At 44.4% G+C, this 144179-nt stretch overlaps 3 protein-coding genes across 4 annotated transcripts; 1 reads left to right on the top strand and 2 right to left on the bottom strand.

The window, feature by feature from the left end:
* Nucleotides 1-31830: 31830 nt before the first annotated feature.
* Nucleotides 31831-115020, bottom strand: mthfs (5,10-methenyltetrahydrofolate synthetase (5-formyltetrahydrofolate cyclo-ligase)). Of its 2 annotated transcripts, none has more exons than XM_080214121.1 (3): nucleotides 114906-115020; nucleotides 108552-108813; nucleotides 31831-32365 (listed from the first exon to the last, which is right to left on the bottom strand). In XM_080214121.1, the coding sequence occupies exons 2-3, from the start codon at nucleotides 108757-108759 to the stop codon at nucleotides 32142-32144; spliced, it is 432 nt and encodes a 143-aa protein (XP_080070247.1). In that variant the 5' UTR covers nucleotides 108760-108813; nucleotides 114906-115020; the 3' UTR covers nucleotides 31831-32141. The 2 variants fall into 2 exon arrangements, with proteins under 2 accessions (XP_080070247.1, XP_080070246.1); XM_080214120.1 differs by lacking the exon at nucleotides 114906-115020 and adding an exon at nucleotides 111182-111377.
* On the top strand, nucleotides 69412-78473 carry LOC145359503 (complement C1q tumor necrosis factor-related protein 3-like). Its single transcript, XM_080214123.1, has 4 exons — nucleotides 69412-69488; nucleotides 69578-69655; nucleotides 74654-74747; nucleotides 76146-78473. The coding sequence occupies exons 1-4, from the start codon at nucleotides 69471-69473 to the stop codon at nucleotides 76544-76546; spliced, it is 591 nt and encodes a 196-aa protein (XP_080070249.1). The 5' UTR covers nucleotides 69412-69470; the 3' UTR covers nucleotides 76547-78473.
* On the bottom strand, nucleotides 114963-120648 carry LOC145359504 (bcl-2-related protein A1-like). Its single transcript, XM_080214124.1, has 2 exons — nucleotides 119006-120648; nucleotides 114963-115109 (listed from the first exon to the last, which is right to left on the bottom strand). The coding sequence occupies exons 1-2, from the start codon at nucleotides 119429-119431 to the stop codon at nucleotides 114963-114965; spliced, it is 573 nt and encodes a 190-aa protein (XP_080070250.1). The 5' UTR covers nucleotides 119432-120648.
* Between the last annotated feature and the right edge of the window lie 23531 nt (nucleotides 120649-144179).

Genomic DNA, 144179 nt, shown 5'->3' with positions numbered 1-144179 from the left:
TGGCTCAATTTTTCATCCCAGAAGCATCTGAATGAACTGAATGGAATTCATCCTTGATTTGTGAATGTCCAGTTGGAAGAACAACCACTCTGGACCACAGTATATGTCCATCCCAAACACTTAACTCATCCCTATGCTGCCCATTAAATAAATATAATATGCATGGTAGGTTGTTGCATAAAGTTAAGCCTTCAGGAGAACAGTAACCACGACACCACACAACCCTGCCACAGCAAGACATGCTAAATACCACAATCACACGTGAGAACATCACCCACATGGTACTACTCATGTGACTCGGCCAACGTTGTCTACTTGATACGCTGCAGGAAAGGATGTCTCGAGGCATGGTACATCAGTGAGACCATGCAGATACTACGACAACAGATGAACAGACACTGCGTGACAATCACCAGACAGGAGTGTTCCCTTCTTGTTGGGGAACACTTCAGCAGTCACGGGCATTCAGGCTCCAATCTTTGGGTAAGGCGGCCTTCACGGCACACGACAACGCAGAATCGCCGAGCAGAACCTGATAGCCAAGTTCAGCGCACATGAGGACGCCCTCAACCAGGATCTTGGGTTCGTGTTCCACTCAGTGTAACCCCCACCATTTGGTTTGGGTTTGCAAAATCCTACTAACTGCCCTGCCTGAGACAATTCACACCTCTTTAACCCATGATTACCCCTTTCTCCTCTCTCACTGTCTGTACCTGTAAAGACTTGATTACCTGTTAAAACTCACATTCCAACCATTATCTTGCAATTGAGTCTCTGCCTATACATACCACGTTTGTGAACCCAACTCACTCCTGATGAAGAGCAGTGCTTCCAAAGCTCGTGATACCAAATAAACCTGTTAAGCTTTATCCACTGTATGTTAACCTGATGTTATGGGACTTCTTACAGTGACCACCGCAGTCCAACACCAGCACCGTCATGTCATTAAACAAGAAAGCACCACCCCCACACACTAGGGCAAGCTATCGCACGGCAGAATAAATTCCCTGTCTGGATCAAAACGGACGAGCAGATTAGCCGATTGCAGCATCTTTGAAAGTCTTCTTCTCCTCATTATATTCCTCATTTCCATTTTTGCATCACCCTGTACTTTCTATCCACCTCTATACGCTCTTCTTGTGACTTTCACAAGTTTTCTTCTCCTGCTGAGCAATGCTGCTGCCTCTGGCCGAGCCTTCTTCATCAGGTGTGAAGGTCTCTCCTTGTCATCACGTCGCAGCAATATGATCCATCGATCACTGACAGCAGGCAGACATCAGAGAAGTTGTGGGGGGCGTGGGGGGTGGAGGGTTTATTTGTCTTCAGCCATAGCACAGCACGTTGGCACAGTGGTTAGCACTGCTGCCTCACAGCTCCAGGGACTTGAGCTCGTTTCCTGGCTTGAGTCACTGTCTGTGTGGAGTTTGCACAATCTTTTTGATTTGATTTGATTTATTAATGTCACATGCATTAACATGCAGTGAAAAGTATTGTTTCTTGCACGCTATACAGACAAAGCATACCATTCATAGAGAAGGAAACAAGAAGGTGCAGAATGTAGTGTAACAGCCACAGCTAGGGTGTAGAGAAAGATCAACTTACTGCAAGGTAAGTCCATTCAAAAGTCTGACAGCAGCACGGAAGAAGCTCTTGAGCCAGTTGTTACGTGAGCTCAGACTTTTGTATCTTTTTTCCAAAGGAAGAAAGTGGAAGAGAGAATGTCCGGGATGCGGAGGGTCGTTAATTATGCTGGCTGCTTTGCCAAGGCAGCGGGAAATGTAGACTGTAAGGCTGGTTTGCATGATGGATTGGGCTACATTCATAACCTTTTGGAGTTCCTTGTGGTCTTGGGCAGAGCAGGAGCCCAGACCAAGCTGTGATACAACCAGAAAGAATGCTTCCTATGGTGCATCTGTAAGAGTTGGTGAGAGTTGTAGCTGACATGCCAAATTTCCCTAGTCTTCAGAGAAAGTAGAGACGTTGGTGGGGCTTTCTTAACTATAGTGTCAGCCTGGGGGGACCAGGACAGGTTGTTGGTGATCTGGACACCTAAAAACTTGAAGCTCTCGATCTCTCCTACTTCGCCCCTATTGATATAGACAGGGGCATGTTCTCCACTCTGCTCCCTGAAGTCGAGGATAATCTCCTTGTTTTGTTGACATTGAGGGAGAGATTATTCTCACCGCACCAGTTCACCAGATTCTCTATCGCATTCCTGTACTCTGTCTTGTCAATGGTTTGAGATCTGACCCCCTATGGTGGTGTCGTCAGCAAACTTGAAAATCAAATTGGAGGGGAATTTGCCCACACAGTCATAGGTCTATAAGGAGTATAGTAAGGGGCTGAGAACACAGCCTTGTGGGGTATCGATGTTGAGGATGATTGTGGAGGAGATGTCGTTGCCTATCCTTACTGATTGTGGTCTGTGAGTTAGGAAGTTCAGGAAGTTCTCCCCATGCCTGCGTGGGTTTCCTCCGGGTGCTCCGGTTTCCTGCCACTCTCCAAAGATGTGCAGGTTAGGTGCACTGGCCATGTTACATTGCCCCTGAATGTCCCAGGATACATGGAATAGAGGGATTAGTGGGGTAAATATGTGGGGTTATGGGGATAAGGCTGAGTTGGGATTGTTGTCAGTGCAGACTCGATGGGCTGAATGGCCTCCTCCTGCACTGTAGGGTTTCTATGTCCAGACTGCTAGCTCCTGAGAGCAGAGCTATCCTCTGCACACACCTCCATCTCACTTTCAGTCTTCTTTCTGAATTCTCAGTTTAAAGTTGCAGCCAGTTTCTCCCACAATCTTTCCTCAGATATATGCCTTTGTCCATCTCTCCTCAAACCTCCCACCTGCTACTGGTCGGATTCAGGCATTCACCATCTTCCCCTGGCAGTGCTGGCCCTCTCCCTGTGTGAGTTTCGTGCTGGGCAGTCAGAGCATGACCGCTCTCGGATGTTGATTGTGGACAGGAGCAGATTTCATATCCCCATCCAGTCCTTCCAATCACACTCGCTAAAAACCCAGGCCAGTAGATGGACACTGTGTGTGATACAGTGGGTGGATACAGTGGATGATGTAGTGGGTGGATACAGTGGGTGGATACAGTGGATGATGTAGTGGGTGGATACAGTGGATGATACAGTGGATGATGTAGTGGGCGGATACAGTGGATGATGCAGAGGGTGGATACAGTGACATATACAGAGAATGATCAGAACTCTTTGGCCGTTCATGCCCGACCGAGACACTCAGCCAAATTTCCATTCAATGCAGCAGAATCAGAGAATCCCAGCCACGGGCAAGGTTGGAGAATCTGGCCCAATATTTAAAATGGGTGGATACAGGGTATGATACAGTGATTGGATACTGTGAATGATAGTGTATGATACAGTGGGTGGATACAGTGGGTGAATACTGAATATGATACAGTGGATGATACACTGTATGATAAAGTGTATGATACAGTGGATGGATACAGTGGGTGGATACAGTGGATGATACAGTGGATGAATACAGTGGATGAATACAGTGGGTTGATACAGTGGATGATACAGTGGATGATACAGTGGATGAATACAGTGGGTGGATACAGTGGATGAATACAGTGGGTGGATACAGTGGGTTGATACAGTGGATGAATACAGTGGATGAATACAGTGGGTGGATACAGTGGATGATACAGTGGATGATACAGTGGATGAATACAGTGGGTGGATACAGTGGATGAATACAGTGGGTGGATACAGTGGGTTGATACAGTGGATGAATACAGTGGATGAATACAGTGGGTGGATACAGTGGATGATACAGTGGGTGGATACAGTGGCTGGATACAGTGGCTGAGAGAAGGGCTACAGTTGATGCACACAATGCATAGAGCTTCCCTCTGCCTGATACAGTGGATGATACAGTGGATGAATACAGTGGGTGGATACAGTGGATGAATACAGTGGGTGGATACAGTGGGTTGATACAGTGGATGAATACAGTGGATGAATACAGTGGGTGGATACAGTGGATGATACAGTGGGTGGATACAGTGGCTGGATACAGTGGCTGAGAGAAGGGCTACAGTTGATGCACACAATGCATAGAGCTCCCCTCTGCCTGATAGTGGATGAGTCGAAAGATATTGGATAAGCCATTAACATCTTTGTTCTCAGCTGCTGTCAGAGGGATTTCAGTAATCCGACTGTTGAGATGTGCAATTCTGCTGGAAGAGATTAATTGTTGACTGACGGACACAATTATTTTGTCGGTGTCTGCAAAATGTTACTGAGGTCATCATCAGTGACACCAGCTGCAAATATAATTGGATTGAGAGTCGCTCCCCATCGATTTCTGCTCCAGCGGTTTCCTATTAACTCAAAATCTTCAAAAAGAGTTTGGGTGGACTCAATCAATAATACAAATTGATCTCTGTAATCCCTGGGTAAAGCTTCATTTTCCACAGTGCGACACTAAATGTACCACAAATGGCTATCTCTCATTGCGAGGCTGATGAAGCAGTGTTCCAATGGGAGGCTGTGTCATCCGCTATCGATTCACTCACAGCGGGTTACTTGATAAAACTCACATCGCAAAATGCCTCACTCTGCCCTAACTCATCCCAACTGTACACACGTCCCAAGTAAAACCATCCACTATTCTCAATGTCCTGTGTACCAGAGAATGATGCAGCATAGGACGAGGCCATTTGACCCATCGTGACTGTGCTAGCTCTTTGCTACCCCAAAACAGCTCAAGAGCATGAGTTTGGAAAACAATCAGCTAACAGATTAGCAAATGTTATATTTTCCAGCATTGAATAGACAAAGAATTTACTCAACAGATAACTGATTACTACTTTATACCAAGAATATAGGGATATACTTATTTAGAGAACAGGATATAAACTTTTCCAATCGGCTGCTGCGTTTCTCATAGCAGGGACTAGACCCGGGAAGGATTTCACTGGCTGTCACTCATTCTGGCATGTCATGCGGTTGTGAGAGGGACCAGCCTGAGATGTGTAGGTTAGAGGGATTAGTGGGTATAATATGTAGGGATATGGGGGTAGGGCCTGGGTGGGATTGTGTTTGGTGCAGACTCGATGGGCCGAATGGCCTCTTTCTGCACTGTAGGGTTCTATGATATGAAAATACCAGTGATTTCTTTAAAAAAGCACTGTGAATAGAGAAGGCGCTCCAGAGGGAATGAGTTGTATAGAGAAAAGGTTATATCAGAAATGGGTTTTATGGAGAATAAGAATGGAAAATGGTTTTTCTAAATAATGAGTTATATTGAAAATCGATGATTTGGAGAATGGATTTATAAGGAAATTATTTATGGTGATGGGGCTGACTGCCTCAGAGGCACCTTTCTCTGTAAGAAACAAGGCTGACACTGGGACAGAGGTGGACATTGGATGCTAATTTTTTGTCCTTTCCAAAATATGCTTCAATTCCTTGTCCACTTTAAACTTCACTCCTTCCATCGCTGACGCACAGAGGCAACGTTGTCTGTTACTCAGCTTTTAATTTTAACACATTCCAAGCATTCCAGTTCAATGAGACAAATCTGAACAGTATTTGACTCTAATTCATTCAACAAATTTTTTATTTAAAACTTCAGGTTCCAACTCAAACTTCAACAGTTGCAACTCATTAACAGGGGTCATAGAGGTTTACAACATGGAAACAGGCCCTTTGGCCCAACTTGTCCATGCCACCTAGTTTTTAACCACTAAGCTAATCCCAACTGCCCACATTTGGCCCATATCCCTCTATGCCTATCTTACCCATGTAACTATTAAATGTTTTTTAAAAGACAAAATCGTACCCACCTCTACTACTGCAGCTCGTTCCAGGCACTCACCACCCTCTGTGTGAAAAAATTGCCCCTCTGAACCCTTTTGTATCTCTCCCCTCTCACCTTAAACCTATGCCCTAGTTTTAGACTCCCCAGTTTTGGGAAAAAATAGACTGTGTACCTTTTCTATGCCCCTCATTATTTAATAGACCTCAATAAGATCACCCCTAAGCTTCCTACACTTGAGGGAAAAAACTCCCAGTATATCCAGCCTCTCCATATCACTCAAACCATCAAGTCCCGGTAGCATCCTAGTAAATTTTTTTCTGCACTCTTTCTAGTTTAATAATATCCTTCCCATAATAGGGTGACCAGAACTGTACACAGTATTCCAAGTGTGGCCTTACCAATGTCTTGTACAACTTCAACAAGACGTCCCAACTCCTGTATTCAATGTTGTGACCAATGAAACCAAGCATGCCAAATGCCTTCTTCACCACTCTGTCCACCTGTGACTCCACTTTCAAGGAGCTATGAACCTGTACTCCTAAATCTCTTTGTTCTATAACTCTCCCCAACACCTGACCATTAACTGAATAAGTCCTGCCCTGGTTCAATCTACCAAAATGCATCACCTCATGTTTATCTACATTAAACTCCATCTGCCATTTCTCAGCCCACTGGCCCAAATAATCAAGATCCTGTTGCAATCTGAGATAACTTTCTTCATTGTCCACCATCTTTCTTGGTCTTATCTGCAAACTTACTAAATCATGCCTCCTAAATTTTCATCCAAATCATTAATATGAATAATAAATTACAGTGAACCCAGCACCGATCCTTGAGGCATATCGCTGGTCACAGGCCTCTAATTCGAGAAACAACCCTGTACAATCACCCTCTATCTTCTGTCATCAAACATAGAACATAGAGCATAGAACTCTACAGCACAAACAGGCTCTTCGACCCACAAGTTGCGCTGATCATATCCTTACCTACCAGGCCTATCTATAACCCTCAATCCCATTAAATCCCATGTATTCATTCAGAAGTCTCTTCAAAGATCAAGTCAATTTTGTATCCATTTGGCTTCCTCACCCTAGATCCCATGAGATTTAACCTTATGCAACAGCTTATCATATGAACTTTAACTCTTAATTGAACATTAATTTTAACTGAACATTAACTTCAATTATTAAACTGAAAATAGACACCACCAGTTCTAGGGGAAAAAAAATGGCCAAATCCTTTCTGATGTTGAATCTATCTTCATAGTTTTCTCTGAGGAAAATTCCTTCAGGCCATGCTCCTTATGATGGTTAATCTCTGGAGTTGTTATTGGAAAAGAAAGGACTGCAATCTCTTTTATCTACAAATCCTTCACTTGTTTCCAAAAACTCTTTGCCATGCAGCCAATTGTAGAACCAGAAACTGATCACATGGCTCGAACAACCAGTGAAATTACTTGTGAACGATGCTATTATGCTTACTTCACATGACATGTTCCACACATAATGGCAATAAAATTCAAGGCAATTATGTCTGCTTGAAAGTGAAGAACTTGCCTTATTTAGTCAACACAGGAAGCTTCAGACCACAATTTCCAGACCAGAGTAACCATGGCTTGCATCTGGTTTTAATTATAAGTTGAACAAAAATCTCAGCATGCTTAACTCTCAGCCAGAATAGCCATGTTAAAGTCACTATTGCCAATATTGATGTTAAATCATTGATGTAATTGTCCTTTCTCTATCTTCATGTATGTTATATACAAAATGCACTGCAGCAACTCACCTAACCACCCATGCACTGCCACACCAGTAACCTCGATCATCCAGAAGGACGAGAGCAATAAGCAAATGGGAGCAAAACCAGCTGGAAGTTCCCCTCCAAGTTGAAGCATTTGGATTTGGAAATATATAACCGTTATTTCATTGTTACTGGACTTGCCTGACTCAGAAGAGAGAATAAGTAGATTTTTTTAAAATAAGATGGTTTCTGTATTGGGTCCTGCCAACCTATGTGACACCACATTTGGATGTTATTTTCTAGACTCAACTCTTTTAAAGATTCCCAATCCAGTCTTCCATTTTTTGCCTTCAATAAATTTGAGCTCATCCAAAATTCTGCTGCTCACATCCCAACACTCAGCCAGTCCGATTCCCGTTGATTCATGGCTCAACCTACCTTGGGATAAGACCTTACCGGCCATTCACACCCCACTGAGGATGGAGAATTTGATGCTCAGGAAAATCTCACCATTTTAAAACAGCTACATTTTAAAATCCTCATCCTCATGTTGAAATCCCTGCATGTCTTTACCCCTTTCACTCTGAATCGCAGTATCAACACTGTACGGTCTCTGAATATAAAAGTAGGGAGGTCTTGCTGCAGCTGTATAGGGTACTGGTGAGGCCGCAGCTGGAGTACTGTGTGCAGTTTTGGTCGCCGCACTTACGCAAGGATATTTTGGCCTTGGAGGGAGTGCAGAGGATGTTTACTAGGCTGATACCGGAGTTGAGGGGGTTGAACTATGAGGAGAGGCTGAATAAACTAGGCTTGTACTCTTTGGAGTTTAGAAGAATGAGGGGAGATCTCATTGAGACATATAAGATGATGAATGGGATGGATAGGATAGAAGTGGAGAGGCTCTTCCCACTCAGAAAGGACAGTAGGACTAGGGGGCACAGGCTCAAGATAAAGGGGGGGCGGTTTAGAACAGAGTTGAGGAGGAACTTCTTCACTCAAAGGGTGGTGAATCTCTGGAATTCTCTGCCCGTTGAAGTGGTGGAGGCTGCCTCGCTAAATATATTTATGACGCGGGTTGATAGGTTTTTGATAGGCAAGGGGATTAAGGGTTATGGGGAGAGGGCGGGAATGTGGAACTGAGACACGACAGATCAGCCATGATCTTATTGAATGGCGGGGCAGGGTCGAGGGGCTAGATGGCCTACTCCTGCTCCTATTTCTTATGTTCTTATGTTCTTATGAACTCAGTAACATGAGTGCTGTTTGTGCTCCTAACCCAACAGAGTGAGTGCTGTCTGTTTTATTGTACATTGTCTGAACCCTGTTGCTTAACGGTCAATTGTATTTTCTAAACCAAATTGTTGTGTGTGTCTTGACCTCCAAGGGGATCATCTGAGATCTGGTCTAGTCACTTGAGTTGCAGGTAGATGCTGTTGAGGTATTGCTAGAGGAAGAAAGACCAAAGTCCATGAAGTTCACCTCCTGTTATTCTGGTAGTCTCAATTGTTATTCCAATAATAAATATTCTGGCCTACAATAATGAAGGTGCTGAGAAATTGTAGCCATGATTGTATTGAATGGTGGGGCAGACTTGATGAACTGCTTAGTCTTCTCCTGCTCCAATTGTTCACGTTCTTATATACGATATTCTTACTCAAGTGTAAACCCGTGAGTTCCCAGTCTGTGCAGGGGTTTGCAGTTAAACCTGGACTCTGAGTAACTGATAACAGAGGGACGGAGATAACGTTCCCACTCAGTGCAGTGAACAAAACCAGAGGCAACCGATATAAGATAGTCACCAAGAAATCAAAGGAATTCAGAAGAAACTTATTTAACCATGGTGTTCAAAATGTCAACACATTACCACAGGAAATGGTTGTGGCAACAAATATAACACGCGGAAAGTGAAGTTAGACATGTACGTGAAGGAGAAGGAAAAGAGGATTAAGATGAGGAAAATAGGACGCTAGAATGAAGCACAATAACAGCATGGATTGGTTAGGCTGAATGGCCTGTAGTATTGCATACAATTCACAGTGTGGTCTCCCAGTAAAGTGCTTTCTAAATGCCACATACAATCAGTGTTATCGAAATATTTTGTTTTATTTTCCAATTTCCATTCATTTCCATTTTTAGTTTGCATTCACAGATGACACTAAGACGAGTGGCAGAGCAAGTGTACAGAGGATGTGGAAAGTCTAAAAAGGGATATAGATAGTCTAAGTGAGTGGGTGAGGGACTGGCAGATGGGGTACAATGTTGGTAAATGTGGGGTCATCCATTTTGGTAAGAATAACAGCAAAATGGACTATTATTTGAATGGTGAAAAATTGCAGCATGCTGCTGTGCAGAGGGACCTGGGTGTCCTTGTGCAAGAATCTCAAGGAGTTGGTTTGCAGGTGTAGCAAATAATTCAGAAAGCAAATGGAATTTTGTCCTTCATTGCTAGAGGGATGGAGTTTAAAAACAGCGAGATTATGTTGCAGCTGTATAAGGTGCTGGTGAGGCCACACCTGGAGTACTGTGTACAGTTTTGGTCTCCTTACTTGAGAAAGGATATACTGGCACTGGAGGGGGTGCAGAGGAGATTCACTAGGGTGATTCTGGAGTTGAGAGGGTTGGCTTATGAGGAGAGAGTGAATAGACTGGGCTATACTCATTGGAAGTCAGAAGAATGAGGGGAGATCTTATAGAAACATAAAAGATTATGAAGGGAACCGATAAGGTTGAAGCAGGGAAGTTGTTTCCACTGGTGGGTGAAACTAGAACTAGGGGCATAGCCTCGAAATAAGGAGAAGCAGATTCAGGACTGAGTTGAGGAGGAACTTCTTCACACAAAGGGTTATGAATCTATGGAATTCCCTGCCCAGTGAAGCAGTTGAGGCTGCCTCATTGAATGTTTTTAAGGCAAGGATAGATACATTTTTGAACATAAAAGAATGAAGGGTTATGGTGGGCGGGTAAGTGGAGCTGAGTCCACAAAAAGATCAGCCGTGATCTTATTGAACGGCGGAGCAGGCTCGAGGCCTACTCCTACTCTTAGCTCTTATGATCTTAGCATTTGGAAAGAGAGACTGATATATCCATTGCACCCTAACAATAGCACATGCTCAGCAAGATACTGTTATCAAACAATCTGGGCCTTTTGCTGTGCCTGTACCACCTGCGGACTTGGCACCATGGACAGGCTAATCAATCCTTGCTACCAGAGGGTGACGCAAGGGAACCAGGCTGCCACTGAACCCACCAGAGACAAAGTGCCAGCCCCCTTTCAAAGACTGAAGGTCATTAATATAATACATTCCACACTCCTGTAATGAAAGAGAGATGGAGGGATCAAACTAGCTTGCCTAGGATGTCCCAAAACACTTCAAAGGGTGGAGCGGGTCCAGTTGGCAACAGCAGACCACTCAGTTTACAATTAACATGCTGCATCAGCAATCAAACTACTTTGCATGTAAAATACTGGTTCAGTGACAATATCAAAATGCCCAATAAAATTATATTCGAAACCTTTGCTTTAATAGGATGAGAGATCGAGCAATCTGCAGTGGTGATTTCACACACAGAGACACTGGAAGAGCAATAATGCCACTGAGCTGATAACAAGGAGCCGAGGTGAAGCCACAGGAACATGGGTTCCACGTGGAATTTAAATGTAATTATAAATCTGGAATGAAAATCCGGCCTCAATAATGGTGACTATGAAGCTATTAACGAGAACCCCATCAGGGACATTACTGCTCTTTAGGGAAGGAAATCTGCCATCCTTACCTGGTCTAGACTGCACGGCACTGAACTTGACTCCTAATCACCCTCTGAAATGGGTGATAAGCCCCCCAGTTCTCCCAAACCACTACGAGGAAGTCAACAAGGAATAAAAATGGATAAACCAACTCTGACACCAGAAATGAAAATGGTAAACTCATTCTATCAACCCTACAAAGTCTTCCTCACCACATCTGTGGGCTTGTGCCAAATTTGGGAGAGTTGTCCCATAGACTAGTAAAGCTTTACAGATGATATCCAAGATATGATCACAACCATTGCTGGATATACTGCAGAGGTGGCACACGCTGTCATATAGTCAGAAGGGTGCGGTCCTGGGAGTTGTTAACATTGAGTCTGGACATCATGAAGTGCCATGGCATCAGGTTTCATATATGCAAGAAAACCTCCTGCTGATTAACACTTACCCCTCCTCCCAGTAATCAATCAGTACTCTTCCATGGTCGAACAACACTTGGGAGAAGCACTGAAGGTGGCAAAGGCACAGAATGTGCTCTGGGTTGTGGATTTCAATGTCCATCACCAAATGTGGCTCGGTGGCACCATCACTGAAAAAGCTCACCAAATTCAGGAGAACGGGATCGCTGGACAGGGTCGGCAATGGGCAGTAAGAGAACCAACAAGAGGGAAATATAATTGGCCAATCTACCTGTCAGAGGCGCATCTGTTCATGACAGTATCAGTATGAATGACCACCGCACAGTCCTTATAGAGACAAAGTCCTGTCTTCACATTGAAAATACACTACATCATGTGTGTGGCGCTACTGCTGTGTTAAATGGAAGACTTCAAACAGATCTAGCAACTTAAGACTGGGATCCATGAGGCACTGTGGACCATCAGCACCTCATGGTCCAGCATATCCCCCTCTCCACCAATACAGAGTGGTGGTAGAGGCGAACTCGCTGGGGTCTTTTAAGAGACTTCTGGACGAGTATATGGAATTTAATGGGATTGGGAGTTATAGATAGTTCTATGGCCTGGTAGGTATGGATATGATCGGCGCAACTTGTGGGCCGAAGGGCCTGTTTGTGCTGTAGTGTTCTATATTCTATGTTCTAATATCACCAACCCTAGTTCAATGGAGAGTGCAGGGGGACATGCTAGGAGCAGCACCAGGCATACTTGTAAATTTGCAGATGATACAAAAATCTGGGGATTAACGGATAGTGAGGAGGATTGTCTGAGGATACAGCAGGATATAAATCGGCTGGAGACCAGGGCCAAAAGACGGCAGATGGAATTTAACCCAGACAAATGTGAGGTGCACTCTCCATTGAACCAGGGTTGGTGGCATTAGAACATAGAACATAGAACATTACAGCACAAACAGGCCTTTCAGTGAGGTGATGAAGGTCTATTGCAGAAGGGAAGTATACAGTAAATGGTAGATCTCTTAGAAATATTAGCATTCAGAAGGATCTAGACGTGCAGATCCACAATTCCCTGAAGATGGTAACTCAGGCGCGCAAGGTGGTCAAGGCAGATGGCATCCTGACCTTTGTCAGTCAGGGCGTTGAGAATAGGAATTGGAAAATCATGTTGCAGCTGTATAAGACATTGGTTAGGCCACATTTGGAGTATTGTGTACAATTCTGATCGTCACACGACCAGAAGGATGCTATGCATTGGAAATGGTGCAGAAGAGATTTACCAGGATGTTGCCAGGTTTGGAGGATATGGACGGTGAAAAAGGTTGATTAAACCCTGAATTGTTTTCATTGGAGCATTGGAGGGTGGGGGTGGGGGGGGAACCAGATAGGGGTTTACAAGATTATGACATTCTATCCAAAGGATAGAATGGAGAGTCAGAGTCTTTTTTCCCAGGGTCGAAGGGTCAATTATTCAGAGGTGTAGGTTGACTGTGTGAGGGGAAAAGTTTAAAAGAGATGTAAGGGGCAAGTTTTTCACATGACTTCGCATTTGTCCAGATTAAACTCCATCTGCCATCTCTCCGTCCATGATGATCTACATCCTGCTGTATCCTCTGATGGTCCTCATCGCTATCTGCAAGTCCACCAACCTTTGTGTTGTCAGCAAACTTACTAATCAATCCAGTTACATTTTACTACAAATCATTTATATATATTACAAACCTCCTGACTCCCCAAATAGCCCACCATCCATCTACAAGGCGTAAGTCAGGATTGTGATGGAATAGCCTCTATTTGCCTGGTGAGTATGTCTCTAACTACACTCAAGAAGCTCGACAGTACAAAGCTTGATTGACACTCCATCCACCAACTTGAACATCCATCCCCTCCATCACCAATGGCAGCAGAATGCATCATCTGCAAGATGCACTTCAGCGACACACCAAGTATCCTTCATCAGCACCTTCCAAAACCACCTAGAAGTTCAAGGGCAGTGGATGTGAACACCACCGCCTGCAAGTTCCCCAGTAAGTCACGCACCATCCTAACTTGGAATGAGGCCGTTCTGCATCATTGGAACAATCTGCCTTTTCCAAAATATGTCAGTTGTCAGTCTGGGGAAAAAAAATCTACATGTTGAGGTTACTCAATCTGTCATTTCAGTCGTGCTTCCCCATTCCACGGTGGGTATTTTAAAAATGTGAAAATGAATGAACTAAACAGAGATTCAAGAAGGCAGCTCACTACCACCTTCTAAAGGGTAACTAGGGATGGGCAATAAATGCTGGGCAGCCAACAACTCCCATGTCTAAAGAATGAATTAAAAAAATTATTGGAGAACAATTGTTCCACTTCAAACGCAGACATGAGATGGTGTTTTGTGGCTGTAACTTTGCCTGAACTCTCAGATAGCAACACGCACAGCTGTCAGAATGGCCTATAGGTAGCATTCACACCCCTCAGTCAGAAAGTTACAGGTTCAAGATTCGCCCCAGGGCACAAAACCCTGAAACTCCGAAACAATATTTAGAAAGAAGCACAGTGCTGGAGGTGACACCTCTTGGAAGAGACTGAAAGCAAGAGCTCATCGTTGGAAGAGATTCCATGATAATATTGGAAGAAGAGTAAGGGAGTTCTCCCCCAAATCCTGGTCAATATATATTCCTCAACAAACAGCTAAAGTAGATGATCAGATTATTACCACACTGCTGTTGGTGACAACTCGATGAACACAAATTCATTGTTGGATTTCCTATATTGTAGCAGTGACTTCAGAGCTGATGCTTAGCAGCAACTCAGCAAAGATCATTGAACCCTTCAAACCCGTAACCTCGACCACCAACAAACACAAGGTCAGCCGGGAACACCGCCTGGGGGTTCCCCTCCAAGCCACACACCATGCTGGTTTGGAAATATATCGCTGTTCCTTGATTGTTGCTGGGTCAAAATCTTAGAACTTCCTCCCACCAGGCACTGTGAGGGTACGTGGACATCATGGGGCCAGGTAGCTCCTGGCCAGAAGCACTTGTCATGCCCACTTCCAGGCCGTACAAATGGGCAACAAGTTCAGGTCATGGTCTATAGCAGTTCAAGAGTACAACTCACCACCAGCTCTGATGGGCAATTAGGCAGAGGTAATAAATACTGACCGTGCCATATCCACATCTATGAGAAATTGAGATAAACATTTTAAAAATTCTTTCATAGGATGTGGATGCTACTAGATATGTCTCTATGTTTCCTGTTTTTGCCACCAAAGTGGATAACCTCACATTTATCCACATTATATTCCATGTGCCAAGTATTTGCCCCACTCAGCCAGCCTGTGCAAGTCATCCTGCAGTCTCTTAGCATCCTCCTCACAGCACACACTGCCACCCAGCTTAGTGTTGTCTGCAAATTTGGAGATATTGCATTCAATTCCTTCGTATATTGTGTGTGTGTGGGGGGCACACCAGTCTACCAAGCTGCGTTAAAGACTCGTACTAAACTGTAGGTGGTGACTAAAGAACATGCTTCTATTTAATGCACCCAATTTCTTTGTATATAATTCAGAATCATTATTGTATATTGTGAATAGCTGGGGTCCCAGCACTGAACCCTGTGGTACCCCACTAGTCACTGCCTGAAAAGGACCCGTTTATTCCCACTCTCTGCTTCCTGTCTGCCAACCAGTTTTCCATCCATGTCAATACATTATCTCCAGTACCATGAGCTCTTTAAGGTTGTCAAGAAGGCGTACGGTGTCTTGGCGTTTATTGGTAGGGGGATTGAATTTAGGAGTCGCAGCGTCATGTTGCAACTGTACACAACTCTGGTGCGGCCGCACTTGGAGTATTGTGTGCAGTTCTGGTCCCCGCATTACAAGAAGGATGTGGAGGCTTTGGAGAGGGTGCAGAGGAGGTTTACCAGGATGTTGCCTGGTATGGTGGGGAGGTCTTATGAGGAGAGACTGAGGGATTTGGGGTTGTTTTCGTTGGAAAGAAGGCGGCTAAGAGGGGATCTTATAGAAACATATAAGATGATTAGAGGTTTAGATAGGGTGGATGGTGATAGCCTGTTTCCTCGGATGGAGAAATCTAGCACGAGGGGGCATGGCTTTAAATTAAGGGGGGGTAGTTATAGGACGGATGTCAGGGGCAGGTTCTTTACCCAGAGGGTGGTGAGGGACTGGAATGCCCTGCCTGCTGCAGTTGTAAATGCGCCTAGTTTGGGGGCGTTTAAGATATTGGTGGATAGGTTTATGGACGAAAAGGGATTGGTTTAGATTAGTGGGTCAATGTTTTTTTTTTAAAAATAAGACTGGTCGGCGCAACATTGTGGGCCGAAGGGCCTGTTCCGCGCTGTAATGTTCTATGTTCTATGTTCTATGTTCTAAGTTTGCTCACTAATCTCTTGTGTGGGACCTTGTCAAAAGCCTTTTGGGAGTCCAGATATACAACATCCACGGGTTTACCCTTATCCACTCTACTGGTTACATCCTCAAAAAATTCCAGAAGATTTGTCAAGCACAATTTCTCATAATGATTCCACGCTGATTTGGACTGATCCTGTCACAGCTTTCCAAATGCTCAGTTATTACATCCTTAATAATTGACTCCAGCATTTTCCCCACCACCGATGTCAGGCGAACCGGTCTATGATTCCCTATTTTCTCTCTCCCTTTTTTAAAAGGCATGGTTATATCAGCTACCCTCCAATCCATTGGTACTCTTCCAGAGTCTGATGCAGCCACTATTTCTGGGCACTTCTTTAAGTATCCTGGGATGTAGAGCATCAGGCCCTGGGGACTTACTGGGTTTTAATCACAGCAATTTCCCCAATTTCCTGACTAATAAGGATTTCCTTCAGTTCCTCCTTCATGCTAAACGCTCTGTCCCCTAGTATTTCTGGAAGGTTATTTATGCCCTCCTTAGTGAAGACATAGACAAAGTATTTGTTGCCCATTATGAATTCACCTGATTCTAACTGTAAGGGACCTACATTTGTCTTCACCAGCCTTGTTCTTTTCACATATCTATTGAAGCTTTTGCAGTCAGTTTTTTATGTTTTCTGAAAGCCTATTCTTGTTTTCTATTTTCCCATTCTGAATTTAACCCTTTGTCCTCCACTGCTGGATTTCAAGTTTCTCCCCGTCCTCTGGTCTGCTGCTTTTTTGGGCTGATTTATATGCCTCCTCTTTGGCTTTAACATTGTCCTTAATTTCCTTTGTTAGACATGGATGAGCCACTTTCCCCGTCTTACTCTTATTCCAGACAGAGATGTACAGTTGTTGAAGTTCATCCATATGTCCTTGAAGTGTCTACCATTGCCTATCCACTATCAACTCCTGAAGTATTCTTTGCCAGCTTATCCCAGCCAAAACACATCTCACACCATCAATGTTAGCTTTTCTCAAATTCAGGACCATAGTCTCAGACTTAACTGTGTCAATCTCCATCTTAATGAAGAATTCTACCATATTATGGCCACTCTTCCAAAGGATCTCAAACTTAAAGCTCAAGGTTGCTAATGAATTCTCTCTCATTACACAATACCCAGTCTAGGATGGTCTGTTCTCTAGTTGGTTCCTCAACATATTGGTCAAGAAAACCATCTCTATACATTCCAAGAAATCCTCCTCCATCGCATTGCTAATAACTTGGTGAGCCCGAACAATATGCAGGTTGAAGTCACCCATAATAACTGCTGATTCCTTACTGCATACTCTCTAATTTCCTGCTTGATGTCATCCCCAACCTCACTACTCTTTGGTGATCTGTACAGAACTCCCACTAGTGTTTTTGTCCTTTAGTGTTCCTCAGCTCGACCCATACAGATTCCACATTGTCCAGGCTGATGCTCTTCCTTACTATTGCATTAATCTCTTTCCTGACACCCCCCCCAACCTCCCTTCCCCATTTCCTTTCCGTCTATCTTTCCTGAATATTGAATATCCCTGGATGTTGAGTTCCCATCCCCAGTCACCCCCAGAGCCAGGTCTCCGTGATCCCAATGACATCATACCTGTTAATGACTGTCTGTGCGGGGGTTCAGGAGTTGCAAGATGAATTCGGAGATATTCGGCTGCGAGTTCACACTCCATTCTGTAGATTTGAGCACCTACATCGATTCCGTGCAGTGTTGAGAGTACTGAAATGTCGGAGGTGCTATCTATCGGATGAAACATTAAACAAAGGCTGATCTGTCATTAGTTGAAAAGATTCCCTGGCATTACTGGAAGTAGAAAACCCTTCATAACTAAACGTAGATGATCTCATCATTTACCTCATTGCTGTTTGTGGGATCTTGCTGTCTGGATCTATCCTGCTGCATTTTCCTGCACTGCAACATTCGTAGAGAAGTCAATAGCCAGAGGTAAGAGACAGAAGGCTAAGAGGAAAGCTGAGGAGAAACATTTTCTGAGACTACTGCCTGAAAGGGGTGGGTGAGTCAGAAACTCTTGTAACATTTACAATGTATTTGGATATTCTCTGGCTTTGCCGTAACCCCCAGGGCTGCAGGCCAAGTGATGGAAAATGGGATTAATGTAGTCAGATCTTTACTGACCAGCGTGGACACGGTGGACTGAATGGCCTCTTTCATATCATAGAATCATAGAACCCAGAAAGAGCACCAGAAAACTGCAGAAAGAGGCCCTTCAGCCCATCGAGTCTGCACCGACCACAATCGCACCCAGGCCCTACCCCCATATCCCTACATATTATACCCACTAATCCCTCTAACCTACACATTCCTGGACACCAAGGGGCATTCCTTTAGCACAGCCAATCAACCTAACCCACATATCTTTGGACTGTGGGAGGAAACTGGAGTACCCGGAGGAAACCCACGCAGACACGAGGAGAATGTGCAAACTCCACACAGACAGTGACCCGAGCCGGGAATTGAACCCAGGACCCTGGAACTGTGAACCATAGAGCCATAGAAAATTACAGCACAGAAACAGGCCCCTCGGCCCCTTCTTGTCTGCACCAAACCATTTTTTGCCTAGTCCCACTGACCTGCACTTGAATCATATCCCTCCACACCCCTCTCATCCATGAACCTGTCCAAGTTTTTCTTAAATGTTAAAAGTGACCCCGCATTTGTCTGGCAGCTCATTCCACACTCCCACCACTCTCTGTGTGAAGAAGCACTCCCTAATATTCCCTTTAAACTTTTCTCTTTTCACCCTTAACCCATGCCCTCTGGTTTTTTTCTCCCCTAGCCTCAGTGGAAAAAGCCTGATTGCATTCATTCTATCCATACCCATCAAAATCTTATACACCTCTATCAAATCTCCCCTCATTCTCCAGGGAATAAAGTCCTAACCATTAATTAATTAATTAATTAATTAATCCCATGAATTAATAAACTGGGCGGCACAGTAGCACAGTGGGTTGGCACTGCTGCTTCACAGCTCCAGGGTCCTGGGTTCGATTCCTGGCTCGGGTCACTGTCTGTGTGGAGTTTGCACATTCTCCTCGTGTCTGTGTGGGTTTCCTCCGGGTGCTCCGGTTTCCTCCCACAGTCCAAAGATGTGCGGGTTAGGTCGATTGGCCATGCTAAGAAATTGCCCCTTAGTGTCCAGGGATGTGTAGGTTAGAGGGATTAGTGGGTATAATATGTAGGGATATGGGGATAGGGCCTGGGTGGGATTGTGTTTGGTGCAGACTCGATGGGCCGAAGGGCCTCTTTCTGCACTGTAGTGTGCTATGATTCTATGATTCTAACCTATTCAACCTCTATCTGTAACTCAGCTTCTCAAGTCCCAGCAACATCCTTGTGAACCTTCTCTGCACTCTTTCAACCTTATTTACATCCTTCCTGTAACGAGGTGACCAAAACTGTACACAATACTCTAAATTCAGCCTCACCAATGCCTTATATAACCTTACTATAACATTCCAACTTTTATACTCGATACTCTGATTTATAAAGGCCAATGTACCAAAAGCACTCTTTATGACCCTATCCACCTATTCCCCACTTTTAGGGAATTATGTACCTGTATTCCAAGATCCCTCTGTTCAACTGCACTCTTCAGGGTCCTACCATTTACCCTGTACGTTCTACTTTGGTTTGTCCTTCCAAAGTGCAATACCTCACACTTGTCTGCGTTAAATTCCATTTGCCAGTTTTCAGCCCATTTTTCTAGTTGGTCCAAATCCCTCTGCAAGCTTTGAAAACCTTCCTCACTGTCCACTACACCTCCAATCTTTCTATCATCAGCAAATTTACTGATCCAATTTACCACATTATCATCCAGATCATTGGTATAGATGACAAACAACAATGGACCCAGCACTGATCCCTGTGGCACACCACTCATCACCGGCCTCCACTCAGAGAAGCAATCCTCCACAACCACTCTCTGGCTTCTTCCACTGAAAAGTCTGACAACACCAGGTTTTAGTCCAAATGATTTATTTGATAGTAAACTCACTAGCTTTCGAGGGGATTCCCTCTTCTTCAGGTGAATGGAGAATTCTGGCCTCAGACAGAGCATATAAAGCACAGACAGTTTAGAGATTACTGGTTAGAATGCGAATCTTTTTAATCAGTATTCTAATCAGTAATCTCTAAACTGTCTGTGCTTTATATGCTCTGTCTGAGGCCAGAACTCTCCATTCACCTGAAGAAGAGGGAATCCCCTCGAAAGCTAGTGAGTTTACTATCAAATAAATCGGTTGGACTAAAACCTGGTGTTGTCAGACTTTTTACTGTGTTTACCCCAGTCCAACGCCGGCATATCCACATCATTCTTCCATTGAGCCAGTGTCTATTCCAATTTACTACCTCCCCATGAACACCTAGCAACTGAACCTTCCCAACTAACCTCCCACGAGGGACCTTATCAAAGGCCTTGCTGAAATCCAGGTAGACAACATCCACCGCCTTCCCTTTGTCCACTTTCCTGGTAACCTCCTCAAAAAACTCCAACTGATAGGTCATGTTTGACCAATCATGCACAAAGCCATGTTGACTCTAATAAGTCCCAGTCTATCCAAATATTTGTAGATCCTATCCCTTATCACACCTTCCAATAACTTGCCAACTACCGACGTCAAACTTACTGGCCTCTAATTTCCCGGATTTCTTTTGGAACCTTTTTTAAACAATGGAACAACATGAGCTGCCCTCCAATCATCCGGCACCTCCCCCGTGAATACTGACATTTTAAATATGTCTGCCAGGGCCCCTGCAAGTTCAACACTAGCCTCCCTCAAGGCCCATAGGAATACTCTGTCCGGTACTGGGGATTTATCCACTCTGATTTGCCTCAGGACAGCCACCACCTCCTCCCCTGTGATCTGTAAAGGTTCCATGACCTCCCTGCCTGTTTACCCTATTTCTGTAGACTCCACGTCCGTTTCTTCAGTAAATATAGATGCAAAAAATCATTTAGTATCTCCTCCATCTCTTTTGGTTCCATACACAGTCTACCACTCTGGTCTTCAAGAGGACCAATTTTATCCCTCACTATCCTTTTGCTCCTTACATACCTATAGAAGCTCTTTGGATTTTCCTTCACTCTGTCTACCAAAGCAACCTCATGCTTTCTTTTAGCCCTCCTGATTTCCCTCTTAAATAGCTTCTTGCACTTTTTATTCTCCTCGAGCGTCTGATCTGTTCCTTGCTGCCTGTACTTTTCATACAACTCTCTCTTCCTCTTAATCAGTGTTACAATCTCCCTCGAGAACCAAGGTTCCTTATTCCTATTTACTTTGCCCTTAATCCTGACAGGAACATACAAACTCTGCACTCTCAAAATTTCTCCTTTGAAGTCCTACTTTCCATTTCCATCCTTACCAGAGAACAGCCTGTGCCAATCCACACTTCCCAGATCCCTTCTCATTTCATCAAATTTGGCCTTTTTCCGGTTCAGAACTTCAACCCGAGGACCAGATCTATCCTTATCCATGATCAGGTTGAAACTAATGGCATTATGATCACTGGATCCAAAGTGTTTCCTTCACACTCACATCCATCCCCTGCCCTAACTCACTTCCCAATAGGAGATCCAGTAACACATCCTCTCTAGTTGGCACCTCTATATACTGATGTAAAAAATTCTCCTGAACACATTTCACAAACTCTGCCCCGTCTAAACCTTTAACGTATGCGAGTCCCAATCTACATGTGGAAAATTAAAATCCCCTACTATCACAACTTTGTGTTTTTGTGAAGCAGCAGTGCTAACTGCTGTGTCATCCTTCTTCTGTGCTGCAAACATCCCTGAATCTATTTCAAAAGTATTTCATTGGCTTTGAGATCGCCTGAGGTTGCGGAATGCACTATAGAAAAAAACCCCTTCTAAAATAATGGCAGCACACTGTGCAGGTATCCTGTGTATCGTGGGGCTGGCAGCAAATTTATTTCAATACTAGCTGAGTGGAAGATTCTATTGTAATTCCCTTTTGTAAGTGATGTGCCATCTATTCATCCAGTTAAACCTCCATTCCAGCTTGAACCTGCACACCAATGAATCTAAAGTAATGTTCAATTGCATTTCTCTTATCATCAATCTGAAGGGTTGAGTGTTTGTGAGTCATCCCACATTTAGTCCCACACTGGTACAACATTTCATACCCTCTTCCTCTGGCAGATCCATTTAAACTGCAGTTTAAAAGGCATTTGTTATGAATTTCAGAGCTTTAAGGTAGACAGACTAAAAATGTGAAAACACAAAACTCAGGGCAGGTTCACAAGCCATTTAAAAAAGGCCAATGTCAGGTAAAACCTTTCACTTTCCCCTCCTCTTCCATGCATTTTTCACCACAGCTTTGGCAATCTCTACTTGACGTTGTTGGTGTTAAGTCCTGGCTATTTTAACTCCTAAGCATCATTAACATTTTAAGTTTAAAAGTTTATTTATTAGTGTCACAAGTAGGCTTACATTAACACCGCAATGAAGTTACTGTGCAAATCCTCTAGCCGCCACACTCCAGTGCCTGCTCAGGCACACTGAGGGAGAATTTAACATGACCAATGCACCTAACCCCAAAATGTCTTTCAGACTGTGGGAGGAAACCGGAGCACCTGGAGGAAACTCACACGGACACAGAGTGTCTGTCTGTGCGGAGCCAGCACGCTGTCCCTGTGTCTGCGTGGGTTTCGTCTGGATGCTCCAGTTTGCCCCCACAGTCCAAAAGACATGCTGGTTAAGTTCATTGGTCATGCTAAATTCTCCCTCAGTGTACCCAAACAGGCGCCGGAGTGTGGCGACTCGGGGATTTTCACAGTAACTTCGTCGTGGTGTTAATGTAAGCCTACTTGTGATATTAACAAATAAACTTTAAAACTTAAACTGAATAGCGGGGCACATTTGAAGGGTGGAATGGCTTATTCCTGCTCCTTTTTTTAATATTTCTACAATATGGGCCTGCTACATTAATGGGGCTGATCACAGATCGAGTGATATCTTCACCCTTTTCTCACTAGAGAGCTGCTGATGGGTGAGAAGTTTTGGGTGCCACAACTCAGTTTTGCTGTTATTGTTCATGTTGAGATGAGATGGTGATCTGAGATACGTTATTTTTAGTATTGTTTAGCATGTCACACTATCTGTAGCCCCCACAATTTGCCTAGACTTGCAAAATCTCACTAAACTGTCCTATCTAGAGACAATACACATCTCTTTAACCTGTGCTTAAAGCTCTCTCCACACACATTGTCTGTACCTTCAAGGCCTGATTAACTGTAAATACTCGCATTCCAATCATTATTCATGTAAATTGAGTTTGTGTTTTTACATGCCCTGTTTGTGATCAGAACTCCCATTCACCTAACTAAGGAGCAGCGCTCTGAAAGCTAGTGGCATTTGCTACCAAATAAACCTGTTGGACTTTCACCTGGTGTTGTGAGACTTCTTACTGTTATTTATCAAGTTCAGGATCCCAGATACCCTTTCACACATTTTGGCAAACTGTCCTGCCACATGTCCATTCATTCCATCAGCCTGTCTTTGTCCTTTTGTCCAAGTCACTGCTAATTTTGCCCCTGTATTATTATTTCTAAATACTTACTACCGAAGTTTAATAGATTGGCGTGTAGTTGCTGGGTTTATTTCTGAACTTACTGTATTCTGGCATAGATCTGATCTCACCCCACTGAAAATGACTCTCTTTCAACTGAGTAATTTCACTCTAGGTTACTCCTTGTCCTTTACCTAATCCTTATATTAGATCACTTTTCCCTATGCATGCCTTTATTGATAACTGTCCCTTGACCCATCTTATTCCCTAGAGTTAGATCCAACACTGCCTCCTTATTCTTTGCACTGAAACATACTGATGTAGAAAATTCTGCTGAACATAATTGGAAGCTTTTCCTCCACTGCCCTTTATAGTATTACTGTTAGAATAATTAAAATCTATATTAGGATTGTTAAAGCCCATTATTACTACCTGATAATTTAATTCTGTAATTTCCCTGTGGATTTAATCCTCAATCTTTCGCTTTAGCTGGTGGTCTATACAATACATCCATCCTGTAGCCCAATGGTAAATCCATTGTCCAAATGGACGCTGTCCTTGACCCCTCCATGATATTCTCTTTGGAATGGAATATTCTCTGGAATATTATTCTTAATCAAAGTTGCTACTCTCCATGGAAACAAGCCTTTCAGCCCAACTTGTCCGTGCCACTCTTTCTTTTTTAAAACCCCTAAGCTAATCCCAATTGCTCTCATTTGGCCCATATCTCTCTATACCCATCATACCCATGTAACTATCTAAATGCTTTTTAAAGGACAAAATTGTACCCGTCTCTACTATTACCTCCGGCAGCTTGTTCCAAACACTCACTACCCTCCGTGTGAAAAAAATTGCCCCTCTGGACACTTTTGTATCTCTCCCCTCTCACCTTAAACCTGTGCCCTCTAGTTTTAGACTCCCCTACCTTTGGGAAAAGATATTGACTATCTAGCTGATCTGAGCCACTCATTATTTTATAGACCTCTATAAGATCACCCCTCAGCCTCCTACGCTCCAGAGAGAAAAGCCCCAGTCTATCCAGCGTCTCCTTATAACTCAATCCATCAAGTCCTGGTAGCATCCTAGTAAATCTTTACTGCATTCTTTCTAGTTTAATAATATCCTCTCTATAATAGAGTGATCAGAACTGCACACAATATTCCAAGTGTGGCCTTACCAATGTCTTGTACAACTTCAACAAGACATCCCAACCCTTGTACTCAGTGTTCTGACCAATGAAACCAAGCATGCCAAATGCCTTCTTCACCACTCCGTCCACCTGTGACTCCACTTTCAAGGAGCTATGAACATGTACCCCTAGATCTCTTTGTTCTATAACTCTCCCCAATGCCCTACCATTAACTGAGTAAGTCCTGCCCTGGTTCAATCGGCCAAAATAAGTCACCTCGCATTTGTCTAAATTAAACTCCATCTGCCCTTTGTCAGCCCACTGGCCCAATTGATCAAGATCCTGTTGCAATTGGAGATAACTTTCTTCACTGTTCACTATGCCACCAATCTTAGTGTCATCTGCAAACTTACTAACCATGCTTCCTATATTCTCATCCAAATCATTAATATAAATGACAAATAACAGTGGACCCAGCACTGATCCCTGAGACACACCACTGGTCACAAGCCTCCAGTTTGAAAAACAGCCCTGCAATTTTGCATCCGTTTAGATACCTCACCCTCGATCCCGTGAGATTTAACATTATGTAACAACCTACCATGCGGTACCTTGTCAAAGGCCTTGCTAAAGTCCATGTAGACAACATCAACTGCACTGCCCTCATCTACCTTCTCAGTTATCCCTTCAAAAAACTCAATCAAATTTGTGAGACATGATTTTCCACTCACAAAGCCATGCTGACTGTCCCTAATCTGTCCTTGCATCTTTAAATGCCTGTAGATCCTGTCTCTCAAACTACGTTCCAACAATTTACCCACCACAGATGTGAGGCTCACTGGCCTGTAGTTCCCAGGCTTTTCCCTGCAGCCCTTTTTAAACAAAGGCACAACATTTACCACTTTCCAATTTTCAGGCACCTCACCCGTGACTATCGATGATTCAAATATCTCGGCTAGGGGACCCGCAATTTCCTCCCTAGCCTCCCAAAATGTCCTGGGATACACTTCATCAGGTCCCGGGGATTTATCTACCTTGATGCACTTTAAGACTTCCAGCATCTCCTTCTCTGTAATATGTACACTCCTCAAGACATCACTATTTATTTCCCCAAGTTCCCTAACATCCATGCTTTTCTCAACAGTAAATGAGAAATATTCATTTCAGCTCTCACCCATCTCTTGTCTTCTTGAATCGCTGCAGTCCACGTGCTGTGGGTTAACCCACAATGCTGTTAGGGAGGGAATTCCAGGATTTTGATTTGATTTGATTTATTATTGTCACTTGTATTAGTGTACAGTGAAAAGTATTGTTTGTTGCGTGCTATACAGACAAAACATATTGTTCATAGAGAAGGAAACTTCTCTATGAACAATTAAGGAGAATCCCAAGGCCTTTTATAAATATGTGAAAGGTAAAAGGATGAGAAGAGAAGGGATAGAACCTATAAAAGGTAAAGGGGGAAAGGTCTGTGTGGAACCAGAAGAAATGGCAGAGGTGCTTAATGAGTACTTTGCCTCAGTATTCACGGTGGAAGCTGATCTGGGAGATTTTGCCACGGATTTGCAGCAGATGGAAAAGATTGAGTTTGTGGATATTAAGGTGGAGGATGTATTAGAACTTTTGAATTCTATCAAGATTGATAAGTCGCCGGGACCAGATGGGATATACCCCAGGATACTGTGGGAGGCGAGGGAAGTGATTGCAGAGCCCCTGGCGATGATCTTTGCGTCGTCAATGGAGACGGGAGAGGTTCCGGAAGATTGGAGGATTGCGGATGTAGTCCCTATTTTCAAGAAAGGGAACAGAGATAGCCCGGGAAATTACCAACTGGTGAGTCTGACCTCAGTGGTTGGTAAGCTGATGGAAAGGCTTCTGAGGGACAAGATTTACGAGCATTTGGAGAGGTTTGACATGATCAGGAATAGTCAGCATGGATTTGTCAAGGGCAGGTCGTGCCTTACGAGCCTAGTTGAGTTCTTCGATAATGTGACTGAACACATTGACGAAGGAAGTGCCGTGGACGTGGTGTACATGGACTTCAGCAAGGCGTTTGATAAGGTCCCCCATGCAAGACTTCTTGAGAAGGTGAGAGGGCATGGGATCCGAGGGCCTTTGGCCTTGTGGATCCAGAACTGGCTTGCCTGCAGAAGGCAGAGAGTGGTTGTGGATGGGTCTTTATCTGAATGGAGGTCAGTCACCAGTGGAGTGTCCCAGGGATCTGTTCTAGGACCCTTGCTGTTTGTCATTTTCATAAATGACCTGGATGAGGAAGTGGAAGGATGGGTAAGTAAGTTCGCTGATGACACGAAGGTCGGTGGTGTTGTGGATGGTCTGGAAGGATGGCAAAAGTTGCAGCAGGACATAAATAGGATGCAGGACTGGGCAGAGAAGTGGCAGATGGACTTCAACGCGGATAAATGCGTAGTCGTCCATTTTGGCAGAACCAACGGGATGAACGAGTACACTATCAAGGGCAGGAGTCTTGGTAGTGTTGAGGAGCAGAAGGATCTTGGGGTCCGGGTCCACAGGACTCTTAAATCGGCCTCGCAGGTGGAAGAGGTGGTCAAGAAGGCGTATGGTGTACTGGCCTTCATAAATCGAGGGATTGAGTTTAGGAGTCGGGAGGTAATGCTGCAACTTTATAAGACCCTTGTCAGGCCTCATTTGGAGTACTGTGCGCAGTTCTGGTCGCCTCACTATAGGAAAGACGTAGAAGCTATTGAAAGGGTACAGAGGAGATTTACAAGGATGTTGCCTGGACTGGGAGGCATGCCTTATGAAGTTAGGTTGAGGGAACTGGGTCTCTTTTCCCTGGAGAGACGTAGGTTGAGAGGCGACCTGATAGAGGTTTATAAAATGTTGAGAGGAATAGATAGGGTGGATTCTCAGAGGCTATTTCCCCGGGTTGAAATGGTCGCTACGAGAGGACACAGGTTTAAGGTGCGGGGAGGAAAGTACAGAAGTGATGTTAGGGGTAAGTTTTTCACTCAGAGGGTGGTGAGTGAATGGAATCGGCTGCCGTCAGTGGTGGTGGAGGCAAACTCGCTGGGGTCTTTTAAAAGACTTCTGGATGAGTATATGGGGTTTTATGGGATTGGGGGTTATAGATAGGTGTTGATGTGATCGGCACAACTCGTGGGCCGAAGGGCCTGTTTGTGCTGTAGTGTTCTATGTTCTATGTTCTATGAAACGAGAGACTGCAGAATGCAGTGTTGCAGTCATAGCTAGGATGTAGAGAAAGAGCAACCTAATGCAAGGTAGGTCCATTCAGAAGTCTGACAGCAGCAAAGAAGCTGCTCTTGAGTCGATTGGTACATGGCCTCAGACTTTCGTATCTTTTTCCTGAAGGAAGAAGGTGGCAGAGAGTATGTCGGGGGTGCGTGGGGTTCTTAATTATTCTGGATGCTTTGCCAAGGGAGCGGGAATGTAGTGTAGCGGGAAGTAGAGTCAATGGATGGGAGGCTGGTTTGCGTGATGGACTGGGTTACATTTACGTCCTTTTGTAGTTCCTTGCCATCTTGGGCAGAGCTGGAGCCATACCAAGCTGTGACACAACCAGAAAGAATGCTTTTTATGGTGCACTCTGTAAAAGGTAGTGAGAGTCGTAGCTGACATGCCAAATTTCTTTAGTCTTCTGAGAAAGTAGAGGTGTTGGTGGGCTTTCTTAATTTTGGTGTCAGCATGGGGGACTAGGACAGGTTGGTGGTGATCTGGACATCTAAAAGTTTGAAGCTCTCCACCCTTTCTGCTTCGTCCCATTGATGTAGAGAGGGACATGTTCTCCTTTAGGTTTCTTGAAGACGATGACAATCTCTTTCATTTTGTTGACATTGAGGGAGAGATTATTGTTGCCGCACCAGTTCATCAGATTCTCTATCTCATTCCTGTACTCTGTCTCATCATTGTTTGAGATCCAACCCACTATGGTGGTGATGTCAGCAAACTTGAAAATTGAAGGTGAATTGGCCACACGGTCAAAAGTTTACAAGGAGTATAGTAGGGGGCTGAGAACATAGCCGTGTGGGGCACTGGGTGTTGAGGGTGATCTGGAAGAGGTGTTGTTGTCTATCCTTACTGATAGTGGTCTATGAGTTAGGAAGTTCAGGACACAGTCACAGAGGAAGGTGCTGAGGCCCAGGCCACGGAGTTTGGAGATGAGTTTCATGGGAATAGTAGTGCTGAAGGCTGAGCTGAAGTCAATAAATAGGAGTCTGACATAGGAGTCCTTGTTATCCAGGTATTCCAGGGTTGAGTGCAGGGCCAAGGAGATGGCATCTGCTGTGGACCTGTTGTGGCAGTAGGCAAACGTTGGTGGATCCAGGTAGTCTGGGAGGCTGGAATTGATTCGTGCCATGGCCAGTCTTTCAAAGCAGTTCACAATGATGGAAACAACCCAGCGACTGTGAAAGAATGGCTGATATATTTCCAAGTCAGGATGGTGAGTGGCTTGGAGGAGAACTAGTATGTGGTGGCATTCCCATGTATCTGCTGTCCTTGTCCTTCTAGATGGAAGTGGTCATGGGTTTGGAATACGCTGTCTAAGGATCTTTGGTGAATTGCTGCAGAGCATCTTGTAGACAGTACGCATTGCTGCTACTGAGTGTTGATGGTGGAGGGATTGAATGTTTGTAGATGTGGTGCCAATCAAGCGGGCTGCTTTGTCCTGGATGGTGTCAAGCTTCTTGAGCGTTGTTGGAGCTGCACCCATCCAGGCAAATGGGGAGTGTTCCATCACACTGCTGACTTGTGCTTTGTAGGTGATGGATAGGCTTTGTGGAGTTGGGAGGTGAGGTACTTGCTGCAATATTCTTATCTTTGATCTGCTCTAGTAGCCACTGTGTTTATGTGGTGAGTCCACTTGAGTTTCTGATCAATGGTAACCCCAAGGATGTTGTCAGTGGGGGATTCAGTGATGGTAACACCATTGAATGTCAAGGGGCGGTGGTTAGAGTGTCTTTTATTGGTTAAGGTCATTGCCTGGCATTTGTGTTGTGAGAATGTTACTTGCCACTTGACAGCCCATGACTGGATATTATCCAGATCCTGTTACGTTTGAAGATGGACTCCTTCCGTATCTGAGGAGTCACGAATGGTGCTGAACGTTGTGCCATCATTGGTGAACATCCCCACTCTGACCTTATGACAGAAGGAAGCTCATTTCCAAAGGCATTAGCAAAACACCACATGAGGACATCTATCCCAGTTCTGTTAAGGTATGACCTATTAAGGTGTCACCTTCCCCACAAGTCCCAATGTTCTTTTCCCTCCTCTAGTCTCCTATTTTGATACTCACCAGTGGGTGCATCAGGAGGAATCCAGATATTACTACCTTTGAGATTCTGCAGGACCTCTTTCTACCAGTGCCGTTGACAGATTTGGATCTCAAACTCAAGTTGTTCACTCCCTCCCCTCATGATGCTCTGCCACTTCCCAGTAGCATCCTTGACCGTGCCATTAGGAAGGCAAAATACCATCCTGGAATCACTCCTGCAGCCACAGAAACACGTGCCTGTTCCCAGAACTATAAAATCCCCAATCACTATTGCTTTCCCAATCTTTCTTCTGTCCGACTGTTGAATGCTTTGCATTCCCAAAGCAGCAATCACTCTCTCCAGCATTCAGAAGTGCATACCAGTTGGAGAATGAGATGTACTCATAGGACTCTTGCACTCTCAGTTCCTCCTCTGCCCGCAGATGCTTAAGCTGCATGTGACCACATCTAGAAACATGCTAGTCTCAAAGCTCCTCGTCTCTCAGGTGCAAGGCATTGCCCCAGCTATTGTTCAAGCTGATAAACTGCCGGTATAGTTGACCAAGACATGAGAAGCATTCTGGAATTCCCTATGAAACAAGATGCACATTCCTTGGGAGATGCCGTGCCATACCTTTATTTATTGGATTACTAAATTTATTATAAATAAAAGGCTTAAGGAACTTAACTAATTAAATGGGGTTTTAAATCTTATCTCAAATCCTTACCTCAATACTTAACTATAATTCTGGGGCGCTGCTGTTCCTTCCTCAATGATTGATTGGGCAAAAAATGTTAAATAATTTATCTATCTCATTTCATTCATTCATTTTGAAAAGTAATAGCCACCTATATATTGACAACTCTTGAGTTTAACCTATTTCCATACTTTGACAGCAACAAACACAGTTATATTTAACAACCATTCACAGCTCTGGGTCCTCATTGGTATTTGTTGAGTTATTGCATGCCTTCTCTCTCATCACAGCTGTTCCCTCGGGTCTCTGCTACACCTTTCATCCATAGTCCAGCCTTGGGATTCTGCTGGCCTCACTGTGTTCCTGGATCTCCATTGTTCTCTTTCTCCCAAGGATTGTGGGTCGGATATGCTTAAAAGTTCTGGCAACAAGCCAGTATTCGGACTCCTGGGATTCCTTAAATGATACGTACCGTTTCACTCCAGAATGGCACCGACTCATCTGCTGAATCTGTCATTGGGGAAGAGTTTGAAGACAATTCAAGTAGTGTCCAAGATGTAAAAAACTAGTCCCAGCTCAGTTCTGGCCACAATTTACCAATGGCTCATTTGTTAAATGAGAATAATGGGGGTATGGGGATTATAGGTATTGAGGAGGAAGAAGGTGACAAGGATGTACGAGAGTATGATAGAGATGGGTGGTACGGTGGCACAGTGGTTAGCACTGCTGCCTCACCGTGCTAGGGATCCGGGTTCAATTCCAGCCGCGGGTCACCATCTGTATGGAGTTTGCACATTCTCCCTGTGTCTGCATGGATTTCCTCCAGGTGCTCCAGTTTCTTCCCACGGTGCAATGATTTGCAGGTTAGGTTAATTGGCCATGCTAAGTTGCCCTTAGTGTCAGGATAAATGCAAAAGGGTCTGGGAATAGGGCCTGGGAGGGACTGTTGTTGGTGCAGTCTCAATGGACTGAATTACCTCTTTCTGCACTGTAGGGATTCTATGATGAGTGCTCGGATTACTGAGCTATTTACTGCCTAGATTACTGCTCAAGAATGTGATTACTCCAGAACAAAAAAATTAATTAGACAAATTTCTGCACTGTGTGACAGATGACCACACAACAAGCAGTCTTTTTATTAAATTATGAAATAAATTGAAGATAGATTACAATACCCTAACTACATAAATATACAGAAATTATCAATAATGTTTTTGACTGCTTTATGAAGCAATCTAAGGGATAGCATCTGTCCATTTGATTTATTTGTCATTGATATTTGGCACAGCAGGTAATTTCCAGAAAAAATAGTTTCCTTCCTATTAAAAATAAACAATTTTCCTCTTCAATTCTCTTCATTTTTCCTTGATGTAGAATGAATGTCAGCGCTCTTCCTCGCCCACCTACGAGGCCTCATACAATACCTCATCAATTGGCCGATCAGTTTCAGTCACTGGGACCTGGTCACAGATCTGCTCCTTGAAGGCCAGGGCAATGGTGTAGGGTTTGCTCTTCGACTGCTGCAGGCAACGCTGCAGGTAGGTGTCATAGTAACCCTTCCCTCTGCCCAGTCTGTTACCATGTTTGTCAAATCCCAGGCCAGGCATCAGGATCAGATCAAGACCCCCTGTTTTGAAAGAGAAACAATATTAGGTTCACCATTGTATAGGAATAAAATGCAAACAGTAAAAAAAAATAACCAAACATATTTGAGCTTTCACTTTCTAGTGCTTTAAGGGCAGCTGTCTAATCTCTGTTTGTGCTGTTTGTTAAAGTTTTAAAGTTCATTCATTAGTTTCACAAGGAGGCTTACTTTAACATTGCAATGAAGTTACTGTGAATGTAACTTAAGAAAAAAAATAAAGTTATTACAGAGCTTTAAGATAGAAATGTATATTTTGTTACAATCCCCAAGGGAAAACCGTAAACCAAATTTACAAAAAACTCCCAATGAAGAAATCGTGAAGAAGATTCCACTTTTCATAGCTTTTACATTAACATAAATCAGAATCATCATAAATTGAACATGAATTAATAGACAAGTCAGACTTGAAATAAACATTTCAATTTCATTTTAAGTACTCCATATAACAAAGATACATATTACACGAGCACAAGCACTCCCCTCCAATGTGTACAGAATAATGCAGCTACGCTGTTTCACACTGTGCTGTCCTTTAATTACATACATAAGAACATAAGAAATAGGAGCAGGAGTAGGCCATCTAGCCCTTCGAGCCTGCCCCGCCATTCAATAAGATCATGGCTGATCTGTCGTGGCTCAGTTCCACATTCCCGCCCTCTCCCCATAACCCTTAATCCCCTCTCTTATCAAAAACCCATCAACCCGCGTCTTAAAAATATTTAGCGAGGCAGCCTCCACCACTTCAACGGGCAGAGAATTCCAGAGATTCACCACCCTTTGAGTGAAGAAGTTCCTCCTCAACTCCGTTCTAAACCGCCCCCCCTTTATCTTGAGGCTGTGTCCCCTAGTCCTACTATCCTTTCTGAGCAGGAAGAGTCTCTCCACCTCTATCCTATCCATCCCATTCATCATCTTATACGTCTCAATGAGATCTCCCCTCATTCTTCTAAACTCTAACGAGTACAAGCCTAATTTATTCAGCCTCTCCTCATAGCTCAACCCCCTCAACTCCAGCATCAGCCTAGTAAACCTCCTCTGCACTCCCTCCAAGGCTAAAATATCCTTGCGCAAGTACGGTGCCCAAAACTGCACACAGTACTCCAGCTGCGGCCTCACCAATGCCCTATACAGCCGCAGCAAGACCTCCCTACTTTTATATTCAATCCCCCTCGCTATGGAGGCCAGCATCCCATTCGCCTTCCTGACCACCTGCTGCACCTGCAAGCTGGGTTTTTGCGACTCATGCACAAGGACCCCGAGGTCCCTCTCCACCGTCGCCTGCTGCAGTTTTTCTCCACGTAAGTAATAATCCTTCCTACCATTATTCCTACCAAAGTGGACCACCTCACACTTGCCAACATTAAATTCCATTTGCCAGTTCCTGGCCCATTCGCCCAGCCTATCTAGATCCTTCTGTAGACTCTCCACACCCTCCGCACAATTTGCCGTTCCACCAATCTTGGTGTCATCAGCAAATTTCAACACCCTACACTCGGTTCCCTCCTCCAGATCATCTATATAAATGGTAAATAGCTGAGGCCCCAGCACCGAACCCTGGGGCACTCCACTAGTCACCATCCGCCAATCCGAATAGCACCCATTGACCCCCACTCTCTGTCTCCTATTTGACAACCAATCCTCTATCCACGCTAACACCCTACCCCCAACTCCATGTCCCCTGACCTTCTGCAATAACCTCTTGTGAGGTACCTTGTCAAACGCCTTCTGAAAATCCAGAAAGACCACATCCACCGGCTCTCCTCTATCCACCGCCCTAGACACATCCTCATAGAACTCCAGTAAATTTGTCAGACACGACTTCCCTTTAACGAAACCGTGCTGCGTCTGCTCTATCAAGCAATTCCCCTCAAGATGCCTCGCTATTTCCTCCTTGATGACGGATTCTAACATTTTACCTACAACAGACGTTAAACTAACCGGCCTATAATTCCCTGCCTTTTGCCTGGCACCCTTCTTAAGCAACTGTGTAATATTAGCCGTTTTCCAATCTTCCGGCACTTCCCCGGAATCCAGCGATGTCTGGAAAATAACCGCCAAGGCATCCACTATCACCTCCATCATTTCTTTCAGAACCCTCGGATGCATTCCATCTGGTCCTGGCGACTTGTCCACAATCAGCCCCTCCAGTCTGTCGAGCACCGCCTCTCTAGTAACAGTAATGTCATTAAGACCCTCCAGTCCTACCACCTTTCCATCTCTAACACCCGGCAAATTATTCACATCCTCTTCCGTGAAGACAGAAACAAAAAAGTTATTCAAGACCTCAGCCATATCCCCATCCCCTACCACTAAGTCCCCCTTCTCATCCTCTAAGGGACCAACGTTCACCCTAGCCAGCCTCTTCTTTTTTATATATTTATAAAAAAATACGGTAGGTAAGGAGTCCTGTCCTACAATAGCTTTCACCTCGGAGTTTCACAGATCAATTATCATTAATAAGACACACTTCTGTGAACCCTCTCTCCTTCAGGTCAGTTCAAAGTAACTCAGGAAAGCGGCCAAAAGTAACATTCCAGTTCATGGTTTGGCCACTTCTGGAAAAGCATAGCTTGGTGGTGTTTGTGAGCTATTTAGATCAGATCTCCTGGTGTTGGACCTTTTTACACACATTGCCTCCTAGAGCTTCTATCGCCTTTTCAGCCAAAAACCATAAGAGTGACCTCTGCCTGGGAAGTGATTTGCTTCTCTTCCTCAAGAGAATTGGCTGTGTTCCTCTTTCTACCAAGCAGAACAACTTGCATGCCAAAACAGCAAAAACAATAAGTAATAAACAGTGCTAAGTGATCCCATCCCAACGGATCAGATCTAAGCTCTGCAGTCCTTCCACATCCAGTTGTGAATGGCAGTGGACAATTAAACAACTCACTGGAGGAGGGGGCTCCACAAATATCCCCATCCTCAATGATGGAGGAACCCAACACATCAGTGCAAATGATAAGGCTCAAGTATTTGCAGCAATCTTGGAATATGATGGAATACTGCCCCACTTGCCTGGATAGGTGCAGTTCCAACAATACTCAAGAAGCTTGACATCATCCAGAACAAAGCAACCCGCTTGATTGGCACCACATCTACAATGCTCAAAAGCAATAGTGTGTACTACCTACAAGATGCACTGCAGCAATTCACCAAAGATCCTTGGGCAGCACCTTCCAAACCCACAACCACTCCCATCTGAAAGGATAAGGGGCAGCAGATAAATTGGGACACCAGCACAAAGTTCCCCTCCAAGCTATTCACCATCCTGGCTTGGAAGTATATCGTCGTTCCTTCACTGTCGCAGGGCCAAAATCATGGAATTCCCTTCCTAACGGCATTGTGGGTCAACCCACAGAACATGAACTGCAGCGATTCAAGAAGGCAGCTCACCGCCACCCTCTCAAAGGCAACTAGGGTTGGGCAATAAATGCTGGCCCGCCAACTGCACCCATAAAAAAAAGGGTGCATGATGCACATCAGGAGAACTCTTCAAGCAACAACCAGGCCTGATGTGCTAAATTGAGGGGGAAGTGAAGAGGAAAAGAGAGGATGTGAGCATTGAATGGCGGTTAACACCAAAGGTGACCCAAGGATCTTCTCCTGGCATGCAAATAGTAAGCAGATAGTGAGGGATGAGGCAGGACCTTTCAGGAACAAAGAAGGTGATATTTGATTAGAATAACAAGGCAAGGGGAGGCTACTTAATAAGCACTTTGCATTGGTGTTTCCTAAGGCAAAGGATGCTGGTAAAATAGGAGATGGTAAAGGTAATAGATGGGGAGAAAACTGATAGGACAGATGTACTAGGACAGTTGGCTCTGCCTAAAATGCAAAGTCACCTGATCTGGATGGCTTATATCCCAGACTGTTAAAGGAAGTGGGAATGATGACAGTGTTACGGCTTTCGATAATATTCCAATCTTTTTTAGAAATGGGGAAGAAACATGAGGATTGGACAGTGGCAAATGTAACACCCTAATTCCAGAAAGGATTCAAGGGCATTCTTAGTAAATTACAGTTTACCGGACAGTTTATGTAATTTTTCTGGGTGGCATGGTGGTTAGCACTGCTGCCTCACAGTGCCAGGGTCCCAGATTCAATTGCGGCCTCGGGTCACAGTCTACGTGGAGTTTGCACATTATCCCCGTATCTGCGTGGGTTTCCTCCGGGTGCTCCGGCTTCCTCCCACAGTCTCAAGATGTGCGGGTTAGGTTGATTGGCCATGCTAAATTGCCCCTTAATATAAAGGGGATTAGCAGGGTAAATAAACATAGAAACCCTACAGTGCAGAAAGAGGCCATTTGGCCATTGAGTCCGTACTGACCACAATCCCACCCAACTCCCTTATTCCAACATCTACGCATCTCAAGACACTAAGGGGCAATTTTAGCATGGCCAATCAACTTAACCTGCACATCTGTGGGTTGTGGGAGGAAACCGGAGCACCCAGAGGAAACCCACACAGACATGAGGAGAATGTACAAACTCCACGCAGACAGTGACCCAAGCTGGGAATCGAACCCAGGACCCTGGAGCTGTGAAGCAACAGTGCTAACCACTGTGCTACCATGCTGCCCTGGTACGTGGGATTGTGGGTATTGGGCCTGGGTGGGAATGGTGCTGGTGCAGGCTTGGTGGGCCAAATGGCCTCCTTCTGCACTGTAAGGATTCTATGATTCTACGATTGACACAAGTAGTGGGCAAGATGTTAGAAAAAATATTTGGTTTAGTTTATTATTATTGTCACATGCAGTGTTGTCGCATGCAGTGAAAAGTATTGTTTCTTGCACACTATACAGACACAGCATACGTTCATAGAGAAGGAAATGAGAGTGTGCAGAATATAGTGTTACAGTCATGGCAAGGATTTGGAGAAAGATCAACTTAATGCAAGGTAGGTCCATTCAAAAGTCTTGAGGACAACAAGGAAGAAGCTGTTCTTCAGTAGGTTGGTAAGTGACCTTTTACCCGACAGAAGGAGGTGGAAGAGATTATGTCTGGGATGTGTGGGTCCTTCCTTATGCTGACTGCTTTGCTGAGGCAACAGGAAGTAACATCAACTGGCAGTTGGTGAGGTTTGAGTTAGTTAAGGAGAATCAGCGTGGATTTGTAAAAGGCGGATCATGGTTAGGTAATCAAATTGAATTTTCTGATGAATTAAGAAGGTTGGTGAAGGGAAAGCTGTGGATGATGTCTACATGGACTTTAAGAAAGTATTTGGCAAAGTACCACATAAAAGAGCGGTTAATAAAATTAAGGCTCGTGAAATAGGAAAGTCAGTATTAATTGGATCAGAAGTTGGCTTAGAGACAGACATAGCGGGTTGTGACAAATGAATGATTTTCAGACTGCAGGATGGTAGACAATGGGGTTCCCCAAAGTTTAGCAAGAATATTGATTTCTAGGTCTGTATATATGACTCAGATTCTGGAATACAAAGTAATTTTCAAAATTTGCTGATGGTACCAAATTTGAAAGTCTGGTAGACAGTGATGATACTAATAATCTGCAACAGGACACAGACAGACTAGCAGAGTTAGTAGACAGAACTTAATACAGAGAAATGAGGTGCTGAAATTAGGCAGAAAATATAGGGCAAGGATATACAGTCTAGGTGGCAGACTAAGAGTGTACAGGACAGAGAGATCTGGGGTTCATGTGCATGGATCTTTAAATGTGGTAGGATATACAGAAAGACAGTTAATCAAATTATTTGGGACTTTGAGCTTTATAAACAGAGATACTGGGGACAAAAACCAGCAAGTTATTAAAAGAGGAAATGCTAGAAAGTCTCAACAGGCCTGGCAGCATCTGTAAGGAGAGAAAAGAGCTGATGTTTTGAGTCCTGATGATCCTTTGTCCAACCTCCAGAAAGATTTAACCAGAACATTATGCTGAGTCTTTACAAAGTTCTTCTTAGACCACAACTTGCACATTGTGCCAAGTTCTGGTCACCACACAAGGAAAAGTGTGAGGATTCTTGACAGGTTCCAGAGCAGATTTACCAGAATGCTTCCAGGGAAGAGGGATGTCAATTACAAGGTCAAGTTGGAGAAGCTGGAGTTGTTGTCCTGGAACAAGGGAGATTGTGGGACACTCGATACAGGCGTACACGTTTACAACAGGCTCAGATAAGGCAGACAAAAAGAATGTGCTTCCCATCAGCTGTGAGTACGAGGAGCAGGAGACACAGATTTAAGGTTTTGAGTAAGAAACGCTGGGGCATGTGAGGAAGAAAATGTTTATGCCATGAGTGATAACAATGGGCATTTGCTGTTACTGAGTAAGGTGGAAGCAGAGACAATCAATTATATCAAAAGGCTGGGCACTTGAGGAAAGTATTGTGTTGGTCTGATGTGCATTAGTAATTGCACAATGTATCATTGGAACATAGAACATAACAGCGCAGAACAGGCCCTTCGGCCCACGATGTTGCGCCGACCAGTTAAAAAGCAATGACCCTCTAACCTAAACCAAACCCTTTCCATCCATAAACCTATCCACGGATCTCTTAAACACCCCCAAACTAGGCGCATTTACAACTGCAGCAGGCAGGGCATTCCAATCCCTCACCACCCTCTGGGTAAAGAACCTACCCCTGACATCCGTCCTATAACTACCACCCCTTAATTTAAAGCTATGCCCCCTCGTGCTAGCTTTCTCCATCCGAGGAAAAAGGCTATCACTGTCCACCCTATCTAAACCTCTAATCATCTTATATGTTTCAATAAGGTCCCCTCACAGCCGCCTTCTTTCTAACGAAAACAACTTCAAATCCCTCAGTCTCTCATCATAGGACCTCCCCTCCATACCAGGCAACATCCTGGTAAACCTCCTCTGCATCCTCTCCAAAGCCTCCACATCCTTCCTATAATGTGGGGACCAGAACTGCACACAATACTCCAAGTGCGGCCGCACCAGAGTTTTGTACAGTTGCAACATGATGCTGCGGCTCCTAAATTCAATCCCCCTACCAATAAACGCCAAGACACCGTATGCCTTCCTAACAACCCTATCTACTTGATTCCCAACTTTCAGGGATCTATGTACACATACACCTAGATCCCTCTGTTCATCCACACTATTCAGAGTCCTACCATTAGCCCTATACTCTACATCCGTTATTCCTGCCAAAGTGAATTACCTCACACTTTTCCGCATTCAACTCCATCCGCCACCTCTCGGCCCAGCTCTGCAACTTGTCCAAGTCTCCCTGTAAACTAAGACACCCTTCCTCACTATCTACCACACCTCCGACTTTGGTGTCATCAGCAAATTTACTAATCCACCCAACTATACCCTCATCCAGATCATTAATAAAAATTACAAACAGCAGTGGCCCCAAAACAGATCCCTGAGGCACACCACTCGTAACTGAACTCCATGACGAATACTTACCATCAACCTCCACCCTCTGTCTCCTATCCGCCAGCCAATTCCTGATCCAATTTCCTAAATCACCCTCAATCCCATACATCTGCATTTTCTGCAGAAGCCTTCCATGGTGAAACTTATCAAACGCCTTACTAAAGTCCATATATACCACGTCAACTGCCGTACCCCCATCCATCTCTTTAGTCACTTTCTCAAAAAAAAAAGGTTGAGAAGGCCGGGCCTTCGTGAATAACCTTAGTCAGTACAGGAATTGAACCTCCGCTGTTAGCATTGTTCTGTATCACAAACCAGCCATCCAACAAACTGAGCTAAACCAACCCACATTCTACTGCAAAGGAAATGTGGATAAGCCTACGAGGGGAGAGGCTGTACTTGACCTGGTACTGGCGAATGAACCAGGGCAGGTGATGGATCTCTCGGTAGGAGAGCATCTTGGGAATGGTGACCATAATTCTATCTCCTTCACAATTGCATTGGAACAAGATAGGATCAGGCAGGCTACGAAGGTGTTTGTCTGGAGTAAGGGGAGATACGAAGAAGTCAGGAAGTTACTTGGACAAATAAACTGGAAGGAGGCGTTCTTAGGGAAAAGTACCGAAGGAAGGTGGCGGATATTCAAGGAATGTTTGTCTGGAGCTATGCATGACAACGTTCCGATGAGACAAGGGGGTTTTGGTAGGTCGTGGGAACCGTGGTGCACGAAGGCTGTGTTGAACCTAGTCAGGAGGAAAGGGAAGGTGTACAAAAGGTTCAGGGAACTAGGAGAGGTTAAGGATCTTGAGGAGTATAAGGACTGGTTTAATGGAAAAAATACTTAGGGGTAGGATGTATGAGCATTTGGAGCGTTGCGATCTGATTAGGGATACGCAACATGGCTTTGTTAGAGGGAGGTCTTGCCTTACGAATCTGGTGGAATTCTTTGAGGAGGTGACAAAAACGGTTGACGATGGGAGAGCCGTTGATGTCATCTATATGGATTTCAGTAAGGCGTTTGACAAAGTCCCTCACGGTAGGCTGGTAGAAAAGGTTAAGGCGCATGGGATACGAAGCCAGGTAGCTAGGTGGATTGAGAACTGGCTGGGAAATAGGAGACAGAGGGTAGTTGTGGAGGGGACCTTGTCGGGCTGGAGGCCAGTGACCAGTGGTGTGCCGCAGGGCTCAGTACTGGGACCTCGCCTCTTTGTAGTCTACATAAATGACTTGGAAGAGGGCGTAGGTGGTGTGATCAGCAAGTTTGCTGATGACACCAAGATGGCAGGGTTGGCGGGTACGGAACTGGATTGTCAGGTGATACAACAGGATATAGATAGGTTGGTGCAGTGGGCAGATAGGTGGCAGATGGCATTTAATCCTGACAAATGCGAGGTGATGCATTTTGGACGGAATAATGCACAGAGGAGCTATGTGATAAAAGGTAGACAGATTAGGAGTATAGACGTACAGAGGGACCTGGGAGTGCAGGTTCACAAATCCATGAAGGTTGCGTCACAAGTGGAGAAGGTTGTTAGGAAGGCTTATGGGATGTTAGCCTTTATAGGAAGGGGCATAGAGTATAAAAGCTGCTGTCTAATGCTTCAGTTGTACAGAACGTTGGTTAGACCGCATTTGGAGTACTGCGTCCAGTTCTGGTCACCTTACTACCGGAAGGACGTGGAGTCTCTGGAAAGGGTGCAGAGGAGGTTTACCAGGATGTTGCCTGGCATGGGGGGACTGGGTTACGAGGAGAGATTGAAGAAACTGGGACTATTCTCCTTGGAAAGACGGAGATTGAGAGGGGACATGATAGAGGTATATAAGATACTGAAGGGAATAGATAGAGTTAATAGTGAGAGACTGCTCCCTAGACTGGGTACGAACACGAGAGGTCATCATTTAAGGGTGAGGGGGGAGAGGTATAATTTGGAGGTGAGAAGAAGGTTCTTTATGCAGAGAGTTGTGGGGGTCTGGAACGCGCTACCGAGTAGGGTGGTGGAGGCAGGAACGTTGGACTCGTTTAAGATGCAGTTAGATAGGCACATGAGTGAAACGAGAATGGAGGGATATGGTAGGGGCTATTAAATAGGGTTAAACCTCGGGAGACACCGGAAGGGCAGGCTGTAAGATTAATATTTTTGTCTTTATTCCACAGGTGGAGGTCCACCTCGTGTCAAGCGAGGGGCATGCACACGGCGGGTCGTGCGTGGGCTGCTCTTGGAAGTCCAGGAGTGGCCTAGTACTTCATGTCGGTGTGTGTGCTTGATCCTGGACCGGTAGACGGGCGCCGCAACAGCTCGGTGACTAGCACTGCTAGCTGTGCAGATACATGGATTTGGGCCTGTGTCTGTGGGAGTTTGCGCATTCTCCCTGTGGTTGCGTGGGTTTCCTCCGGGCGCTCCGGTTTCCTCCCACACCCCAAAGATGTGCTCTTAGGCTAATCGGTTTTTACCAAATTGACACTATTTCTTTCCTGAATCTGACTGAGTAGGGTTCCATTCGTAGACATGCAGGGTAGAATAGGTGTAGGGTGATGCGGCAGCGCGGGCTCGTTGGGCCGAAGGGCCTGTTTCCCGTGCTGGGTTGTTCTTTGTTCTTTGATTGTAGAAAGGAGCTTAAAAGGGAAATTAAAAGAGCCAGAAAGGGTCATGAGAAGACCTTGGCGGGTAAGATTAAGGAGAATCCCAAGGCCTTCTATAAATATGTGAAAGGTAAAAGGATGAGAAGAGAAGGGATAGGACCTATAAAAGGTGAAGGGGGAAAGGTCTGTGTGGAACCAGAAGAAATGGCAGAGGTGCTTAATGAGTACTTTGCCTCAGTATTCACGGTGGAAGCTGATCTGGGAGATTTTGCTACGGATTTGCAGCAGATGGAAAAGATTGAGTTTGTGGATATTAAGGTGGAGGATGTGTTAGAACTTTTGAATTCTATCAAGATAGATAAGTCGCCGGGACAAGATGGGATGTACCCCAGGATACTGTGGGAGGCGAGGGAAGTGATTGCAGAGCCCCTGGCGATGATCTTTGCGTCGTCAATGGAGACGGGAGAGGTTCCGGAAGATTGGAGGATTGCGGATGTAGTCCCTATTTTCAAGAAAGGGAACAGAGATAGCCCGGGAAATTACTGACCGGTGAGTCTGACCTCAGTGGTTGGTAAGCTGATGGAGAGGCTCCTGAGGGACAAGATTTACAAGCATTTGGAGAGGTTTGACATGATCAGAAATAGTCAGCATGGATTTGTCAAGGGCAGGTCGTGCCTTACGAGCCTAGTTGAGTTCTTCGATAATGTGACTGAACACATTGACGAAAGAAGTGCCGTGGACGTGGTGTACATGGACTTCAGCAAGGCGTTGATAAGGTCCCCCATGCAAGACTTCTTGAGAAGGTGAGAGGGCATGGGATCCAAGGGCCTTTGGCCTTGTGGATCCAGAACTGGCTTGCCTGCAGAAGGCAGAGAGTGGTTGTGGATGGGTCTTTATCTGAATGGAGGTCAGTCACCAGTGGAGTGCCCCAGGGATCTGTTCTAGGACCCTTGCTGTTTGTCATTTTCATAAATGACCTGGATGAGGAAGTGGAGGGATGGGTAAGTAAGTTCGCTGATGACACGAAGGTCGGTGGTGTTGTGGATGGTCTGGAAGGATGTCAAAAGTTGCAGCAGGACATAAATAGGATGCAGGACTGGGCGGAGAAGTGGCAGATGGACTTCAACGTGGATAAATGCGTAGTCGTCCATTTTGGCAGAACCAACGGGATGAACGAGTACACTATCAAGGGCAGGAGTCTTAGTAGTGTTGAAGAGCAGAAGGATCTTGGGGTCCGGGTCCACAGGACTCTTAAATCGGCCTCGCAGGTGGAAGAGGTGGTCAAGAAGGCGTGTGGTGTACTGGCCTTCATTAATCGAGGGATTGAGTTTAGGAGTCGGGAGGGAATGCTGCAACTTTATAAGACCCTTGTCAGGCCTCATTTGGAGTACTGTGCGCAGTTCTGGTCGCCTCACTATAGGAAAGACGTAGAAGCTATTGAAAGGGTACAGAGGAGATTTACAAGGATGTTGCCTGGACTGGGAGGCATGCCTTATGAAGTTAGGTTGAGGGAGCTGGGTCTCTTTTCCCTGGAGAGACGAAGGTTGAGAGGTGACCTGATAGAAGTTTATAAAATGTTGAGAGGAATAGATAGGGTGGATTCTCAGAGGCTATTTCCCCGGGTTGAAATGGTCGCTATGAGAGGACACAGATTTAAGGTGCGGGGAGGAAAGTACAGGAGTGATGTTAGGGGTAAGTTTTTCACTCAGAGGGTGGTGAGTGAATGGAATCAGCTGCTGTCAGTGGTGGTGGAGGCGAACTCGCTGGGGTCTTTTAAAAGACTTCTGGATGAGTATATAGGGTTTTATGGAATTGGGGGTTATAGATAGGTCTATAGATTGGTAGGTGTTGATGTGATCGGTGCAACTCGTGGGCCGAAGGGCCTGTTTGTGCTGTAGTGTTCTATGTTCTATGTTCTAAATATTACTGCCTCTTTAAGGCCCATGGAGGCAAATTCTGAACTAAACAGCTTTAGGCCAAACAATTTCATCTTTTGGTACAAAAATATGCAAATTTGCAAAGTGATAGCTCTTGGATTAGAAACATAGTGCTTACAATAATTTTAAACCTATACTACAGTCACAATGTCAATCTCAGAGTTACCATTATAGCATTCTAAGCTCACCCTTCATTTCATTTCCTGGGGGTTACTTATCATTCACCAGAAACTGAACTGCACTGGTCAAATAAATACTATAGCTACTGTGGGTGGCACGGTGGTGCAGTGGTTAGCACTGCTGCCTCACAGTACAAGGGACCCAGGTTCAATTCTGGCCTCAGCTGTCTGTGTGGAGTTTGCACATTCTCCCTGTGTCTGCATGGGTTTCCTCTGGGTGCTCCATTTGCCTCCCACAGTCCAAAAATAGATAGAGTCATAGAGGTTTACAGCATGGAAACAGGCCCTTCGGCCCAACCTGTCCATGCTGCCCTTTTTTTGTTAACTCCTAAACTAATCCTAATTGCCCACTTTTGGCCCATATCTCTCTATACCCATCTTACCCATGTAACTGTCTAAATGCTTTTTAAAAGACAATATTATACCCACCTCTACCACTATCTCTAGTAGCTTGTACCAGACATTCACCATTCTCTGTGTGAAAAAATTGCCCCTCTGGACACTTTTGTGTCTCTCCCCTTAAACCAATCCCCTCCAGTTTTAGACTCCCCTACCTTTGGGAAAAGATATTGACTATCTAGCTGATCTGTGCCCCTCATGATTTTATAGCCCTCTATAAGATCACCCCTCAGCCTTCTACGCTCCAAAGAAAAAAGCCCCTGTCTATCCAACCTCTCCTTCTCGTTCAAACCATCAAGTGCCAGTAGCATCCTAGTAAACCTTTTCTGCATTCTTTCTAGTTTAATAATATCCTTTCTATAATAGGATGACCAGAACTCTACACAGTATTCCAAGTGTGGCCTTACGAACGTCTTGTACAACTTCAACAAGATGTCCCAACTCCTGTATTCAATATTCTGACCAATGTTCTTACCAATGCTATGTCACTCAGTAACCCATCACGTCCACCACCCTGTGTTACTGGCTGTATCTGTATTGATGTTAACCCAGCTCCCTCACATTGTCACTGAATAATCCCCTCTCTCCCCCAGCACCTTGTGTCACCAAGATAATATGATAGAAATTTTGTCAAAGTGGACAGTGAGGTAGGTGATTCTGAGACCAGAGCGCTGAATCCTAAATAAAGGTAACTACGATGGTATGAGACATAAATTGACTGTGATGGACTGGGAAACATTAATGAAATGAAGGACAGTGGAGAGGCAAAGGCAGGCATTTAAAGAACGAATAGGTGGACTCCAGAAGTTGTTTATTCCTGTTTGGTGCAAGAGTGGAAGGGGCACTGTGGCCAAAACATGGATTGCAAGGGAAATTAAGGATAGTATTAGATTCAAAGAAGAAGCATCCAAATTGGCTAGAAAAAGCAATAGACCTAAGGATTAGAAACAGTTTAAAATTCAGCAAAGGGGGAACCAAGGGATTGATTGAGAAGGAGAAAATAGAGTATGAAAGTAAGTTAGCAGGGAACATAAAAACTGACTGTAAAAGTTTCTATAGGTATATAAAGAGAAAAAGATTGAGAAAAACAAATGTAGATTCCTTAGGAGTCAGAAACAGAATTCATAATGAGAACTAAATTCATACTTTGCTTCAGTCTTCACAAAGAAAGACATAAACAATATACCAGAAGTTCTGAGAAAAACAAGTTTCAATAAAGGAACTGAGAAAATCAATATTAGTAGAAAAATAGTTTTGGGGAAATTGGATTGAAGGTGAGTAAATCTCCAGGGCCTGATAATCTTCATCCCAGAGTACTTATTGAAGTGGCCCTGGAAAAAGCAGATCCACTGGTGGTCATTTTCCAAAATTCTTTGGATTCTGGGATGGTTCCTACAGATTGGAGGAAAGCTAATGTAAGCCCGCTATTCAAAAAGGGAGATAGAGAGAAAACAGGGAACAATAGACTAGTGAGCCTAACATCGGTACTGAGGAAGTTGCTAGAGTCTATTATCAAGGCTTTCATAACTCAGCATAAACATAATTAACAAAGTCAGCACGGATTTACAAAAGGGAAATCATGCTTGTCGAATCAATCGGAATTCTTTGAGGATGTACCTAGTAGAGTTGACCAAGGAGTACTGGTGGATGTGGTCTATTGAGACTTACAGAAAGCTGTTGACAAGGTCTGACATAAACAAAGAACAAACAAAGAACAAAGAACAACACAGCACGGGAAACAGGCCCTTCGGCCCAACGAGCCCGCGCCGCCATCCCACTGTCTCAGTGTCCTATTCATGATTTTAGTCTACGCCTAATGTGCGAGGATCAGGGGGGTCCAATTTAGGGACAATTTAGTACCCAATCAATCAGCCTAAAAGCACATCTTTTAACAAACTACTATGTAAAGTTAAAGCACATGGGACTGTTGGTAGTATCTTGAGATGGTTAGAAAGCTGGTTAGCTGACCGGAAGCAAAGAATTGGCATAAATGGGTCTTTTTCCGATTGGCACATAGTGACTAGTGGGGTTCTGTAGGAATCTGTGCTAGGACCCCAACCATTCACATTTTATATTAATGATTTGGATGAGGGAATTAACTGTATTCTTACCAAATTTGCAAATGGTGCAAAGTTGGATGGGAGGGTAAGCTGTGAGGAGTATGCAGAGACGCTTCAGTGTGATTTGGCTGAGTGAGTGGGCGTAAGTGTGACAGATGCAGTATAATATGGATAAATGTGAGGTTATCCACTTCAGTAGCAATAATAGGAAGGTAGATTATTGTTTGAATGGGTGTAAATTGAGAGGTGATACTCAGCAAGATCTTGATGTTCTCGTACATCAGTCACTGACAGTAAGAGGAATGAAGGTTCAGCAGGCAGTAAGAAGGCAAATGGCATGTTAGCTTTATAGCAAAAGGATTTGAGTATAGTACAGAGATGTTAACTGCAAATGTATAGGGTGTTGGTGAGGCCTTATTTGGAGTATTGCTACAGTTTTGATGTCCTTATCTGAGGAAGAATGTCGTTGCTATAGAGAGAGTACAGCAAAGGTATATCAGGCTGATTCCTGGGATGGCAGGTCTGTCGTATGACAAGAGTCTAAATTGATTAGGATTATATTCATTGAAGTTTAGAAGAGTGAGAGGGGATCAAACAGAAACTTATAAAATTCTAACAGTGTAGATTCAGAAAGACTGATCCCGATGGTGGGGGAGTCCAGAACCAAGTGTCATAGTTTGAGAATAAGGGGTAAACCTTTCAGAACTGAGGTGAGGAGAAATTTCTTCACTCAGAGGGTGGTGAATGTGTGCAATTCACTATCACAGAAAGTAGTTGAAGCCAAAATGTTGTGTGATTTCAAGAAGAAATTAGATATAGCTCTTGGAGCTAAAGGGAATAAGGGATATGGGATGGGGGAAGGTGGGATCAGGATATTGAATTTGATGATCAGCCATGATCAAAATGAATGGTGGAGCAGGCTCGAAGGGCCGAATGGCCTACTGCTTCTAGTTTCCATGTTAAGTCACTCACTAATCTGACTTACAAGTATATTGCCATTCCTTCACTGTAACTGGCTGTAACTTCCGGAATTCTCTCTAGGGTGCATCTGCACCACATGGACTGCAGCTGTTCAAGAATCCAGCTCACCATCACCTTTTTAAGGGCAGTTAAGGATGAGCAATGAGTGCTGGCCTAGCCAGCAATGTCCATGTCCCACGAATGAATAAGTAGAAAAAGTTGCAACAGTCACACTCTATCCGAACGTAGATTCCACCTCCCTATAACATCCTGCTCTCCAACCTCTCTCTCGCTCACACCCTGCTCCCCCTCTCATAGGTTTCTCCCCACCCTTTCCCAATTTCACTCCTTTCCCATTCTCCTCCCCTTACCCCCCCGCTCCCTCTCTTTCACCCTCTCCCTCTCACAGTCAGCTCCCCATTCATAATTGTAGATTTTAGTCTCCCTTTCTGCTAGCGTTTGCTGCTTCCCCCTTGTCTGGGCTCCCTCTAGCACCCAGGTTCTTTTCCATCTGCACGTGTAACTGAAGTTACGCAATAGTCTGCACTTTATGGAAACAACAGGGGTCTCGGCTGCTAACAGGAGAGCCAGTGGGAGAGCAGCTTTTCTCCCCTCCTCCAATTACATGCCAATCAGACAGCTGAGAGGTTGCCAGTGAGCCTTTCACTGGGATTAAGGACCCAGGAGCAGAAAACCTGCCCAAAGAGAACTGCCAGCTAAAGGCCAGCAGTTCTTTCAGCCGCGCTACTGGGGAGTTGGTGGCTGTTGCTGGAAATACAACAATTCAACATCTGGAACATAGTTAGATCCCTGCACCCAGGAGAGCGGTGGGAGAACAGGCGTCCCCCCCGCTTCCCAATGTCAGGTCACTTGATCAGGCAGCCTTTGGATGAGCGATCGCTCACAAGCAACCCTGCACAATTTAGCTTGCCATCCTCGCTGCATGGTGATTGGGCGCGCTTGCCCTTGATTTAATACCAGCAGCAGTCGGATGAGGCAATATGGGCATTAGCCGCAGTCCATGGCCCAACATGGACTGCCAGCAAGCAGCAGGATCCACACCTGCTACCAGCCTGCCCCATTAAATGCCCTTACCCATGTCCAAATGAGCCCTGGTGTCAACATAAAATACCACCCTTGGTCTCAGTTTTCCACTATGTACCCTGGGCTAATAAACATCTGATATTGAGGCAGGGGACAATATCATTGATTAATAGAATGGAAACACTGAATTCACATGCAACAAGTGTTATAAGAACGACACCATTCCTTGATGAATGAATGGTGTTCCTAGTCATGCTGACGGTGTGATCACAAAACACTACCTTCTCCTATCTTCTGTCAGATTTGCACAAGCTTCCTACTGACTCGGTGTCTCCATGGCTCTATGGCAGCATTCTCACCCGATCCAGAGGGTTATGAGTTCACTCCACCGACCTGAGCATTAGGCTGACACTCCAGTGTAGTACTGAGGGAGTGCTGCATTGTTGGAAAAGATATATTTTGATGAGATATTAAACTGAGGCCCTATCTGCCCTCTCAGATGGATTGAAAAGATAAAATTCTCCGACCGTTCACACCCCACTGCCACTGCCAGCAAGGATGCTTTTACCAGGATGCTGCCTGGTATGGAAGGACTGGGTTATGAGGAAAGATTGGGCAAATTGGGGCTGTTTTCCCTAGAAAGACGGAGACTGAGGGGAGATCTAATAGAGGTATATAAGATTATGAAGGGTATAGATAGAGTAAACAGTGGTAAGCTTTTTCCTAGATTGGAAACACACATTACGAGGGGCCACGGGCTTAGGGTGAGGGGGGTGAGGCATTATTCGGATATTAGAGGGAGGTTTTTCACACAAAGGGTACTGGGGTTATGGAATGCTCTTGTCAAGCAAGGTGCTGGAGGCAGGCACGGAGTTGTTTAAGAGTAACTTAGACAGGCACATGAGCGGGAAGGAAATGGAGGGATATAGGAGACTGTTTTAAATAAAGTTCAGGAGCCTTGGGACGTCCCTGGGAATCAACTGATTCCTATGGACCTTCCAACAAATTTTATGGCTCACTTGTTTTACTTTTGAGCTTCTGGGAACTCCCTTGAATGTTTGTATAAGGATGTGCAGGTTATTGATGTTTTTCTCTTTTAATCCACAGGTGATTCAGTCCGCCTTGTTGTCCAACAAGGGGCATACACGCGGTGGGTCGTACGAGGGCTGCTCTTGGATGTTGCTTCGAGAGTTGCCTAGTACTTCACGTTGTTAGTGTACTCTTAAACTGGACCAGATGCTGGAAACACGACAGCTCAGTGACTATCACTGTTTGCTGTGCAGGTACATGGATTTGGGCCAGTGTCTGTGGGAGTTTGCGCATTCTCCCCGTGCTGGCGTGGGTTTTTTCCGGGTGCTCCGGTTTCCTCCCACACCCCAAAGATATCCTCTTAGGCTGACTGGTGTAACAAATTGTCCCTAAACTAAGTCCTCCCTCAATGTGGAATGCCATAAGCATAGACAAGTGTCATGGGTGGAGAGGGGACTCAATGTTAAAATGGCAGCGTGGGCTCATTGGGCTGAAGGGCCTGTTTCCCGTGCTGTGTTGTTCCTTGTTCTTTGATAGAGAGTTTGGTGCTCAGGTAAATCTCCATTCACTGCAGCTGGACCAGATAATCCCATCGGTGTGAATGGCCAGAGAATCCCACCCTATGTGGCACTATTACATTGCTGACTGCAAACTGGCCAGTACGTTCCCTACATTACAACTGGGGCTACATAGTTGTGTTAGATATTTGTGGTGTTGATTTGCTGGTGTGGATAGAACATAGAACAGTTCAGCACAGTACAGGCCCTTTGGTACTCGATGTCGTGCCGAACTTTGACTGAAACCAAGATCAAGCTGTCCCACTCTCTGTCACTCTGGAGTGCTCCATGTGCCTATCCAACAACCGCTTGAAAGTTCCTAAAGTGTTCGACTCCACTATCACAGCAGGCAGTCCATTCCACATCCCAACCACTCTCAGAGTGAAGAACCTACCTCAGACATCCTCCTATAACTTCCACCATGAGCCTTATAGTTATGCCCCCTAGTAACAACTACATCCACCCGAGGAAATAGTCTCTGAACGTCCACTCTATCTGTCCCCCTCATCATCTTATAAACCTCCATTAAGTCACCTCTCATCCTCCTCCATTCTAAAGTGAAAAGACCCAGCTCCCTCAACCTTCCCTCATAAGACCGATCCTCCAAACCAGCAGCATCCTGGTAAATCTCCTCTGCACTCTCTCCAATGCTTCCACATCCTTCTTATTGTGCGGTGGCCAGACTAATAGGTCACTATGTCTCCTCACAATGATTCTGTCTTGAGTGTGCTTTATTGAAGAATTATTCCTTTAGAATTATTTCAACACATGCACTTGAAAATATGCTTGTACTTTTTACTGAGCCATAAAGAGGAGCTTTCATTCATCGCTCTTTCAAAGGCTTAACGCTAACAACTGCCAGTTATGAATTGCAGACACTTCTGATTGAAGCACATTCCTCTTTCTCCAGAGCCTCCAGTCTCTTTCACTGAATGCCTTACAATGCCAAATCTCTTTTCCATTGCCTGCAAAGGGGGTGAAATTACTCTGCAGCTTCACACAGCCAGACAGCGAGAAAGCAGCTTTCAGAATTTTTATGAAATAATTTTGTTCTCCCACTCTTCAATTATGAAGATTTAAATCTGGTGGTCAAGGGCTACAAGCAGTATTTCCTCTCAACATGATTTTTTATTAAATTACAGGGTGAGGACTTCACTGGTTAATCCAGGATTTATTGCCCATTCCTAACTGCCCTCGAGAAAGTGATGGTGAGCTGCCCCTCTTGAACCGCTGCAGTCCATATGATATAGGTACACCCACAATGCTGTTAGGCAGGGAGTCCCAGGAGCTTGACCATGAGACAGTGAAGGAACGGCAATACATTTCCAAGAAAGGACGGTGAGTGATTTGGAGGGTGGTGTTCCCATGTGTCTGCTATCCTTGTCCTTCTAGGTGCTAACACTGGTTGTGGGTTTGGAAGGTGCTATCTAAGGGATTTTGCTGAATTCCTACAGTACGTCTTGTAGATGGCACACATTGCTACTATTGTACAGTGATAGAGAGATTGAATGTTTGTAGATGGAATGCCAACGGCTGCTTTGTACTAGACAGTGTCAAACTTCTTGAATGTTGTTGGAGTTGCTTTCATCCAGGCAAGGGAAAAGTATTCCATTACACTCCTGATATCTTGTCAATGTTGGTCATCAAATACTGCCTTGCTGTCAAGGGCAGTCACTCTTACCTAATCTCTGGTGTCCATGTTTGAAACAAGGTCAGTAGTTGAGTGTCCCTTCTGCAATTTCTTAAGGCCAGGGTCAATCAAATTAGCTGAAGGCTAGCATCTCTGATGTTGGAGATCACGGGACGAGGCCAAGATGGGTCATCCACTCAGCACTTCTGGCCAAAGATTGCTGCAAAGATTGCCTTATCATTTGCACTGATATGTTGGGCTCCCCTATCAGTCAGGATGGGGATATTTGTGGATCCTCATCCTCCAATTAGCTGTTTAATTGTCCACCACCATTCACAACTGGTTGTGGCGGGACTGATCCATTGGTTGTAGGATTGCTTAGCTTTATCACTTGCCACTTCTAATGTTTGGCATGCAAGTACATACATCCAGTGCTGTAGCTTCATCAGGTTGACTCCTCATGTTTAGATATGTCTGGTATGGCCCCGGCATGCCCTCTTGCACTCTCCATTGAGGGCTGATCCCCAGGGTTGGTGACAATGGTAAGAACACAAGAAATAGGAGCAGGAGTAGGCCATCTAGCCCTTCGAGCCTGCCCCGCCATTCAATAAGATCATGGCTGATCTGAAGTGGATCAGTTCCATTTTCCCGCTTTCTCCCCATAACCCTTAATTCCCCTATCAGAAACCTACCTACCCGTGACTTAAATATATTCTGCAAGGTAGCCTCCACCACTTCAACTGGCAGAGAATTCCAGAGATTCACCACCCTTTGAGTGAAGAAGTTCCTCCTCAACTCTGATCTAAACTGTCCCCCCCCGCTTATCCTGAGGCTGTGCTCTCTAGTCCTGCTGTCCTTTCTAAGCGGGAAGAATCTCTCTACCTCTACCCTATCCATCCCCTTCATTATTTTATATGTCTCTATAAGATCCCCCCTCAGCCTTCTAAGCTCTAACAAGTACAGACCCAGTCTATTCAATCTCTCTTCATTGGCTAACCCCCTCATCTCCAGTATCAGCCTAGTGAATCTTCTCTGTACTCCCTCCAAGGCCAAAATATCCTTCCACAAATGCAGCGACCAAAACTGCAAACATTACTCCAACTGCGGCCTCACCAGTACCCTGTACAGTTGCAGCAAGACCTCCCTACTTTTATATTCTATCCCCCTCGCCATAAAGGCCAACATTCCATTCGCCTTCTTGACCACCTGCTGCACCTGCAGACTGGGTTTTTGTGATTCGTGCACAAGGACCCCCAGCATGCTGCAGCTTTTCGCCTTTTAAATAATAACCCCTCCTACTATTATTTCTACCAAAGTGGATAATCTCACACTTGCTAACATTATACTCCATCTGCCAGGTCCTCGCCCACTCGCTCAGCCTATCCAGATCTCTCTGCAGACTTTCCATACCCTCCACGCAATTTGCTTTTCCATTCATCTTCGTGTCATCAGCAAATTTTGTCACCCTACACTTAGCCCCCTCCTCCAGATCATCTGTGTAAATGGTAAACAGTTGAGGCCCCAGCACCGATCCCTGCGGCACTCCACTAGTCACCAACTGCGAACCAGAATAGCACCCATTGATTCCGAAGTGGGGGATATGCTGGGCCATGAGGTTACAAATGGGGTTGTGTACAATTCTACTGCTGATGGTCCACAGCGTCTCATCAACGCCCAGTTTGAAAATCTGTTTGAAATGTATCCTACTTAGCACGGTAATACTGCCATACAACACAACGGAGAGTAGCTTCAATGTGAAAGCAGCATTTGATTTACACAAGGACTGAGTAGTGATCACTCCTACTGATACTGTCACAGATAGATGAATTTGTGGAGACAAGTTGGTGAGCATGAGGTCACGTGTGTTTTTCCCTCTTGTTGGCTCCCTCACCACGTACTGCAGTCCCAGTTTAGCAGCTGTAAATGACCAACTTGTTCTGAGATGCTACCAAGCCACTCCTGGTGATGGATGTTGAAGTTCCCACCTGCCGTCCTCACTGTTTCCTTAAAGTGGTGTTCACAAGTGGAAGTATTGATTCATCAGCGAGTTGGGTGTGGAAGCATAGTTCATTGTAATCAGCAGGCGGACTCTTTGCCCAAATACCATGAGATGGGGGTCATGTCAAGGAGTCCCAGAGCAACTACTTCCCAATGACATACCACTTTGTTGCCACCACTGCTGGGTCTATCCTGCAGATGGGAACAGGATAATATCACTATTCTACCACCTCCCCAGAGGTGATTTAAGTAACCCTTTATCAGTATTTTTAATGGAAATTGTTGTTTATAAAGTTTTGTCAACAACAATGGAAGCAGGCGATCTGCTGTAGTTACAGGCCTGCTGAAATAACTAACATTAAAACATTACAAAGAACAAAGAACTACACAGCACAGGAAACAGGCCCTTCAGCCCAACAAGCCCCCACCACCATTTTAACATTGTGAGTGCCCTCTTCTACCTATGACTTTTGTCTACATCTATTGGACCTGTGTCATTACCCATAAAGAAATCCCACAACACCAGTTTAAAGTCCAAACAGGTTCTGAGGACTCCCAGCCACCTGACAAAGGGACAGGCTGTCCCAAAAGCTTGAGGCTTTTGCTACAAATAAACCTGTTTGGACTTTAAACTGGTGTTGTGGGATTTCTTTGTGTTTTACCCCAGTCCAACGCCAGCGTCTCCACATCATCATTACCTACAGTCAAGTTATACTCCCAAGTTTTTCTTTCATTTACCTAGGAGGTTTGAAATGTGACATCTGAAATTTGTACAACCGACATAGCGGGGGGAGTTTTCCTGTCCTGCCCGCCCACCCGCTATGAGAATCATAGTTTTTTTGGGGGGAGGGTTGGTCAGATCATGCAAATATCTGTTGACTTCGGGCGGGATTTTCCAGTTCTGGGGCAAACGTGGCCAGAAGTTCCCGTTTAGCATCTTTCAGAGCGTCAGAGCGTTCCAAAGAAATTTACAGTCAATGCAGTACTTTTCATTTGGTCACTGTTGTGATCTAAGGATTGATTAACCTTTTGCGCGAACTGTACTGCTTTATGATTCTCATTCTGAAAGCAAGTTAGATATCAACATAAAAACATACAATGAGAGGATTTTTAATAATACATTCCTAGATCTTCAACTGAGACCAAGATTAATCTTCAGGTAAACTCGATTAAAGGGTTACGGCAGGGAGATGAATTTCAGTTCTCAAAGTTGTGCATTCTGAGTTTATTCACATGTGGTGAACATGTTGTATCATGTTGAACATGTTGTACAACATTCACATGTTGTATCATTACTTGTATTACTTTGAGTGATTTGGGATGCAGAGAAATTAAATTGATTGGAGCAGATAGATTCTCTGCATCCAGACTGGGGAGCTAGAAGCTGCAAAACTGAAGTGTTATAGCATCCTGCTTGGTTGGACAGTGTAATAGAGCAAGTTTGCCTGGGCAGTTTTCATTACACAAGTGAACATAAGAATCTATAATGAAAAAAATCACAAGAAAATGTGAGCAAAACTTAACACAGGTAATATTCTGTAGAGAGAGAAACCGTGTGTATACAAAAGATTTTTAGATTTACAGTGGTACGAGAGTTTTGCTTTCTACCTCCAGCCGTCCCAGTACACGATGTATATTCAAAGTAAAATGTAATGATTTTCCTTTAACGTACAGCTTACCTGCAATCAGACTCAGCTCCTGTGTTTATGGCACAAACAGGGAAAATAATCTTTAGATCTGTGCATGTTCAACAGGGCAGTTTGATATGAAGAAATATTTCTCCTGTTAACACATCAGTAACTTTATCCATCTCTATCCCTGTCTCTACTCATCTACTGCCGAAACCCTCCTTCATACTTTTGCTACTGTAGACTTGATTATTCCAATGGTTTCATAGCTGGCCTCCATCTTGCAAGCTGTGTAAATCTAAGCTTATGTCAAACTCTGTGCCTATATCCTAATACGCATCAAGTCCTCTTTACCCATCACCTGCGTGCTTGTTTGCTTACAAAGACTTCCGTATGTCTCTCTCAAGTTGTTCTTGTGCAGAACACAGGTGACAACATATCTAACCCACCTGCCTTAGAAACAGTTACACTCTACATCTGCTCCTCACCTAAGAATGTTTGATGGGACAGTCTAATAGGAGCTGTATCTCGCCATGTTATATCTGACCAGGGGTTTTGACAGACAGCTTTACTCTGTACTTCCCCTAATCCAGTAGCGTATGATACTGACTTGGGCAGCTGAATCCCCTATTCTATCATTCCAAACATGTACGGGTTAGGTTGATTGGCCATGCTAAATTGTTCCTTAGTGTCAAGGGGTTATGTGGATAGGGCCTGGGTGGGATTGTTGTCAGTGCAGACTCAATGGGCTGAACGGCCTCCTTTTGCGCTGTAGGGATTCTATTATCCCGCACCTTGGGCACAAAATGATGATAAATTCCATCGCAATGCTGAAATAGTTAGTCAGAAATACCCAAAAGTTAGTAAGTTTATCTATTTTTGATCATTTATTGGCATTTGATAGATGTTTACAACACTGAGTCTGGGGTGTGACTTAAAAACCCGCTTCGAATTAGTGATGCAGAACTTGTGGTTTGCTGCTGCTATTAACTGTGAGGAGGCGAAATGAAATCTGCCACCCACAGCCCAGGCTGGCTAGGGTGCAGGTTCACACAATCCGTAAGCATACTCTTGGTGTGAAAACCAGAATGGTGAGGTCAACTGCTGAAAGTGAAGGTCAAAGACGCACTCGCTCAGGCTTGGACTAGATATCAATATATTCAGTTTAGAATTAAGCCTCCCCAAATGCAGCATTGAGACATGCAGAGCACATTCCCAAGTTGCCATCCTGGTCTATATGGAGAACAAATGCCAGAGGAAATTAAAAGTTTGCATTTATAAATCAAGATACCCCACAGCCCTTTATAGTCACAGTTTTGCTGAACTATAGACACTTTTGTTGATTGGTTATTCATCACATTTGATATTTGTGAGGTTTATGCTGTGTACAAAATGTCTGGTATATTTGTTTACATACCAACAATTACACAATGTAAATGATAAAAGCAAATTGCTGGAGATGCTGGAAATTGAAAAGAGAAGCAGAAAATGCTGAAAAATCTCAGCGTCTGTGGAAAGAGAATAGAGCCAACATTTCAAATCTGGATGACCAGAGCAAGCTGCACAGAAACCATGCAGCAACTTCTCTCCTACAAGGAATCATCCTCGAGGGGTGGCATCACATTCTCTCTCTGCATCCAACGCCATCACAGACACTGGTACTTTGGTAGGGTTCATGCACACACTGGTGCGGGCACTTCACATTTACACATGCCTCTGCTGAAGAGTTGTGGTGGAGCAGGCCTTGGGCAATCGGAGGAGTGTGCGGGTTGTTCCACAGACTGATCCTAAGTTGCATGATGAGCCGCGAGATTCATCGATAGGACGGCAGAAGCTAAGTTTTCAGTGCAGGGTCTGTGAAGATTTGCAGGTATACCAGAGGGATTGTATGTTTTAGCCTGGACTGTGGAGATATCCATCCAGGCAATGAGTACTGCAATCACTCACTCTTGGGAATACCCAGATTCCATATAGAAAGCCTGGCCACTGATCTGGAGGGGCAAACCGAGTACAATGAATGCTTGGATGCAAGGGCTACAGGACTCTCTCAGAGCAACATAGCTAAAGGAAGACCAAGATTTCACCAGACTCTTTCTATGACAGTGGGGAGATGCACTATAGAGATCTTTACTATATTAAGGCATCAAGATTGAGTATGTGGATGCCAAGAAAGAGGATGTGTTGGTACTCTTAAATTCTATCAAGACAGATAAGTCACCGGGACCAGATGGGATGTGCCCCAGGTTACTGTGGGAGGTGAGGGAAATGATTGCAGAGCCTCTGGCGATGATCTTTGCTTCGTCAATGAAGACGGGAGAGGTTCCGGAGGATTGCGGATGTGGTTCCTATTTTCAAGAAAGGGAACAGGGATAGCCCGGGAAATTACCGACCGGTGAGTCTGACCTCAGTGGTTGATAAGTTGATGGAGAGGATCCTGAGGGACAGGATTTATGAACATTTAGAGAAGTTTAGTATGATCAAAAGTAGTCAGCATGGCTTTGTCAAGGGCAGGTCATGCCTTACGAGCCTAGTTGAGTTCTTTGAAAATGTGACTAAACACATTGATGAAGGAAGAGTGGTGGATGTGGTTTATATGGACTTCAGCAAGGTGTTTGATAAGATCCCCCATGCAAGACTTCTTGAGAAAGTGGGAGTGCATGGGACCCAAGGGGCTGTTGCCTTGTGGATCCAGAACTGGCTTGCCTGCAGAAGGCAGAGAGTGGTTGTGGATGGGTCTTTTTCTGCATGGAGGTCGCTCACCAGTGGAGAACCCCAGGGATCTGTTCTGGAACCCTTGCTGTTTGTCATTTTCATAAATGACCTGGATGAGGAAGTGGAGGGTTGGGTTAGTAAGTTTGCTGACGACACAAAGGTTGGTGGTGTTGTGGATAGTCTGGAGGGACGTCAGAAGTTGCAGTGAGACATAGATAGGATGCAAGACTGGACAGAGAAGTGGCAGATGGACTTCAACCCGGATAAATGTGTAGTGGTCCATTTTGGCAGGACCAATGGGATGAAGGAGTATAATATCAAGGATAGGACTCTTAGCAGTGTTGAGGATCAGAAGGTCCTTGGGGTGGGTTCATAGGACCCTTAAATCAGCCTTGCAGGTGGAGGATGTGGTCAAGAAGGTGTATGGTGTAATGCCTTCATTAATCGAGGGATTGTGTTTAGGAGTCGGGAGGTAATGCTGCAACGTTATAAGACCCTTGTCAGATCCCACTTGGAGTATACTGTACGCAGTTCTGGTCGCCTCACTACAAGAAGGGTGTGGAAGCTATTGAAAGGGTGCAGAGGAGATTTACAAGGATGTTGCCTGGATTGAGTGGCATGCCTTATAAGGATAGGTTGAGGGAGCTCGGTCTTTTCTCCCTGGAGAGACGAAGGATGAGGGGTCACCTGATAGAGGTTTATAAGATGTTGAGAGGTATAGATAGGGTGGATTCTCAGAGGCTATTTCCCAGGGCTGAAATGGTCGCCACGAGAGGACACAGGTTTAAAGGTCCTGGGAAGCAAGTACAGTGGAGATGTCGGGGTAAGTTTTTCACTCAGAGGGTGGTGAGTGAGTGGAATCGGCTGCCGTCGGTGGTGGTGGAGGCAAACTCACTGGGGTCTTTTAAGAGACTTCTGGATGAGTACACCGGATTTAATAGGTTATAGGTAGGCCTGGTAGGTAGGGATATGATTGGCGCAACTTGTGGGCTGAAGGGCCTGTTTGTGCTGTAGTGTTCTATCCCTCAGAGTAATCTATAGGTCCCAAGCAGTAGTTCTGCAGTGGGGCACAATATAAACCAAGAAATACTGGGACTTGCAAGAAAGGAACAGCAATAATCATGGGTGATTTTAATCTGCACACAGATTAGAAGAGTCAAATTGAGAAGAGTAGCCTAGAGGCAGAGTTCATTGAATGTATCAGAGATTGGTTCTTGGAACAGTATGTTGTGGAGCCAATCAGGGAGCAGGCTAGTCTGGAGTTGGTATTATGCAATGAGGACAGTCTAACTGATGACCTCATAGTTAAGGATCCTCTAGAGAGTAGTGATCATAATATGATCAAATTCAAAATTCAGTCTGGGGGTGAGAATGTGGAGCCCCAAACTAGTGTTCTGGAATTAAACAAAGGAAATGACATCACCACAAGGACAGATTTGGCCTGAGTAGAATGGGCAGGAAGACTAAAAGATAGGATGGATGATGAACAGTGACAGTCGTTTAAGGAGATACTCAATTCCTCACAACTGAAGTATATGCCAGTGAGGAAGAAAGATGGTAAGGAGGGTAAAAAACATCCATGGCTAAACAAGGAGGCCAAGGACAAAATAAAGACAAAAACTAAGGTGTACTATATTGCAAAGGCCAGTGGCAGGTTGAAAGACTAAGAAACTTTCAAACATAAACAAAGGGATACTAAAAATGTAATACAAAGAGTTAAGGTAAATTATGAAAATTAGGGCAGAAGTCTGAGTAGTGTTGAAGAGCAGAAGGATCTTGGGGTCCGGGTCCACAGGACTCTTAAATCGGCCTCGCAGGTGGAGGAGGTGGTCAAGAAGGCGTATGGTGTACTGGCCTTCATTAATCGAGGGATTGAGTTTAGGAGTCGGGAGGTAATGCTGCAACTTTATAAGACCCTTGTCAGGCCTCATTTAGAGTATTGTGCGCAGTTCTGGTCGCCTCACTATAGGAAAGATGTAGAAGCTATTGAGAGGGTACAGAGGAGATTTACAAGGATGTTGCCTGGACTGGGAGGCATGCCTTATGAAGTTAGGTTGAGGGAGCTGGGACTCTTTTCCCTGGAGAGACGAAGGTTGAGAGGCGACCTGATAGAAGTTTACAAAATGTTGAGAGGAATAGATAGGGTGGACTCTCAGAGGCTATTTCCCCGGGTTGAAATGGTTGCTACGAGAGGACACAGATTTAAGGTGCAAGGAGGGAAGTTCAGAAGTGATGTTAGGGGTAAGTTTTTCACTCAGAGGGTGGTGAGTGAATGGAATCGGCTGCCGTCAGTGGTGGTGGAGGCGAACTCGCTGGGGTCTTTTAAAAGACTTCTGGATGAGTATATGGGGTTTAATGAGATTGAGGGTTATAGATAGGTCTGTAGGTTGGTAGGTGTTGATGTGATCGGCGCAACTCGTGGGCCGAAGGGCCTGTTTGTGCTGTAGTGTTCTATGTTCTCTATGTTCTATGTTCTATGAAAGAAAACTAGCACAAAATATCAAGAAGGATAGCAAGAGTTTCCATAGGTATATAAAAGGGAATAGAGTTGCTAGGGCAAATGTTGGTCCTTGGAAGATGAAACTGGAGAGTTAATAGTGGGGAACACTGAAATGGCAGGGATGTTAAATCAATACTTTGCCTCAGTTTTCATGGTGGAGGACATTAGTACCATTCCTAAAGGAACGGGCAAGTCAGAGGCAATAGAAAGGGTAGAACTTAGAATAATCAATATCAATAGGGAAAGGGTACTCAGCAAACAATTGGGATTGAGGGCAGACAAGTCCCCCAGGCCTGATGGCCCACATCCTAGGTATTAAAGGAAGTGGCAGCGGAAATAATGGATCCATTGGTTACAATAATCCAAAATTCCCTGGACATCGGAAAATCCTCCAGTGGATTGGAAAAATGCTAATATTATTCAAAAGGAGAGAGAAGCAAAATTACAGACCAATTTGTTTAATATCTGTAGGCAAAGTGTTAGAATCAGTTATCAAGAAAGCAATATCAGGACATTTGGAAAGTCAAAACAGTATCCTTCAGAGTCATCATGGTTTTATGGAGGACAAATTATGTTTACTAATTTGCCAGAACTTTTCGAAGATGTAACAAGCATATTGGATAATGGGGTTCCTGTAGATGTAGTATATCTAGACTTCTGGAAGGCATTTCATAAGGTGCCACACAAAAGGTTAATTCACAAGGTTAGATCACATGGAATTACGGGTAATTTATTATCTTGGATAGGTAACTGGCTGATGGACAGGTCCCAGCTATTTACAATCTATATTAATGACTTGGATACTGGGATAGAAGGCTCCATAGCCAAATCTGCAGGACAGTAAGTTGCAATGGGGAAATAAGAACCGTACAAATGGATATTGATAGGTTGGGAGAGTGGACCAAAGTGTGGCAGATGGAGTTTAACATGGATGAGTGTGAGGTCATGCAGTTTGGTCGAAAAAATTAGAAGGCGATTTATTGTCTAAATGGGGGTAGACTTCGGGCTGCTCAGGTGCAGAGGGGTCTGGGTGTCCTTGTTTATGAGTCACAGAAAATAGCATGCAGGTACAGCATATAACAGAGAAAGCAAATGGAATATTGGCATTTATAGCTCAAGGAATAGTATATAAAGGTAAGGAAGTATTGTTGCAACTATACAAGGCATTGGTGAGGTCACACCTAGAGTATTGTGCAAAGTTTTGGCCCCTTATTTGAGGAAAGATGGAGTAGCATTGGAGGCAGTTCAGAGGAGATTCATTAGATTGATTCCAGAGATGAGGGGTTTGTTGTATGAAGAGAGATTGAACAGTTTAGGCCTATAGTCTCTGGAAATTAGAAGAATGTGGGGAGATCAAATTGAAGTATACAAGATTATAAAAGGTATGGGGGCAGATGCTTCCTCTTGTGGGGCATTCTGGGATGAGAAGTCATAGTCTTAGGAAAAGGGGTAGCAAACAGAGTTGAGAAACTACTTCTCCCAAAGTATTATGAATCTGTGGAATTCACTACCACAAACTGCAGTAGATGCTGGGACAGTGAGTAAATTTGAGGAGTTAGACAGGTTTTTAATTATTAATGGAGAGAAGGCAGGAAAATGGCGATGTGGAGAATATCAGCCATGACCGAATGGTGGAGCAGATTCATGGACATCGAACAGTACAGCACAGTACAGGCCCTTCGGCCCTCGATGTTGTGTCGAGCTATGTCCGAACCCAAGATCAAGCTATCCCACTCCCTATCATTCTGGAGTGCTCCATGTGCTTATCAAACAACCGCTTGAAAGTTCCTGAAGTGTCCGACTCCACTATCACAGCAGGCAGTGCATTCCACACCCCAACCACTCTCTGAGTAAAGAATCTACTTCAGACATCCCTCCTATATCTCCCATCGTGAACCTTATAGTTATGCCCCCTAGTAACAGCTACATCCATCTGAGGAAATAGTCTCTGAATGTCCACTCCATCTATCCCCCTTGTCATCTTATAAACCTCTATTAAGCCGCCCCTCATTCTTCTCCGGCCTAAAGAGAAAATCCCCAGCTCCTTCAACCTTTCCTCATAAGACCTACCCTCCAAATCAGGCAGCATCCTAGTAAATCTCCTCCGCACTCTCTCCAATGCTTCCACATCCTTCTTATAGTGAGGTGACCAGAACTGCACACAATATTCCAAATGTGGTCTCACCAAGGTCCGGTATAGTAGCAGCATAACCCCATGACTCAAACTCAAATAAACACTATAAGCTTTCTTCACAGCTCTATCCACTTGAATGGCAACCTTCAGAGATCTGTGGATATGAATCCCAAGATCTCTCTGTTCCTCCACATTCTTCACAAGCCTGCCGTTGACCCTGTAATCCGCATTCAAGTTTGTCCTGCCAAAATAAATCATCTCACACTTAACAGGGTTAAACTTCATCTGCCACTTTTCGGCCCAGCTCTGCATCCTATCAATGTCTCTTTGCAGCCTACAAGAGCCCTCCACCTCATCCACTACTCCATCAATCTTGGTGTCATCAGCAAATTTACTTATAGTTGACTATGTTCGATAGACCAAATGGCCTAATTCCTATATTTTATGAACTTATAACTAGTGTCACAACCATCCACTCGATCATGGACCAGGGCCATCAGCAGAACCTATCCTGGTTCCCCCATACTGATGCAATAATTAAGAAAGCCCACCAACGCCTCTACTTTCTCAGAAGACTAAGGAAATTTGGCATGTCAGCTACGACTCTCACAACTTTTACAGATGCACCATAGAAAGCATTCTTTCTGGTTATATCGCAGCTTGGTATGGCTCCTGCTCTGTCCAAGACAGCAAGAAACTACAAAGGTCGTGAATGTAGCTGACTCTGTCCACACTTGCCACTGCCCCCGAAAAGCAGCCAGCATGATTACGGACTCCACGCACCTTGGACAGTCTCTCTTCCACCTTCTTCCAAGATGCAAAAGTCTGAGGTCACGTACCAACCGACTCAAGAACAGCTACTTCCCTGCTGTCATCAGACTTTTGGATGGACCTCCTTTCACCATGTTAATCTTTCTCTACACCCTAGCTACGACTGTAACACTACACTCTGCACTCTCTTCTTTCCTTCTCTATGAACAGTATGTTCTGTCTTGTAGTGCACAAGACACAATACTTTTCACTGTATGTTAATACATGTGACAATAATAAATCAAATCAAATCATTGCCCGAGGTCTGTCAACTCATCATCACCTTCTTTATCAGATGATAGGATTCCGACACACCAGATGGAAGCCAATCTCCTCTACGGATGGCAATGTAATAGAGTGCACAGCAAACCACAACCATCAGGAACACACTTGAATTGGAGTACTGTAATGCAAATCCAGATCTTTCCAGGCATCAGAATCACATCTTTAGGAGCCCAAGTGGCCTACTCCATCATGGTCTTGGTGCTGGTGTGGCTACCATTGTACCTCCCCTCTGCGATAGATCTTGGCACTCTGTAAGGGAGCCACATCCACCACAGACGCTCACCTGATGAATGAGCAGTGCTCCAAAAGCTTGTGATTCCAAATAAACTTGTTGGACTTGACCCTGGTGTTGTGAGACTTCTCATTGTGACTTAGGTTACCAGTCATGGAGCTTTCAGAAAGCTGCTGGAAAGGGAGACACACTTCTTTCTTCTACCAGCTCAGATAACAACTGCTCTTGGTTTTAAAAAATGAAAACAGTTCTTTTTCTGCAAACTTAGCTCATCCCATTAACCACGTAACTCTGCACACCTAATTTAAAATCCCAGGAGAACTAACAAAAGGTCTATTAACTCCACAAAGTAATACATTTTCTTTGCCCTTAGCTCTGACAAAGGGTCATCCAGACTCGAAACATTGGCTCTATTCTCTCTGTCAGACGCTGTCAGACCTGCTGAGATTTTCCAGCATTTTCTGTTTTTGTTTCAGGTTGCAGCATCCGCAGTATGTAAGGTTCCTCTCCTCATTCACATGAGCAATCCCAACAATAAATTAAGTGTTCATGAGAACATAAGAAATAGGAGCAGGAGTAGGCCATCTGGCCCTTCGAGCCTGCCCCGCCATTCAGTAAGATCATGGCTGATCTGTCGTGGCTCCGTTCCACATTCCCGCCCTCTCCCCATAACCCTTAATCCCCTCTCTTATCAAAAACCCATCAACCCGCATCTTAAAAATATTTAGCGAGGCAGCCTCCACCACTTCAACGGGCAGAGAATTCCAAAGATTCACCACCCTTTGAGTGAAGAAGGCTTTATCTTGAGGCTGTGCCCCCTAGTCCTACTGTCCTTTCTGAGCGGGAAGAGTCTCTCCACCTCTATCCTATCCATCCCATTCATCATCTTATACGTCTCAATGAGATCTCCCCTCATTCTTCTAAACTCTAACGAGTACAAGCCTAGTTTATTCAGCCTCTCCTCATAGCTCAACCCCCTCAACTCCGGCATCAGCCTAGTAAACCTCCTCTGCACTCACTCCAAGGCCAAAATATCCTTGTGTAAGTACGGCGCCCAAAACTGCACACAGTACTCCAGCTGCGACCTCACCAGTGCCCTATACAGCCACAGCAAGACCTCCCTACTTTTATATTCAATCCCCCTCGCTATGAAGGCCAGCATCCCATTTGCCTTCCTGACCACCTGCTGCACCTGCAAGCTGGGTTTTTGCGACTCATGCACAAGGACCCCGAGGTCCCTCTGCACCATCGCCTGCTGCAGTTTTTCTCCACAAAGGATTTTTCTTCATGGCAAAGCTGAGACTCAGCTGCAGTTTTAAAACCCACCCAAAATGGATTCTCCACCTGTCCTTATTGCCACCTTGAAAGCATTTTATTGCCTTCAGAACATATGACCTTAATTGTCTTCTCAATTGCAATTTAAATAGCATGGACGGGTTTCTGACTTTTTGACCTGCCTGCATACCATTGTATTGCAAACTGAAGTGATGTTTTCGTAAATAATGGCTGATGTCACCACACCCAAATCACACTGTGAAAGTGGCAAACACTCCCAGATGCTCAGCCCAATGCCACTTGATCAAGACAAGGCCTTTCTAACAGAAATAATTCAGAAGTGATATTATTGGTTCTAGGGAGCATGGGGCAGACATGCAGACTCCAACATGCTATCCTGCACATGTTAAGGCATTCATAACAAAACTCCCATATATACTCAAGACTGAAACAAAGCACAGAAAATTTCAGAGATGAATGGGCCAGTCAAAACATTTTAAAAATCACACACAAGGAATTCTGAAAACTTTCAGCCTTTTGGCTAAGATCAAGTGTACAATCGACATGCTGTGCTCGGTTGAAGTCATTAGGTTGCATTTTAGCTTCACTTGAAGCAATTTTTTAAAAGCGGCATCTCGACCTTTTGGCTAAGATGCAAATGAGATCAAGCCTTGGAGGAGGAGCTATTCCTACACCAATCAGCTTGGATCATGTAGGTCAAGCCCAAGACAGGGAGCTGAGAGGCCTGTCTTGTCAGCTTGGATCGGGAATGTCCCAACTTGTTGAGACTCTGAATTGGATTTGATTTGATTGAATTGGAATAAAAACAAAAAAAAAATCAAGAGAGAAGGCAAATCGGGAAGTACAAGGTACAGAATCACAAAATTTGAGTTTTGAAAGGGTGCAAAGAAGGAAGGAACACAGAAACAAGAGTAAGCATTTAGCCCCCTCAAGCCTGTTCTGCCATTGAATGAGATCAAGGCTGATCTGCAACCTAATTCCTTACATCTGCACTTCTCTGATATCCTTAAATACCTGAGTTAACAAAGATCTATCATTCTCAGTTATAAATTGATGTAATATCAATTGCCATTTGAGTTGAGATGACAGCAACAGCCCTTGACTTCAAGGCTGGTGGGTGGCATCAAAAAGCACAAGCAAAATTTGGATCAATGGGAATTGGGGGGAAAAACTCCATGGCAGTGAAGGCAGTCCAGAGAAGGTTCACTAGGTTGATCCCGAATATGGAAAGATTGTTTTATTAGGAGAGGTTGAACCTGTACTCATTAGAATTCAGAAGAATGAGTGGTGATCTCATTGAGGAATATATGATGTTGAGAGGTTGTTACCCCTTGTGGGTGAGTTTAGGACGAGAGGACTGATGTGGAGATGCCAATATTGGACTGGGGTGGGCACAGTAAGAAGTCTCACAACACCAGGTTAAATTCCAAGATGTTTATTTGGAATTCAGAGCACTGTTCCTTCCTCACCTGATGAAGGAGCAGTGCTTCAAAAGCTCGTAATTCCAAATAAACCTGTTGGACTTTAACCTGGTGTTGTGAGACTTCTTACCACAATCTCAAAGTAAGGGATCACCCATTTAAGACAGAGATGAGGAGAAATTTCTTCCCTCAGGCGGTAGTGAATCTGTGGCATGCTTGCTATGGTGCATCTGCAAAAATTGGTGAGAGTTGTAGCAGACATGTCAAATTTCCTCAGCCTTCTGAGAAAGTAGAAGCATTGCTGGGGCTTTCTTAATAATAGTGTTGGCATGGGGAGACCAGGACAGGTTGTTGGTGATTTGAACAAATAGAAACTTGAAGCTTTCAACCACCTTCTCTTCATCACTGTTGATGTAGATAGGGGCACATCCTCCACTACTCTTCCTGAAGTCGATGACTTTCCCCTTCGTTTTACTGGCATTGAGGGAAGGATCACTATCATCACACCATTTCACCAGATTCCCTAATGCTTTCCTGAGTCCATCTTGTCATTGTTTGAGATCCGGCCCATCATGCTGGTGTCATCGACAAACTTGAAAAATGGGCGGCACGGTAGCACAGTGGTTAGCACTGCTGCTTCACAGCTCCATGGACCTGGGTTTGATTCCTGGCTTGGGTCAGTGTCTGTGTGGAGTCTGCACGTTCTCCTCGTGTCTGTGTGGGTTTCCTCCGGGTGCTCCAGTTTCCTCCCACAGTCCAAAGATGTGCGGGTTAGGTTGACTGGCTATGCTAAAAATTGCCCTTAGTGACCCAAGATGCATAGGTTAGAGGGATTACTGGGTAAAATATGTAGGGATATGGGGGTAGGGCCTGAGTGAGATTGCGGTCGGTGCAGACTCAATGGGCTGAATGGCCTCTTTCTGTACTGTAGGGTTTCTATGATTTCTATGAGTTGGAGGGGAATTTGGCCACACAGTTGTAAGTGCATAAAGAGTACAGCAAAGGGCTGAGGACACTTTATGGAGTACTGGTGTTGAGGATAATTGTGGAGGAGGCGTCCTTACCCATCCTATCCTTACTGATTGTAGTCTATGGATTAGGAAGTTGAGGATCCGTTCACAAAGAAAGGGGTAGAGCCCTAGGCCATAGAGTTTGGAGGTGAGTTTCGTAGGAATAATGGTGTTGGGAGCTGAGCTGTAGTCATTAAATAGGAATTTGATATCCAGATATTCCAAGGTTAAGTAAAGGGCAGGGAGATGGCATCTGCTGTGGACCTCTTGCAGCTACTGTAGTGGATCCAGTTAATCTGGAAGAGTGGAGTTGATGTGCCACGACTAACCTTTCAAAGCACTTCATAATAATGGATGTCAGAGCCATTGGGCAGTAGTCAATTCCAGGACATCACTGTTTGAGTCCTTTATGGTAGGGTCCTGGGCCCAACCATCATCAGCTGCTTCATCAATAAACTTCCCTCTACCATAAGCTCAGGAGTAAGGATGCTAACACAATTTCAGTTCCATTTGTGACTCCTGGATATTAAAACAATCCGTGTCGATATGTTGCAAGCCCTGGACAACACTCGCAACTCCCTTGTCATCTCAACTCAAATGGCAAGTGGGCAGGTTGCATCTCACAGACGTGAAGCACTCTGACCTTACTGGTCTGGAAGACCTGGGAATAAACTCAAAACCTACTGAACAAAAAGCAATTGAAGTTTTACGACATCATCGCAGGTGCCACTGGTTGTATACTGACTTACAGGATGCAAACCAGCAACCTGTGAATCACTAATGTATTCTGAATGAGATGTTCTTCTTGGGTTCTTAAAGAAAAGGACGGCCCCTTCCCACCTACTTTGATAGTAATGCAATAAACGTTGGATTAACCAGTTTTGAAAACAAATTAAAATTTTAAATTTTAAAGAGTGATTTTAGTACAATGATGTTCTGAACACATGAAGTGAAAATGTTTCATTCCTTCCTGGGTGGTTGAATGACATTTGGCGCTATCTCCAGTAGCAACCTCGAGGTGTTGGAATTTGTAAGACATGCATAACATATTTTGGTTTTCACACCTGCGGGTCTGTAAAGATCTTGACTAACTTTGGGCAGTGGTTGCTGCTAGAGCAACTGCTCTTTTGAAAATTTGAACAAAAGGGACAAAAACTTGCAGAATTGAGCACACATCCTGTCTCACGCTATTGAGAAAAAAAGTGTGAACTGGACAGAGTCAAAAGCCATAAAATCCAGAGATCGGGCATTGGTTCAACAACATCAAGTTCAGAAAGGATTTGAAGAGAAAGCATTGTTTACCTGAAGCCACTAGGAATGGATTCCTTTCGATTGGTAAGTGCAAATAGCAATGACTGTGTCAACGTTTTGCATACATGGTTCCTTGTATCTAATTTAATTGAATTTGTTCTATTTTATTTCAGGGGAATGTGTTGTGCTTAATCCTTCTTCACTGTATCTATCAGTCTGGTGCCATTGAGAATGAGCTAGAAAATATGCAGGTAAGGTTAGGAAATCAATTGTATGTGTCTTTCCTATATTTGACCTGTTCTTTCTTTACCTCGCAAAACATTCATTTCTCTCTAGTTTTCTCTCAGTTACTGTCTCTCCCTGCTGGTCACATTCTCCTGTTGTTTTATACTTATCCCTTAGTCCACAAGGCAATAGATACAAATCTATACTTGCTTAGCCATTCAGCGCTAGATCTTAAATGAAACAGAAAATGCTGGAAAAAGCAGCAGGTCTGGCAGCACCTGTACAGAGGCCAGAATTTTACCACCTCACCCACCACGGGAATCAGAGCAGGCAAGAGGCAGGCAATAAAAAGGTCCATTGACCTTGGGTGGAATTTTACGATTTCAGGATGAACGAGGCTGTAAACTCCGGCCCGTGGAGTTAGTGTTTCAAGTCCACTGGCTCTTATTCAGAGCTAGAGAGAGGAGAAAATGTTTCGTCATTAAATCATATTGAATCACTAAGTATTATTGGTTTCTACCCTCATCTCCCATAATTACTCACCATTTCAGGATTGGCCTGGCATGCAAAGAAAATGCCAGCTTCTTTTCTCTACTGCAAACCTTCTTCTTAAACCCCTCTGTCCTGTCTCCTCCATCCTCACCTCCAACATGTGCAAGGAACTCATAGATAGGGCGGCACGGTAGCACAGTGGTTAGCACTGCTGCTTCACAGTTCCAGGGACCTGGGTTCGATTCCCAACTCAGGTCACTGTCTGTGTGGAGTTTGCACATTCTCCTCGTGTCTGCATGGGTTTCCTCCAGGTGCTCCCGTTTCCTCCCACAGTCCAAAGATGTGCGGGTTAGGTTGATTAGCCATGCTAAAAATTGTCCCTTAGTGTCCTGGGATGTGTAGGTTAGAAGGGATTAGCGGGTAAATGTGTAGGGATATGGGGATAGGGCCTGGGTGGGATTGTAGTCGGTGCAGACTCGATGGGCCAAAGGGTCTGTTTCTGCACTGTAGGGTTCTATGTCTTTGTCAGTAAGACTGAGACCATCCAGTCAGCTGCCTTTCTACCGCTTTGCTCCCTTCCCCTTGTCCACTGAATCACAATTCCTCTAACGTTCCATCCTGACCTAACCCTGAATTCGCAACTTTCTCCATTTACTTTCCTATCCTCCCCAATATGCCCACTCGAAACATGACTTCCTTATGAGACTGTCCCCTCGCTCCCTTCACCCTATTCCCAATTTCCTTCCAGGCTCCTATGATAGCTGATATCATTAGTGGCACTGTCTCTTCTGGTTCTATCCTTCTTTCAAATCTACCGTCATTACCCCCTATTCACATGAAAAGTCTTGATCTCGCTGACTTTATAAACTCTTACCCCCAACTCTAAACTTTCTTTCCTCTCCAAAGTTCTTGAACATATTTTGCTTCACAAAGTTGTGTCCCACCCTTTCCTGAATTCTGTGTCTGAATTTCTCCATCAGGTATCTGTCCCTGCCACAGTACCCAAAGGGCTCTTATCAAAATGTAACAAATGTCAGTCCATGCTACTATGAAAAGGATGAGCTATCCCTCCTCATCCTTTCAAACCCGTCTGTAGCCTTTAGCCTGAAGCTCTGGAATTCCTTCCCAAAATCACCTCCACCTCATTCTTGTCCTTTAAGCTGCTCCTTCCAATCTACCTTTTTGTCCAAACTTTAACTAAACTTTTGCTATAATATCGCCTTCTGTGGCTCAGTATCAAATTCCACTTTATAATGCTCCAATGAAGTGCCTTAGTACATTATATTGAAAGGCACTGTATAACTAGACATTGTTGTGGTCCCCTTTTTATTGCTATCTTTTGTTAAACTCCCTTTTCATTTTCTTTCTATCACCTTTCAGTATTATTCCGTCTCTCACTCTCTTACTATTGTCTCTCTGCCTCCTTTCTCTTCTCTCCCGCTCTTTCTGCAGCACTCTAAAACTATTTCTCTCACTCTGTTTCCGGGCCCAATCCTCCTGTTTTAGGACTGTGGGATTTTCTGACCGCACTCACCCCAAGGTCAACAGGGCAACTGACACCCCACCACCACCCTCCCCACCCCCACCCACTCAGCTACCCTCCCCCTCGTATCCCCAACTCAGCCTACCTTCAGGCCATGTGCTTTGGCAATGCCCAGAATACACTGCCCCCTGGCAGCCTGCACTGACATCCTGGCCTGGTGCCTTGAGACCCGAGGGACCTCGAGGAGGTAGGTTCAGTGGCCTCTGCTGCTGCCATGCTGCACAGGAAGGATCCCTCTTTGATGCTGGGGTTGGGTGGGCTCAGGCAGAGGTGCAAGGCATTGACCTTGCCACACTCTCAGCCTGGATGAGGGACAGAGAAAATGAGTCCTGGTAGATGATGGGGTCAGTGCCAGAGTGCTGGGGGCAGTGCACCTTGGGCACTGCCAAGGCACATGGCCTGAGAAGAGGGTCCGAGGGGGAAGGGGAACTGAATGGGGTCTCTGAAGGGGAAGGCAGGCTGAATAAACGGTCTGAAACAGGAATGGGGCCTGAGTGGGGGAGGGGGTGTTGGATTAGATCACCCTCATGCCTTTGTGCTGGGAGGAGGTTTAATCCATTAATCATGAGTGGGTGGAGCAGGATGCTCCCCTTTAGTGAGGGGTTGGTGGTGTTCTCCTGGTTTGGGGTGGTGGTGGGGGGTGACTATTTCAGTTTTTGAGGGCAGGGAGCCTGAGTGGAGAGACTGGAGAGTGGGGAGATTGGGCCCTTTAAAATCAGCAGCCTGGACTCTATCATAGCTGAACCATCGTGTTCTACGTGACTCCAAGTCAGAAAGCTAACTGACCATTTGGCCTTCACTGTCTCTACCAAGCCGCCCTTGTGACAAATGGGCATTTTTAATCACATTTCACATCATAAAATGTATGTTTGATTTTGAAATTGATCACTTTGGCCTTCTCTTCGGATCACCAGGAAAATGGCCTGGAGTGGAAAGGAATGCTTGATGCGTTGATGTGTTATATGGAACCTTTGGTGTTTATTTTTGTGAAGGGTCAATTGAATCCAAAACGATTTACACAGAATGAGTAGCACAGAAACAGGCCATTTGGCCCAAGGAGTTTATGCTCCAGTGCAACTTCTTCCCAAACCCATCAGAAAGTCTGATCCAACCAACCAATCTTGTCCTAAACTCACTTACTGAAGCTCTTCACTCCTCCAACATCTCCAATCTAAAATTCTCATCAGTGAATTTAAATCCTCGCATGACCATATCCATTCTTCGCCATGTAATCTCCTCCAGCATAATATTTACAATTTACCACAGAAGGAACGCGAAGAATCAGCACGAATTATATAAAGGTTTCAGGGTGTAACATTGACAAGTTTTTACAAAAGAAAACTAATTTCATCTTTCATCTAATAGAAAGTAGGTGGAGCCATAGTGGTGGCATTTTTTTATTGATTAATATTTTTATGCAACAGCTGAATGAATACTGGTTAGGAATGGGACTGAAAGTTAGAAGATTAAGTACAAAAAGTGATTGAATGCTGTGGGAACATGGTGGGGTGGGTATTTTCTTCAACATTTGGGTATACAAGCTTCACACAAACAGATGACCTAGCTGAAAAATCAGGCAGGGAGAGGCAGGTGCCCATCACATTGTCTCCGCCATTAGAAGTGAAGGAATGGGAGCAGGAGTAGGCCCTTCGCTCCTGCTCCATCATTCCATAAGATCATGGCAGGTCTGATCAAGGCCACTTTCCTGCCAGGCCCCGCCCCCCGTATCCCCGACTCCCTTGTCAATCAAAAACGTGTCTACCTCACCATTGAGTATATCCAATGGCCCAGCCTCTCTGCAGAAGGCAATTCCAAACAATAGCCACCATCGTGAGAGAAGAAATTCCTCTTTCCTTCTGCCTTAAATGGGAGGAGACTCCTGATTTCAAAACTGTGCCCTTTAGTTCTAGATTCCCCATGAGAGGAAACATTCTCTCAGTATTGACCCTGTCAAGTCCCTTCACCTCTCATTCCTCTAATTTCAGGGAATATAGATCCAATCCCATTTTGCTTACCATTTAATTTAATGGATATAAACTTGGATGTGCCATATTTTGGATGTATAATCAATCGCTCACTTTTAATTTTCCCACATGAACCTCCAACCTAATACTTCCATCTGGCTCCCTCCTAATGTTTTGTGCCCAAAAACTCAAGAGGACAACTTTGCTCACTGGCTTTTGAATTGATACTACCAAGGAAGCCACATGAAGCCTGCAGTTGGTAAATATACATAACGTAGATCAGTTAGCTAGATAAAATCACTTGGGGTTTGTGTGGATTCATCTTGAGGTGGATGGGAGATTATTTATAGAAGATTCCCTCAGGATATTAAGTGGTTTAGACAGCCTCCAGGACAAAACAGCTTGGGTGGTCTTATTGAATTGAGAAATCCAGGAGGGAGGCATTAACCCCCATTCAGACCCTACCAAATGTCGTCAGAAAAAGAAAGAAGTGATTACTTGAGAAGAAATTTAGATTTTAAAAATCTGTAAATGATCAGAGGAATGGAAGAATGAGGGAGATAAGGAGGAATGAGATTGAAATTCCAATAAAAAAAACAGTTTAGTTAGCAGATGATAACAACGTGGTGAGGATGAAGCTGGAAGAGAATCGCAAAGGAATGCAAGAAAGGCAAGAGGAATTTCCTCAGGAGCACCGAACCTATTAATTGTGAGCTTTTTTAGTGAAATATGAAAAGAATAATTTGAGCTGGAGAGGTCTGATCCATGATACAGAGATGGTTGATGATGTGTGGAAGCCAAAGGATGGATGAAAATCACAACACAAGTTAGTGAGAGATTTACTGGGTTTCTAGATTGTTCTTGCTGTGTGGAAAGGCTGTAGGTCCTTCCTTTCTTGCATACTCTATTCTATTCCTTTGTGTAATGTCTCCCAGTGTAATATCCTGCAAATCCCAACCTTTGGCTGTCTCATGCCGAAACAATCAAACACAAAGCACTTACTCCAAGTTTTCGATTGTTTTCAGGGAGTGACTAATGAAAAAATTAGACCAAATAATCCATTGAAATTGCTCGCAAAGACAAAGGCCAAGCTGGGAGCTGCTTGTTATTGGAGCGGTGGTGAGTCAAGACAACACTTCCAAAAGCAAGATTTTTATCAGATAGAACTAGACACACAACATTAACTGTTTCAAATAAAAACATGAGAAAGAAACATGATGATTGTGTAGAGTCATTAACAAATTGCCCCTTGTCATGAATTATGAGGGCTCAGTGGTTACATGCACAACCCAGGGAGGTACTGAAACATACAGACCTGGCTGCCTAGGGATCTCTAGGTTGGGATGGGAAGGAAGAAAATGAGCCAAGGTCCCGTCTCTGATCACCAGCAACTGACAAATGCTGAAGGTTCCAGACTCATTGTCTCCTCCACCTATAATGGAGTACAGCCATCTCAATAGGGATCCAGATGGTGAAAGGGGAAACACTTTGAACTTTACCCTCGGAGTTTAAATCTAGGCCAGCCAAATGGGATGAAAGGGCAGCACGGTGGCACAGTAGTTAGCACTGTTGCCTCACAGTGCCAGGGACCTGGGTTCAATTCTGGCCTCAGGTGATTATCTGTGCAGTCTGCATGTTCTCCGGTGTCTGCATGGATTTCCTCCGGGTGCTCCGGTTTCCTCCCACAGTCCAAAGATGTGCGGATTAGGTTGACTGGCCATAGTGAATTGCCTCTTCGTGGCAGGGGGACTAGCAGGGTAAATGAGTGGGGTTCTGTGGATATGGCCTGGGTGGGGTTGTGGTCGGTGCAGACTTGATGGGCCAAATGGCCTCCTTCTGCACTGTAGGGATTCTATGATTCTGTGAAAGTCTCCTGGGCTGTGACATGAGTTTGAGCGGTTTCAGTCATTTCTAAACAGTCTGAGCCTGCAGCACAAAACAGTTAATGTCAGAAAGAGCTAACGGTGTTTGGTGGGAAAGGATATTCCCCTTTGGTAAGTCATGGGGATAACACTGAGAGCATTTTTGTTGTCTCTGATTTTGGGGAGGTGGGGGAGTAAGGAAGATTAACACTGCACCAGATTATGTTAGGCCTGGCCTGGAATTTTAGCTTTTTGCTGACCATGTTTGCCTGAAAATGGAACCATTTCATTCCCCAATCCCACAGTGCCTCAGTAAAGCTCAGTAAATTGGGTGGAGATAAAGCAGTGGTACACACACACAACTAGCCTATTAAGGGACAGCAACTTCAGGCAAAATGAGAGGAAAAATCTGAGCATTATTCTGATGCTCTGATTCGCTGTAAAGAGAAAATTTCAGAATGACTCATACCTTCAGAATAAAGAAAAATGGCTTAGTATGACACTAATGTGGAAAACCTACACTGCAGCAGCTCAATACTGTGCTAGTCCCCTACTGTACATTTCTACATTTTAATAATGAACTTTCTCAATTTGGAGGAAAAAATGGGCTGTTAGTATAGTTATTGCATTAAGTCTATGTTTTCTATTTTGTCAGAATCAGAAGTGGTGTTTGACGCGCAGCGCTCCACAATGACACATGTGTTGAAGCCTGTGGAAGCCATAGTTTACGATAAGGTCAACGTGAATTATGGAGGGGCGTACAACAACAAGACTGGAAAATTCACAAGTCCCAAGTGCGGCTTCTATTTTTTTGGTTACTCCTCTCTGCCGGGTAGAGGTATGCAGACAGATGTGGCCCTGGTGAAGAATGGAACAGTAGTCAGTCTGATCCATAGCGTGCTTCCAATAAATAGTTCCCAGCTTGCAACAAAAAACACGATCCTGCAACTCCAAGAAGGAGACCAAGTTTGGGTCAAGCTTGTAACAGGAAATCTCTGGAGCCGGGATGGATCACTCAGCTTCCAAGGATTTCGGGTGGCTTGTATAACTAAGTGAGGTCAGGGTAGAATTTTCTCTTGTGTGTTGGTGGGCCAGAAGTCTTTATCACAAACCACTCAATATTTTCTGACCAATGAAAAGAGCAACTGTGCCCAACTTTCCAAGAGGAACTTGGATCACATTGAGCTCATATATCCCACCTACACTAAAGAGAAAACTCTATCCTATTTGTCTCTGGGAATCAAGGCTGGTTTCAAGAGAGTTTGTGATTTATGCACTGCTTAATATCTACGCTTTATTAGAATGTGTTCCAACAATCCATTAGATAGATAATTCTTGCTTAAGTGACATGGAGAGAAAGAGGGGGAGAAACCAAGGCACAGGAGCTAAGAGAATGAGATGGAATCATGAACAAAGAGGGGGAAATGGGGGAGAGAAGACCACAACTCAGAGAGGCATGCCAGAGGTTTAACGTGGAAACAGTGGTCAGACTCACTAGCTGGAAGGTCAGCGGTGAACAAGACCTGGAAGCCACAGTGTTATTTTGTTATTTGGGGGAAATGGGGAGATGTTGGGTTTCTTCCCACAAAGATGGTCCGTGCCACCATGGGTCCTCTGCGGGGCACAATGTGCTTGATCAGGAAGTGCCCCACCCTCCTCTCCTCTCCTTCCCACCACCACTGGTAAAATCCCAGCAATAACAGAAAGGGAGAGAATTTGATGGCACAGTGGTTAGCACTACTGCCTCACAGCACCAAGGACCCAGTTTGATTCCCGGCTTGGGTCACTGTCTGTGCAAAGTTTGCACGTTCTCCCCACGTTTGTGTGGATTTCCTTAGGGTGCTTTGATTTCCTCCCACAGTCTGAAAGACATGCTGGTTAGGGTGCATTGGCCATGCTGAATTTTCCCTTAATGTACCCGAACAGGCACCGGAGTGTGGAGACTAGGGGATTTTCACAGTAACTTCATTGCAGCTTTAATGAAAGCCTGTTTGTGACATTAATAAATAAACTTTAAACTCAAATTTTAACATTTGAGTAAAGCCAGTTAAAGCAAGAGCAGAAAAAAAAGTCTTCATGTGAGTTTTGAGAAGATGAAGATGCAGCTCCCTGAGTACAAAAAGATGTCAATTATGTCAAGGGTCTTTATAAGACCCTTGTCAGACCCCACTCGGAGTACTGTGCGCAGTTCTGGTCGCCTCACTATAGGAAGGACATGGAAGCTATTGAAAGGGTGCAGAGGAGATTTACAAGGATGTTGCCTGGATTGGGAGGCATGCCTTATGAAGATAGGTTGAGGGAGCTGGGACTCTTCACCCTGGAGAGACGAAGGTTGAGAGGCGACCTGACAGAGATTTATAAGTTGTTGAGAGGAATAGATAGAGTGGATTCTCAGAGGCTATTTCCCCGGGCTGAAATGGTTGCTACGGGAGGACACAGATTTAAGGTACAGGGAAGCAGGTACAGAGGAGATGTTAGGGGTAAGTTTTTCACTCAGAGGGCGGTGAGTGAATGGAATCGGCTGCCGTCGGTGGTGGTGGAGGCAAACTCGCTGGGGTCTTTTAAAAGACTTCTGGATGAGTATATGGGATCTAATGGGATTGGGGGTTATAGATAGGTCTATGGCTTAGTAGGTATAGATGTGATCGGCGCAACTTGTGGGCCGAAGGGCCTGTTTGTGCTGTAGTGTTCTATGTTCTATGTTGTCTAAATGGGGAATCAACAAGCACAAAATATTAAGGGTAAACTCAGAAAATCTAGACTCTGTGAACAAGACAGACACAACAACATGCTCTTGGTATTTAAATATACAGAACGATGTGTAGTTCTACCTGTTATGGTGCCAGGACAAAGCTTCGTTGTCTAATGATTCTCGTGCCTGTCAGAATGAGGGGTGGATACAATGAACAGAGAACAATTTATACCCAGTACAAGCACCTGCATGCATAAGTTTTTTTCAATAAAGCTTTCAGCTTACAGCTCTTTCCTGTCTCCCAGTGTTTCATTATTTCAGTGTTGGAATTCAGACAGTAGCTGGTTAGAATGATAGCACACAGGAATCAAACTGAAGTTGAACTCTTTAAACAAAGTAAAAAATGCCCCCAAGTGAGTCAGTGGGTAAATGGTGTCATGTTGACCCACAAGCAAGAACCAGGTTCCATCGCTAACCTGTGCTGAATTAGCTTGGTTCCACTTGGGTATGGAGGCGACAACTGGATTCAGTGTCATTAGATTAATGACAAAGTAAAGAAATTAGCCTGGGTTGCAGTTACTGCTTCCAATCCATGGGCACTGGGCTGGATAATGCACAATCTGAAACCTGGACCAATTATCACCATAGAACTTTATATCACACTGATAAATCTCCAGTGCTGTGGTACAGAGGGAATCATGAACAAACGCAAACTTCAAGTCAACAGAGGAGGAAGAAAAGGAGGAGACAAGAGCGGGAATGGGAGAATGAGATATGGGGGTGGGGTATAACACTATTGAGGAAAGGGAGGGGGAGGGGTACTGATGCTGATTTCAGTACAAATGTGACCATGGGTTGAGCACCTACCTATTCTTTGTGGTTTCAACATAATAGCAATGGGGAAACAAGGAAGTCAGATATTAAAGAAGTGTTAACATGAGCTGATAATCATGTGGACTTGCCATCCTCAGCCCGTATCCCTGTTCTGCTGCCAATAATGTACAGGGCAAGAAAGTGAGCTTGGTGAGATACAGCAATTATGATTGGATTGCAATGTGGTCAAACAGGAAAGTGTTGAGAGGATCAGTTGGTTGGGGAGAGAGACATCTTGGTCAGAAGATGCTTGGGACTACGCCACAGGTGGATTCCTACAAGACAAGGGGCCACTGGAGGGGCCGCATCTGGAGGGACCACATCTGTATGTGCCACTTTGACTGGCAGGATCAGGAAGTGGTTATATGGAGATCCCACTGCAATGTTGGCACACTTTGCTACTCAGAAATTAGTACAAATAGAATATAACCACTACTATTAATAATGATTTTAGCTTTGAATTGCTTCAGGAAAATGGGATAAAAGTTAATTGGCATCTTTATCCCAAAAAGCAATGTGGATTCAATTCCTGAAAAAGGTCCCTGCAAAAAAGCAAAGCTCTAATGAAAAAGGCACTAGTCAAACATCCAACTGGGATTTGATATTTTTAAGAATGCGAACCAATGACTGAGATAGTTAACTTGTATAGACTGAATCCAGAATTTTTTTTCACAGGGTGTGGGTTCAGTGGCCAGGCCAGCATTTGTTGTTCATCCCTAATTGCTTTTTATTGGAGTGGCTTGCCTAACCCTTAAAAGTTAGTTAAGAGTCAACCACATTGCTAAGAGTCTGGGGTCACATATAGCCAGACCAGGTAAGGATGGCAGATTTCCTTCCCTAAAGTATATTAGTGAACTGGATGGGATTTTATGACAATTGATGATAGTTTCACGGTCACCATTATTGGGACTAGCTTTGTATTTCAGTTCTATTTGAATTTAAATTCCACAACTGCCGTGATGACATTTCAACCCACGTCCCAAAGCATTAGCCTAGGCCTTTGGTCTACAGTCCTGTGACATCACCATTATGCCACTGTCTCCCAGAAGGCCACCACCTAAATAATTCTCCTCTGGACCTGGCAAAAACATCATCCCTCCTCAGGAACACTAACTACTCTTGTACCAATCAAAGGTGCTAGCAGAGGAGATCAATTTCAAAGATTCATAGGCTATTATTATATCTATGGCACGTTGTTACTGGAGATGGAACTAGAACTGGGTGTATTCATGGTGGATCTCTGTCGTCAACTAGGGCTGGGGCCTCCAAAAGCTTTACAAACTGCTGGTTTAGCAAAATGTACAAGTGTCATGAGAGTTCCCTGGGAAACAGGCACACACATGCTTGATTCACTGCTTGCAATCGCCGACCAGTTCACAAATTCCGCTAGCTGGTCCTAGAGAGCTCCAATGGCCAGCCAATGATGACTCTTTGCACTCTAATAAGACGAGCAATGGCCCTGAGCCCAATACCCTTGTCATTTGGCTGTTCTCACCTGTGGCGCAATGAATGAGTTCATTCGCAGAACACAAGCGGGAATTAGTCACCTCCTTTATGGACCTATATGTGGGATGCGTTTGCACGTCATGGACACTCTATTCTAAAACATTTTGTAATTATGTCAAGGTCGCAAAACCCGCTTCATGCAATACGTCACATGTAAATGAACATGAACCGGGTTCTGCGAGACTCCACAACTTAATCGTGACAATAACTACAAAACGTTTTAGCATAGAGTTTCCATGACGTGCGAACATATCACAGGTAGGAACTTGCCAGTGTTAGTGTGTAGTCCAACCTGCCTCAGCCATGCTTATTGGCTACATATTTTTATTCTTTCATGGGATGTGGGCATCGCTGGCTGGGCCAGCATTTATTGTCCATCTCTAATTGCCCTTGTGCAGGCATCTGGATGTGGATCATAGATCATAGAATCATAGAACCCTACAGTGCAGAAAGAGGCCCTTCGGCCCATCGAGTCTGCACTGAACACAATCCCACTCAGGCCCTACCTCCATATCTCTACATATTATACCCACTAATCCACGCATCCCAGGACACTAAGGGGCAATTTCTTAGCATGACCAATCAACCTAGCCCGCACATCTTTGGACTGTGGGAGGAAACCGGAGTACCCGGAGGAAACCCACGCAGACACGAGGAGAATGTGCAAACTCCACACAGACAGTGGCCCAAACCGGGAATCGATCCCAGGACCCTGGAACTGTGAAGCAGCAGTGCTAACCACTGTGCTACCGTGCCGCCCAATCGATCGAGTTGTAGCAACACATCAGGATCGAGTGAACCTGATGTGTTTCTACAACAATTGACAATGGTTTCATGGTCATTATTTGACTTTTCAATTCCAGGTTTTTTTTTAATTGAATTCAAATTTCATCATCAGCTGTGGCAGGATTCGAACCCGCATGAGATTACTAACCCAGTGACCTGGCCCAATTCAAAAGACTAACGTGCAGAAGAAAGTACTTTAGAACATCGGACAATACAAGGTAAAGGATCTCTGCCCACATTCCACTATGCAACCACCCCACCCCACATAAAGTCCCATTAGTCTCTGCTTCTCAACCCACTGTTGGGAAGTGAAGATGTTGACTCCTGCTTAATTAAAATCATCTGCCCACCATATTACCTACTTTTAGAGCCTCCTAAATAGAATCGGGCAACACAGAAGGCGGCCAGTCAGACTTTCATACCTGTTGCAGTTCTCGGAAAGAGAATCCAATTATTCCCAATGTCAATCATGGCTCAGTGATAGCATTCTTTATTTTTGTTTGAGTCCAATTCCAAAGACTTGAGCGCGTAATCTAGGCTAATGTTCCACTGCAGTACTTAGGCAGTGCTGCATTGTTGCAGGAGCCAACTTTTAGCTGAGATGTTAGACTGAGGGCTCCGCGCTGGATGTGAAAGATTACATTGCGTCACTTTGAAACGCAGGTTCCTATTTTACCATTTTGATTCCAAGTGCTGGGCAGATTTGAAACCGGGAGTGTTTTGAATCCGACTTTTAGACCGGTTCTCAGGCGCCCCCATATGCACTCTGCCTGAAAAAATATCAGCAATTCCAAATCACACTGCACAAGCCTTAACATACCCAAAATCCTGCAGCTCTGATCGGCACCTCCAATTGCGCAGAAAAATTATGATAGAATGCGGCTCCAACGCCATATCGCTCCCAGGCTGGATAATTTCTCCCACTGGCCCCCAGAGACATTGCCCCACCCCCACAACATTGCTGACCCTCTTTTCCACCCCCCCACCCCTTCCGCCAGCCACTGATCGCAGGCCCTCCCACCTTTTCCCCGCATCGAGCTCGGGCAGAGTGGCAATGGACCCGCCTTCTCCCTCACTGATCTCAGGCAGAGTGACAGCGGACCTCTGTTCCCCTCACTGATCTCAGGCAGAGTGGCAGCGGACCCCCCCCTTCCCCCTCACTGATCACAGGCAGAGTGACAGCGGACCCCCCCTTCCCCCTCACTGATCTCAGGCAGAGTGACAGCGGACCTCTGTTCCCCTCACTGATCTCAGGCAGAGTGGCAGCGGACCCCCCCTTCCCCCTCACTGATCACAGGCAGAGTGACAGCGGACCCACCTTCCCCCTCGCTGATCTCAGGCAGAGTGCAGCGGATCTCCGTTCCCCCTCATCCTTACCCATCTCAAGCAGAGAGCCTTCGGACGCTCGGCACTTAGTTCCTCACTAACTGGAGCGCCCGAATCAGACTTTTGTGGAGCATGTCTCTTTCGTGCCCATTCTGGATGGGCGAACGTGGCGATAAAAGGAAGAAGTCCCGGTAAAGTTGGGCGTACAGCCATTAAGTCAATTTAAATATATGCAAATACATTCAATTGGCCATCGGGACCATTTTGGTCAGGGTCCTGACTGCGGCCATTTTCGGGCCTTGGTAAAGAGAGAACTGGCACAGAGGCAGATCGCGCTACTCACCCCATGCCCATCTTTACCAAGTTTTTGCGCACGGAAATGGGTGCAGATTGATGGTAAAATTGGGCCCACAGAGTTTGCTGCCACTCTTGGCCAATACTTATCCTCAATCAACATCACTGAAGCAGATTCTCTGGTCGTTGTCACATTACTGTGTACAAATTGACTGCGGTTTTTCCTACATTAGAACACTAACTACAATTTAAAAGGTCCTGGTTGGCTGCAGAATGTTATGGAATTCCCTGAAGCCATGATTGGCGCTATATAAATGCACATTCCTTCTTTCTATGCCCTAAACTGCCTGTCCCCAATTTTGTGAAGCGCTCTGGAGCGCCACTGTGGGACGATCGCAGTGAGTTGAAAGCTTGACCATCACTGTACCTTACCTGGAAAGGTGGCTGAGGTACTGGCAGCATTACAGTGACAGAGGGATAGCAGCTCCTGGCCACCGGTGGAACTCAGATTCATCCATAGGCGAAAATACTATTAGATTCTCAAGTGTAGTATGGAACTCATCTGTTTTTCTCTGGGCTGTGACAGGTTTCCATCCCCATAAAGTTAATTGTTCCAATTAGTTCCAGATTCCTGAAGTTTATAAATTGCATTCTTTTACTGCAGCAAGATGTCCTTTGAGGGGCTGATAAATCAGAGTGTAGTACCTCATTGGGCATTAATGTCTGCTCGCTACCGATTATTTTCTCTTGAAATGTTCTGCTGTATTCTGCAGTACCCATTCACCATAATAACACTGACTGCACCAACTCCACATTGTCAGCATGCTATAATTTGTACTACCCTGCCATCTGGTGGGGAAATAATTCATTTCTAATGACTCGGACAGATACAAAGAATTACAATTATAATGAGGCCAAAAAAACTTGAACAAATATACATGGAATACTTATTTACAAAATTATCAAGGACGGAGTGCCAAGTAGGGGTGTCAGCTTTGGAGGCCTCACAATGGGCTGAGGAGTAGGGTCTTTTATTGGGGATATGTGCATCACTGGCAAAGCTATCTTTTACTGCCCATCCCTAACTACCCTCGAGTACGCAGTGCCTTCCTGAACCACTGCAGTCCACGTGGAGTTTGATGTGGTCACTTGTCACAGAATTCCACTTCACGTAGCCACATTATTTATATGGATGGTCCAGTTCAGTTTCTAATCAATGGTAATCTCCAGGATGTTGCTGGTGGGGATTCAATGATGATAACAACAACTATGGACAGCACAGTGGTTAGCACTGCCGCCTCACAGCGCCAAGGTCCCAGCTTGGGTCACTGTCTGTGCGGAGTCTGCACATTCTCTTCAATGGGGGCGTGGGTTTCCTCCAGGTGCTCCGGTTTCCTCCCACAGTCTGAAAGGTGTGGCTGGTTAGGTGCACTGACCATGCTAAATTCTCCCTCAGTGTACCCGGACAGGCGCCGGAGTGTGGCAACTAGGGGGTTTTCAGAGTTACTTCACTGCAGTGTTAATGCAAGCCTACTTGTGACTCTAATAAATCAACCTTAAAAATTTATATTGACATATTGTGTCAAGAAGACGTGATATGTGTAACATTAATCTTTAACTTAACTGGCTGGTCAGACATATATTGCCTTTCTTTAAAGGGACTTTGAAGTAAGAAAAGACATGGACTTAAAGATGGCTGCTACTCGTCATCTGACACATGTGCAATTACAAGTCGGTCAAGTCTTGAAGTTTCCCATGTGGATTACAATTCACGCATGTCAAGGCAAACCTCCTATGAAATGGCACATTTGTTGATGGCAAGAATTATTTCAAAGATGAACTAAACCTGGAGACTGGCTCTCACCATTTGCATTACTAGAGCTGCATTCCAAGCTATCAGGCAGAGACAGAACGTCTGCCAGGACAATGGTGATATAGGAGATTCTTAAATGTTCTTCCCAACTCATTACAGGGAAGAGTAGACCGTTCAGAAGTGGTTGTTGGGAAAAGTCTGAGGCAAGCTGTGGAAAAAAAACAAATCAGCTAGGCCATGATACACTAGCCACAGTTGAAGACAAATCACCTAGGTCATGATATACTAGCCACAGTTCCTGTTGATGAGTCTGCATCAACAGGAACAACCACCTCTAAGTCACACAGATCCCAGTTTCCAGCACTTGTCCCATATCCTTGAATGTTATGAAGTTTCAAGAACTGATCCAAATACTTTCAGCCTCACCACCTTCCCAGGCAGTGCATACCGGATTCCCACCACCTGAAAAATAATCTCAAACCCCCGCCTCCAAGATGTCCTCCTTCTGTACAGCTATATATAAGTATTGCAAGTATAGTTGCAATACTTGCCCTAACCAGTATTGCAAGTCCTCCACCTCTTTTACCTTCCCCTCTGTCTCGCCTAAAATATTTATACCCCGGAATATTTAGCTGCCAGCCCTGTCCCTCTTTTAACCAAGTCTCCGTTATTGCAGCCACATCCAAGTTCCATACAAGAATCAAGGTTCTAAGTTCATCTGTCTTACCTGTTGTACTTTCTGCATTGAAGCAGATGTACTCCAGACTTCCAGGCCCACTGAGTTCAACCTCCCTCAGCCTGTGCTTCCTCTTAGCTTCCTGGTTTTGGTTCCACGCTCATCCCCAGTCTCTACACTTACTGACCGACTGTTCTGATTCCCACCCCCTTGTCACATTAGTTTAAACCCACCCAAACCATACTAGCAAATCTCCCAGTCAAGATATTGATGCCCCTCCAGTTCAGATGTAACCCGTCTTTCTTCTACAGGCCCCAGCTTCCCTGAAGACATCTCAACGATCCACAAATCTGAAGCCCTCCCTCCTGCACCAGTTCTTTATCCATGTGTTCAGCTGCACTATCTCCCTGTTCCTAGTCTCAACAGCATGTGGCACGGGGAGTAATCCTAAGATTACTACCCTAGAGGTCTTGCTTTTCCATCTTCTACCTAACTCACTAAATTGCCATTGCAGAACCTCGCTACTCTTTCTACCTATGTCATTCATGCCAATATGTTCAATTTGATTTCCCTCCCATTTTAGGATGCTTTATACCCACTCAGAGACATCCAGGATCCTGGCACCAGGGAGGCAAACTACCATCATGGAGCCCCCTTTCATGGCCACTGAAGTGCCTGTGCCCCTAACTACTGAATCCCCTACCACTATTGTTTTGCTATGTTTTGTACCACCCATCTGTACAGCAGGGTTAGCTGTGATACCTTTGCTCTGGCCACTGCTGTTGTTGTCCCCCTCATCGATATCCAAAATACTTGTTAGATAATGGGACAGCCACTGGGGACCCTGCACTGTCTGCCTAACCCGTCTGGCGGTCACCCATCTATCATAAGACCATAAGAACTAGGAGCAGGAGTAGGCCATCTGGCTCCCCGCTATTCAATAAGATCATGGCTGATCCTTTTGTGGATTCAGCTCCACTTACCCGTCCACTTATCATACCCTTAATTCCTTTACTGTTCAAAAATGTATCTATCCTTACCTTACAAACGTTCAATGAGATAGCCTCAACTGCTTCACTGGGCAGGGAATTCCAAAATTCACAAACCCTTTGTGTGAAGAAGTTCCTCCTCAACTCCTAAATCTACTTCCCCTTATTTTGAGGCTATGCCCCCAAGTTCTAGTTTCACCTGCCAGTGGAAACAACTTCTATCTTATCTATTCCCTTCATAATCTTATATGTTTCTATAAGATCTCTCCTCATTCTTCTGAATTCCAATGAGTATAGCCCCAGACTACTCACGGTCTCCTCATAAGCCAACCCTCTCAACTCCAGAATCAATGTAATGAATCTCCTTTGCACTCCCTCCAGTGCCAGCATATCCTTTCTCAAGTAAGGAGACTAAAACTGTACACAATACTCCAGATGTGGCCTCACCAGTACCTTATAAAGCTGGAACATAACCTTGCTGTTTTTACATTCCATCCCTCTAGCAATGAAAGACAAAATTCCATTTGCTTTCTTAATTACCTGCTGCACCTGCAAACCAACTCCTTGAGATTCCTGCACAAGGACACCCAGGTCCCTCTGCGCAGCAGCATGCTGCAATTTTTCACCATTCAAATAATAGTCCATTTTGTTGTTCTTCCTACCAAAATGGATGACCTCACATTTACCAACATTGTACCCCATCTGCCAGACCCTCACCCACTCACTTAGACTATCTACATCCCTGTGCAGACTTTCAGCATCCTCTGCCAACCATCTTAGTATCATCTGCAAATTTTGAGACACTACAGTTGGTCCCCCACTCCAAACTCCAAATCTATGTAAATCGTAAACAATTGCGGTCCCAACACTGATCACTGAGGCACACCACTAGTCACTGATCACCAACCAGAAAAACACCTATTTACCCCCACTCTTTGCTTTCTGTTAGTTAGCCAACCATCCTGCACTTTGGGTGTGACCACATCTCTGTAGCTATTATCTAGAACAATTTCAGCTGATTGTACGCCCTTCAGTGCTTCCAGCTTCTGCTCTTCTGATCCATGCGTTCATTGAGCATCTGCAACTGGATGCACTTCTCACAGATGTGGTGCTCAGGGACACCATGATACTCCACATGGTGCAGGAGTAGCACACAACCCCACCAATGCCATCTCCCTCCCTCTGTTGTTGTTAGATTAAAAAACTAAGTACTAGTCAGGCACTTAAAGATAAAAATGTTGCTGTAGCTCTCATGAATAGGCCCCCTAAAATTAGTGTGTCTCCTGATTACTTGGGTTGGAATAAATGTACCCTCTCCAATGCTAATCACATCCTTCCTATAATGATGTGACCAGAACTACACACAGTTCTCCAGCTGTGGCCTAACGCTCCTTACAGCTCCAATATTATCTCTTTGCTGTTACACTCAATGCCACAACTGATAAAAACAAATGTTCCATATGCTTTTTAGCTATACAATTCATCTGTTCTGCAGCCTTCAGAAATCTGTGAATAAGTACCCAAGATCCATCTGTTCCTCTGAGTTTCTAGTGTCCTGCCATTTATTAAATACTCTCTTGTCTTGTTACTTCTTCCAAAGTGCATCACCTCACATTTATTAGGATTAAATAAATACCATTTGCCACTGCTCTGCCCATTTGATCTACCCTATATCTTCCTGCAACCTATGACCTTCTTTAGCCACTCTACCAATCTTGGTGTCATCTGCAAACTTGCTTATCATTCCCCCCACATTATCATTGATATCCTTTATGTTTTTAACAAAGGGTCCAAGCACTGAATCTTGTGGTACTCCACTAAGTACCAGCCTCCAGTCACTAAAACAGCCTTCTGCCACACCCCTTTGTGTCCTATTACTAAGCCAGTTTCAGCTCTTTGCAATCAGCATATAAATTGTTAAGTACAGACAATGAGTTGATACCATCATCCTTATAATTTTTTAAAATCCTATTTCGATCAATTGGGGAGTGGGAAAGAAGGGGTGAGTGCTGACATCGACGCTGTTCTTACAATAGCATCTTTAACGTAATAACACATCCCAGCAACTTCATAAGAGCATCTCAAAACAGAATAGATTGTTTGGATTAGAGTTTGGAGCAGGAGCAAGACTAATTGCTTCAGCTTATCAATATTCTACTCTGTGGAAAATTCTGCTCATCCCGTACTGCTTGTGGGATAATGGGTCTGATGATACAGCAACAGCGGAAGAAATGTTAGCAAGGAAGAGCTGAGTGTCAGCTGCGTACATGTGAAAACTCATATGTTTTTGGATGAAGTTGCCAAGGGTCAGCAAGTAGATGAGAAATAGGAGGGGGCCAAGGATATTTCCCTGGCAGACATCAAAGGTAACAGTACAAGAGCAAAGGAGAAACCATTGGATGTGATAAAAGCAAATTACTGTGGGTGCTGGAATCTGAAACCAAAAGAGAAAACGCTGGTAAATCTCAGCAGGTCTGGCAGCACCTGTAAGGAGAGAGAAGAACTGACGTTTTGAGTCATGCTGACCCTTTGTCAAAGCCAAAAGGCACAGAAAGTGGGAGATATTTATACTGTAGGGTGAGGGAATGAAAGATGAGTCATAGTCACAGAAACCAGGGAAAAAGGCTGCTAATGGCAATCCACAAAGAGAATAAAGTGTGTGAACGGCCAAATGGCAAAGAAGCTGAAATTAGAGGGTAAACTCTGACAGAAGAAGATGTGAGGGAGGGGGGAGCAAATGGATGGGAGAGAGGTAAAATTTAGAAAGAGGAGGAGGAGAAAAGAAGCAAAGGGGTGGGGGGGAGAAAAGTTAAGGAAAGAGGGCATCCAAGGGGACATTGCTTCGTGGATCTAGAACTGGCTTGCATTCAGAAGGCAAAGAGTGGTTGTAGATGGGTCTTTTTCTGCATGGAGGTCCGTCACCAGTGGAGTGCCCCAGGGATCTGTTCTGGGACCCTTACTCTTTGCGATTTTTATAAATGACCTGGATGAGGAAGTGGAGAGATGTGTTGGTAAGTTTGCCGATGACACACAGGTTGGAGGTGTTATGGATAGTTTGGAGGGATGTCAGAAGTTGCAAAGAGACATAGATAGGATGCAAGACTGGGTGGAGAAGTGGCAGATGGACTTCAACCTGGATAAGTGTGTGGTGGTACATTTTGGCAGGTCAATTGGGATGACTGAATATAATGTTAAGGGTAAGACTCTTAGCAGTGTGGAAGATCAGAAGGATCTTGGGGTCTGGGTTCATAGGACTCTCAAAGCAGCTTCACAGGTAGAGGATGTGGTTAAGAAGGCGTACGGTGTGCTGGTCTTCATCAATCAAGGAAATGAGTTTAGGAGTCGGGAGATAATGCTGCAGCTGTATAAGACCCTTGTCAGACCCTACTTGAAGTACTGTGCTCACTTCTGGTCACGTCATTGCAGGAAGGATGTGGAAGCCATTGAAAGGGTGCAGAGGAGAGTTACAAGGATGTTGCCTGGACTGGGTGGCATGCCTTATGAGGATAGGTTGAGAGAGCTCGGTCTTTTCTCCTTAGAGAGACGAAGGATGAGAGGTGGCCTGATAGAGGTGTATAAGATGTTGAGAGGTATTGATCGAGTGGATTCTCAGAGGCTTTTTCCCAGGGCTGAAATGGCTGCCACAAGAGGACACAGGTTTAGGGTGCTGGGGAGCAGGTACAGAGATGTCAGGGGTAAGTTTTTCACTCAGAGGGTGGTGGGTGCATGGAATCGGCTGCCGTCGGTGGTGGTGGAAGCGGATTTGATAGGATCTTTTAAGAGACTTTTGGATGAGTACATGGGACTTAAGATAGAGGGTTACAGGTAAGCCTAGTAGGTAGGGATATATTTGGTGTAACTTGTGGGCCGAAGGGCCTGTTTGTGCTGTAGTTTTGCTATGTTCTACGTTCTTTTCTAAAGTCGGGTGAAAGAATGGGGGGGGGGGATAGAAAAATGAAGAAAGACAAGAAATAAATAAAAGATAGAGAACAATAAAAAATTAAATAAAATAAAGGGGTCGGGATGGGGTAGAGCAAAATCATCTGAAGTTGTTGAATTTGATGTTGAGACCAGAAGGGTGGAGTGTGTCTAGCTGGAAGATGCTGTTCTTCCAGTTTGTGTTGAACTTTACTAGAATATTGCAGCAGGCCAAAGACAGACATGTGGGCATGGGAGCAGGATTGTGTTAAAACGGCAAGCAATAGAAGGGTCAGGGTCCTGACTGCACACAGATCAAAGGTGCTCAGCAAAGCGATCACTCAGTCTACGCTTGGTCTCTCCGATATAGAGACCACATTGGTCTATTGCATTCGCTGTTCCCAAATTGAAAAATGAGCAAGTGAAATGCTGCTTAACCTGGAAGTAATGTTTCGGACCTTGGTTGGTGAGCATGGAAGAGGTACAGGCATAGGTGTTACACCTTCTGTGCGATTGCATGGGAAGGTGTCATGAGTGATGGGAGGGTGTTGGGTATAGTGAGGAGTGGACTAGAAGGGAACGGTCTCTGCGGAATGCTGACAGAGGGAGTGATGGATGAGATAGCCTTGTAATGATTAAAAGTAATTGAACCTGATGACAGGAGTCCCACCCAGCTGATCAATAATCTAGAAGCATTAGCGGAGGACGGTGTGGCTGTTGTGGTAATATTCTACAAACTGACAGAGTAGACTCAAGTACAGTTTACAATTGAGTTATTCTTCAAGAATGCAGGGAAAGCATTGACTCAGAAAGACCTCCAACACAGCATTCTGCCAAGTTGCACATTTCTACGACATTTATACACTGTAAATCACGTACACAAAATGTTGTTTAAATCTTGTCGACATATAGGTTTACATTAACAAGGTGTCTTTATTCCAGGTACAGAATCCATCCAGGTGGGTACTATCTGATTTTTCTCTAATCTCCCAGAGTCTAACTTAATGTGTTCTGACTCAATGCCTGTCCTCCTGCTAATTCAGGTCCTTGCAGAACAGAATGTCAATGCCTCCTACTGATATGGTCCCCTGGACTGAGAAGTTCACTCATTTCAACTTCAAGTAAAGTTTACTTTGTCTACGTAAACATTCAACTAATAGTGTCCTTATTCTAAGTCTGGGATGTTAGCTACAATCCCTTTCCGTAAATCCATTTTATTTTCCTAACAGTGGCCAACCATGTCAAAAGGTTTCAGGGACAGATTGAGAAAAACAAGGAAGGATAATTTTTACCTTTGTAACATTGATGGGTCCAGCCCAGTATTTATCCCTCAATCAACATCACAAAAAAAACTTAATGCTAGATCCACAATCTTTGATTGATTTGTTAATGTCAAATGTATTAGTTTACAGTGAAAAGTATTGTTTCTTGTGCGCTATACAAAGTGTGCCATTCATAGAGAAGGAAATGAGAGAGTTCAGAATGTAGTGTTACAGTCATGGCTAGGGTGTAGAGAAAGATCAACTTAATGCAAGGTAGGTCCATTCAAAAGTCTGACACCAGCAGGGAAGAAGCTGTTTTCTTGAGTCAGTTGGCACGTGACCTCAGACCGTTGTATCTCTTTCCTGATGGAAGAAGGTGGAAGAGAGAATGTCCGGGGTGCATGGGGTCGTTTGCCAAGGCAGCAGAAAGTATAGACAGAGTCAACGGATGGGAGGCTGGTTTGCGTGATAGATTGGGCTACATTCATAACCTTTTGTAGTTTCTTGTGGTCCTGGGCAGAACAGGAGCCATACCAAGCTGTGATAACACCTGAAGTCATGCTTTCTATGGTACATCTGTAAAAGTTGGTGAGAGTCGTAGCTGACATGCCAAATTTCCATAGTCTTTTGAGAAAGTAGGGGCATTGGTGGGGCTTTCTTAACTACACTGTCGGCATGGGAGGGACCAGGACAGGTTTTTGATGATCTGGACACTAAAAACTTGAAGTTCTCGACCCTTTCTACTTCATCCCCATTGATATCGACAGGGGCATGATCTCCACTATCTTCCTGAAGTTGATGACAACCTTCTTCGTTTTGTTGACATTGAGGGAGAGATTGTTACTACACCGGTTCACCAGATTCTCTATCCCATTCCTGTACTCCATCTCTTTATTGTTTGAGATCCAACCCACTACGGTGGTGTCGTCAGCAAACTTGAAAATCGAGTTGGAGGGGAATTTGGCCACACAGTCATAGGTATATAAGGAGTATACAAGGGGGCTGAGAACATAGCCTTGTGGGGCACCTTGAGGATGATCGTGGAGGAGGTGTTGTTGCCTATCCTTACTGATGTGGTCTGTGGGTTAGGAAGTTCAGGATTCATTCGCAGAAGGAATAGCCGAGGCCCAGGCCACCATGGAGTTTAGAGATGGGTTTCGTAGGAATAATGGTGTTGAAGGCTGAGCTGTGGTCAATAAACAGAAGTCTGACATAGGTGTCTTTGTTATCTCGGTGTTCCAGGGGTGAGTACAGGGCCCAGGAGATGGCGTCTGCTGTGGCCCTATTGTGGCAATAGGTGAACTGCAGTGGATCCAGGAAGCCATGAGTAACCTTTCGAAGCACTTTATAATGATGGATGTCAATCTATATATGATTGATTTGAATGCAAGGATCAATTATAATATTTGCAAATTTGCTGATGATACTAAACAGTGTGGGAATGTAAGTTATGAGGAATATAGAAGGAGGCTTCAAGAGGACTTGAAGAGGCCACATATATGGGCCAGAACATGGCAAATGGAAGGTAAATGAATATGAGGAGAGATTGGGTGTCCTGGGACTGTATTGTCTAGAGTGCCAAAAAAATGAGAGTGAACTTGTTGAAACTTACCAAATTCTTCCAGGATGTGACAAGATAGAAACTAGAAGCAGGAGTAGGCCATTTGGCCTTTCGAGCCAGCTCCACAATATGGCCTTTTTGATCATGGCTGATCATCAATTTCAATATCCGGATCTCCCCTTTCCCCCATATCTCTTTCACCCCAAAATGGATGTAGACAAGATGATGAGTCTAAAACCAGGGGATACTACCTCAGGATAAGGAGGTGACCATGTAAATCTGAGGTGAGGAGGAATTGCTGCACTTGGAGAGTGGTGAATCTTTGGAACTCTCTACCCAGATGGCTATGGAACATCTCATCAATGAAGCTAAACATCTCACCAAGGCTATCTACTTGCCTTCAAACAACCACAAAACCTCAAACAGATCATTGTTCGCAGCAAACTACCCAGCCTTCAGGAGAACAGCGACCACGACACCAAACCTTGCCAAGGCAATCTCTGCAAGATATGCCAGATCATCAACACAGATACCACCATCACACGTAGAACATCACCCATCAAGTACATGGTGCATACTCACGTAACTTGGCCTACGTTGCCTACCTTATATGCTTTTAGAAAGAATGTCCCAAGGCGTGATACATGTCAATGCTATGACAACGGATGAACGGACACCACGCGACAGTTACCAGGCAGAAATGTTCCCTTCTTGCAGGGGAACACTTCAGCAGCCAAAGACATTCAACCTCTGATCTTCGGGTAAGTGTTTTCGAAGGCAGTCTTCAAAATTGTGACAAACCAGAATCATCCTCCATGTGCATGAAGATGGCCTCAACCAGGATCTTGAGTTCATGTCCACTATGTGTAACCCCTACCACTTAGCCTGGGTTTGCAAAATCTTACCTCTGTCCCGGTTGAGACAATTTACACCTCTTTAACCTGTGATTATCCCCCCCTCCACTCGCATTGTTAGTACCTGTAAAGGCTTGATTACCTGTAAAGGCTCACATTCCAACCATTGTCTTGCAATTGTGTCTCTGCCCATATATGCCCTGTTTGTGAACCCAACTCTCCATTCACCTAATGAAGGAGCAGCACTGCAAAAGCTCGTGATTCCAACTAAAACTGTAGGATTTTAACCTGGTGTTGTGAGACTTCTTACTTACAAAAAAGACTATTGGGCCATTATTACATTACCTTTTATGGGAGTTTGTAGTATACAAATTACTGCCACATTTCCTATCACAGAAATCATAGAAACCCTACAGTGCAGAAGGAGGCCATTTGGCCCATCGAGTCTGCACCAACCACAATCCCACCCAGGCCCTATCCCCATATCCCTACATATTTACCCACTAATCCCTCTAACCTACGCATCTCAGGATACTGAGGGGCAATTTTAGCATGGCCAATCAACCTAATCCGCACATCTTTGGACTGTGGGAGGAAACCGGAGCACCCAGAGGAGCACGCAGACACGGGGAGAATGTGCAAACTCCACACAGACAGTGACCCGAGCCAGGAATCGAATCTAGATCCCTGGGGTGTGAAGCAGCACTGCTAACTATTGTGCTACCATACTGCCCCCCTATATTACAATAGTGACTATACTTCAAAACAAAACATCATGGGCTGTAAAGCTCTGAGATATCTGATGGTCATGAAATGCACCATATCAAAGTAAGTGTTTTTTATTTCATAGCATGTCTTTTCTGATTTTTAGAAGGGCCAGTGTGGGGGCACAGTGGTTAGCACTGCTGCCTCATGCCACCAGGGACCCGGGTTTGATTCCAGCCTTGGGTGACTGTCAATGTGGAGTCTGCACATTCTCCCCATGTCTGCGTGGGTTTCCTCCAGGTTCTCCGGTTTCCTCCCACAGGCCAAAGATGTGCAGATTAGGTGGATTGGCTCTCCCTTAGTGTCTCAAAATGTGTAGACTAGAAGGATTAGCAGGGTAAATACATGGCGTTACGATGTTGGGAGGGCGGGGGGGGGGGCGGTGGGCTTGGATAAAGATGCCTGGTCAGAGAGTCAGTGCAAACTCAATGGGCCGAATGGCCTCCTTCTGCACTGTAGGAATTCTATAAGAACTGTGGTAGGGACATGAAACTGACTGGAGAGATTCAAACATGGAGTTCCAGGAGAGATGGGCACCCATTTGAGAGATGGACTTTGGAGAGGAAACAGAGGCTGGAGATTGGGTGGCAACTTACAAGAATAATGAGGTCAAGGGTTGTTTTTGAGGAGAAAAATGATAATGATAGATTTAAGGACAGAAAAAGAGCCTAAGGAAAAGATTTAAAGGAGAGAGAGAGAGAGAGAGAGAGAGACAACAAAGGGACAGAGAGAACTATTAACAATATTGGTTAACATGAGGACCAGGAGTGGAAGTCAGGTACTCAGCAGTTTAATAGGAATAGTGGGAATAATAACAATAATAATAAGAAGAAGAACAAAAGGTGGATCCCATCGACAAAATGAGCTTGAAGGTAGAAGGAGGGGAGGAGGGGGGAAATGTGCAGCTGATGGAGATAGCAGAAAAAGAGAAATTACAGAAAGATGTGAGTTCAGGGTTGGATCAGGGAGGAACTTTGATGAAGTTTGACTTGGTTGTCTAATGGGAGAGAGGGCCGTGGAGGAGGCAACTTATCAGATGGTCTCAATACTGTTGAAAGTTAAGGGAAGAGGTTTAGATTCTCTCTTAGTAGAGAGATCTTGTTGCCTGAACAGGTGAATTTGAAAAGTAGTGAAATCAGACAGAGCTGCTTCATATGGTTGAACCTGCCGGAAATTGCAGGGGCCTTGACACAAATTTTTAATTTCCCTCTGTCCATGGGGGAAATGCCAGGGAACTGGAGGATGGTTAATGCAGTTCTACTTTTCAAGAAGAGTAGTAGAGATGAATCAGGAAATTACACACTGGTGAGTCTCACATTGGTGGCAGGGAATATTGGAGGAAATTCTGAAGGAGAGAATTAATATCCACTTGGATATCATGTGTTAATTAGGGATAGTCAGCGTGGCTTTGTCAGTGGGAAATCCTGCCCAACAAATCTATTAAAATTTTTGAAAGTGTGATCAAAGTGTATGAATGAGGGAAGTTCAGTTGATGCAGTTTGCATGGATTTTAGCAAAGCTTTTGACAAGGTCCTATATGGACTGGCTGAGAAGGTTAAAGAAATAAAAATTCAAAAGGAAGGCTTCTGCCTTGCATTCTATCAACTCCATTTTCTGGCTTTGCCTCTTCTTTTCAACATCATACTGCTCTGACTGAGAAAGTTAAATGGAATTCAGGGAAACTTGTTTGAGTGAATGGGACACCAATGTCCAGTGGTGTACCACAAGGATCAGTCCTGAGACCCTTATTGTTTGTTATATACATAAACAATATAGATGAAAATGTGGGGGGAACGATAAGCAAGTTTGCAGAAGACACCAAGATTGATAGGGTTGTTAACAGTGAAGAAGATGGTCATAAGTTACAGGAAGATCTAGATAGGTTGGTCAGATGGGCAGAGCAGTGATAAATGGCATTTAACCCTGATAAGTGAAAGGTATTCCACTTTAGAAGAAGTAACAAGACAAGGGAGCATTTAATGAATGGCAGGACACTGGGAAGCTCAGAGGAACAGATGGATCTTGAGGTACTTATTCAAAGATCCCTAAAGTCAACAGAGCACATGAATAGGAAAGTTAAGGCGGCATATGGGACACTTGCTTTTATTAGTCATAGCATAGAGTGTACAAACAAGGAGATAATGTTGGAATTGTACAGATTATTGGTTGGGCCATAGCTAGAGAACTGTATGCAGTTGTGGTCACCTCACTATAGGAAGGATGTGATAGCACCAGAGAGGGGGTTCAGTGTGCTGTTGCTGGGATGGAGGATTTGAGCTACAAGGAGAGACTGGATATGTTTGGATTGCTTTCTTTACAGCAGCGGGAGGCTGAGGGGCGACATGATTGAGGTGTATAAGATTGTGAGGGGTATGGACAGGGTGAACAGGGAGCAGCTGTTCCCCTTGGTTGAGGGGTCAAAGTTTTAGGTTAAGGGACAGGAAATTCAGGTGAGATTTGAGAAAAATTCCTTCACTCAGAGGGTGGTAGGAATCTGGAATACACTGCCTAGGAAGGTAATGGGAGGCTGGAAACCTTTAAAAATATTTGGATGAGCACCTGAAATAAAACATGTAAGGATATGGGATAAGTGCAGGAAAATGGGATTAGCGTGACTTTAGTGGTGATTGTCAGTGCAAACTCAGTGGGCCAAAGGGCTTTTTCTGGCTGTATGACTCCTCGATACACTGATGGCAGAGTGTTGACTTGAGTTCTTAAATGGTGTTATCCTTAGGTTGGACATAATGCCAGGACACTCCAGCAGTTAACATCTCTGTCAATATCCACTCTCCTCCACTGCTGCCCAGTACATCCCTGACATTGGTTCCCTCCTCACCCAGTTCCTCCTGTTACTTATTTGTCACCTAAGCTGAGCGTGTGGTTGGGACTAGCTTTGTCCCAGCTTCCTCATTCATGACAGAGCCACAGCTAAGGTCCAGACTTGCATTCAATTTAAAGACAGGTAACCAGAGCAGGAAGCAGCGGTTCACTGCAGTTTGACGATAAAGAGCTTCCTGTTGTAATTCAGTCCATGGCTCTCGTGGAAGAAAAAACCCACACAAAAGTACGTCACATTGAGTGGAAACTTCATTTCTTTAGTGAAACCATTCTCCTTCCCACTGAGACTGGAGGGTCTACAGCTGACACTAAAGCAACCCCTCTGATTTAAACCTTCTGGTTTGGTTCTTCACTTCTCCTCCCCAAAGTAGACCCCGCTTTCTCTGGGAGGGTCAATACTTGAAGTGAACCCAAGGATCTAAAAGAATCACTTGCATTTATCTAGCCTTTTACAACCTCAGAATACCAATTTCCACGCAGTAAGCTCCTAGAAACAGCAGTTAGACAATGACCAGAAAATCTGCTTTACTGCACTGGACAGAGTACCCTTCATCGTCCAGTACGTCCCCGGAGTGGAAAGTCTATGACATCTTCTCCAGAGTCTTCAATATGTCATTGATGAAGACGAACGTCTTGCTAAGGCCACGCCCACACCCGCACATCTTGCCTTCAAACCACTGCACAACCTCAAACAGACCATTCTCCGCAGCAACTACCCAGCCTTCAGGAGAACAATGACCACAACACCACACAACCCTGCCACAGGAACCTCTGCAAGACATGCTGGATCACTGACATGGATGCCATCATCTCATGTGAGAACACCATCCACCAGGTACATGGTACATACTCTTGCAACTTGGTCAACGTTGTCTACCTGATACGCTGCAGGAAAGGATGTCCCGAGACATGGTACACTGCGGAGATCATGCAGACACTACCACAACAGATGAATGAACACCATTCGACAATCACCAGGCAAGACTGTTCTCTTCCTGTTGGCGAACACTTCAGTGGTCAAGGGCATTCGGCCTCTGATCTTCGGGTAAGCGAAGGCTCCAAGAAGCCTCCACGACACACAACAGCATAGAGTTGTTGAGCAGAAACTGATAGCGAAGTTCCGCACACATGAGGACGGCCTCAACCGGGATCTTGGGTACATGTCACACTATTTGTAACCCCCATGGCTTGTCTGGGCTTGCAAAACCTCACTTACTGTCCTGTCTGGAGACATTACATATCTCTTTAACCTATGCTTAATGCTATCTCCACTCACATTGTTTGCACCTTTAAGACTTGATTGGCTGCAAAGACTCGCATTCTAATCAGTATTCTGTAAACTGTGTATCTGTCTTTATATGCCCTGTTTGTGATCAGAACGCCCCACGAAGGGGCAGACGCCCGAAATCTAGTGATGTTTGCTAACAAATAAACCTGGTAGACTTTACTGCGCTCAGGTCAGGACCAGGTCACCAGTGGGAAATCCTGTGCTCTTTTCTGAGTGCCATGGCATCTTTCACATTCACTCAAGAGGGAATAGGACCTTGGTTTAACCTCTTAGCCGACAGACAGCAGTGCTGACTGACAGAGTCCTGCACTGGAGTGTCAGCCTAGCTTCTATGCTCAAATCTTGGAGTGGGACTTGAACCCACAACCTTCTAACAGAGAGGCAAGAGGGCTATCAGCTAAGCAATGGCTGACATTGCACTACAGGAATATGGAGACTTAGTACATTAACATATGCCTAGAAGCAAACCTGGCAAAAATGGAAAATAACATATTACATTCTTGGGAGACAAAGATAGAAAGGGAAACAGAGTGATAAAGTTAGTAAAACAGGGAATCCGTACCAGGGAGAGTGTGGAACAGAAAATGTGCTGGGAGTTGAAAGAAAACAAAAAAGGCTTTTGTGCATCACAGAAGAACAAGTTTATAAATGACAGCAAGAGGAAACCTACAGTCAAATATGAGTGATGGATATCAACAGTAGAATTGTTGTGCTGGGAGATTTTAATTATTCATTGATCAATTTGGACAGGAAGGGAGTAAATGTCAAATTGGAATCGATTTGCTAAAATGCTTGCTGGACTCCTTCCTCTAACAGAGTGGAGTCTGTTGTTCGATCTGGTTAGGGAGAATGAAATAGATCAAGTGGAGATGGTAAGCAACTTCTCAGTTGTGACAACAGTGCGATAAGGTTTAACATTCAACAACAAGTCACATTTATTAACATCTCTGACATATCAAAAGCCACAAGGTGCTTCAGAGATACTGGGAAACAAAATTTGACAATGATAGATGCTCGCGCAGATGGTCAAAAGATTAGTCAAAGAAGTAGATTTTAAGGAGCATCTTACAGAAGAAGAGGCTTAGAATGAGGGGGTATTCCAGAGCTTGGGGCCAAGGCAGCTGAAGGCATGCCCACTACCGGTGGAGAAATTGAAGTGGAGATGCTGGCGTTGGACTGGAGTTAAGAACGGTAAGAAGTCTCACGGCTTTAAAAGTAAGGGGTCACTCATTCAAAGTGGAAGATGAGGGGAGTTTTTTCTCCGAGGCTCTCTGGAGCATTCTTCATCAAAATGCAATGGAAGTGTGTTGTGAGACTTGTTACGGAGAAATTGAAATCAGGCAAGAGGCCAGAATTGGAGGAGCACAGTATCGATCTGGGAGGTTTTAAAATCATGGGAACAGATTAAAGAGCTAAAATGGTCCCACAAGTAAAATGAAAAATCAGTATAGAAAATCATAGATTGGACCAAGGAAGATTTTCAGAAATAAGGAATAACATTGCAGATGTGAAATGGTGGAAAGAGCCAAAGGAAAGTGAAAGTGAAAGAGAAATTGCTGAGACTCAAGAAATAATATTTTGGGATTCTATCCAATGTGGGTGTGACCTGATGACTGGAGCTTTGCCAGTGCACTGTGCTTGTTTTCGGAAAGGGAGAAAGAACTAATCTAGGTAATTACCAGTCAGTTGGTTTAACATCTGTGCTAGGGCTAATTTTAGAGTTTTTAATTAAGAATGAAACTACCAGTGGTGTCAAAATTTGCAGATGCTACCAAAATAGAAGTTACAAAGGGATACAGGATGTCTGAATGGGCTAAATTGGGAGATGGAATTCACTGCTACTTAATTTGAGGTGATGAATTTTAATTTTAAAAATTACAGCTGTACTTTTGCTTTGAATAGGACTAAACAATAGAACAGAATCCTAGTTTTTAACTAACAAACAGATGAAATAGGAGCAGAAGTAGGCCACTCGACCTCTCGAGCCTTCTCCATCATTCAATAAGATCATGGCTAATCTACTTGTAACTTTAATCCCTCATTCCTGCCTACTCCCGATAACCTTGTTAATCAAGAATCTATCCAGCTCTGCCTTAAAATAGTCAAAGATTCTACTTCCATTGCATTTTGAGGAAGGAATTTTGAGGTGGGTTTCCTCTGGGTGCTCCGGTTTCCTCCCACAGTCCAAAGATGTGCAGGTTAGGTTAATAAAATTGCCCCTTATTATTCTGAGATGCATAGGTTGGAAGGATTTGCAGGTAAATGTGTAGGGATTTGGGGGTAGGGCCTGGGTGGGATTGTGGTCAGTGCGGACTCGATGGGCCCAATGGCCTCTTTCTGCACTTTGGGATTCCATGATTCTACGAATGCTCCAGAGGAAAAAAACTCCCCTCACCTCTATTTCAAATGGCGATTCCCTAGGGTTCTGGATTCTCTGACAAGAGCAAACATCCTCTCCACATCCATCCCGTCATTTTTATCAAAAGGTAGAGAACATGAAAGCCAAGAAATAATGATAAGCCCGTAGTATACTTTCAAAACTCCGGTTAGAGTGCTGTGTATAGCGAAATGAAATGTCACCACCATCCCAGAGGACCATAGGCTGCTCTCCTCTTTCAGGTGGTGATTCAACCTAAGGCAAGAGGCAAGGTGGAGAAGGCTGGGCCTTCATGAATAATCTCAAGCAGAACAGGAATTGAACCTTCGCTGCTGGCATCATTCTGCATCATGAACCAGCCATCCAGCCAACTGAGCTAATCAACCTCTGCTGTGTATAGTATTGGATTCGTAAAATGAAGCAGATTCACTAGGATGGTATGATGAAATACCACTAATAAAAAAAAATTGAGAGGGAAACAATATAGTACTAAAACAATGCAGTGTGCTGTTCTTATCTCTACATCAATAATCAGAACCGAGGAAACAACGTTGAAATTTTTTGCTGATACCAAATGTTAGGATGGGGAGGATAGGTTGCAAGCTGCAACATGGATTGTGATAAACTATAGGAAAGCCCTGGTAGACCAGCTGGACAGGCAGATGTGGCACAGTGTGGCTCATTTTGAAGTGCATTTGAGAAGTAAGAGTAGAGAAAAGAATCACATTTTAGCAAGTAACATTATGAAAGCAGAATAGGAACTGAGAGACTTTGTTTTCAGAGAAATTGCCTGTTTAAAGTAACAGTGCCAAATAGATAAGAAAGGAAAATGGAATTTGTGGTTTTGAGCCAAAAGGACTTACAAATATCTATTGAAGCCAAGTCCAACTCATTCCAATTCCATTCACTTTACATAGAGTTAAAATCAGGCCCTTTTCTTTAAAAAAAAGGGGAATTGGACAGTTGTTTCCACAAAAAAACATATTAAATAGTGTGGAGAGTGAACGGGAGAGTAGGTTTAGACTGGGTGAGTGGGAGATCCAACCTCAAGGGATTGGGAAAAAGAGAGGGATCAGACTGGGTGACTCACATGAATTAATGTCTGTATTAACAGGACAGATCACCTGGCCTCATTCTGTGAAGGGACATTCACTAATTCTATGAAACAAACTGAAAAACAACTGGGAAAATGGAGAGAGAGAGAGAGAGAGAGAGAGAGCTACAGACTGAATTAGAGTGGGAGGCAGAGATCGAGAGATAGACCCCATGATCTGGAGTTTGACCATGTGGAAGCTCAAGTCAGGAAATTTCCAAAGTCATTAAACCCTCCATCAGACCGAATTTCCAATATGAGGGGGAGGGTAGGATCGAGTTAGCAGATCCAGGAGACCATGCCAAGGCAGGCTGGTTAGACACTGTTGGGCCTTCTACACCTCACCCACATGGGATGTCCACACCTCCCATCCACCTACCTGTGATCACTCATACCCTGTCCATGTCATCTCCATGACAACTGATGCCCTTCACCCACCACATGCCCCCTTCTACCTAGCACATCACCTCATAGCCATGCATCTAGTCTCAAGCCTGGCCAGACCTTGGAGCCAGTAAGAAATTAAACTTCTACCACTCTAATATGGCTATCACTCATGCGCAATTGTTATTGAAAAATCTCCAATTGAAGAAATCCAAAGTTAAAGCTAACTTACTAGTTTATTGAAATATCAGTGTCTCAAATAGGCTTACATTAACACTGCAATTAAGCTACTGTGAAAATCCCCTAGTTGCCACACTCACATTTTCATTCACAGGTTTTAAGTCGGTCCACCTCGTGTCCAATGAGGGGCATACACGCGATGGGTCGTACTGGGGCCACTTTTGGTTGTTCGAGATTGGCCTAGTGCTTCATGTCGTTAGTGTGTGCCTAAACTGGACAAGATACTGGGCAAGACGACAGCTCAGTGACTATCGCTGATTGCTGTGCAGACACATGGATTTGGGCCGGTGTCTGTGGGAGTTTGCGCATTCTCCCCGTGCTCGCGTGGGTTTTCTCCGGGTGCTCCGGTTTCCTCCCACACCCCAAAGATGTGCTGTTAGGCTGATTGGCAGTAATAAATTGTCCCAAAATCAGTTTCCCTCAATCTGGATGGCCATAAAACATTAGACAGGGGTCGTGGGTAGAGAGGGGGACTGGTGGTGTTGAGATGGTGGCACGGGCTCGTTGGGCCGAAGGGCCTGTTTCCCGGGCTGATTTTTGTTCTTTGTTCTTCTTTGGTGGCTATTCAGGTACATTGGCCATGCTAAATTCTCCCCCCCATGAACCTAACCAACACATCTTTGGACTACGGGAGGAAATCGGTGAATCTGGAGGAAATCCATGTAGAAACGGGGAGAACATGCAAATGCCACACAGATAACAATCCAAGTCGGGAATTTAACTTGGGTCCCTAATGCTGTGAGGCAGCAGTTCTAATCACTTTGCCGTCCCAGTCAAAGCTTTTAAACCTCCTCAAATGGTTAATCTCCTATCAAAGCAAATAAATTTATCAAAGATAGCTAATTCTTTAATAGCGTCTTTACAAGGTCAATCAAACTGCAAACTTTGAATTCCCTATTGAAATAAGTGTAGCTTTTCAAATTTAACTAAGCATTTATAACAAAAACCCTGGCAAAATGTCAAAGACCTACACTGAAACTGGACGACCAGATGGGAATTATTTTTCTAACCTAGACCAGAAGGCCTGTCAATCAAAGCAGCTGAGAAGAGGATTTTTTAAAACTCTCGCTGACAATTAAAGCCTGTTCTTTTTCATGTTTAATAAGTAGGGGGATATAAAAATCTTCAGATCATGACACTAATTCATTCTTCACAAGCATTTACAAATACTCCACCAATTTGCAACTCCCTCACTGCAGGCTAAGGTTCTTAAAATGGCCAAATTGTACTCAGTATGAAGTACAAATGATCCTGCTGTATTTGAGTTTCCTCCTGTGTAATTTACACTCAGCTTCCTTTTCTCTATGAACAGAAAAAAAATCTGTCAGAAATGAAGGCAGAAGCTCCACCGGTCATTTTTAAAGGTCCGACTCTGGAAATCCGGCTCAATTTCTTTTATTTTGGGTACTGTAATACAGCTGAAATATATTTTAAAAGTATATAAAACTGAAAGTAAACTATTATCTGCAGTGTATTTTAAATTTAATTTCCTTCAACCGTGAACAAGCTGTGGAAAACTTCATTGTCATATCTTGCACTAGACTCAGATGTAGTTTCTCCAGTCCTGTGCAGCACAATGGACAGCAAGACTCTGCTACGAGCCCCAGTCTATCACTATTTCTTTCAATCTAATCAACTGATGTGCCATTCTTGAAGGTCCTCCTCAAAAATGTACCCAGCCAGATTTTCTTTGACCAATCCACCTGGAAATGTCCATTCTACTGAAACACTAAAGAGTGCATATCCCGGAGACAAAAATAAACATCCTGTCAGTCTCCGTCATCTCTCTGTCACAATGTCCCAGAGGCGTTTCTGACCAGTTCTCTGTAAAACTTCTTCATTGGTTTGTTTCTCCACGTGGTGCCTAGAATCTTGCACAGGCAATGCTGGTGAAAGACATTCAACTTACGAGACACATTTTCTGCTCTCTTCCATGTCTCACTGGGATAGATTGCTGTTGATATTACAATGGACATATAGGGTTGCAGTTTCATGGCCATGTTGTTGGTCTTGGATTCCAGATCTTGGGCAACCACTGGAATTCTGATGCTGCTTTGTCAATTCTTGTACAGGTGCTGATCTCTACATTGCCCTCCCTGGAGATATTGCTTCCGAGTTAGGGAAAGTGGTTGATGCCCTTGATGTTCTGTTGTCTGGTAATGATGGGAGGGTCTTGTTGCCTTCCAATCATCATTGTCTTGATCTTCACACAGCTGATAAGAACATAAGAAATAGGAGCAGGAGTAGGCCATCCAGCCCTTCGAGCCTGCCCCGCCATTCAATAAGATCATGGCTGATCTGTCGTGTCTCAGTTCCACATTCCCGCCCTCTCCCCATAACCCTTAATCCCCTCGCTTATCAAAAACCCATCAACCCGCGTCTTAAAAATATTTAGCGAGGCAGCCTCCACCACCTCAACGGGCAGAGAATTCCAGAGATTCACCACCCTTTGAGTGAAGAAATTCCTCCTCAACTCCGTTCTAAACCGCCCCCCCCCCCTTTATCTTGAGGCTTGCCCCCTAGTCCTACTGTCCTTTCTGAGCGGGAAGAGCCTCTCCACCTCTATCCTATCCATCCCATTCATCATCTTATACGTCTCAATGAGATCTCCCCTCATTCTTCTAATCTTCACAGATTCGACTAAGCTTGATGCCACTATTCTGAAAATTGATGGTCGTCTCTTGGAGCGCACACAAATCCTCAGAGAACAAGGTGATATAGTTTGCAAAATCCAGGTCCATCCATCAGTGATGTTGCCACAGGATATCAAAGTCTGCTCACCAACACCTTCCTCATGATGACATCAATAACCAAGAGGGAAGGGAATGGGGACAGTATACAGCCTTGTTGCACTTCTGTGAAGATCTAGGAGTCCTTGGTGCCTGTGCTGGTCTTGATGCAGCAGCTGAAGTCACAGTATAAGGCTTTGAAGAAGTTAATATACTGTGGCTGGATGCGGTACAGTCTTGTGATGTATCAGACTGACTGCTGATGAACGTAAATCAAATGCCACTTGAGTTGAATGAAGTAACAAGACATTTCTGATACTCAGGTGTCTGAGTGTAATGATCTGTCCACAGCATGATTTGTTACCCCATAAACCCATTTGTTCTTCATAAAGAATAACAAGAGAGTATTTGGTTTATGCATCACATACTGTTGTTTATATAGCTATAAAATAAAGGAAATTGGGTTCAAGTATTTAAAGTCAACTTTGTATCTTCATTCACAAGTAGAGGTTAAGAAACATACAAGTTTGTACAACACTACCAAAGTACATAACTCCACATTTTGCTACATTAAATTCCATCTGCCAAGTTTTTGCCCACTCACTTAACCTGTCTAAATCCCTCTGTCATCCTCACCGCCTTCCCAACTATTTCTGAGTCAATCATAAAAGTGGCAATAGTACACTCACTTTCCTCATCCATGTTATTACTAATATATTGTAAATAATTGTGATCCCATCACTGATCCTTGTGGCATTTCACTGGTTACATACAGGTTGCCATCCTGAAAATGCCCCTCTTGTACATTTAATCATTTTGTAAAAACAAAACTGATTTCAATCAAATTAGTGCCTAGCCTTTGCTGAGTCTTGTAGCTTTAAAAGCTAGTGAATGGCACAGTGGTCAATAAACTCCTGTCTCACTGTGTGTGTGTGTGTGTGTGTGTGTGTGTGTGGGGAGGGGGGGGGGGGAGCGGGGTTACAGGTCAAGTTTCTGTACCAGCAAACAGTGTTCTTGCAGCTTCAGACCACTAAAGCACATATTACACACAGCCAGAGCACTCAGATGGGAAGGGGAAATCCAGTTAAAAAAGTACCTGCCTCTGAACAAAACAACATGAACAATCGCAGTTTGTGATCCTGTCTGCCCGTCCCTCCCAGTAGAATCAGGATGCAAGATAATCAGCAATTGTAAACAGTCAGAATTAATACATTTTAACATATTAATACTCTATACATCTATATTCTCTATTTCCCAAACGTAGGGGAGTCTAAAACTAGAGGGCATAGGTTTAAGATGAGAGCGGAGAGATACAAAAGGGGCCAGAGGGGCAATTTTCTCACACAGAGGGTGGTGAATGTCTGGAACAAGCAGTCAGAGGCAGTAGTAGAGGCTGGTACAATTTTCTCTTTTAAAAAGCATTTAGACAGTTACATGGGTAAGATGGGTATAGAGGAACATGGGCCAAATGCAGGCAATTGGGATTAGCTTAGGGGTAAAAAAAAAAAGGGCAGCGTGGACAAGTTGGGCCAAGGACCTGTTTCTATGCTGTAAATATCCATGACTCTAATATGACTTTACGACTCTATTGCTGGAAAACAGGATTAGCACAACTTTAGTGGTAGTTATTGTTGGTGCAGACTCGAAGGGGCCTTTACTGTGCTGTATGACTCGAGTCTAATACTTACATTTATTAGGATCGTGAGATAGCGCTAATACTGAGATAGTACAAGAAATTTTCAGTTACCAATTTGGCAAGTTACAAAAAGCCAAACAACTCTGCCCATGGTGAAAATAGAACTGTAAGAAGTCTCACGACACCTGGGTAAAGTGCAACAGGTTTATTTTGTATCACAAGCTTTCAGAGTACTGCCCTTTCGTCAGGTGTGTGAATATAACTGAATTGAGGGTAATGTTAAACCTCCTGCCTCAAAACACACTGTGGGTTTCCAGCAAGTACATTTTCAAAACGGACTAAAGTTAAAATCCATTAGTTACTTAGTTTCTTTCAATTTTTTTATGAAACTACATTTTCCCACAGCTGATGACGTAAGCGTGCTAGTCATGAGGGGAAGGTGCATATTTTTCATCTAAATTGATTTATTAGTGTCACAAGTAGGCTTACATTAATATTGCAATGAAGCTACCATGAAAATCTCTTAGTTGCCGCACTCTGGCACCTATTCGGGTACACAGAGGGAGGATGTAGCATGGCAAATGCACCTAACCAGCACGTCTTTCGGACTGTGGGAGGAAACTCACACAGACACGGGGAGAACGTGCAAATTCCACACAGACAGTCACCCAAGCCAGGAATGGAATCCAGGTCCCTGGTGCTGTAAGGCAGCAGTGCTAACAATGTGCCACCTATAGTCTGTGTGTTTTAACAGCAGAACAAACCTCTATGGTCTGAGATGGAGGAATATAAGAGTTTTCAGCTATTTGGAGGAGATCACAGAGACATTTAAACAGAGGTAAGAACTTAAAAGCTATGAGACAATGTAAATCAGCAAGCACACTGATGAGTGAACATGACTCAGTACGAGCGAGGATGCAGGCAGCAGAATTTTCATTTAGCGTGAGTTTATGGAGGGTGCAAAGCACTGAAATAATCAAATTTGGATGGAATGAAGGCAAGAATGAGGGTTTTACAGTTTTGCCCATTCACTTAATTTATCAATGTGCTACAAGGAAGGGTGGATATGTCGTTGAAAATCTAGCTCCAGCTCAAACAGGACTCCCAAGGTTGTGAACAGTTTAAAATCTTAACCCTGTCAATTCAAAATTCACAACCAACCTGAGGTTAACGCTTCTTCCAGTGGACCATCTTCAGCAGGCTGGCGAATGTTCCAAGATGTTAATGGGAGGTGTTCGATTTCTTCAGCTGAGCTGAGTTTCAGCATGTCCATGTGGTTGCTTCGGGTTTTGTACCGGGGAATGAAGCACTCTTTTCCACGCTGGAACATATCTTTTATGATGTCTTCTGTCTGAATTTCGTCATTCATGCTCAAAAAGACAGCAATTCTTTGGCAATTCTGGTATTTGGGATGAGCTATAAGCTGAAAGAGAATTACAGATGGAGTCAGTAGCAAAGTTAAAGCTTATTTATTAGTCACAAGTAGGCTTACATTCACACTGTAATGAAGTTACTGTGAAAATCCCCTAGTTGCCACACTCTGGTGCCTGCTTGGGTACACTGAGGGAGAATTTAGCATGGCCAATTTGCATAATCTGCACATTTTCAGACTGTAAGGGGAAACCTGAGCACCCAGAGGAAACCCATGCAGACATGGGGAGAACATGCAAACTCCACACAGACAATGACCCAAGCAGGGAATCAAACCAGGTCCTGGAGCCGAGAAGCAGCAGTGCTAACCACTGCACCACCGTGCTATCCTTGTCATACGAACGTAAGAAGAGGAGGCTATTTAGACCCAAGCCTGTTCTGCCACTTAATGAGATCATAGCTGGCTTGTGACCTAACTCCATGTATCCACCATTTCTCCATACCCCTTAATAGCTTGGATTGAGAAAAATCTATCAATCTCAGAATTAAAAAAACTAATAATTGACCTATAAGCAGTCACAGTTTAAGAAAGGGAATTGCAAAATTTGACCCCTCTGTATATAGAAGTTTCCTAAGTTTGCTCCAGACAGGACTGGCTCCAATGTTTGGACTATATCCCCAACACCAGATTCCATGTCACACAGAAATTGTTCCTCTCTCCCAACCCTATCTGTTCTCTTTTTACCTTTAAAACATCAACCTTCTAAGTTCCAGGGAATAAAACCCAAGTTTTCCCATTCTCTCCTCAGAAGTTAACACTCAAAATCCAGGTAAATCCATGCTGTCCATCCTCCAAGGTCAATGTATGCTTCCTTAGAGGTGGCGTCTAGAACAATTCACAATGCTACAGTTGTGGTCTAACTGGGGCTTTGTATAGCTGTTGGATGACTTCTACACCTCTGATATACTAATCTTTTGGGTATAAAGCCCAAGACTCCAATTGCCCTTTTTGATTATTTTCACTACCTATTCAGGACATTGTAACGATCTACATGCCTGAACGTCCAGGCCTCTACTATCTCTGACTTTTCACCATTTAGGAAGTATTATTTTCTATCGTTTTTAATTCCAGAGTGGATGACATCATACTTTTCTACACTTTGTCACAGTTTTGCCCATTCACTTCATCTATCAATATCGTTTTGTAATCCTCCATCTGCCTGCAATGTCCCTGATCTTTGTCAAATCTGCAAATTTGGATAATGTGGATTTCTATTCCATCATCCACATTGTTAATAAATAGTGAATAATTGCTGTTCAAGACAAATCCTTGAAGGCCCCTGATCATACTTAATCACCTCTCCAAAAATGCAATCACATAACAAATCCGTACTGGCTCATAGTGATCAGCTCAAAATGTTCCAGACGTTTAGATACCCTAGCCTTAACTACAGACTCTGTTAAGCTCCTGAAATAGATGTCAGACTAATTGATTGATAATTCCTCGCTCACCTTTCTTAAACAGCAAAGGGATGTGCATAATTTTTGAAGTCAAAAAGAACTCTCCTGAAACGAGAAAACTTTGGAAGAGCAGCACTCAGGGAATCTAAAATATCCTCACCCACTTCCTTTAAAAGCCTAGGATTGAAACTATCTGATCCTGAGGATTTATCGCCAATATTTTCTTCATGCCTGTTGTTTTGCTTACATTAGTTTTAAAGAAAATAATATCTAGAAACAGAAGGAGGACATCTGGTCTCTTCAGCCTACTCGGCCATTCAATAAGATCGTGGCTGATCTTCTTGTGGACTCAGCTCCACTTAACCACCCAGTCACCATAACCCTTAATTCCTTCACTGTTCAAAAAATCTATCTATCCTTGCCTTAAAAACATTCAATGAGGCAGCCTCAACTGCTTCACTGGGCAGGGAATTCCACAGATTCACAACCCTTTGTGTGAACAAGTTCCTCCTCAACTCAGTCCTAAATCTGCTCTCCCTTATTTTGAGGCCATGCCCCCTAGTTCTAGTTTCACCCGCCAGGGGAAACAACTTCCCTGCTTCGATCTTATCTGTTTCTATAAGATCTCCCCTCATTCTTCTGAATTCCAATGAGTATAGCCTGGCCCGGGGGGGCGGGGCCACGCTCGGGGGCACTGCTGAGTCTGGGGGCGGGGCCTGAGGTTGGGTCACGTCAGTCAGGAGGCGGAGTTGATTGGCTGGTTTGCGCTGATTGGCAGGGTCTGATGGCCGTTACTGGAAATGAGGCCACTCGGCCGGACCTCGCCCTGCCCCATTGAGGCTGCTCCCACACCCCCCCCACTCTTCCCCCCTCCTCACTCACCCCCTCACTCTCCCCCCTCTCCTCACACACCATCCCCCGCACTCACTCACTCACCCCTCCCCCTCTCCCTCTCTCACCCTCCGGCTCACTGCCGCGCTCTGCCTCAGTTTCTCGGCCTCACTCAGGGCCGCTAGCCTCCGCTTCATTTCCAGCCGCAGCGCCTTCTTAGCGGCCCACAGCGCGGCCATGTTCCCCGAGCCGGGAACGAGCGGCGCGGCCCCGAGCTCCATCAGCAGCGAGAACGCGCAGAATGTCCCGGGTGCACCTTGACCCTGGGACCCCGCCCCCTTAAAACTGGCTACGCCCCTTCCCTGAACCCCGCCCTTTCGCTGAACCACGCCCCCTTGGTCTGGCCCCACCCCCTTGTGCCACTGGAACCCCCAGCGCCCTGACCCTCACTGCGCTCCTCACCCTGACCCTCACTGCTCCTCACCCTGACCCTCACCCTGATCCTCATTGCTCCTCACCCTGACCCTCACTGCTCCTCACCCTGACCCTCACCCTGATCCTTATTGCTCCTCACCCTGACCCTCACTGCTCCTCACCCTGACCCTCACTCTGATCCTTATTGACCCTCACCCTGATCCTTATTGCTCCTCACCCTGACCCTCACTGTGCTCCTCACCCTGACCCTCACCCTGATCCTTATTGACCCTCACCCTGATCCTCACTGCTCCTCACCCTGACCCTCACTGCGCTCCTCACCCTGACCCTCACTGCGCTCCTCACCCTGCTCCTTTTTGCTCCTCACCCTGATCCTCACTGCTCTTCACACCTTGACCTCCTTATGCCTCTTTTTCTCATGTCTGTGTTGGTTTCCTCCAGGTGCTCCGGTTTCCTCCCACAATCCAATAATCTTCAGATTAGTCATGATAAATTGACCCTTGGTGCCCCAATATGCGTAGGTTAGATGGATTGGCCATGGGAAATGTGGCGGGGAGGGAAAGGGCCTCTAAGGTACCCTGTCAGAGAGTTGATGCAGACTTAATAGGCCAAATGGCCTCTTCTTCTTCTTCAGGGATTCTATGATTCACACAGCATGAGACATACCTGAAGTGAGATGTCACCCTGGTGAATCTACAACACAGGATCACTTTAATGCCAAACAGCATAAAGGACAAGTAATGGATAGAGTTAAGTAATTCCACAAGCAATGGATCAGATCTAAGCTCTGCAGTCTTACCACATCCAGTTTTGATGGTGATGGACAATTAACTCACTGGAGTAGGAGCTTCCACTAATATCCCCATCTTCAATAATAGAAGATCCCAGCACAGTGCTGGGATGGCCAATGGTGTCAACAACAACTAGAATAGTAAGAGCTATCATCAGCCATGCCGGGAATTTTGAGTTAAATGCTGATATAGATCAGAGAAGGCTGAAGCAAGTCATGACCTATCCTGTGAAATGTGTCCTGACATTTCCTGTGTTGGAGGGGTGCCAGAGCGACTAGAGCCATTGATGATCGCCTTATTACAGATATGATGAGGACAAGTGATTCACATTCAATTTAGTATAAACATTTGGGAATTGTTTACAAATAACTCCATTGGCTGTAATTGAACTTTGTGATCAGTTTCTGATGATATCATTGCCAAAGAACTTTCTGGAATGATGTGCAAAGTTTAAGATAAACAGAGGAACTTTCAGTCTTTTCCTTAGCAGAAACTTGAGAATCACATTTGCAATGTACGCTCTGAAAATCAGCTTGAGAGAAGAATAAAGAAAAACAAAGAACTACAGTCCAGCCAATCATGCCACTCCCAGACAATATTTTGCAATGGCTAATTATCATATTGCAATCACAACTTCAATATGATTAGCGAGGCCGGGACCATAGTCTCCAGGCTCACTAGTGTCTCTCCCCCTTCCCCCACCCCACCTGCGGGAGAAGTTCCCACCAGTGGGGATTAAAAGTGGTCCCATCAATGGCACTGTCCGCTTGGTACCCTGGCACTGCCCAGAATGGGGTGGGGCCTATTGGTGGTAGTTGGGGGAAAGAGGGAGGGAAGGGGCAATCAGGACTGCACATGAGGGTGGGATGGGGTCGGGGCTGGTGGATAGGGCTGGCCTGGGGCTGGTGAGGTCTGGGAGACCAGCAATCTGGAGGGTGGTGGGCAGAGTCAGGGAGGCCAGCGATAGGAGTTGGGGGGGGGGGGGGGGGGAGGCGGATCGGAAAGCCGGCAATCTCGAGAAGGAAGCCTGGAAAGAAAGCAGAAGGGCAGCAATCTGGAGGCTGGCAATGCAGAGGGGACCAGTGCGTATGCACCAATCTCCCCACTGACAGATTGACGCATATGCAGTGGCCCACTCAGCGTATTAATGCCAGCATCTCCAGCGAGATGAGGCCTGGCCCCCACTTATCAATGTGAATCTTCCTGAGGCAATGTGTAGAGCACAGAGTGCCGGAGATTTGTTAAACTAAATACGCCCAAAAGACAGGCGGGAAAATCTCTCATTTTCCCACCTGTTGGGCACTTATTTTCTTTTTTGGAGAATTGCCTACTTTGTCATTTGCTGGTCATACAAGAGGAAAATATCTGGGGGAAAACGTTTAAGTATTCTCATCAGATAACAATGCAAAGGACAAGACTGAAGTATTTGCAACCATATTTAGCCACTGAGTGGATGATCCATCTCAGCCTCTTCCAGAGCTTATCAGCGTCACTGATGCCAGTTTACAGCAATTTTGATTCACTCCACATCATATCAATAAACAGCTGAAAATGGATCCTGACAACATTTCAGCAATAATGCTGAAGACTTGTGCTCTAGAACTTGCCGCACCCCTGACCAAACTATTTAGTACAACTACAACACTGGCATCTATCCAGCAAAGTGGACAATTTCCAAGCTATATTTTGTCCACAAAAGGCAGGACAAGTTCAACTTAGCCAATTACCAGCCCACCAGTCTATTCTCGATTATCCAAAAAGTGATGGGAGGGGTCATCAACGGCACTATTGAACAGCACTTACTCAGCAATAACCTGCTGACCAATACTCAGCATGGGTTCTGCCAGGGTCATTCAGTCCTTCATTACAACATTAGTTCAAGCAAAAGACGAAAGAGCTGAACTCCAAAGGTAAGGAGAGATTGACCGCCCTTAATATCAAGGCAGTATTTGACCAAATGTAGCATCAAGAAGCCTGACATAACTGCTCACTGGAGTCATACCTGACACAAAGGTGATTCTGACACATTTCAGGTCCTCACTGCAGGAGTTCCTCAGAGTAGTATCTTTGGACCAACCATCTTCAGCTGCTCAACAATAACCTTTCCTCCATCATAAGGTCAGAAGTAGGAATGCCCACTGATGATTGCACAGTGTTCAGCATCATTTGCGACTTCTCAGATACTGAAACAGCCTGTGTGCGTATACAGAAAGATCTGGACAATATTAAGCCTTGGCCTGATAACAGCAAGTTACACTCACATCACATGAGTACCAGGCAATGACCATCTCCAACAAAAGAGAATCTAACCACCTTTCCTTGACATTCAGTGATATTACCATTGCTGAACTCCCCCTCACAAAGTTTGGGAGTTACTGTTAACCAGAAATGGAACTGGAATAGTGAATGAAAAGTGAATACATTTAACAGTATAGACATCCTACAATTGTGAAAATCTTTTGTATAAATTCAGGTCTTTCTGACTGAAATATTTATTTAAATATAGAATGTACATTCTACTTATTGTATAATTCAAGGTTTACTGTGTCTCAACTGTCAGTATTTGCTGTGATTCACAAAGTTCCACTGATGGTTAATTAGATCAAGTCCAGTATGTGGTTCTCACTTCAAGGTTCACTGTCCATGTGCTGGTCTGGCTTCCAGTATGAGCAGCTCACTGTTTTCAGTGCTGGTAGATCACAAAGGAAAATGCGGCAACAATCCCTGTGATAGCAGCTATCTTTGCATAAGAAAATCGGGAGCTTTTCTGCTGGGAGTATTCCACAAACCCAGGATTGTTCGGCTGGAAGTATTCCACAAATCCTTTCTCCTATTAAAAAAAGAAGTAAAATTCATTAATGAACAAGGTACCATTGATGTTTCTACCTGTTTTCAGAATGTTATTGTATGTGCACAGTGGGGTCAGTTTTATAATTGAGTGCTTCTAGTCAATTTAACATGATGGCCATGCGAGTTGAGAATCTGGGTATTGGGCTAACACACAAATGGCTAGTCATAAGTATCCATCTATTGGATGGAAAGTCATGTAGCCGTGAATAAATTGTGTGTGTGTGAGACCAGCAGAGCCACATTCCTGATATGTGCACCTGCATTAATTTTTTTAAAAATTCCCACTCACCCTATCTTGTATATAATTGTGGATTTGCTTTTCTACATGCAATGATCAGTGTGAGCATTACACACGGAGCTATGAGGACAAAAGGACAAAAAGAAATCACAAGACCATGTTGCATAATTTGGTTGTAATTCCCTCATAATTCTATTTTGACCTGATGGAAAAAGAGAAAGGCAATTATGGGTAAGTACCATCAATAAGGGTGACTCACAAACCTCATGCCTGGCTGCAGTTTTCTGCCATCCCTATTCCTTTCAATGACTTGCACTGAGAGCAGTAAGCAGTGTGTTGCAGCATCAGAACCTCGCCATGAAGCAAAGATCTAGTATACTGCCCAAATAATTGTTTGTAAATTACGGCAGAGATTCAGGAAAACATGGTACCCCTGAATTAAAATGAGGGAAAAGAAATCAAGTTACTATTCCTCACCACTACTTAGTGATGGTGCCTGGAATTGCAGGTGGTTTTGACCTCTCATGTCAAATGGTCAATTAGCACACTGATAGTTACTATCAAGGATCACACTGCCATTTGATGGAAAGTGCACAGTGTCTACAGAACTGTGTCGCAGTGAGGGGTAAAGGGAAAAGTTGACAAGAATATTTTGCCTGTTGCTTTGGGCAATCTCTGCATGTATTAGCTCAATTTGTTGCTGCAGGATCATTACACAGAATCCCATCAGGAGCAGAGTAAGGAGTCAGCTAACTGCACATTATTACCTAAGCAACAAAATGTAGTGTTACATCCTCTTGAAGCAATCAAGAAAGAAATAGCAGAACCTGAGCCAATTTTAGAGCATGGTGAAGTTCTGTTAATTATCCAGTTGACTGATGTGCAAAAATCTATCGTCATGTCTAAGAGTCCCTTGAGCAGAGCAATTGTTTGCCTAATATAGAGTGTGTTCACTCTCACAGCAGTGTAATCCAATTATCTAATCTTAGAGAACATATCCAAAAGACAGCAAGATCTAAAACTCACTGGGTGGCCATTATGCGTAAATACACCACTAGAGTTCAATCAGCTAAACTTACTTTTTTTTCAAAAGTATACTTTATTCATAAAAATCTCAAATAAACCATTGCAAATCTACATGTCTTTGAATTGCAAACGGTACAGAATTAAAGCTTTTTACAGTTCTATACAAATTACAGTCATAACATTTCAGACCTTAAAACTATACACATGCCTCAAAAATTACTGTGTGCCACTATTTCCCAGACTGGCACACAGTTGCGCAGGGCGAGGGTGTTCTGCAGTTCCCAGGCCCTGGGTCTGCTTCCACCAAATCAGCTAAACTTACTGATCCACACAGAATAAGAACAGGGACTCTACAAAATTTTCAAATGCAAACTGCCTTGCACTGGTGGGAGTTGAATGGCCTCATGGTGATGCTTTGACATATTTATTTTGTTCATTTCACAAAGATTGCTACTATTTTTAATATAAATTTTATATTGATGATAGGAATTTCTGATGGAAATTAAAAAAAATCAAAGGATGCAGATTCTTTCAGAACCGCCTGACCATCAAAATGAGCAGAACTCCTTTGGTGAGAATTCTTTCTGAATACAGTAATTAATAGTTAAGTATCAAAACACTGAAGTTGATAGAAAATTAGCTCATTCTATTTGCTACAATATAAATCAGGAAGATTAGAGGGTGGCAACATTTGAGTTTGGTTTAAAAATGTTTTATGGTAAAGGATTTTCACTACAATTGCAAGGAAGTTCTTGAGTGCGGAATGTCTTCCGACTTCTAACAAATATCTCCATTTTTTTTTCCTTTGGGTGTGTTTCTAAGAGAATATTCTATGGAATACTTGTTCCAATGGGAGGAATTAAGGTGGGAGCAGGGACAGGGTTCTGCCATTCTAGACACACACAAACTGAAAGGGGAAAAATGCCTAGTGGCCTGAGTTCAACACACCAAGGAGAAATTATGCCTTGAAAGGGCAGCAAAGAGGGGATCAACGAGGCGTATATGGCACAGATACATGAAGGCCAGAGCACCACTACAAGGTAAGACAGACATTTCTCTAGAAGGAGAAAGTACATTTGAATGGTCTGGTGTCAGTGGTGGCTATTTCATGGCTTCCAGCACCAAGCCAAAGAGGAACTGGCAAACTCAGGGTCTGCACAAGGAATTAGGAAAATCTGTAAATGGGCAATAGAGTGGTGAATGACATTTATTGAGGTCAAGTGCAAAATGCTACCCACTGGAAAGGAAAATGAGCATTGTAAGAGTATCACGGTGACAAAAGGATCTAGATTCTAGAAGGTTAATATACGAGAGCAATGAATAAACAAAACTAATAGCATGCTGAATTATGATGCCAGGTTAGATGAGCATAAGTCAGATGATGGTATGTTAAATATGGTAAAATACCCCAGTCCAACGCCGGCACATCCGCATCATGTTAAATATGCCCAGAGTTCAGGTCTTATTTGTATTCCACATAGAATCCGTACTCTCCTAAAGGAGGCCATCAAGCCTTTCCCAACAAAAACCCCACTCAGGCCTTATCCCTGTAATCCTACATATTTAGCCTGCTAAACCCCTTGACATTGAGGGGCACTTTGCATGACCAATCTACCTAATCTGCACATCTTTGGTTGCGAAGGCATCAGTAACAGATTAAAAGCCTGCAGTGGTAAAGAGAAGAGTAACATGGGAGATCCCATGAGAGTCATAAGATTGCGTTTGAAGAAAGCCCAGGAAAAAAACTGTGAAATTTTTAAATGTTTTCTTATTCCATTCTTAAAGTTACAAAGCCAATGCTCAGTCTGGAGTGGGTAAACCCAAATGCAATCCTTGCTTGCTCCAAAAACCAAATTCAAAATCCAATTGAATCCAATTCGTGGTCCCCATCAGAGAGGCAAACAAGATCCAAGCTGACAAGGTAAGGCATTGCAGCCCACCCTGGGCTTGATCTTAGCCAAAAGGCTGAGAAACGATAACTCTTACACCTTGAAAGGGCAGCAAAGAGGGGATCAAAGAGGTGTACAAGATAATAAATGACACAGATATGTTCAGACCGGAGCACCACGACAAGGTAAGACAAAAATGAGAACAAGGGATTGTAAACTGAAGTTGGTGAGAAGCAGTATATCTTTGCCACACACTCAGTGACCATTTTGAATGCATGGGTTGTAAAAACCTTACAATCATTCAAGTGAAGTGGTGGGAGAACAGGATTTGTTTCTGCCAGAGTGAATTAAGGGGAGCCAATTACTGCCCTCATTTGGATATATCCGATGCTCTCTTGGCATATTGTTAATGGGGATGCGGGGTGGGTGGTGGGGCATTGGGGTGAAAGTAGTACTTTCATTGGTGCATGAATATCCTCAGCAAAAAAAACTATAGAAGATTTGAGTATAAATAAAAATAACTTATTAGGAATTGTTGTGACAAATTAGGTCCTACTGCTAATCCTACGTAATTATTTTGCAAAATCTTCGCTAAACATTGGAGTCTAAATGGTGATGAGTGATCTCCTTAAAAAAAAGACTGCTTCATCCACAAACATCCATGCAACCTGCCAAGAATGGCAATAAAGGTAATCTGCTTTGGATAAGTGTAAATTTCCTTACCCAGCCACCGTTCTCCCTGATCCAGGCAGCTTTGTGGGTCCAAGTGTGCTGGGCCACGCACTGTGCAATCCCCTCCACCAGCTCTTCCTCCGGGATGTCCTTGCTCCTCAGGTGCCTGACCAACACTCCGCAGAAAGTGTAGAGAGTCACCAGTCTGCCCCAGTTGTCAGTGCCATCCGAGTACACCTCGCTGATGAGGATGGGGAGCGCTTGCTCGGCCTGCTCTACTGAAGCGATGTTGAGTTTGTTGATGCAGAGCTCCAATTCCTGGTTCCTGATTCCCAGTAAGAAGGAGCCGGCCTTGCGCAGCGTCTGACTCACGCTGTTGGTGGCGGGAGCGGACTGCGAGCCTTCGAGCGCAAACTTTAAGTAATCCTTCAGCAAAAAGTAGACGAAACCCTTGGAGTCTGGATCTTCCTGGCCCATAGTGAGTGTTGGCCTTCCTCTCACTGTTCACTCAGTGTCACAACAGCTTCATTCTGAAATTTATACATCAGCACCGCGGGCTTTTATTTTCTAGGAAATCCATTACGCCTCAAAGTTAAAGTAATTTATTTGGATAGGATTTCCCCTTTTGCGTGTGTTGTTGGGGACTGCCCACTTCCCCCAGCTGTAGATGTTTATCCGGAAGAGCTCCAGTTTCGAGTCTCTCAGTGGAAAGTGGAAATTCAGCCTGAACGTCACAAATGAACGAAAAGATCACTTCATCCGCTCAATGTACCTTCCTCCCGATTTAGACATTATTTATTAGAGATTCTGTACTTAGAGGAGATCAGCTTCGCAAAATAATGTTTCGGGAAGAGAAAGACTTGAATTTGCACTGCCCTTCCCCAGTCAGGGGAGGTTCCAGAGGTTTAGCCAGTGAAGTACTCTCAAATCATCATCCCTGTTCATATGGGAAAGGAAGCCGCTAAGCTATGCACAGCAGGATCCCACATTCATCACGGTCGAGGGATTGTTATCAACGAGGGCATCAGGGAGGACTCCCTCAGTGGCTGAACAATGCGGCAGGAACCTTCACATCTACTCGAGAGGCCAAATGGGATCTCAGTTTAGTTTCCAAAGTCTAGGTCAATGCCGAATCGGGGCTGACACCTCTTTTTGGAGGATTGTTGTTTCATCTTCCAGCTCAGAAGGACCTTTTTGAAAAGCAGTTAAGGGGAGAGAATGGTGTTGGAAACGATATCCATCCCTCAATCAACATCACCAAAAACAGATTCTCTTATCCCAATGCTGTTTGTTGGAGCTTACTGCGCACAAACTGAATGCTATCTTTTCCAACACCGACTACAATTAAAATAATTGATTGGCGAGCAGTGCTTTGATATATTCTGAGACTATAAAAGGTACTATTTAAACGCCAGCTTTCTATTTTTGAATTTCAACATGCAAACTATTTCCAGTTTTTCATGAAGTAATTGGCTCAGTTACACAGAAAAAGATTCTTCTGTGACCAAAACGGATTTTTTTTATGCACAGGAATTTCATCATGGGTCAAATTTTAACCCATAAATTACGATCATCGAACAGGTCAGAAACCAAACACGTCCTACGCTCCCCGGCCCACACACTCAGTGCATTCTCGCATTGAATAACCCATTTAGCATGTGTGAAATTAAAATAAGCACTAAATAAATTTAAAAATAAACGAGCCTGTGCAACGACTGTTGGTCTCTGGTATCATGGGAAAGCACACGATTGCTTTCAGTAAATGATGCTAAAGAGTGCGCTGTAAATTACAGAGTTGCACCTGTATCCTGTACTACCAAAGTATCAGCAATTGTATGCCAGAGACAAGAACACGAGGAGCCCTTAACTCTAACATTTTAACTTAAACATCAGTGAAATTTGTGGCCAAAAGAGAAAATGCCGGAAGATTGGAGATTTCCCAGCACTTTCTCTTTTGGTTTCAGATTCCAACATCCGCAGTAATTTGCGTTTATCCAGTGAAATTTGTGGTGAGCATTTTCTGCCACTAAAAAATATTCCGACTCTCCTTGGGTCATTTAAGTGTACAGAGCACTGAGTCTGATGGGCCACATCTATGTTGCCCATAATTTGTACAGATTGGTGCGCTCTTAACTGATCTTGACGGCCAGGGTTGGCATCAAAATACAATAATAATCTACACTCAGTGCAGACTCGATGAGCCGAATGGCCTCCTTCTGCATTGTAGGGATTCTATGATCGATTCCATCAATTTACTAAATCTTGTTAAATTAATTTGGTGCAACTACAGTTCCCTGTTTGAGATTTCTCCACCTTCTTGTTTAAGCTACGTTAGATTATTTTCATACAAACGGAATTTCCTCCAATTTCACTGACTGTTGCTCTTCTCATGTTCTCATCTCTCTCCTTAATCATCTGTGATCAGGCATTTGGTTATTCTGAGCTCTCTAAGTCTGACTGGAATCATTTTGTGGTTTTGATGATGCAACCTTTTAAACCTGGATTGATCACTCTCATTTCAAGAGGAAGTTGCTGAAGCTTTTGTAACGAGTGGTCCAAAGAACAAAGAACAAAAACAGCCCGGGAAACAGGCCCTCCGGCCCAACGAGCCCGCGCCGCCATCTCAACACCACCAGTCCCCCTCTCCACCCACGACCCTTGTCTAATGTTTTATGGCCATCCAGATTGAGGGAAACTGATTTAGGGACAATTTATTACTGCCAATCAGCCTAACAGCACATCTTTGGGGTGTGGGAGGAAACCGGAGCACTCGGAGAAAACCCACGCAAGCACGGGGAGAATGCGCAAACTCCCACAGACACCGGCCCAAATCCATGTGTCTGCACAGCAATCAGTGATAGTCACTGAGCTGTCGTCTTGCCCAGTATCTGGTCCAGTTTAGGCACACACTAACGACATGAAGCACTAGGCCAATCTCGAACAACCAAGAGCAGCCCAAGTACGACCCACTGCGTGTATGCCCCTCGTTGGACACAAGGCGGACCAACTTAAAACCTGCGAATGAAAAGGAGAAAAAAACACTATTATTGTACCATATCCATTTACCTTACCAGGGACGCCCCAATGCTAATGACCCTTATTTAAAACAATCTCCTATATCCACCCATCTCCAAACCACTCATGTGCCAAAGTTACTCTTAAATGACTCTAGCGTGTTTGCCTCCACCACCTTACTTGGCAGAGCATTCCATATCCCCACTACCCTCTGTGTGAAAAACTTCCCTCTAATATCTGTGTTATACCTCTCCCCCCTCACCTTAAGCCCATGGCCCCTTGTCCTATGTGTCTCTATCATAGGAAATAGCTTACCTCTGTTTACTCTATCTATACCCTTCATAATCTTATATACCTCTATTAGATCCCCCCTCAGTCGCCGTCTTTCAAGGGAAAAAGCCCCAATTTCTTCAATCTTTCCTCATACCCCAGTCCTTCCATACCAGGCAACATCCTGGTAAACCTCCTCTGCACTCTCTCCAGAGTCTCCACGTCCTTCCGGTAGTAAGGCGACCAGAACTGGACGCAGTACTCTAAATGCGGCCTAACCAACGTTCTGTACAACTGCAACATTAGACTCCAGCTCTTATATTCTATACCCCTTCCTATAAAGGCTAACATACCATAGGCTTTCTTCACCACACTCTCCACTTACACTGCCACCTTCAAAGACTTGTGCACTTGCACCCCCAGGTCTCGCTGCGATTCTATACTCCTTACGGGCTTACTCTTTATCATATAACTCCCCCCTACATTATTCCGGCCAAAATGCATCACCTCACATTTACCGGATTAAACTCCGTTTGCCATGTATCTGCCCAATCAACCAGCCTATCAATATCCAGTTGTATTCCCAGACATTGCTCCTCACTGCCCACCAATCCAGCCATCTTGGTGTCATCAGCAAATTTGCTGATCACACCACCTACTCCCTCTTCCAAATCATTTATATACACTACAAAGAGAAGAGGTCCCAGTACTGAGCCCTAAGGTAAGCTTGTATTGACTGTTAAAATATTCTCTTTTCATCTTCATTTTCATGGGTTTCCTTTAAGGTTCACACCCGTTCCCTGGCCACCTCTTTAATGTTACAGTGGTGGAGGTACTTCTTGCTGTTATGTGTAGCTTCTACAGATATCTTCATTTCTAGTTCCCTTTAATGACACTTTGAAATGCTAATGAAATTTCCATCATAACCAAGAGCCTGTTCCCCCAACTTCCTCTTCCTGCAGGATTTTTCTTCCTCATTTCACTTCTGATTTTCTCAATGAACCATGTGCATGATACTATTTTATAGTTCCATTTCAGCTCTGTGCGTGTGATGTCCTTTTCTGTAGTTTCCCCATTGTCACTGACACACTGGATCATGAGAGTTCACGCATTGCTAATAAATCACTTCCTGTTTTATACTTGGTTGATTGAAATGCCCCATTAATAGTTTCTTCCTGTTTTCACATATCCTCCTTCTCAGACCATAAAATACTCTGTCCCTCCTCGAATTGAGAGCTGATGGCCAATAACAAACCCTAAATGGTCTTTATGTCTCCTTGCATTAGAAAACCAAATTGGGCATTTTCCCCTTCCTACAAGATTTAATTCCTTTACACCTGAGAATGATATAAACAACATCATTGCCACCATCCGCTACCCCTTTCCCCCACGTCTCTGTCCATTCTATCCTTCCTGAGCATTCTGTACCCTCGCTTTCACCCCACCCTTGCCACCATGTAGTATCCCTACTGTTGTGGTAATAATTACCATTTGAATCTGTAACATAGAACATAGAACACTCCAGCACAAACAGGCCCTTCGGCCCACAAGTTGCGCTGATCATATCCATACCTACCAGGCCATAGAGCTATCTGTAACTCCCAATCCCATTAAATCGCATATACTCATCCAGAAGTCTTTTAAAAGACCCCAGCAAGTTCGCCTCTACCACCATCAACGGCAACCGATTCCACTCACTCACCACCCTCTGAGTGAAAAACTTACCCCTAACATCTCCTCTGTACTTGCTCCCCAGCACCTTAAACCTGTGTCCTCTCGTAGCGACCATTTCAGCCCGGGGAAATAGCCTCCGAGAATCCACCCTATCTATTCCTCTCAACATTTTATAAACCTCTATCAAGTCGCCTCTCAACCTTCGTCTCTCCAGGGAGAAGTAAGCTTCAAGTAACAAGAACTTTATTTATAATCATATGTTGGGAGGACATAGCCTGATTTATAGGGTGTCTCTTTGAGACAAAGGTTGCGTAACGTATTTCTGTCTTTTAGTTATTACATTTCACTATGCTGCCTAGTACAACTCCCATTTGCATACATAATGAGCAGAATAATTCAGGCTGCAGATGTTGTCAGTTATCTCATTGGAAGGCTGGGCACGCCTCTCAGTCTGTGCTCTTATCACCTTAACATTGTTTACCCATCTGTTAAAGTCATAATGTTTAATAACTTGTGATTGTTGGTCGGGTTCCTACAGTACTGGCTATACACTCAGCATACCTATGTGTTAGCAATATTTCCCATCATACAAAGATCTCTCATTACTACAATTGTCTATCCTAAAGCTATTAATACACCTCCTACCCCACTTCAGCCAATCCCTCCTTTTGAATCCTAGTCAGGTGTTATCTGGCTCAGACGAGACATTCCCAAGACCCTCTGCCCATTAGTAGCTTTTGGGATCCTACCAGAATTCATTGGGCTTTGGGTCTGCTCCCTGACTGTTTCCTTACCGCTTTGCCTAAGTCCTAATGACCTAAGCCAGGCCTGGAACTATTATTTCATTATATTGAAGAATCTTCATAAATGTTCCCAATTTTTGTATTCTCTGGGAAGGGAGTTTCAGTTGTAGTGGACACCAGAGTATATCCTTTACTAACCAGCATTAGCATCTGTACTGCTTGGGATATAATCAGTCTCCGGTAACAAAAAATACAAACACGAGCCATTAAGATTGCAAAAGACACAACTGCCTCTGCCACTTTCCCTACGCTGCATTCTTGCCATCTTGGATTGAAATGCTAATTGAAATTCTAATAGATTTATTAGACAAATCCTCCAATTTCTTAGCCTTTCCTATGATTAGGTTCACCTGCAGCCTTCCCATGTGATTCTTTGACAGTTTTGTTCCATAAACCTCCTGGTAGTCATCAGCACTCTCTGCACTGCTACCCAAGATATCTAGCCCAGGCTGCCAATAGATACTAAACCAACTAGATAACAGGCCATCCCAGACTGAGTGTTGTGTGATGAGAAAGAAATAATCGGCAATTTAGTTGTGCAAGGCCCCTTGGGATGAGCGACCATAACCTAAGAGAATTCTTCATCAAGTTGGAGAGTGACATCGTTGATTCTGAGACTAAGGGCCCTAAATCTTAGTAAAAGAAACCACGATGGTACGAGCTGCGAGTTAGCTATGACTCATTGGGAAATGTTACTTGAAGGGATTGTACCGGTTTATGTCACAAATACCCTTTATTGTGCATCAAAGGAAAAGGTTGCTCCCACGGCTTACTGTCACAGTCTTCGCCTTGGGACCTACAACTGTGATCTAGATAAAGTTACGTGCTTAAAAAGCTGACTGCTTCCTTCGAAGCCCATGGGTAGATCTACTGATGATCCTCCTTGGCCTTCATAATCATAACATCCCTCCCCGTTCTATTCCACGTCTCTCCCAGCCCTCTCACTTTTGAGGAGAGCCTTTCCATCGCTAGGGTGGAAATCTCTTAAAGGCAGGACTGGGTCAAGCAGTGCAAACTGAACGGTTTTCTTTTCCTCCAGAGGGGTTGTCATTGGGTTACTGAAGCAGGTTCCTCCTCAGGTTCCACTTGCGCCCAGATGCTCGCTTTCGGAGCATCCACCTCTGAGTCAGTACCTCACTATCTGGAGAGGCCAACGCAGATAAGCTTTGAGCTGAGGGTTGGCATTGACAGCAGCTATTTCTGTGGTTGTTGGCAGGGGTAGCTCAGGCAAGGACTCCCTGTCCCTGAGATGATCTATTCGTACTTCTTTAAGGTTTTATCCTGAACCTTGACCTTGAAAGATACTAGTCCTGTTTTCTCCACAATGATCCCAGGGACCCATCTGGGACCATCCCTGATGCCCCTTATTTGAACAAGATCGCCCATTGCAAAATATTTTCTGTCTTCACGGAATCAAAGTTTCTTTTTTGGTTTTCTGCTGAGTCTCCACCTTCCTCACCAAACTTGGGAATAGCTGGCTCAATCTGGTACAAAGCCAGCGTCTCATAGAACAAGGAACAAAGAACAAAAACAGCCCAGGAAACAGGCCCTTCGGCCCAACGAGCCCGTGCCGCCATTTTAACATTACCAGTCCCCCCTCCACCCATGACCCTTATCTATGCTTATGGCATTCCACATTGAGGGAAAACTAATTTAGGGACAATTTATTACCTCCAATCAGCCTAATAGCACATCTTTGGGGTGTGGGAGGAAACCAGAGCACCCGAAGAAAACCCACGCAAGCACGGGGAGAATGCGCAAACTCCCACAGACACTGGCCCAAATCCATGTGTCTGCACAGCAAACAGTGATAGTCACTGAGCTGTCGTGCTGCCCAGTATCTGGTCCAGTTTAAGCGTACACTAACGACATGAAGCACTAGGCTATTCTCGAACATCCAAGAGCAGCCCTTGTATGACCCATCGCGTGTATGTCCCTTGTTGGACAACAAGGCGGACCGACTTAAAACCTGTGAATTAAAAGAGAAAAACATTAGTATCATTCCACATCCTTATATATTACCAGGGACGTCCCAATGCTAATGAACCTTATTTAAAACAATCTCCTATATCCTTCCATCTGCAACCCACTCATGTGCCTGTCTAAGTAACTCTTGAACAACTCCAGCATGCCTGCCTCCACCACCTTGCTTGGCAGAGCATTCCATACCCCCACTACCCTCTGTGTGAAAAACGTCCCTCTAATATCCGTGTTATACCTCTCCTCCCTCACCCTAAGCCTGTGGCCCCTCATACTGTGTGTTTCTAACATAGGAAATAGCTTACCACTGTTTATCTATACCCTTCATAATCTTATATACCTCTATTAGATCCCCCCTCAGTTGCCATCTTTCAAGGGAAAATAGCCCCAATTTGCTCAATCTTTCCTCATAACCCAGTCCTTCCATACCAGGCAACATCCTGGTAAACCTCCTCTGCACTCTCTCCAGGGTCTCCACGTCCTTCCGGTAGTAAGGCGACCAGAACTGGATGCAGTACTCCAAATGCGGCCTAACCAACGTCCTATACAACTGCAACATTAGACTCCAGCTCTTATACTCTATACCTCTTGCTATAAAGGCTAACATACCATAAGCTTTCTTCACAACCTTCTCCACTTGTACTGCCACCTTCAAAGACTTGTGCACTTGCACCCTCAGGTCCCGCTGTGTTTCTATACCCTTTATAGGTTTACCCTTTATCATATAACTCCCCCCCTACATTATTTTGGCCAAAGTGCATCACCTCACATTTATCAGGATTAAAATCCATTTGCCATATATCTGCCCAATATACCAGCCTATCTATATCCCGTTGTATTGCCAGACACTCAGCTCTGTTGTAGTATTGGTATGGTCTTATAATTGAACAAAAATCATGCCATTTATTCTCTATGGATGCTACCAGCTATTTCTTCATACCATTTTTGAAGGTTTGAATTGCCAGTTCTGCAAATCCATTTGATGACAGGTGATAAGGTACAGTTCGGACCAGTCAGACATCATTGAGAGTGTGAAGTTTTGGAAATCACCGCTAGCAAGGACCATGCTGTTATCCGAAACCAGGGCTTCCAGTATTATATGTGTGCTGAAGCTTTGTTGTAATTTCTCAATCACAGCCAGAGTAGTCGTGGAGCCCAAGTGGTGCACCTACAGCCACTTGGAGTGTGTGTCCACCATTGTTAAAAACATGGAACCCACAAAGGATCCTGCAAAGTCCACAGGTGTAGGGAGGCCGAGGGTGGGAGGGTTTGATTTTCCTGGCACAGATCACATCGCTATACCAAGTCCGTGATGTTGGAATCAAGACTGGGCCACTAGATGTAACTCGTAGCAAGAATCTTCATTTTTGATACTTCTCCGTGGCCTATGTTGTTCTGTTTGTATTGTACATTGTCTGGGTGGGGGAGCGGGGGGGAGTGAGATCCCCGAAGAATGATCCCATTCTCAATACTAAATTCAGGCTTCTTAAGGAGGTGGGGTTTCATTTGTTTGGAGGGTCATCCTTGGAATCCATTGTGCAAAGGAAGACCAAGGGATTGATTAAGAAGGGAAAATAGAGTACGAGAGTAAGCTTGCAGGGAATGAGAAACTGACTGTAAAAGTTTATATAAGTATGTGAAAAGAAAAAGATTGGTGAAGACGAATGTACGGACAAAAACAGAGGGTTTTATAATGGGGAACAAAGAAATGGCTGACTAACCAAATACATACTTTCGTTCTGTCTTCACAAAGGAGAACACAAATAAGATATCAAAAATGTTGGGGAACACAGGGTTTAATGAGAGGGGGGAACTGACGGAAATCAATATTAGTAGGGAAATTGATGGGATTAAAGGCCATTAAATCCCTAGGGCCTGATCATCTACATCCCAGAGTATTTAAGGAAATGGCCCTTGAAATAGTGGATGCACTGATGGTCATCTTCCAAGATTCTTCAGACTCTGGAACAGCTGCTTCAGATTGGGGGTAGCTAATGTAACCCCACTATTTAGAAAGGGAGATAGAGAGAACACAGGGAATTGTAGACCAATCAGCTTGATGGTGGCAGTGGAGAAAATTCTAGTATCCATTATAAAAGATTTAATAGCAGAAAACGATGGTAGAATCATACAGAGTCAGCATCAATTTATGAAAGGGAAATCATACTTAATAAATCTACTGGAATTCTTCAAGGGGAATTTGTAACGAGGCCTTGTGCACCAGTCACTGAAGGTAACCATGCAGGTGCAGCAGAAGGCAAATGGGATGTTAGCTTTTATAGCGAGGGGATTCAAGTACAGGGACAGTGATATCTTGCTGCAATTTTACAGGGCCTTGCTGAGATCATACCCGGAATATTGTGTGCAGCTTTGATCGCCTTATCTGATGAAGGATGTTCTTGACATAGAGGGAGTGCAGCAACCAGACTGGTTCCTCGGACAGCAGGACAGACGTATGAGGAAAGATTGAGTTGGTTCGGATTATAGTCATTGGAATTTAGAAAAATAAGAACATAAGAAATAGGAGCAGGAGTAGGCCATCTAGCCCCTCGAGCCTGCCCTGCCATTCAGTAAGATCACGGCTGATCTGAAGTGGATCAGTTCCACTTTCCCGCTTTCTCCCCATAACCCTTAATTCTCTTGTCTGTCAAAAACCTATCTACCCGTGTCTTAAATATATTTAGCGAGGCAGCCTCCACCACTTCAACGGGCAGAGAATTCCAGAGATTCACCACCCTTTGAGTGAAGAAGTTCCTCCTCAACTCCGTTCTAAACTGCACCCCCCCCTTATCTTGAGGCTGTGCCCTCGAGTCCTGCTGTCCTTTCTGATTGGGAAGAATCTCTCTACCTCTACCCTATCCATCCCTTTCATTATCTTATACATCTCTATAAGATCCCCCCTCATCCTTCTAAACTCCAATGAGTACAGACCCAGTCTATTCAGTCTCTCTTCATAGTCTAACCCCAAACATGACTTGCCCTTAACGAATCCGTGCTGCGTCTGCTCTATCAAACCATTCTTTTCTAGGTGCCTCGCTATTTCTTCTTTGATGATGGATTCAAGCATTTTTCCAACAACAGACGTTAAACTAACTGGCCTATAATTCCCTGCCTTTTGCCTGCTACATTTTTTAAACAGCAGCGTAACATTAGCCGTTTTCCAATCTTCCAGCACTTCCCCGGAATCCAGCGAAGTTTGGTAAATGATCACTAAGGCATCTACTATCACCTCTGCCATTTCCTTCAGAACCCTGGGATGCATTCCATCTGGTCCTGGGGACTTGTCCACCATCAGTCCCATTAGTCTATCAAGCACTACCTCTCTAGTGACAGTAATCGCATTCAGGCCCTCAACTCCTTACAACCTTCTATCTTTAATATCCGGCAAACTATTCGCGTCCTCCTCCGTGAAGACCGAGGCAAAAAACTTATTTAAGGCTTCCGCCATTTCCTCATTTCCTCATTTCCCAAAAATGCCATTTCCCAAAAATCAGGGAGGATTCCATAGAAACCATTTTGGTACCACCTTAACCATTAAGAGGTAAAAATAGACCTTTATGGTAGATAGTTGTGGGTTGGAGTTCAGTTTTGCTCCATGCAGGAGTGCCTTTTCCCTCTCTGTGAAAGTGTATCTTTTTCAGTATGATATCATTTAGAACATAGAACATAGAACATTACAGCGCAGAACAGGCCCTTCGGCCCACGATGTTGCGCCGACCAGTTACAAAAACAATGACCCACTAGCCTATACCAATCCCTTTTCGTCCATAAACCTATCCAGAGATCTCTTAAACGCCCCCAAACTAGACGCATCTACAACTGCAGCAGGCAGGGCATTCCAATCCCTCACCACCCGCTGGGTAAAGAACCTACCCCTGACATCCGTCCTGTAGCTACCCCCACTTAATTTAAAGTCATGCCCCCTCGTGCTAGCTTTCTCCATCCGAGGAAAAAGGCTATCACTATCCACCCTATCTAAACCTCTAATCATCTTATATGTTTCAATAAGATCCCCTCTTAGCCGCCTTCTTCCCAACGAAAACAACCCTAGATCCCTCAGTCTCTCCTCATAGGACCTCCCCACCATACCAGGCAACATCCTAGTAAACCTCCTCTGCACCCTCTCCAACGCCTCCACATCCTTCTTGTAATGCGGGGACCAGAACTGCACACAGTACTCCAAGTGCGGCCGCACTAGAGTAGTGTACAGTTGCAACATTACACTGCGACTCCTAAATTCAATCCCCCTACCAATAAACGCCAAGACACCGTACGCCTTCTTGACAACCTTATCTACTTGATTCCCAACTTTCAGGGATCTATGTACACACACACCTAGATCCCTCTGTTCATCCACACTATTCAAAGTCCTCCCGTTAGCCCTATACTCGACACATCTGTTGCTCCTACCAAAGTGAATTACCTCACACTTCTCCGCATTAAATTCCATCCGCCACCTCTCGGCCCAGCTCTGCAACCTATCTAAGTCTCCCTGCAGACTATGACACCCTTCCTCACAATCTACCACACCTCCAACTTTGGTGTCATCAGCAAATTTACTAATCCACCCAACTATACCCTCATCCAGATCATTAATAAAAATTACAAACAACAGTGGCCCCAAAACAGATCCCTGAGGCACACCACTCGTAACTGCACTCCATGATGAATATTTACCATCCACCACCACCCTCTGTCTCCTATCTGATAGCCAATTCCTGATCCAACTTCCTAGATTACCCACAATCCCATACATCTGCATTTTCTGCAGAAGCCTACCATGGTGAACCTTATCGAACGCCTTACTAAAATCCATGTATACCACGTCAACTGCCTTACCCCCATCCACCTCTTTGGTCACCTTCTCAAAAAACTCAATAAGGTTAGTAAGGCACGACCTACCTGCTACAAAACCATGCTGACTATTTCTAATCAATTCATTACACTCCAAATAACTATAAATCCTATCCCTAATAATTTTTTCTAAGACCTTGCCCACAACAGAAGTAAGACTCACCGGTCTATAATTCCCGGCAAAGTCTCTGTTCCCCTTCTTAAACAATGGGACAACATTCGCTATCCTCCAATCCTCCGGGACTACACCAGAGACCAATGACGACCTGAAGATCTGAGCCAGAGGCTCTGCAATCACCTCTCTAGCCTCCCAGAGAATCCTAGGGTAGATCCCATCCGGACCAGGGGACTTATCTATTTTCAGCCCCTCAAGAATTTCCAGCACATCCTCTTTATCAACCGTAATACTGTCTATTTTACACCCCTGCAACCCAATGTCCTCCTCAGCTATATTCATGTCCCCCTGCGTGAACACCGAAGAGAAATATTGGTTCAATACTTCTCCAATCTCCTCCGGTTCCACACACAACTTCCCCCTGCTGTCTGTAACTGGCCCTAATCTTGCCCTGACCAACCTTCTGTTCTTGACATACTTATAGAACGCCTTAGGATTCTCCTTAATCCTATCAGCCAAAGTCTTCTCATGTCCTCTTTTAGCCCTTCTCAACTCACTCTTCAACTCCCTCCTAGCCAATCTAAAGCTTTCTAGTGCACTATCTGAGCCCTCCAATCTCATCCGAACATAAGCCTCCTTTTTCTTATTAACCATCGACTCAACTCTTTTAGTGCACCACGGTTCCCTAGATCTACCAAATCCACCATGCCTGACAGGGACATACCTATCAAGGACTCGCAGTAGCTGCTCCTTGAAAAAATTCCACATTTCAGATGTTCCCAGTCCCTGTAATCCCCTAATCCAATCCATGCTTCCTAATTCACTCCTGATAGCCTCATAATCGCCCTTACCCCAGCTAAAATTGCTGACCTGAGGTTCACGCCTATCTCTTCCCATCACTAAGGTGAACGTAACCGAATTGTGGTCACTATCACCAAAATGCACACCAACTTCCAAGTCTAGCACCTGGTCTGGCTCATTTCCCAGCACCAAATCCAATATAGCCTCACCTCTAGTTGGCCTGTCTACATACTGAGACAAAAAACCTTCCTGCACGCTTTGTACAAACACTGACCCCTCTAGCGAGCTAGAACTATAGCAACTCCAATCAATATTCGTAAAGTTAAAGTCCCCCATAACAATTACCCTATTACTTTCACTCCTAACCAGGATTGTCTCCGCAATCCTTTCCTCAACCTCTCTAGAACTTTTAGGAGGTCTATAAAAGACTCCCAACAGGGTGACCTCTCCTCTCCTATTTCTAATCTCCGCCCATACTACCTCAACTGACAAGTCCTCATCAAACTTTCTCTCCGACACTGTGATACAGTCCTTGACTAGCAATGCTACCCCATCCCCCCTTCTACCTTCTTCTCTACTCCGACTAAAGCATTTGTACCCCGGAACCTGCAACATCCATTCCTGACCCTGCTCTATCCAAGTCTCAGAAATGGCCACAACATCAAAGTCCCAGGTACTGATCCACGCTGCAAGTTCATCCACTTTATTGCGAATACTCCTCGCATTAAAGTACACGCATTTCAAACCCTGCTCCGCCCCACCCCCACTATGCCGTGCCTTGCATTCCCCAACTATGCCCCCCTCACTTTCACCCCCTTTCCTCACTATCCCTCCCCCCCTCCGAATCAGTTTAAACCTTCCTGCATCGCTTTTGCAAATTTACCCCCCAGGATATTGATTCCCCTCTGGTTCAGGTGTAGACCATCCCTCTTATAGAGGTCCCACCTTCCCCAGAATGAGCCCCAATTGCTCAAGTACCTGAACCCCTCCCTCCTGCACCATCCCCTCAGCCACGAGTTCAAACTTTCCCTCTCCCTATTCCTCTCTAATCTATCCCGTGGCACAGGCAAGAGTCCAGATATAACTACTCTTTCTGACTTCGCCTTGAGTTTCCACCCCAACTCCATAAATCTTTGCTTAATATCCCCTTCCCTTAATCTATAATTTAGATTATACTCAACTGACCTAGCGTTAAAATTCAGCACTCTATTTGTTGTTTATGGTTTCCCTGTAGTGTTTTAAAGGGGTACAGGACCAAACTACTTTAACAGCCCTGTTCCTTTCCCCTTGAGATATATATCTACCTATCCTTTCTGTGACATACTTTTGGCATTTGCTTTTTCTTGTCCCTTCCGCCCCATCCACCCTCCACTCCTTCCACCCCATCCCGTTGTGTAGTACCTTGCATTTGTCTGGATGAATTTAATCTGTTAATGATATACCAAGTGAAGTTTCAGTTAAACTCCTGTTAGTGTCTCGGTGCTTCATCCACCTTCATAGATCTTCCAAGTTTAATGTCATCTGTTGGCTTGACCAGCCTGCATTGGTTTCATGAGCACAGGTCAAAAACAGAAGAGGTTTAGCTACATTCCCTGGAAGATTCCACTGAGCAGTATCACTCCCTGACCAAGCTATCCTCTTCAGTCACTTCCTTAATCACACACCGGTTTTCCCACTACTTTCAATTCCAATAACAGCCTTATAAACTGCACCACTGACAACTTTCTCAAGAAGACAGGCTTTCCCCCACTTACAGCTACATTGACTGTTAAATGTAAGGCTATCTTTATGAAGACCTAAGCAAGTTAATTCTGGGTCATTTTCCAGAAAAGAGGGTGGCAAAGGATACCACGGAACCAATCTTTATTTACAGTCCTACACGCTTGGACCTTCTCATCCAGCAACCACTTTCAGTTGCTTCCTTTTTATGTAGGTGCAAATGAATCCCCAGTTTATACACATCTGTGAATAACTCCTCAGAGGCTAGAGTCCCTTTATTTACAAACTCAATTCCGCTGCTCACATGATTCTGGTGCACAAAAAGACTCCAGAGTGTCAATGGACCGGACACTCCCATTTGTAGATATAGGTGGGGCTCCCTGATTGGACAATTATGATTGCTCTTTTTATTATTAAATCAATTATACAAATTTCACAGGGGAATAACTTCATTGCAGTGTTAATGTAAGTAAAATAAACAAATACAAAAATACATTACACTGTTTAAAAAAATGCCATTTCAATTACAAATTGTACAAATGACATTCAACAATCAATGTCAAACATGTTATTTAAATACAATGGTACAAACAGCAAAGCACCATAATGGACAGTTGGTATGCATTGCAAGTTGTCCACAACCCATCTTCAAAGCTCAGACAATTCGCAACCACAATAGGCCAGCAAGTTTCTATGTAAACAGTACCAAAGACCAACGCCATCCATTAACCAATAACAACCACTACCTTGCATTAATTAAGAAAGGATTTGTTGTACATTATCTTTGAGTTTCTAGGACATTGCCCTCTACACCCCACTCCCGCGGGGCCCGCTGTCAGGATTACACGTTCCGAGACTGACCCTTTAAGGATGTAAACTATTATGACATCAATCAGGGAATTCATACTCCTAGAGGCCAACCTCATGTGCCTCATTATTGACTGCATACAATTAATAGACAACCAACAGTGGTGCCCAGTTCCATGATTTGATCAGGTATTAGGACGTTACACTGATGGGTTTGTAGTTGCTTGGTTGAGAATTTGGAAACTTGATCGTAACACAATAGATTTAATATTGAAAGTGACATATTTGAGTCCCAGACAAGAGTCTTTGGCTTAAACGAAGCTGATTAAACAAAGCCAGGCACCTCAGAAACTCTGAGTGGAGATCTCAGGGATGTCTAAAAGCCCCCTTTTGGGTGCCCAAAGGCCCCTGCTTGACTTCTCAAGAGAAAAGGACACCTAGAAGGAGATTGAAGTGCCCTTGTGCAGCCACTGCAAAAGCTCACTCATGGCTACAGAAATGGAGTGCATTGCTGGCAGAAACTGGGAGTTCTGCTGGACCAGGTTCTCCATGGTATCTGCCACCCTTTCCATAGAGACCTCGATGCACACTTGTGTTGGCACCACTTTATCAGCCAGCAGGCAAATAGACTTTTCCACTTTGCATACCACTCTGTTGAGGGCATCTGACACTTCTGCCTGTGTTAGTCTGCCTCTTGCAATTACTCCAGCATCTCGTGCAGGGCCCATCCCAAAGGCTTGTCATTCAACTTGGATGTCCCAGATGCCTTTACCCCTCTGAGTCCTCTGAGTGTTGGTGAGCTTGGCTGTGCACACATCTCCAAACAGTGACCACCAGAATGTGAGACCCGGCCTGAATCACATCTCGTACTCAGTGAGATGTGTGTCTTTGTGCTGGCAGAAGGTGTAGGTGCTTGCTGCGACACATCTTCAGGTGATCTTTTTCCTCCTCCCCAATGTCCTCGGTGTTCTGTGGGCTGGGGGAGCTGCTGGACAAGGTCTCCTCTTGATCCCTTGTCCTCATCCTTTGGCATTTATAAGTGAGAGAGGAGAGAGTGAGTGGATGTATGAGCTGCTTCCAACATTTGATTTGATTTGATTTGTTATTGTCATATGTATTAATATACAGTGAAAAGTATTGTTTCTTGTGCGCTATACAAAGCATATGTACATAAGGAAGGAAAAGAGAGAGTGCAGAATGTTGTGTTACAATCATAGCTATGGTGTAGAGAAATATAAGAACATAAGAACTAGAAGCAGAGTAGGCCATCTGGCCTCTCGAGCCGGCTCTGCCATTCAATAAGATCATGGCTGACCTTTTCTTAGACTCACTCCACTTACCCGCCTGCTCACCATAACCCTTAATTCCTTTACTGTTCAAAAATGTATCTATCTTGCCTTAAAAACATTCAATGAGGTAGCCTCAACTGCTTCACTAAGTAAGGAATTTCACAGATTTACAACCCTTTGGGTGAAGAAATTCCTCCTCAACTCAGTCCTAAATCTATTTTGAGGCCATGCACTCTAGTTCTAGTTTCACCTGCCAGTGGAAACAACCTCCCTGTTTCTATCTTACCTATTTCCTTCATAATCTTGTGTGTTTCTACAAGATCTCCCCTCATTCTTCTGTGTTCCAATGAATATAGTCTCAGTCTTTCCTCATAAGCCAATCCTCTCAACTCTGGAATCAACCTAGTGAATCTCCTCTGCACTCCCTCCAGTGGCACTGTATCCTTTCTCAAGTAAGGGGACCAAAACCGTACACAATACTCTAGGTGTAGCCTCACCAGCACACTATACAGCTGCATAAACTCCATCCCTTTAGCAATAAAGGACAAAATTCCATTTGCCTTCTTAATTATCTGCTACACCTGCAAACTAACTTCTTGTGATTCATGCACAAGGACACCCAGGTCCAGAATGCTGCAACTTTTACCATTTAAATAATTGTCCATTTTGCTGTTATTCTTACCAAAATGGATGATCTCACATTTACCAACATTGTACTCCATCTGCCAGACCCTTGCCCATTCACTTAGACTATCTACGTCTCTCTGCAGACTTTCAGTGTCCTCTGCACACTTTTCTAGGCGACTCATCTTAGTGTCATCTATGAATTTTGACACACTAGACTTGGTCCCCAACTCCAAATCATCTTTGTAAATTGTAAACAGTTGCAGTTCCAACACTGATCCTGCAGGCACACCACTGAGCCACACCACTAGTTACCTTTCTCATGCTTCCAGTCTTGCAAATAACCTACTGGATTGTGGGCTGTCTCATTGATGCACAGCAGGTTGTTCACTAGGGTCTGGGGCAGCACCCTCCAGAGTAGTGAGCCCCTGCAGATAAAAGGTTATGGCACACAGAAGCATATCTTTAGTAGTGCTTGATAGTGCCCTCAATGCCTCACCCCCTCTCACTCCTGGCAGCATCTGAACTGTGTGTGTGGAAGGGTCAGGGACCCACAGTGGTCTCCCCACCTGCAGTGGGGCAATGAGGCATCAAGTTTGCATGTTGAGTAGCTCTTCTATGCATGGGCCACATGAATAGTGCCTTTGCCACTGAAGCCTCTTTCCCCTCTATTATTCAGTGAGATGAGTTGAGAGTCACTTGCCTGGTGAAGCAGGATGAGGTTATTCATCTGTTTCTAACATCGCAGGGCAGTCCTCTGTTGGAGGCCGTGACACTGACCACCCTGCAGGATTGGTCTGACAGCTTGGCCTCTTCCTTCTGGAGTAGAGAATGCTCCTTCTGGCCTACACTGCTTTGAGCAGCACTTGAGAGATGTATCACTGAATTTGGGGCCAGAGTTCCTGTGATCAGCGAGTCATCTCCTCCTTAAATAGTCGGTGAGTTGACGTCTAGGCACCTTTTAAATTTGGTGCCTGGCTATGAGAGTGGGTCACACACTATCCAGCCTGCCCTGCCATTCAAAATGTTGAGAAACCCTTGACTGCATAATTAATTAGGCCAGTGTCCTGTGGCTCCCTGCTTGGTGAGAAACACTCTCAGTTCCTGCCTCTGTCATGGGACTTAACCCCAGAATGGAAAATTCTACCCACAGAGTAACTAATGGGAAGGAAGAATGATTAATAAACAGTCCAGACAAAAAGTTTCGGTAACATGTCCCTTTTCAGCAATATTCAATAATGAGGAACTGAAAGTAATTATCATCAGCATGTAAAAAATCAGCACAGAAACTAGATGACTAAAAGCCAACAAATCCCTTGGGCCTGATGGCCTATATCCAATGCTTTTAAAAGAGATAGCTGCAGAGGTAGTGGGTATTTTCCAAAATTCCCTCGATTCAAGAATGATCCCAGTAGATTGGAAATTAACAAATGGAACACTGCTGTTGAAGAAAGGAGAGAAAAAGAAAACAGGGAACTACAGGCCAGGTAGCCTAACATCAATATGCTAATGTTTTGGGGACACGGGTTCAAATCCCGCCACGGCAACTGGTGAAATTTGAATTCAATAAAAAATATCTGGAATTAAGAGTCTACCGATGACCATGAAACCATTGTCGATTAACAGAAAAACCACCTGATTCATTAATGTCCTTTAGGGAAGAAAATCTGCCATCCTTACCTGGTCTAGCTTGCCTGTGAATCCAGAGCCACAGCAATGTGGTTGACTCTGAACTGCCTTCTGAAATGGCCCAGCAAGTCACTATTAATCACTGCAAAGTCAATTAAAAGAATGAAACCAGACAGACCACCTGGCATCGACCTCGGCACCAGAAAAGACAAAGGCAGAAAAAAGCCCTGGAGCAAAAGTCCTCCGTACTAACATCTGGGGCTAGTGCCAAAATTGGGAGAGCTGTCTCATAGACTAGTCAAGCATCGATCCGACATAGTCATTCTCACGGAATTATACCTTACAGATAACACCTCTGACAACCATTGGATATGTCCTGTCCCATTACCAGAATAGACGTCGCACAGCTGGCAACACAGTGATATACAGTCAGGAGTTGCCCTAGGAGTCTTCAACATTAACTCCAGACCCCATGAAGTCTCATGGTTTCAAGTTAAACATGAACAAGGAAACCTCCTGCTGATTACTATGTATTGTCTCTCTTAGGCTGATGAATCAGTACTCCTCCATGTTGAACAGCACTTGGAGGGAGAACTGAGGGTGGCAAGGACACAAAATTGGACTCTAGGTGGGGGACTTCAAGAGTGGCTCGGCAGCAGATCAAGCTAGTCTGGTCCTAAAGGATATAACTGCTACACTGGGTCTGTAGCAGGTGGTGAGGGAGCCAACAAGGCAGAGAAAAATACCTGACCTCATCCATACCAATTAACAGGCTGCAGATGCATCTGTCCATGTCATATTGGTAAGAGTGGCCATCGCACAGTCCTTAAAGAGATGAAGTCCCATCTTTCAATTGAGAATAGCCTGCATTGTGTTGTGTGGCATTATTACCATGCTAAAAGGGACAGATTTCGAACTGGTTCAATAAAGAGTGCAGGAGGGCAAACCAAAAATTGAGATGTCAGCCTGGTGAAGCTACCAACAGGAATACCTGCGTGCCAAACAGCATAAATAGCAAGTGATAGACAAAGCTAAGCAATCCTGCAACCAATCATCAGGAAAGTGATAGAAGGAGTTATCAACAGTGCTATCAAGCAGCACCTGCTCAGCAATAACCTGCTCAGCGATACCCAGTTTGGGTTTCAGCAGGGTCTGACCTCATTACAGCCTTGGTTCAAACATAGGCAAAAGAGTTGAATTCCAGAGGTGAGGTGAGTTAAGGCTACATTTGACTGAGTCTGGCATCAAGGAGCCCTGGCAAAACTGGAATCAATGGGTATCAGGAAGCAATCTCTCACTGGTTGGAGTCACAGCTGACACATAGAAAGATGGTTGTGATTGTGGGGGGGCAGTCATTTCAGCTTCAGGACATCTCTGCAGGAGTCCCTCAGGATAGTAGGCCCGACCATCTTCAGCTGCTTCATCAATGACCTTCCCTCTATCATAAGATCAGTGGTCGGGATGTTCACTGATGATTGCACAATGTTCAGCATCATTTGTGACTCCCCAGATACTGAAGCAGTTCATGTTCAAATGCAACAGATCTGGACAGCACTCAGGCTTGGGCTGACAAGTGGCAGTAACATTCACACCACACAAATGCCAGGCAATGATCATCACCAATATGAGACAATCTAACCAACATCTCCCCTTCCCCCTGCCCCTTCACATGACACTCAATCACTGAATCCCCCACTGTCAACATTCTTGGGATTACAATTGACCAGAAACTCAACTAGAGTTGCCACATAAACGCAGTGGCTACAAGAGCAGGTCAGAAGCTAGGAATACTGCGGCGAGTAACTGACCTCCTGACTCCCCAAAGCCTGTCCATCATCTACAAGGTACAGGTCAGGAGTGTGATGGAATACTCTCCACTTGCCTGAATGGGTGCAGCTCCAAAAACACTCAAGAAGCTTGACACCATCCAAGATTAAGCAGCCCACTTGATTGGCACCATATCCACAAAACATCCATTCCCTCCATCACTGTGCCCAGTAGGAACAGTGTGTTCTATCTACGGGCAGCACAGTGGTCAGCACTGCTGCCTCACAGCGCCAGGGACCCGGGTTTGATTCCCATTCTGGGTCACTGTGCAGAGTCTGCATGTTCTCCCCCATGTCTGCATGGGTTTCCTCCAGTGTTCCAGTTTCCTCCCACAGTCTGAAAGACGTGCTTGGTTAATGCATCAGCCACACTAAATTCTTTCCCAGCGTACCTGAACCAGCGCTGAAGTGACACTAATAAGTATTTTTTTTAAAGGCACTGCAGAAATTTACCAAAAATCCTCAGGCACCACCTTCCAAACCCACAAACATTTCCATCTAGAAGGGCAAGACCAGCAGATACATGGGAACACCACCACTAGCAAGTTCCCCTTAAAACCACTCACCATCCTGACTTGGAAATACATCACTCTTCCTTTGCAGTCACCGGGTCAAAATTCTGGAGATTTTCCCTAACGATATTGTGGGTCAACCCACAGCGCGCGGACTGCAGCGATTCAAGAAGGCTGTTCACAAGGGCAATTAGGGATGGGCAATAAATGCTGGCCAGCCAGCAACACCCATATCCCACAATTAAATAAACAAAAAGTATTGCAGGAAAAATACTGGAATCTATTATTGTGATTATCCCTGTAGAGGCCAATAATCAGTAAAAAGAGATGTATTTCTTGGAATGGAATGAATGGAAGGACAAGATTTTATGTTTTAAGATTTTTACTGTAACAGACAACTAAAATGAACAAGATCAAACATTAATTAACTGTCATCTAATGCATCAATCTTAAGAAAAGGTACTTTATTATTAACCAACACGGTTGAACTATGCCTTACGGAGCAGTCTCAGAGTCACTTCCCTGCTTTCCAGTGGAGGTTCACTCCTCACCATGCCAAGTCATGACTTCCAGTGTCCTTTGGCAATAATTCTACTTCATCCCAAGCTTTCCCAGATAGCTATCATCAGTAAGGCATCCCTTGATGACTTGCTGTAATAATCTTACTGGGGCCAGTCTTCTGTCACCATCACCCTTTATTTACAACAAGCTCAAAATGCCACTCAGCAGCTACAGAGTACAGGTCAGCCCCGAGTCTTTTGACTTCCGGCCTGAGTGGAACCAGCCGGATTTAAACCCCCAGCTGCTCCTTCCCTGTTGGGTAAGCCTCCACTCACCCAATAGGTGAGCTTGTATTCTACAAAGCAAAGGGGGAAGTCTATTGATGATCCCCCATGGCCATCAAAGCATCCCTCTGCACACCTGCCAACCACCACCACCACCCCGCCCCCCCGCCCCCCCGCCAGTCTGTTTCTTCCCCCACAACCTGCCATGAGAAGGCCTTTTCTGCTGCTTAGCAGTCAGGCTGGAGTTGGTTGGAGGCAGGAGCGGATTGGGGGTGTAAAACGGATTGGAAACCTTCATTTTGAAGGGAGCATCGTAAAGCTACTGATGCTGGTTCTTCCTGAGATTTTGCTTCAGTCTCTTCCACTTCCCATCTCAGAATCCGTATCCTCATCACTAGAAGGGTCAGTGTGGGGTCAACTTCCATTCATAACTTGACGCTGGCAGTGGTCTTCCTCATGGCTGGTAATGAGGCCAGCATTGGCACAGGCTCCGTACTCCTGAGATGGTCCAAGTGTTTCCTGACAATTTTGCTCTGTACTTAGAATTTATAAGACCCTGTTTTTTCCATTATGATCCCAGGCGCCCAACCGAGGCCATCCCCAAAGTTTCTCACGTGGACTGGGTCGCTGATTTTTAATGTTCTTTTTGCCCTTGCAGAATCATATTTCTTCTTCTGGTTGTCTTTTTGGGATATCACACACTCCACCAGGTTTGGGAACAATAACCTTAACTTTGTTTAAAGCCTCCATCCTATCAACAATTCCGCTGGGACAATTCCTCTTGTAGTCCTGTGGTTGAATAAAAGATCACACTAGTTTGGTCTCTGTAGAAACTGTTCGTTGTTTCTTCATGCAAAGCTTAAAAGTCTCCACTGGCAGTTTAGCCAACCCATTCGATGACAGGTGATAGGGTGCTGTCCAAATGTGTTTGATTCCATTGGAAAGCATGAAGGTCTGAAACTCGGTGCTTGTAAAGGCAATGTCATTGTCACAGAGCAGGATTTCAAGTATCCCAGGCTTGCAGAAATTTTGTCATAGCTTCTCAATGATAGCAATGGGAAGTGATGGAGTTCATGCAATGTATCTCCCGTCATTTGGAGTGTTGACAATAATCAGGAACATGGAACCCAAAAAAAGGCCCAGTGAAGTCCACGTGCATGAACCCAGGACCTACCAGGCCACTCTCAGGGATGTAAGGAGGCTGAGGGAGGAAGTTTTTTGATTGTTTTGGCTTGACTCACACTGTCTGATCAAACTGGTAATGTCTGCATCAAGACCATACCACCATAGCTCCTGGCTGGCATTTTCATCTTTGAAATCTCAGGTATAATTCCATAAGTATTGGATGTCATCCTGATTCGCTTTACAGACACTGGCAAAATGTCCAGAAAATTCAAACTCTTCCATAGCTGGTAACGAAACCGGGCTTATGGGCAATGGCTCATTGCATCAGTGTCCCAGGGTAGTGCTCTGGGAGACATGCATAAGCAGCCAATAACAAGGCTGTATTCGGGCAGAGGCAATCGGGTTGATTCTTTAAAAAGTCCCAGCAATAGTTTATAATCAGTTACTATGATGAAACATCTATCGTAGACGTATTCATGGAATTTTTTTAATACAAAGTTAAGTGCCAACCCCTATTTCTCAATCTGGGAATACCTCTGCTCAGTGTCCAAGAGGGTCCTAGATGCAATATGCAATGGGCTTGTCTGTTCCATCTTTCCAGCGAAATGCCAGTACCTCCACAGCTCCATTAGGGGAGGCATTGTGTGTCAAATACAGTTCTCTTTGGTGTCAAAATGAGCTAATAATTAGAGGACAAAAGTTTCTGTTTAATGCTGTTGAAAGCCTCCAGCTGTAGCACCCCTCACCCAAGACCAACTTTGATGTTTCGGCAATAGGGCATGCAGGGAGACCAGCAAAGGAGCTAAATTTGGAATAAACTTCCCACAATAATTCACTAACCCAAGTGGCCCGAATTCACAGTGCTCTGCCAATTTTCATAACTTGCTCAGAAATTCAGTGACAGATTCCCCAGGGATTCAACCTGTTGTGTTGAAGTGGTATCACTGGATTATTTTGGAAGGCTTCAAGTCATAATAATCTTCAACCAAGTTCAATTCATTAAAGGTTTTGGAGTCAGAGCATCCAGGTAGCTCAAGCTTTTTAATTACACTGAAGGTTGGGACCCTACACACTGTCAACAGGACTACTTTCTGCTTCTTGTCCCCCTCAATATTATTGGCCTGAAAAAAGTGAAGCTTGCACTCTGCTTATTGGGCTAAGTCATCTTTGTTTGCTTGTTAGGCTTCAAGCTTACCAAAAAGAGGCATTTTTCTTACTGAGGATTACTTGTCTTGACAGTAAAGATAGTCTGGAGAGAAGAGAGAAACTCGCTTTACTCCTCATTGCCAATGTAAGTTTAAGTTTACTTATTAATGTCACAATTAGGCTTACATTAACATCGCAATGAAGTTACTGTGAAAATCCCCTAGTCACCACACTCTGGCGCCTGTTTGGTT

Source organism: Carcharhinus amblyrhynchos, chromosome 28 (genome assembly GCF_965287045.1).
Source record: "Carcharhinus amblyrhynchos chromosome 28, sCarAmb.v2.hapA, whole genome shotgun sequence".
Lineage (NCBI taxonomy): Eukaryota > Metazoa > Chordata > Chondrichthyes > Carcharhiniformes > Carcharhinidae > Carcharhinus > Carcharhinus amblyrhynchos.
The sequence above is the reverse complement of the archived record's forward strand: the minus strand, read 5'-3'. Positions and strand labels throughout refer to the sequence as shown.

What these genes read in the sequence shown, in the direction of transcription:
- LOC145359503 (XM_080214123.1), top strand. An exon ending in ATGAGCTAGAAAATATGCAG is followed by an intron (nt 69,656 to 74,653) that starts GTAAGGTTAGGA and finishes GATTGTTTTCAG; the next exon opens with GGAGTGACTAATGAAAAAAT. An exon ending in TGCTTGTTATTGGAGCGGTG is followed by an intron (nt 74,748 to 76,145) that starts GTGAGTCAAGAC and finishes CTATTTTGTCAG; the next exon opens with AATCAGAAGTGGTGTTTGAC.
- mthfs (XM_080214120.1), bottom strand. Translation starts at nt 111,334, where the DNA reads ATGGAGCTCGGGGCCGCGCCGCTCGTTCCCGGCTCGGGGAACATGGCC. An exon ending in GCGCGGCAGTGAGCCGGAGG is followed by an intron (nt 108,814 to 111,181) that starts GTGAGAGAGGGA and finishes ATTCTCTTTCAG; the next exon opens with CTTATAGCTCATCCCAAATA. An exon ending in GGAAGAAGCGTTAACCTCAG is followed by an intron (nt 32,366 to 108,551) that starts GTTGGTTGTGAA and finishes CTTTCAAAACAG; the next exon opens with GGGGTCTTGATCTGATCCTG.
- LOC145359504 (XM_080214124.1), bottom strand. Translation starts at nt 119,431, where the DNA reads ATGGGCCAGGAAGATCCAGACTCCAAGGGTTTCGTCTACTTTTTGCTG. An exon ending in TCAGGGAGAACGGTGGCTGG is followed by an intron (nt 115,110 to 119,005) that starts GTAAGGAAATTT and finishes TTTTTTTAATAG; the next exon opens with GAGAAAGGATTTGTGGAATA.